Genomic DNA, 144,179 nt, shown 5'->3' with positions numbered 1-144,179 from the left:
TCCCGGGCCATCGCTGCCTGGTCGTCCCCGGACCCCCGAGTGTCCGTCGCTCTCCCGCCCCGAGCTCTCCCCCGCCCGCCGAAACCTCGGCCTGTCCAGTGTCACCTGCACTCGGGGCGGCGCCACCGCCTCCATCAGCCGCAGACGCCGGCGCGGCTGGCAGCCCCGAGCGCGCCAAAGGGCCGCGGATCTCGGGGGGAGAAGCCCCCCGGCTGAGTCCCCGCACGCAGCCCGGGTGGGAGAGGGCGGCTGGCTGCAGGGCCGGCCCTGCGCGACGCGAGCCCAGGCAGCGAGAGTTCCCGGGAGAGGCCGGAATCGGTTTCACCTGCGCCCTGGCGACGCCTCCTGCCTGGCTCTGGGGGAAGGGCCGGCCCGCCTCCTCCAGTCCCTCCGCCCCCTGAGTTCTCCCCACCTGGGCCACCCGTCCCAGATGAGTCAGGCCTGTCCGAGCCCGGGAGAGCGCCCGTGGGTGAGGGCGGGAGCGAGCGGGCGCTGGCCACGAACAACTCCAGGCCCAGGAAATGCAAGTCAGGTAGGTCAGCGACCGGCCTCTCCTCTGGGTCTCAGCCACGGAGGAAACGAAAGCCACGGGAGCTCCGTCCCTGCCCTCCCCTGGAGCTGCCTAAGTAATGGCTGAAGTCGAGGGGTGGGGGAAAGGTGCATATTAACCGACATTCTGCGGTCTTCCTGAAAGGTGCCTTTACCCATGCTGTGGGGTAGTGATTTCAGGTTCCCTGCGTCTGGGGAAACTCACTCTGCATCCCAAACAAGCCCTCTGGGTCTGGAGATGCAGCCTGGGTACCCGCACCCACGTCTGTAACATCACTCTGCAGGTCACAGGGTGACTTCGGCCTTTCCTTTTCCTTTGGGATGGCCTCAGGTTAAGGTGCAGGGAAAATCAGTCTGACAGTCGATTTTCCCACCAGCTAAAATGATCAGGAATTGTGCCTTGTTGAGGTATGTGATGCCAGGTGTTCGTTTTTATTTACCCTCAACTTTGTGAACCAAAGGGACTTTTGTACATGTCTTTTGTGTTGACTTAAGTGAAGTTGTCTTTCTCCTCTGAATGTAAGTCCCCCCCCCCCTCCACACACACACACACAGATTCAACTGTTAAGCATGTTACAGAGTAAGTAGCCTGATTTGACCCCACTACCCGAACATTAGAATGCCCCTAGATTCTAATTCTCTGTCCAGAGGCCGTGAACGCCCTAATTGGAGTCCATTTGTAGCTAGAGGTGCCTTTTTCACCGGCCTCTTCAAGACAGTAGAATTCCACACTTCTCCCAGCAGCTGCTTTTCCCCTTCGTTTTATCTGTGCATATGTTGGTCCTGCTCTCTCTTTTATTGAGGTCCTTGAGCAGAGGTCCTGTTTCTTCATCAGTCCTGCTTACATTCCCAAGATACTGTCATTGTCTTATCTACTCACCTATCTGGCTCCATGTCCCGCCCCCCCCCTCCCCCGCCATTTTTTTCTTAGCTGTCTTTGCATTTCTTTCCATCATAATAGCCCCAAATGTCACGGCAAGACTATTTCTTAAAATCCTCTGTCCAATATATGCTTTTCCAATGATAAAGTGTCTCTTTTCCCCTGCCCTGCCATTTGCCACTCTTCTTTCCTATTCTAACCCTCATCTTTCACTCTCCTTCTTCTCTCTGCCATTTCTGACTGTGTCGTGGGTACATGTCCTTTCTGCCAAGGGAGGGTCTTTGAAGTATGCTGGCCCCACAATTGTCAACCTGCTTTAGCGTAATTCAGTCTTCGTGCCGGCCACGTAGGCCACATTAGCTGAGGTTTATTTTAAGTCCCCAACAGTAACTGGTATTTTTCTGTCAATGAATTGGAACCTTTGGCTTTGTTTTCTATGTCAGAAAGGAGAAATGGGAAACATTTTTGTCTATTTGGGGCATTTTCTAGATTTAAACCCAATACTGGGTTGAGAGGGGGATGATGGTTTCCACTGAGGTGGAACATTAGCTTCAAGCTTTTCGGGAGGGTTATTAAAATAAAGGTTTTGTATTAAACTTCAGCTTCTTTTTGTGTTTATTTCCTGGTGTTGCATCTTAGTGGGACGGGGCGGTGTGCCCAGACCTAGGGCAGGAAGGAGTTCAGACAGGAAATTCAGGTAGGTGATTAAGAGTGGCAAGTGGGGGGAAAAAAACCCTTTGATACTTTTCAAAACTTTTGGTTAAAAATAGGGTTTTGTGCCCTGGCTGGTTTGGCTCAGTGGGTAGAGCATCGGCCCATGGACTGGAGGGTCCCAGATTCGATTCCAGTCAAGAGCACATACCTCAGTTATAGACTTTATTCTGGTCGGGGCGTGTGCTGGAGGCAATTAATCGATGTGTCTCTGTCACATTGATGTTTCTCTCTGTGTCCCTCCCTCTCCCTTCCACTGTCTCTAAAGATCAATGGAAAAATATCCTCGAGTGAGGATTTTTTTAAAAATAGGGTTTTGTGGCAAGAGGACTTGAAGCACTTATAAGGGCTAGGGAGAAAGGAAAGAGTCATCAAGAGCATGGTTGTTGATGGGATATTATCTTTAGTTTGGGGTGAAATTAGTAGATCTGGAGGAGCAGAAGGGAGAAGTGGGGGGGGATGCAGTTGCTTTCAATTTCTGGGTGCCTAGATGGTTTAGCATTCAGACCTTCTCTACTCCTCATTCTCGCTCTTGGTTAAGGGGATGGTTAATTAGAATGCTTTCCACCTTTTCTCAGGGAGCATCTTTATGCTGCCCTTCAAGTACTGTTCACTATTACCAACAATATTTATGGAGTCACAGGGTGAGTCCATGTCGCCCCGGAACTACTGGAAATGGGCAGGAAGAAGAAAACATGCTCAAGGACTCACTATTTGTTGGGAGCAACTAACAAGAGAAATGGCCCAAACCTGTGTGTTAAGCGACTTGGCAAAGATATGCTCCCGAAGCTGGAAAAGCTGAGGGGCGGTGCGTAAAGGAAGAACCTGGCTGGGCCTGGGGAGCCAGAACAATTTTCCAATAAGAAGCAGCTCTGCGTAGAAGAGGTGAGGGAGAGGCAGAGGGCACAGTGGTGCGAAAGCACAGAGCTCTGGCTCAGCAAGGTGTGTTTGGGGACTGACTGCAAATACTCGTAGATCCACTTGGCTTTAAGGAAGAGGAGGTGTGTGGATGTGCTGGGAAGGCGCCTACAAAAGTAGGAGGGAGTCAGAAGACGAAGAGGGGGGCAGGGAGGGGGTCCTGTGAAGAATTCTTGGGAGGGTAGTGACCTGACCAGATATGTATTTTAGAAAGACCATCCTGGAAATAAGTGCCGGTTTGAAATCATGACCCATATTAACAAGTAAAAAAGCACATTGTAGAACAATAGTGTATTTGACCACATCTCAGACACCATTCATTGTATGGTATATACTGTTTTCGGAGATGATAAAATGTAAAAACAAACAAACAAAAACCTTTTAAAGTAGAAGAAATGCAGCATGTTTACTAAGATCTTATTTTTAGGAAGAAATGTGTGTGTGTGTGTGTGTGTGTGTGTGTGTGTGTGTGTGTAGGAGTAAGACTTGAGGAATGGAGGAGGGGTGACTTTAACCTTTTTTTCTTTTTATAGCCTTATAAACTATTTTACAATGAGAGCACATTACTTTTTTAGCTTGAAAAGGACACTAAAGAAAAGAAAAATGAATAACAATGACAAACAGTATCAGATCTGAAGGCTGGGCGAGGCAGATGAAGCTGCCAGCAGGGAGAACAGTCCAGAAGTCACTGAGCAGATTCAGGGCAGGAATGCAGAGGCCCGAGTTCAGCCGTCAGAGGAAGGGAGACGAACAGATGGACTGGAGACAGACTTGGTGAGTGAAGTCAGCAGGACGTGGAGCCAGAGGAGCCTCATGGTGAGCAACAAGCTTGGCCTTTCCCGTGTGTCCCGCCGGAGCTGCTGGACGGGTGATTGCTGACATCTACACGTACAGTAAGTATAAACGGCAGAGCTGGCTTTGGAAATGGGAAAGATGATAAATGCAGTTTGGGGTGTATTAAGTTTGAGGTGCCTAGAGGCCATAAAAACAGGAATGTCTAGAAGGCAATATAGGTATGAGGCTCCAAAAAATGTATGACTTAGCATCTATAAATGGCCATTTAAGCCACAGGCAGTGATAAAATTGCTTAGAAAGAGATGTACAGGCAGTGGGGAGGGAAGGGGTGGAGGGGGAATCCACATTCACCCAAGAGAAAGAGGAAAAGAAACCTGTCAGGGAGACTTAGGAGCAGCCGGCGGGGAAGCGGAGCCCCACTGAGCAGGGTATCATGGCAGGGGAAGTACAGAGGCAGAGGAGGAACAGCTTTCTAGAGCGGACGCCAAGTTAGATAAGAAGTGAAATGTGACCATAGCCTGTTAGGTCGCCGAGGCCCGGCCGGGAACAGTTTCAGAAGAGAGGTGAGGACAGAAGTCAGGTTCAGAGGGGCGAGGAGTGAGTGGGATGAGTGTAGGGTGAGAAGGACTTGACCACAACAGGAAAGAGAAAAGAGGGTGCTAGATAAGGAGAATATCAGATCATGTATTTATTTTTTTGGTAGTTGTTAGAAGAGATATCATCGTGTCTATGTGCTGAGGGAAGGAAGCCAGGAAAAGATAAGTTGAAGACCTAGAGGAGAGAGTAAATATTTAATGAAATAGGGCTTGGGGTGGGGCCGAAGTCCAGAGTTCAGGTTGAGCGGTTCTCTGGGACAGGACAGGGCAGAGGCGTTTTGGCCATTGAAAAGAGAATTGGCTTTTGCATTAATTAGGAGGCTAAGGTATTGGGAGACAACTTTTGAGGAAGTCCCTCTGAGGTCGGAAAGCAGGTAGATGGAAGTAAGGGGATATAAAATTATAAGGTTAGGATATTATGAGCAGATCATAAAATATTCTTAAGTCTTGGGGCTTAAGGTTTGCACAGTGGAATAGTTTGGAGATGATGACAAGATTCAGGGTATGACCATGTGGATGAAGCATATTGGAAGTGACAGGCATTGGAGGAGACGGCATCAGCGCGAGGGGTGCTGAAGGAGTCTTCCACAAGGATACTGAAGTCATCTAGGATGGAGAGGACACCAAGAATAACCTGTGTAAATCCTTTAAAAAATGTGCCTCTTTAAGTAGTGGAAAACAGCATTTTGGCATGAGTAACATAGATGGCATTTTGCCAGCAGTACTTGCTCTGCTCTCAGCAACAGATACACTCGGCAAACAGTGTGATACAATGACTTATACACGTGTGTCAGGTTCCAGAGCACCTTCTTTTATCGGACCCTCAGATCAGGTATAGGAAGTGTGGAGAACAGAGATCACTGCCTTGTAGAAAGTAGCTCTCCTTGCTATTAATATGTATGTGTTTCTTGTAAGATATATTCTGATGTGTTTATTATTTGCCTTCAGTACAAACTTCTACTGTGAATGCAGAGTGACATCTCCACCCAAGAAAGTAGATCTGCCCAATGTCAGTCATCCAGGTAGGTGGGCAGAGCCCCAGGTGGAACTAGAGCTAAGGTGGACAGCAGGAAGGCAGGAGGGAAAACCTGAGCACCTGCCCACACTCCATCTTTCCCTCTCTCTCTTATCTCCTCCTTCTCCTATTCCTCCCTTCTCTCTCTCTCTCTCTCTCTCTCCCCCCCCCTCCCCCCCTCCTTTCTCTGTCATCTCTCCACTTCTGGGCACTCCCCAGGGCACTCTAAAGTAACAAGGGGAAGAAGGGGAGGCATTCTCTGGTGAAGTGAAGGCTCCAATTTATAAACCAGATAATGTAATGATGGAGGGCTCTTTGCACATACTTCCCTTCTCCTGCTGTTCTAAGCTCCCTTCCCTTCCCTTCCCTTCCCTTCCCTTCCCTTCCCTTCCCTTCCCTTCCCTTCCTCCCTTTGTTTTCTTTCTTTCTCTGTCAGTATTTATTGAATGCCTACCATGTGTATGCACTTTTCTGGGGCTGAATACAAAGTGGTTAAACCAAACAGAAAGTTTGCTTTCAGAAAACTTACATTCCAGTGGGGAAGAAACAGACAATAAACATAAAAGAAAATATTACTAGATAAGTGATCAGATATAAAGGTAACGGATATGGTAGAGACTGACTAGAGAGCTACTCTACAAGCATGAACTGGGAAGGCTGCTGTTAGAAAACATCAATAAGCAGAGACCTCTGTGGTGAGGAGGAGACAGCCAAGTGAAGACGGAGTAGAGGGGAGCAGAATGGGGCAAGCCATTCCAGATAGAGAGATGAGGTAATATTACCAGGTGTATAAGATTTGGTAATCAAAGGAAACACGATAATTTCAAGAGAAACATCAAAAGTGCTTTATTCAAAGTAATGTCCATCGCTACCTACACATTTCCCCCATCTTTCAGGTAATTTGTGGATACCGTCCCAATAGAACTTTTCTTGTTTTGAGGCAAACCATTCAGACTCAATTTTCCACTTCTTTGTACATTTTGAAGTGCTGCTCAGGAAGTACGTGTGCCATCGATCAGAACAAGTGGTAATCTGAAGGAGAAGGTCTGGTGAATGCGGCAGGTGGGTTAATACTTCCCAGGCAAGATCTTTTAACGTGTCTTTAACTGGTTTTGAAGTGTGTGGTGGTGCGTTATTATGAAGCAAAATTACTTTGCTGTGTCTTCTGGCCCATTCTGGTGATTTTACGATCAAAGCATGGTTCAAATTGACCTGGACGTTCTTTGTCTTTCACATCAAAATCATCACTTTTAAAGCGTTTAAACCAGCGTTCACAAGTATCTTGAGATGGAGCATATTCACCATAAGCTTCCTGAAGTATACAATAACTTCCAGCATCACTTTTCTTCAAAATAAAGTAATGAATTAAAACTTCCCGCAGCCAAAACCGGCTTGGCTCAGTGGATAGAGCGTCGGCCTGCAGACTGAAAGGTCCCAGGTTCGATTCCGGTCAGGGGCATGTGCCTGGGTTGTGGGCACATCCCCGGTGGGAGGTGTGCAGGAGGCGGCTGATCGATGTTTCTCTCTCATCGATGTTTCTAACTCTCTATCTCCCTCCCTTCCTCTCTGTAAAAAATCAATAAAAATATATTAAAAAAAAAAAAAACTTCCCGCAAATGCTCTTTTTTTGGCACGAAATTTGACATTTTTAAGTGTAAAAATATCTATGATGTTAACACCTTCAGAAAATTTGACATGAAGTTTTGAAGCTTGCTGTCAATACAACAAAATAGCATACATATCAAACCACATATATATCAACATATGTGTAACTCCATCTATTGAAAAAAAAATTGCATTATTAACTGGTACATCAGCAATCAGCATGGCTTGTTTGAGGAACAGAAAACTAGGACTAAGCTGGCGCCTAGTGAGAGAGGGAAGCTGGTGTGAGAAGTCAAAACAAATGAGAAAGGTCTGGATCTTATAAGGTCTCATGGATCTTGGGTTTTAGTCCTAATGTGATGGGAAGCCATTGGAGGTTTACAATCAAGAGAGTAACATGTGATTTATGTATTAAAGAGACTTGTGGCTGTCGTGTGAACAGATGACAGGAGATAGTATAAACTAGAAGCAGAAAATCCAGTTGGGACACTACTACAGAGGGCCAGGTGAGAGAGGCGGCAGCTTGGAATAACAAGGTATCAGGTATGGAGAAGGACTGCGATTTGGAAAATATTCTGGAGGAGACCCTAGAGAATGTGCTGTGGGTGGGACATAAATTTACCAAGACGGGGGATATGGAGGTAAGACCTAGTTTGTGGCCAGGAAGTCAAGTGTTTGCTTTTGGACAGGTTAAGTGGAGGATGACCACCAGACATCTAAGTAATGGTCTAGAGTAGGTAATTGCTCAGGGATGAAGTCAGGCTGGAGATATACATTTGAGAGTTTGGGACATTGAGATGGTGTTTTAAAGCTATGGGATTAAATGAATTTACTTATGAAGGGAATCTAAAAGAGAAGAAAAGAGTTTCATGACCAGCCATAACATTAGGGGTCCAACCTTTAGTAGTATCTTGCTTAAATAATATAACTTGTCTCAGCTGTACTATGGCAATGAGAGGAATTGTAAAATCCATGTTTTGTCCCCCTAAGGCCAGTCTGCTGATTGTGTCTGCAGCAGACATTAGTGTGAGAGACACCCAAAGTTAATGTCAGGGTCTGGAGCAAGGTCCCTTCCAAGTAGAAAGTCTCCCTCCATTGCCAACTTTACAGGGTATGGATTTATTTATTTTTAAAAATATATATTTTATTGATTTTTTTACAGAGAGGAAGGGAGAGGGATAGAGAGTTAGAAATATCGATGAGAGAGAAACATCAATCAGCTCCCTCCTGCACACCTCCTACTGGGGATGTGCCCGCAACCCAGGTACATGCCCTTGACCGGAATTGAACCTGGGACCTTTCAGTCCGCAGGCCGACGCTCTATCCACTGAGCCAAACCGGTTAGGCACAAAGTATGGATTTAAATTTGTTAAACTAGTCAGCAGATTTTCCATGCATATCCTGATTTTGCAAATAGAACAAGAACAGTTTTCGAGCTCAGTGTCTTATGGAACTCATGCTTGAATTAAGTTGACCCGAATCTAGCATTTTGCACTGGAGTCAGAATCTCTCTTCAACTCTCTGGAGTATTTGATCCAATTGACCATTTTCTCCCCTTGAGGTCTCTGTCTTGGCTTCTACAACCAATAGCTTTTTCTAGTTCTTCTACCTCCCTGACCCAACTCAGAGTTGGCCTTGCTGTCTCTTCTTTCCACATTGTTTGCTCATTCTCTGGTTTCTACCTGAGTAACATCGTCTATTTCCCCAGATCCCAATTACCACCTGTATCATTATGATGTCTGAATCTCTACGTGAAGCCCACCAGAAAACACACAGTTTCAAGAAGTCTAGTTTTGACTCTGCCCCTAACTAGCTCTTTAAACTTGGCCAATTTACAAACTCTCTGGGCCCCAGTTTCTCCATTTGTACAATAAGAGAATTAGACACTAGAGCAGCGTTTCTCAACCTGTGGGTCGAGACCCCTTTGGCGGTCGAACGACCCTTTCACGGGGGTCACCTAAGACCATCCTGCATATCAGATATTTACATTACGATTCATAACAGTAGCGATGTTATAGTTATGAAGTAGCAACGAAAATAATTTTATGGTTGGGTCACAACAGGAGGAACTGTATTTAAAGGGCCAGAAGGTTGAGAACCACTGCTCTAGAGGGTTCTGAAGTTCCTTCCAGTGTTCACATTCTCATTCTAGGCCTGGTGCTACTTCTAATAATCTTCACAGTGATAATGACACGTATTGCATACTCAGTGCCAGCCATCCAGCCAAGTACTATGCATACATTAACATATTTAAGTCTCCTAACAAATCCCATGAGGTAGGAGCTATTATTATCCTTATTTATTTTATAGATGAGGAAATCAAGATCCAGATTATGTAATTTCCTGCTGTTTTATAACCAAAAGTGGCAGGGCCAGGATTCAAACCCAGACAGTTTTCCTCTGAGTCAGCATCTCTTTGTCCCTGCTCTGTTCTTGCTATTCCCCTTTGGAGACCTTGGTCCCTGTGCTGCTTTCTCACCTTAGCGCCATGTCACTCTGCCTCCTCTGGATTTACTCCTGTTACCTCCTCCCTTGAATCTTCAACCTCTTTCTCGCTTCACCTCCAAGCACTGTGCTCTCCCCTACCTCCCCCCAAAAAACAAACAATAAGGACCTTGCTTTGAACCTCCCCTTTCATTCACCACCGTAGCTCAGCCTCATCATTCCTGTACTGTCACCTCCACCCGGACGTCTAGCCTGACTCTCTTGAAAAAAATCAGCTTCCTACCTCCAGGCATTTCTATTTGGGGAAAGTTAACTTTGGGATGCCCATTAGACATTTAAGTAGAAATGGCAAGTGGACAATTTGATATGAAATTCTGGAGTTTAGCTTTCACAGTACCTAACACTCCACTATGCAGCTATAAGAAGGAAGGATCTCTTACCCTCTGAGACAGCGTAGAGGGACCTGGAGAGTATTATGCTAAACTAAGTAAGCCAGTGAGAGAAAGACAAGTATCACGTGATCTCGCTCATATGTGGAATCTAATGAACAAAATAAACTGGTGAACAAAATAGATCCAGAGACATAGAAGCATGGAACAGACTGATAAATCTCAGAGGGAAGGTAGGGTGGGTGGGGAGAGATTAATCAAAGAATTTAAATGCATATATGCATAGCCCATAGACACAGACAATAGTGTGGTGAAGGCCTGGAGGAGTGGGGGCGGGGGCGTGGGGGGTACAGGTGTGAGGTGGAGGGGGTCAATGGGGGAAAAAGGGGGACATCTGTAATACTTTCAACAATGAAGATAAGTGTTAAAAATAATAAAAATAAATTTAACTCTGTATTTGTTTATTTTTGTGTGACCCCTCAACCAGAATACAGACTCCATGAGGGCCTGGGGTGTGTTCTGTTCACCACCAGCAAAGAATTAGCTGTGGAGAGGGTTGCTGTAATGCATTGTTTCAACCTGGGTGGCTTAAAGTGACGGGCATTTCTTCTCTCACAGTTCAGGAGGCCACACATTAGACATCAAGGTGCTGGTAGGACTAGACTACCTCGGGAGACTCTAGGAGAGAATCCTTCTTTTCTTCTTCCAGCCCCTGATAACTATCCGCATTCTTTGGCTGCCTTGGCTTGTGGCCACACTACTCCCATCTGGCTCTGTCTTCACATGGTCCTCTCTTCTTTTCTGTGGTTCTCCTCTTCTGTCTCTTACAAGGCCACTGGTCACTGAGTGTAGGGCCCACTCAGATCATCCAGGGTGATCTGATCATAAGATCCTTAATTTAATGACATCTGCAAATGGTTACCTTTTTACAGTTATTTACTTTATAGTAACATACACAGGTTCCAGGAATTTAGACATGGGCATATCATTGGGGTGGTGGGGGGGTGGGGAGAAAGGGGAACACCCTTCAACCCACTACACAAGGGAACAGTAGGAAGTTCAGGAATGTCTTTCTCCAACCTTTATTCTGGCTAATTCAAATTTCCTTCATGATTCAGCTCAGTAGTTGCCCAATCAAGGGAATTACACCCCAGTCCCATTATATACCCCTCCTATAATAATAATAATAATAATAATAATAATTGCATATTCAACAGTTTTAGGACTTTATGTGTATGAACTCACTTAATTCTTGCTACAACCATGTGAGATGGTCTCTATTACTATCCTTATTTTACTGAATGCTAATTGTCTATTTTGTTGTCTCTTTTCCCCAATAGACCTCTTCCGGGGCAGCAACAAAGACTTAGTCATCTCTCTGCCCCCAAGACATACCACGGCGCATCCAGGCTTTCTATAAAGGCTGGTGTGTTGAATAAATGACTGAACAAGATGAGTTGCTATTAGACTGGGGAGACTTTGGGGTATAAAATTAAGACATTTGGACTTTATCTTTTAAATCTTGTGACCAAAAGCATTTTAAAGCCAAGAAGTAACAGGATGGACCCCTCTTTCAAACATATCTCCTCCTTGGGAGACATTTTATCAAATATTTATCAAATAATTATCACCTCCAAGTATGTAGCTCCATGCAGGCCTTCTCCTGAGCTCTAGGGTCACATTGCCAGCTTCTTGCTGAGCCTCTGTAGGCTCAAATCAGCATGTCCAGGCTAGCCCTCATTATCCTTCCCTCCCCACAAAGTCACTCTTTCTGTATTATCTAGCTCACAGGCATCCAAACTAGACAAGTTGAATTAATTCTGGATATTTCCCTCACCCCCAGGCCAATTAGTCATAAAGTCCTGTCAACTTGAACTTTGTCTAATGTCCATTTCATTGGCCACTGAAATTTCAGGCTCTTGTACCTTTCACTTGGACTATTGCATCAGCCTGCTAATCAATCTCCCTGCCTCTAGTCTGCCCTCTCCAACTCCAGTCCATCTGCCACTCTGATGCTCATCTTATAGGCCTAAAAACTGGATCTGATCATGTCACCATCTTATTAAAACAGTGATGGCGAACCTTTTGAGCTCGGCGTGTCAGCATTTTGAAAAACCCTAACTTAACTCTGGTGTCGTGTCACATATAGAAATTTTTTGATATTTGCAACCATAGTAAAACAAAGACTTATATTTTGATATTTATTTTATATATTTAAATGCCATTTAACAAAGAAAAATCAACCAAAAAAATGAGTTCGCGTGTCACCTCTGACACGCGTGTCATAGGTTTGCCATCACTGTATTAAAACAACCACCAAAACTCCAAAACAACTCTGAATGGATTCTTTGTTGCTTACAAGATCAAGATCTTTAAAATCTACCCTTCCTCCCTATTCATTCACTCAACACATATGTATTGAATGCCTCCTATGTATTGGGTGCTATGCTCATTGCATTCGTACATGGGTAAGGAAGCTGCCCCACACATACACAGATGGACTAGCTCATGTCACAGGCAGGAAGGGAAGTACCCTAAGGGAAGATACTGTAATAGGAAGGGGTCCATAGTATCTTTCTCATCTGTTTTTTTTTCAATACATACTGTAACTTTATTGTCCTTTTACCCCTTTGAAATGGGTAATACAGATTATATTATCTAGTTTTAAATTAATCTTTACCAAGAAGGCAAATGATTTAAAGTATTTCTCACAAAGAATCTATGAATTAAAGATAACACTAAACTTTAAGCCTACGGGACTAAGTCTCCACCAAATATGAGCCTTCAGCAATTAGACTTGTAGCAGTACCATTTAACCACACCTCACAAAAACTGGCTCCCAAATTTAAAATTATGGGGAAAATGCTTGAAATAGAAATGTACACTCTTCATCTTTAATGAAGAGCTCCTCCTTAAGTGGATAGTGAGGCTTAAGGTATTAGCTGATAATAATGTAAAAAGGCATCATGATTGGCAATATCTTTGTGTTTGTATGTGTGCAACATACAAGTAAGTCTGTGTAATTTTTGTGTTTAGAGAGATGGCTCATTCCTAAGTAGAGTATCATGCTTTTCCCCTCCTCTCACAACCTTTCCTAATTTTGCTGTTCTGGAAAAAAATAAAAATAAAGCACCCCGACAGGAATCAATAAATTGCCCAGTTTCATATTATTAGACATTATAAAGTTAGAAAACAAAATTAATAAGCTTTCTGTTTTCACTTTTTTAAACTCAATTTTACCATGTTCATGATTAGCAGTGCCTTTAGAATTGCTTATTTTTTTCCTTATAATTTCGACTTATGTTTGTTTTCACAATATACACTAGTATAGTAATCCATGCATATAATTTTAAATAAATGTCACTCCCTAAGCCTCTTCCATTTTTTTCTACAGCTTTGTGTTTTTGTTACTCTTTTTCTCAGCCTGATTTCTCTTTTCTCCATTTGGCAGAATCCCAGTGATTGTTCAAGCCTTCGCCAACAAATAACCACTCCTGTTCTCTTCCTGTAGAACATGCCTTATTACAGTACATCTCACCTTGGGTTGCACTTGCCTTGGCCATGTCTCCCCAAGTGGACTGGCTGTGAGTTTCCAGAAGGTGAGGATCATTTTTAGTCATCATTGTGTCCCTAATGCCATGCAGTTGCAAGATGAATTTAATCATCTCACAACACTTTATGTCCTAAATTTCAAACCAATCTGAGACATACAGAAACATATGAGACAATGCGAGATACAAAGGAACAAGAAACAGAGGGCTACAGCAGGAAGGCCGGGGAGGATTGGGGGAGGGGGGGAGGGGATAAGAGATCAACCAAAGGACTTGTATGCATGCATATAAGCATAACCAATGGACACAAGACACTGGGGGGTAGGGGAGGCCGGGGGAAGGTCAAGGGGGAAAAAAAGAGAGACATATGTACTACTCTTTGTAATATTTTAAGCAATAAAACAAAATTTAAAAAAAAGAAAGAAAAGAAACAGAGGGCTATGGATGTAAAACAAGAGGCTTCATTCCACATACAGCATTATATACAAATGCTTCTCAAGGTATGGCATGAATTTGACAAAAGCATATCTTCCTTACATGGGAAGGAAGTGTAATTCCACAGACTTTCAGTTTTGCATGCAGCCAGGGGATACTTAGTCATCTCCCACGTGCGTTATTACCATTTAATATTTATAAACGGCAGTTGGCACACATCTAGAGTGCTAAGGATTCTAATTTAGCACGCGACTGAGAAGCCTGGCAGCCACAAAAACGCTTGGCAAGTGCACATATGCAGAGAGTTGGGTTTCTCCCCAATTTCAAAGGGCCAGTTTCTTATCATGTGTCATCACTAGTATATTGAGGTATCTGAGGTTCTGATGACAAGTCTTTTCACTTATTAATAGTGCATTACTGTTAGTTTGGTTTTTATCATTATCGGCTTATTCTGGGTTCACTCATTTGTTGGTGTCTCACAGGATAGCTTTAGGCATGGGCTCTGGAGACACAGTGTCTTCCGTGTGAAGTCGGTATGAACTTGGGCAAGGTATTTAATTATTCTGAGCCTCGGTTTTTCCATTTAAAATGGGAGTGTGTGGCAGAAGTGCTTATCTCATTGGTGTGATGTGGGCAATCATTGAGTTAATGTGTGCAGTATTTTCACAGATGGTACTTAGAGAAGGTGCTGGCACATCGTACATGGTGATAGTAGGACTTGGTTCAGCTAAGAGTGACAGAAAACCAAAACTGCAGTCTAATTAAGACAGAAGTTTATTTCTTCACACATAATCACGGGCAGCCCAGAGTAGGTATGGCACTCTACAGCAAGCATGTCAGACTCAAAGGCTAACACGGGCCAAATAAACAAGGTTTAAGTTTATGTGGGCCGCAAAAAAACAAAAGCTTCCATTTTCATAGAAATGTAGGTTTATTTCTAAGAGTATAGTATATAAAAAAAAGAACAAGAGCCATGATAAAATTAAGGTTTTCTTCCTGACACTTGGCATCTCTTCTCTGCTACTATCTTTCCTACTTCGGGGGAAATCTTGCTCGCTGTGATTACTTTCAAAACTGACCCAAGGTGAATGCCAGTAATTCTGGATCTGACAGGAGACTTATTTCCTTTCATCATTGTAAGTATCTGCTCACCCGTTATATTGGCTGGGCCGCAAAAACATTTGTTGTGGGCCGCAAGCTTGACATGCTTGCTCTACATATGCCTCCCATCTTGTTGTTCCATGATTTCTCAAAATGGGATTGACCTTTTATAGGTCTAGAGGGCTGTTCCAGCACCAGCCGTCAATATCTGCATTCCAGCTAGCAGGAAGGAAGAATGACAAAGAGGAGAGCACAAACCCGCTCCAAGGACACTTCTCAGAAGTTATACACAGCACTTCTGCGTACAGTCCATTGACCAGAACTCGATCACATGGCCACATCTAGCTGCAAAGGCAGGCTGGGGAAAAATATTTATATTGAATAGGTATGCCCCCAACTATGAGAAGGGGGGTTCATTATCACAGGACTGGGTTTATCAGCTGGAACAGTATTGGCCCTTTGGGCAGGACACATCTTTATTGAATGAGACTGTCTGTACATTTCAGGACATTTACACCCCCAGGCCACAGACACACCTACATGCCAGTAGTATACAATGCCAGTCATTGTACCAACCCAATGCTCCCACACACTTAGGAGGTAGCACTAGCCTTGAATTTTAGGCTCCTGTGGCAGGCATTTTGTCTGCCTAGGGCAGTAGTATATAACTGTCCAGGGAAATACTCCTCATAGCCTTGTGTTGGATAGCCATCTTCTCATGTAATCCTTTCTCTAATAACAGAGATAAGAAAATAGGTCAGTCTCTAACTCAGGCCAGGCCAAATAAAGTCTTTTCCCAGGTTTTTAAAAAATTGGACCTAGAGGAAGAATTTTAATTTCTTCACCAGGGAAGACATAAGACCTAGTACTCTTCATATGCTGCTGATGAGAATGTGAAATGGCTCTGCATTTGGAAAACAGTTTAGCAACTCCTCAGGTTAAATATAGATAGACCAAATGACAAAGCAACTCTACTCCCACTCATATAACCAAGAGAAATAAAACACGTGTACATAAAAACTCATACATGAATATTCATACCAGGATTATTCATACTAGCCAAAAAGTGGAAACAGTCCAAATGTCCACAAACTGATAAATGGATGAGTAAAATGTGGTAAATCTCTATAATGGAATACTATTTGTCAATAAAAGGGAATGGCTCAGTGGTTGAGTTCAACCTTTGAACCAGGTCATCACAGTTCAATTCCTGGTCAGGGCACATGCCCAGGTTGGGGGCTCCATCCCCAGTAGGGGGCATGCAGGAGGCAACCAATCAATGATTCTCATCATTGATGTTTCTATACCTCTCTCCATCTCTGGAAAAAAAAATTAAAAACATTTTTTTTAATTTAAAAGTATAGTGCTTTCTTAATTTTATGAGCCATTCTAGCGAATTAATCTAAAAAGAGTCATAGGAACCGCCAAATTTATAGTCAAGCTGGTCCATGAGAAGTGCATATGGCCCCCTGGACTTGTGGCTGGGTTCTGAAATGGGAGCAGTCTTTTGGGACTGAGCTGTTAACCTGCGTGGTCTGCATAGTGTCAGATTTGAATGGAATTGTTAAACACCCATTTGGTGTTGGAGAGTTGTTAGAGTGCACGGGCGGGGGGGGGGGGGGGGGGTAGCACTTGCTAAGTGGGCCGTTATCTACAAGTCTGAGAACACTACAGCACAGGAAAGTACTTAGTACAAAAGCACCCGATCTTGAATATAGAAAGAAGGTAGCAACAGTGCTACTTGGAGGCACTTCTTAAAGTGAGAGATAAAGTATTGGCATTTTAAGAGTTGAACTGTACTTTATACTCTGAATGCTTACTAAGGGTGCTTTTCAAAAGACACTTTTCTCTTCTTTTTGACCTTTTCAAAGATGGTGAGTCCTGTTTACCCAAAATTATCAGGGGTGGATATGCCTGGAGATGAAAGTAAAGTGAGAGGCTCTCTTTTAGCCATGTGATTACACATGTTTCCATTAGGAGAGTATCTCCTGGGATGTTGAAACAAAATAGCGGCTGCTATCTAAATATATATGAATGGTGGTGTGAATGTAACACATGATACTTCTTTCAGTACATGGTTTTATTACATCGCTTCTTCTGGCGAAGTTGATTGTTTCCATACTTGCTCTTCACCCTCCTCTCCTCCTTTTGTACCCTCCACTCCCAGGTAGGAAGAAGGACCTTCTTGGAAATTTATGTTTATGATGGCAGAAATACTCGGGACTTTACAGGGACAAGACACAGTGCATTAGAAAAAAATGACATCACTCCAAAAAGATGGGAATAAAGGATGGTATGTGCTGATCTGTATGGTGGTGAGTACGGAAAATAAGGACCATAGTTTGCCTATTATTAGACAAGGACAAAGCTTCAGAGCAATCCATGTGGCAGAATATAAAATAAATATTCATAAAATGAACATAAGTAAGGAGAGAATTTTTTTAATCAACTGCAAAAATAATAAAATAACTGGTCAATGTGTATGGATATAGAATCTTCCTTATGAAGAAAGGATGATATTATCATATCATTATCACCTCTTTGACTCCTCTTATTAAATTAGAATCCCCACATTAACTCACAAATTAAATTTTTAATAAAAGATTTGTTTCTCCCACTAAACACAAGCAATGGTTTTACTGTTATTTCAAATGAGAATATTTACTGTACTTCATTGAATTAGTTCATCAAATAGTGACAAAATGGTATAATGACTTTTTTCTCATTTTAAAAGATTGCAGTTATAGTCTTCTAATGTGTCTTTACAGATTGTCTTTTGTGATAGGAAAAAAGCACCTTGTGTTAGTTTCCTAATATTTTAAATAGAGACTACAGGAGTTTCTATTAATAGCACCCCGAGGAAATGGTGAACATGAATAAGGTTATGCAGACAATCTTTAGTTTGCTAATTGAATAACACTTTAGTTCATCCCAAGTGGTTCCTAGAGACTATAACAAGTAGCTCATTTATTTTTAATTGCTAATTTAATTTCACTTTTATTTAGGAAATGACTTCATAGGGAAAAGTGTTAGGCAGCAAGAAGAGAAATAATCAAATATGTAATAATCTTTAAGATTCCATCAGGTACAGGGCACATGATACTATTTAGAAGAAATGAAGCCATTCCTTAATTTTGGCTTTCAAATCTAATGTATATTACATTTGTAATAAAAATAAATATGCATCTTTTTATTTCTAAATGAGTTAAATATATTTACCTACAGGGCTGTGCATTGTTGTGGAGGGAGCACTGTGTGAGGCGGTCGCGATGTTGTTCTAGAATGGATCTAGATCCTGTCTAAAACCATCCAGCACTGTGATCTCAGGCTTCCAAGTTAATGCCACTTTCCTGATTCCTGATCCTTATTCTAGGAAACAGCCTCAAGAATCTCTGATGTCCCTGGCCAGTGTGGCTCAGTGACTGAGCATCGACCTATGAACCAGGAGGTCACAGTTAGATCCTGCTCAGGGAACATGCCCGGGTTGCAGGCTCAATCCCTAGTATGGGGAGTGCAGGAGGCAGCCAGCCAAGGATTCTCTCTCATCATTGATGTTTCTGTCTCTTTCTTCCTGTCCCTTGCTCTCTGAAATGAATACAAATTTATTTTTTTTAAAAAGAATCTCGGATGTACTTCCTAGCTCCACATTTCTGTGATTAATTCCATACTCTTTAGGTTGTGCCTACAACATTAACATGTTTTAGGAGCAGTAATGAATATAGGGCTGCAGTCACACTAAATGGATCCCCAGTCTGCCACTTACTTGCAATGTTACTGTGGACAGGTAACCTCTCTGAATTCCAGTTTACTCAACTTTAAAACTGGCTTAATAATACTATAGCGGACACTGCTGATGCTCTGCCCCTCCGCCCAGCCCCTCAGCCACTGCGGCTGCAGGACACAGCTCCCCGTACTGTGTCAGCTGCTCAACTCTGGGCCTGCCTCTGTCTCCTTCGCTGCCCCTGTTCTTTCTGAAAAATAACTCATGTATCAGGAGTTTAAAATTATTCATACTTTTAGTTCTAGTCATTTCACTTCCAGGACCATTTCTTAAGGAAATAATTAGAAATTTAGCCACATGCATGCAAAGGTGTTTATGATGCTTTTTATAATAGGAGGAAGGAAGAATGAAAGCAAAGGAGGAAGAAAAGAAGAAAGGAAAAAAGGGAGGAAAGAAAAAGAATTGGAAACAACCTAATATTCAATAATCAGGAAACAGCTACATAAATTTTGATGTGCTCATATGATAGACTATTTTTCAGTCAGACAGATAATTTTATTTATCTATAACATGGTTGATATCTCATGCATAAAAATTTCTATAGCTCAAGAAAAAAAGTTAAACACTTTTTATGGAAATAATAGGCAAATGAGTAGCAAATTCAACAAAGAAAAAAAAGCTAGTAAAAATATTTTTTAAGACTCAATCACTAATGGTCATATAAATTTAAATGTAAAAATCTATAAGTTATCATTCTTTACTATGAAAATGGCAAGGATTTTAAAATATGTACCCAGTGCTTCCCAAAGGGCAGAGGGCTTTTCTGTAAAATAGCAATATGTATCAGAAACTTCAAAATGGGCAAAAAATATTTATAGCCTAATTGAGATTTCCTGAAATCTTTCTGTAGGAACTTGTTTCTATTCCAAGTTAGCTAGATTTTGAATGAAAGGTAACAAGGAAATATGGTGCATATTGCTCACTGAAAGAAGCCAGTCTGAATAGGCTACATAATGTATGATTCCATTTCTGATACTGTCTATAAAATCTATAAACAGATCAGTGGTTGTGAGGGGCTCAGGAAGGGTTGGATAGATACAATACAGGGGAGGTTTTAGGGTGGTGAAACCGTTCTATATGATACTGTATGGATCATATATGTAATGGATACACGACACTATGCATTTGTCAAAACCGTAACTTTACAGCATAAACAGTGAACCTTAATACATGCAAAGTTAAAAAATAACGTAGGAGATTGGGGAATCCCAGGATGGAATACAGAGTGTGATGAAAGGCTCGAACTGTATTACGAATGTATGAAACAACCTCACTAAAAGGAGTGGGAGGGGAAAGCTGCTGACCTGAGTAATTTTGGAAATGAGTGGAGTCTGTAGATTAAAGGCAAAAGAAACTGTATATAATGTAGAACATATAAACATTATGCTGTAATGATACAGTTGTTGCTAATGGGTATTTGTTAACATTCTGAAACTACCACAAATGTACACTAACATTGAACAATTAGGTAAATGGATGGTGGATGGTGAGAGCCAGGCTTCTCACTGTTGGAGTGAGAGGTTACAGATAAACAAGGAAGAAGGCTAGAATGATTTATGTAGTAACGGATTTCAGTTGGATTCATCAGAATGAACTCATGTTTATCTTACAACAGATACAAATGGCTACACATAGTAATATTTATAGATATGTGCATATAAACAGGGTAGTATACACATATCATTTCCATACTTGGACTCCTGAGATTGCCTGGAAGCAATCACACTCCAGTGAGCAATGAGCAAACCTGGAGCCCAGGTTTTGGTTTCTAATACTATCTATATATAATCTCTCTATATATAAAAGGCTAATATGCTAGTGTCCATCTGACCGGTAGCTATGACGCGCACTGACCACCAGGGGCCAGTCAGTGCAGGAGCTGCCAAGCTGTACTGACTTGCCAGTGGCGGTTCTCGGGTGGCGCACCCCGAAACCAGAGAGGAGGGAGCCTGATTCCTTGCAGGGGTGCGCGATTCCACTTTCGGTCGTGGGTTATGTTGTTGCTGGGGCAATGTCAGTGCCTAATCTGGGTTACTGCACACTTGCATTTGTGTTCCACACCCTCTAAGACAGCAACTTTGCAGAGTGCCCTCTCTCGCACTCCGGGACCTCTTGGGGGATGTCGGAAAGTCAGTTTCAGCCCGATCCCCACAGGCTAGGCTGAGGGACCCCACCTGCCAGAGGGACCCCACTCACTCTGCAGGTGAACCACAGCACCACCACCCCAGGTGTGGCCGGTTGGGGAGAGACCACGGGAAGTTGGCTCCAGGGAATGTCCTGCCCATCTTGCCCAGTCCCGCCCCCGCAGGCCACCTTCTAATTAATTTCCTTTCAATGTGCACGAATCCGTGCACCGGGTCAATAGTTCACCAATAAAAGGAACCAGAGCCCTTTAGAAAAAAATGGCAGATTCAAGGGTTGGGGCAGGGAATATACAAGACAGGCCTGGAGCATTTTGTAGTGCCCGAAAGTAAGGAAGTGCTCAAACAAACAAAACCAATGATAATGGTGTGTTAAAGGGACACAGTAACCAACTGAAAGAGCTCCCAATGCTATTCATATTACATCATATCAAGGGTACTACACTATCAGCATGACTCATTATTGATGTTGACCTCAGTCATCTGGTTGAGGTAACTGTTTATTAACTTTCTCCCACTGTATGATGTAATGAGAATTGCATTTTACCTCTTTGATCTTCCTACCACAGACTCATAACCTGAGTCTGATCATGAGAAAAATATCAGGCAAATCCAAACTGAAAGACATTCTACCAAATGCCTGACAAGTACTCCTCAAAAAAGTCAAGGTCCTCAAAAGCAAGGAAAGTCTGAGAAACTGTCATAGCCAAGAGGAGCCCAAGGAGACATGACAAATAAATGGAATGGAATAACCTGTAAGGGATCTTAGAACAGGAAAAGAACATTAGGAAAACAAAAGAAATTTGAATAAATTATGGATGTAAGCCAATAATAATGTATCAAGGTTGGCTCATTAGTAACAAATGTAACACACCACTATAAAATGTTAATAATAGGGGAAACTGGGAATGGATTACTCGAGAACTATATATACCATCTTCACAACTTTTCTGCAAATGTATAAACATTTCAAAATAGAAACTTTTATTAAAAAATGATAATCAACAAAAAATAACTTTGAAACTGTAAAAAAATAAAAAGGACCTATGGCCTGTGATAAACAAATACAAACACAAATCTCTTTCAAGGACTTTGCTTCCCAGCCACCCGGAGTGCATTTAGCAAACAATCTCAACCATCAGCTCCTTCAGGCTCTGCCTCAACTGCAGAGAGATGTTCCCGAAGGTAGCGCTTCCAGAAGCTGCCCATCTAGTGACTGAGGATGGGTGTGAGGGCCCAGGCATCTCTGCCTGAAGACACACAACTCTGATGGGCACTCTGCTCCAGAACTCCCCACCGGTGGGCTGAGGTTTTATGGGGTCTACATTATGGTTCAGATTCTCCCTGTGCCCAATCCTGCTTCTTCCCACTTTTCCCCCAGGTTTTATCTCCAATAAACATCTTGCACACCAGACTCCATGTTATCATCTGCTCCCAGGTTACTGGTCATGGGCTTCCTCTTTTAACAGAAGAGTTTTACCGTGTTAAAGATAATTTCCCTCTGAGCCTTGCCCGAATCCCCAATTGATGTTTAAATATTGAAACATATTTACTTAATGCCTTCTCTGTTATCATTTAAAGAAGTTTACAGCCTGTCTGGCGTGGCTCAGTGGTTGAGCATTGACCCAGGGACCAGGGGGTCACGGTTCAAGTTTCAATTCCTGGTCAGAGAACATGCCCGAGTTGTGGGCTCAACCCCAGGTGGGGGGCATGCAAGAGGGAGACAATTGATGATTCTCTCTCATCATTGATGTTTCTCTCTCTCTCTCTCCCTCTCCTTTTCTCTCTGAAATCCATATATATGTATTTTAAGGAAAGAAAACTCTGGGTACACAAGACACTAATATTTATTTCTTGAGGAGGGGTGGGAACTATACAGGTGGTGAATTGGTGGGAGACTTTATTCCATACTACTTTATATTATTTTATTTTTAATCATATAAATATATTACTTCTGAGACTGATTTCCCCCCAGTATCCATTTTTCATTTCTTCTTTTCACAAATAGCATCCGTGCCCCTCCCCCAGATTCAGTGGTGCATATTAGTGCCATATAAGAGATTCCATATCCTAGCCTCCCCTGCAGCTATTTTCATGTGACTGAAGTTTTGCAAAGAATTGTGAGCAGAGGTGATATGTGCTATGCTCATGGCACTTCCTTTAAAGGAAATTGCTTTTCTACTTCCTCTTCTTCACCCTTCCCATGGACTATGGCTATGGTGTCAGTGAACCAGTTCTGATCAGAGTAGATGAGTAACAATCAGAAGTTGATGGAGCAACAAGATAGCAACAAGGAATGTGGACTCCTGGATAACCACAAGCAGCACAGCTGCCAGGCCTTTCTGGACTGCTCACCACCTCCTGGACTATTTCATGAGAGAGAAATAAACATCTACCATTTGGGGGGAGGGCCACTAAGGTTTGGGGTGTTTCTACAGCAACTTATATACCAATTAAAAAAACTGCAAAGCTTATGATATTTGGCGGTGCAGGGAAGTGTACAAATTGTCCTGACTCCCAAGCCCATGTTTTTCACTGTAAATGATGAAGGAGGCAGTCTTGCAATGGCCCATTCTATCTTACTAAAAGATGAAGCATGAAGTACAATCTGCCAAAATTTATCATACCAACCAACCAAATCCACTTCTGTCAATCCATGTGGGGCAAAATGAAAGAGGAGAAACTTGAGACATAGGGCTTTTGAAATCTTAGGTTAGGAAAGGGGGATTAATGGCAAATTGAACTGGGAAAGATTAACAAAAGGAGATGAACACAATCCAATAGATTAATAGATGAGAGAGGAAGGAATTTATGACTGAAATAAATAAAGGATGTTTTACCTCATTCAAAAGGAACAAGTCTACAAGAAAGAAGGTGCGGTGCAGGGTAACCCCATGTAGTTACTCACCAGGTGGAAATTAATGATGGTAAAATGGTGGATAGCAAATAGACTGAGACTAAAGGTGAGACTATACAAGTCATATTGTTGTCATAATATACAGTTATGTATGTATGTATGTATGTATGTATGTATAATTCTAAGTCAATGGCAATGTCTAAGGGGGACTTCAGCTACATAAATGGGAGTCAGGAGACTTCAGCTGTATCAGTGTTCCAGGCTCACAAAAAGGAATAATACTGGCGTCACAATGACTGGCCACAGGGAGAAAGGAATGGCCGGAGAATGACAGAGGCCAGAACTAGGCGAACTGACCCAGCTCCAGGGCTGGCTGCCAAGGAGAGTGACTAGCAGGCCAAGTCATCGTATTCCAGGGAGCATGTCATTTCACAGGACGCTAGTTAATGAGATTAGATTTTAAAAGAGCCTGAATTAAAGAGTAGCACAAGCCTACAAGGATTGATATTTTCTTGTAGGCTTAGAGAATTCTTGCTTTTAAAAGAATGCCAAAACATTTTCAAAATTTGGTTTTTGTTTATCAAATAATACTTGCCACGAGCAGGCAAACAAAAAAGGATGAAAACCACTGGTTTGTGCTGATGATATCATGCTTTAAGATTTTTTTTTTTTTTTTAAAAAGGAAAGCTCAACTTTTACTTTGTCTCCTCTCTGAAAGTTATTTTAATGAAAAAGGTATAATAAACACAACTAAAAGGCCACTGGCATACTAGAAGTAATTATTTACATATTCATTATATTAAAAAATGTGAACAACAACAAAAAAGGCCCCTGAAATCCATTCTAGTAAGTGAGCAACCAATTGTTTTGAGTTAAACTTTCCAGGCCTAAATGAATTATCTATGGACGACTTCGCATAAGTGATTGTGGAATCAATATTATTTGGTTTTGGGAAACCAGAGAAAAATAAGAAATACTAGAAAATTTGAAGAGGGGCAAATATTGTCCTGATTTTCAAAGGGAAGAAAAAGTAGCGGGAACAGCGGGAAGTTTGAGAATTATTGGTAAATTTAACAATTTCGAGAATAAATTTTTAAATAAATGTTTTAACAATAGGGAAAGAAAGAGATTGAACTCATGATGACAATTGCAATCAAATGTTTTTGTTTCTATCTATATCTATCAAGGTCTCAGTGAACCAAAAAGTTTATTGCAGATGTTTCAAATGAAGAAACTTAAATAAAGGAAGTACTTTAGAACTGTAAACCCTTGTTAGTCTAGTTAGTATGATCACCAGACCAGCAGAATCAGCATCACCTGCGAGTTTGATGGAGAATTTCAGGCCCCAGACCTACTAATTTAGAATCTGCATTTTTAACAGGATTCCCAAGTGATTCATATTTATTAAAATTTGAGGAGCACTGAAATAGGCAAAGTTAGAAGAACATATAAAAGATGGCAAGACATCCAAACACTAGTAGCATTAAGAAGTCATTACCAGCCCTAGCTGGTTTGGCTCAGTGGATAGAGCGTCGGCCTGCAGACCAAAGGGTCCCAGGTTTGATTTCAGTCAAGGGCACATGCCCAGGGTTGTGGGCTCGATCCCCAGTAGGGGGCGTGCAGGAGGCAGCCAATCAATGATTCTCTCTCATCATAGATGTTTCTATCTCTCTCTCCCTCTCTCTTCCTCTCTGAAATCAATAAAAAATATATTAAAAAAAAAAAAAGTCATTACCACTCCTAAGGCTGAAGGAGGAAATTATGAGACTGGAGCCAGTTAACATAATAAAAATCATTGACTTGTATACTTTAAGTGGGTGAATTATATGGTATGTGAATTACATATTAAAAAAGAAGAAAAGACAGAAAATACATGCAAAATCTGTATGCTGAAATCCCAAAATATTAAAGAAGGCAGTGAAAATAAATGGACTGATATACCATGTTCATGGATTAGATTCAATATTGTTAAGATGTTAATTCTCCGCAGTGATTGTATAGATTTAATGCAATACCAATTCAATTCCACCATAATTTTTTGTAGACTTTTACAACTTATAAAATTTAAATGGAAAGGCAAAGGAACTAGATTAGACAAAATAATTTTGAAAGAGAGCAAAGTTGGAGAGTTGATTATCCCTCATTTCAAGACTTATTATAAAACCACAGAAAGCAAGGCAATGTGGTATGTGCAGAAGAATAGACATATTAGTTAATAATGAAACAGAGAAGACAGTTCAGAAATTGACAAGCACATATAGTTTATATTTTACTAAAGATGCAAAGGCAATTCAATGGAGGAAGAATAGTCTTTTCAACAGATGATGCTGGAAAAATTGTATATATGAGAAAACTAACATCAATTTTTATCTCAGACCATATACAAAAATTACATACCTAAATGTAAAAGCTAAGAATCCATTGCCAAATCTGAGATGATTAAAATGTACCTGTATATTTTCTTCCAAGAGTTTTATAGTTTGAGCTATTACATTCAGGTCTTTGATACATTTTTGTACATGATATGAGATAAGGGGATGAATGTATTCTATTGCTCTGCCTGTACAGTTGTCCCGGCACTATTTGTTAAAAAGATTATTCTTTCTCCATTGAATGATAGGCTTTTCAAAATAAGTTGGCCATAGACATTTGAGTTTATTTCTGGTCTGTCAGTTCTATTCCATTGATCTTTATGTCTATTATTATGCCAGTACGACACTATCTTGGTTACTGTTGCTTTGTAGTAAAATTATAAATCTGGAAGTGGGAGTCCTCCAAGTGTTAGCTATTCTGGGTCCCTGAATTTCTATACGAATTTTAGAATCAGATTGTCAATCTTTACAAAGTAGCCAGCTAAGATTCTAATAGGGATTGTGATGAATCTTTAAATCATCTTAACACTATTAAATGTTCCAATCTATGAACATGAGATGTTTTTTCATTTACTTAGATTTTTAAAGATTTCTTTCAATAGTTTTGGGTGAACATTTTACAGTTCCTTTGTTACATTTATTCCTTAGTATTTAATTTTTTTTGATGCTGTTGTAAATGAAGTTGTTTTCTTTTTTTTTAAAATATATTTTATTGATTTTTTTACAGAGAGGAAGGGAGAGAGATAGAGAGTTAGAAACATCGATCAGCCGCCTCCTGCACATCTCCTACTAGGGATGTGCCCACAACCCAGGTACATGCCCTTGACCGGAATCGAACCCGGGACCCTTCAGTCCGCAGGCCGACGCTCTATCCACTGAGCCAAACCGGTTTCGGCTGAAGTTGTTTTCTTAATTTCATTTTTGGATTCTTCATTACTAGAGATGTTTTCTAAAGTGCAAATATGTCACTTCTATGCTTAACCTTCTTGACTCTTCATTTGCCACAGGATCAAGTTCTAAATCCTTAGCATGACAATAAAGGTTTTTTTAGCCCAGCCCCTAGCCTCATTTCTATTCCAATGCAGCTCAACATTTATTGATTATACCAGACTTTGTGCTGTAAGCTGAAATACAAATAAGTTCTCTTGCCTTGAGGCACTCAGAGCCTAGTAAAAGATGTATATAAGTATGATCACTTCTCAATTGCCCAACTTGTCTTGTAATAATAGCTATGGTGACCATAAGTCCTGTTTTTTGCCTATCGTCTTAATACATTAACCGTCTTTTTTCAATCTCCAAAGTTTCCAAGTTTGCGCAATAAATTATAGGTCACTCTAATTATGGCATACCTATGTTTTCTCAGTTAACTCTGAGCAAAACAATTCTGTGAAGGACTGAATCTGTTAAGGTCTTAGCAGAAATGAGATGGCACATTCTCAATGGGTAATTTGAGTAGAGTTTCATAAAATGACTATTTGCAAGGGTGTGGGATAAACGTAGCAAAACCACGAGGAGTTTACCCTGGATTATCCTAGGGAAGTAACTGACCTTTGGTTGAGGAATGCAGCCAGCCTGCAATGGTGCCATAGCAAGGGAGCCTGCGGAACTCATCCTATTCTCTTGTTTGGGATGTCCTCCTTGCTCTCCTCCCTGTTCTGCTTTCCTTGGTGAAGCCTTTTGTGTTTTGACAGGAGAGTGAATAGCTCCTTGTACTGTGCTTTAAACTCCCTTAATTCATGGATCTTTTCTAGGATTGGGATTACTTATCAACGTTGTTTAAAAATCTCTCAGCAGACTGTGCACTGATTAATAGTTGAAGAGGCATCCTCATTTTAAAATGTTTAGTTCTTAGCACAGTGCTGGGCGCAGAGTTAAAAAGGTAATTTAACCCCTACTAGGGAGGAACTGTTATTAAATAGATTTTAAAGATGAGGAAATTGAAGCACTGAAAGGTTAAATAATTTGCTCAAGGTCACATAGCTATGAAGTGGTTTTAAACTTGGGTAGAATGGTTGTAGAACAGCGGTTCTCAACCTGTGGGTCGCGACCCCTTTGGCGGTTGAACGACCCTTTCACAGGGGTCACCTAAGACCATCCTGCATATCAGATATTTACATGATGATTCATAACAGTAGCAACATTACAGTTATAAAGTAGCAACGAAAATAATTTTATGGTTGGGTCACAACATGAGGAACTGTATTTAAAGGGCCAGAAGGTTCAGAACCACTGTGTAGAATGATGTTTAAATAACTTCAGAATGAAAACTGACATTCTGAAATAGCCTTTATTGCCCAACAGTAATTAAATATTTTTATTAAATATATTTATGCCTATCTGGCCCCAAAAGTCAAGGAGGTGGAAATTTAAGGCATTGCTCCTAGTGAAAAAATCAGGCAGAACCTGGGTAAACTGTAATGATTTTGTCCTAAAAGTGTTTCTTCAAACAGTTGAGATCATGGAATAGGTGACTTTAAGCTTTTATGATGAGAATAAACTAACCTACCCACCAAGGTAGAGAATTCATACTCTTACCTAAACATCTAACCAGCTGTTTTCAACATAAGCATTTACAAAGTAAATAAAAATAAAACAATTAACTGATTAAGTCCTGCAGTCTGGTCTGGTCAACAGAACACAGAATGGAGAGTTGGTTCGCGATCACCATTCCATCCGGTTGGGAGTCTGCAGAGCAGTCTTTTCATAGCGTTTACCCGAGACCTCATGTCCACAAGGGCACTGAGGCTGTCTGATCCTCCCTGTGCGAGAAGGAACAAAATGCCGACATACAGAGAGCAGCAAAGGGAAGTATTTCCCTTCCTCCTCCCTTTGCATTGCAGCCATCCACGTGGTCATCTTAACTCAACACTTACTGAGCACCTACTCGCAGTGGTTCTCAACCTTCTGGCCCTTTAATACAGTACCCATGTTGTGACCCAACCATAAAATTATTTTCGTAGCTACTTCATAACTGTAATGTTGCTACTGTTATGAATCGGAATGTAAATATCTGATATGCAGGATGGTCCTAGGCGACCCCTGTGAAAGGATCGTTCGACCGTCAAAGGGGTCGCGACCCACAGGTTGAGAACCGCTGATACTGTATGCTTCACACAAAATGGTGGACCATGTCTCAAAAGGTTTGAAGGCTAGGGGGCAGAAATTGGTCAAAACGGAAGAGGTTAGTGTCTGCAAGTCTGAGTCCGCCCACAGACCTAAGAGGTCCCCTTTCAGAGCCTCTCTCGTCTTTCACTCACGGAGAGTCCGTGAGTCATGCTCTCATTCCCGAGGGTGGCCTGCAGCCCTTCGATCCCTCCTGGGCAACCCAGCGTTGGCCTCCCAGCAGCGAGACCCCCGCCCGGAGTCCACTCACCGAATCCTGCCTCCCCGCCCATCCCCGAAATGGCAGGAGGGGCAGCGCAAGGCCCCCAAGAAATCTAGTTCCTGGAGGTCTCAGGTCAGACTCTGGGGCGCCCCGTCTAAAGAGGTGGTTTGTCTTTGACCTAATTCCATAGGCCGTGGACTTCCCCGCGGGCGCACTCCCGTGGGCTGATCATGGTCCTTCCCCGCCTCCCCACACCCCTGCTCTTCTATCCAACTGGTTCCCTTCCCCGACCGGTCGCTATCCTCAGTCACCTTGTCGTGGCCCTCTCTCTGCGGGGGAATCCACAGCACCTCGGTCATACCCCGCTGCCGGGCCTTGGCCCCGGCGCCGCACCACCGGACAAGCAATGGAACTGAGTTTTGCCGGGCACACGGTCACGTACCCCAACATCTGTTGGAAAAAATCCTTCCCTACGACCGGGGCGCTTCCCAGTCCCACGCGCCCGGAGTCGCGCAGACACCAGTCACCCGCCGGGCGCCGCTGCCGCAACCCCAGCCGCCACCCCCGCGCGCGCCTCCGAGTCGCCGGGTCTGTCTCCAGCGATCACATAAGGCCCGCTAAGCCCCCGCGGGTGGCCAGCGGGCCCCGTTACACCCGGGGAGGCCTCGGCCCTACGCTCTGGGCCGTCCACAGCGGCACGAATTCTCCAGCGGGGAAGTCCTCTGGTTCCTCTCCAGCCGGCGGTGGTGCGCCGTCCACATCAGCAACTGCTGCGGCCTCTTCCTCTCCCTGAGGTCCCCTACCCGGCCGCATGTCTCAGCTACAGCTCCCGGCTTCCAGCTCCCCGCTTTCTAGCCTCTCCCTGCAGAACAGATCTCTGTAGGAGCAACTCTTGGGGGGCTGCCCAGGCCCACCTCGGTCGCCCATGTGTCTCCCCGGTGGCCCGCACCCCTTCCGAGCCGGTTCCTCCGGGTGGCGCGTGCTTGCCCCGGGCTAGCTTTCCGCGAGACGCCGTCCCCGAGGACTTTTCTGCCCCGCGTCCCTTCCCCCTCTCGCCAGCGGCTCAGCTGGCCGCTCCGCCGAGCGCACGGCGGGACCTAGGCTCGGATCTCCGCGCCCCGGCTTTCCTCGGGCTCCAGCACGTGGTGGAACGGGTGGTGGCGGCCAGACCACCGGCTGGGAGGGTCTTGGTGGCCAGGAGAGGGTCGCTTCGGGGGGGCCCCGGTTACATGCCCGGAGGGCAAGCCTCGCGGTCTGAGCCTGGGGGCCCGCCCACCACACTCCTTCCCGTCGACCTCAGCCCCGGCGCGAAGGCTTCCCCCCCTTTGTGGGGAAGCAAATGGTGCCTTCCAGGCAAGTGGCCATGTTGCTCTAATAAAGCTGGAGGGGCGGCGGCGTGCAGGCAGCAGACGCCACTGGCCGCGCGCGGGAGCCGGGCGCGAGCAGAGCGCAGTCGCGAGGGAGGCGCGGGGGAGGCGAGCGGGAGCCGGAGCCGGAGCCGAGCGGCAGCCAGTGTTGGCGGGGAGCAGCCGGGCGCAGCCGGAGCCGGGGCGCAGCCGCGATGGCCGTGGCCGTGGGGAGACCGTCTGTGAGTGCAGGGGCCTCGTTTCCCTGGCCCGCTCCTCCTCCGGCGCGGGGTGGTCCCTGCTGTGGGGCGGGTGCCGGCGTGGATCGGGGGGCCCGGGCGGGGGCTGCGGTGGCTGTGAGTGTGTGCATGGATTTGGGCGCGCGTCTGGGGCTGAGGCGAGGGCGAGGGCGAGGAACCCCCAGGCTTGGCCATGGCGTGATGCAACAGTGTCTCGCCTCGTTGCGTCCCGATTCCCAGGACGTGGGAGGAAAGGGACCTCTCTCCTATTTTCCCTTGAGGAAGATCCTCGTAGCCACGGTGTTCCTCGGCTGCCGCCCTCCCCGCGCGCACACCTTTCCCCTCGTGACAGCGGAGAACGGCGCTGGGTGCGGGGGTTTCCTCCCGTTTCCTCCGCGTGGAGGGGCGGCCGGGGCATGGGGATGCTTAGCCCAAGCCCCGTGTGTCACTCGGTGGCAGAAGCGGGTCCAAAATCAAGGGGTGGGACTTGCGTGGTGGTTTCCCCGGTGCTTTGTGAGATCCCGGACACCCCCAGGCATCCACCCGGGTGACCGGGCCCTGCCCAGGATGTGCACAAAAGCCCTGCATTTACACACAAAGTTTTCAAAAGGCCCCCTTGTCGGGTGGGTGGAGGTATGAGAATGCTCTGCGGATGGAAGGCTGGGGGCGGCGAGCCATGGAGGCGGGGACGCGAGGAAGAGGAAGGGAGGGCGGGTGCGGGTGCCTGGAGCCTGGAGAATCCGCTGCCCCTCGGCGCGGAGCGCGGGAGCGAGGGAGGGAGGAGGATGCTCCAGCCCCGGGTTTGCGGGCGGGGCAGGGGCCGCGACCCCGGCCCGGCTGGGCTTGGAGGGTGCGGTTTCAGCCGGGGCTCCGCGTCCCGGGCGAAAGGCAGAAGGGGCGGCGGCGGCCTTTTTCGTGAAAGGAGCCGAGTGGGGTGGGCAAGGCGGAGTCCTCTTTCTTTCTCTTTGCCCGTTTCTTTGTCGGTATTCAAAGTCCACTTTCGCCCCACCGACTTTGGGGGCACTCCCCGCGAGGGTTTTCCGGCTCTACCCGCTCTCTTTCCATTTCCATTTCCTTTTCTTCGCCTACTCGTTACTGTGTAGCTGCAGGTGGTCGCTTGAGCAATTCCGTAGACATAGACAGAAGTCCTTAGGAGATACTAGAAACTCAGCAACTCAGAAATGCCGGCTGTGCTCTCAGACACCCGGCTCGTTCTCCTGACTCCTGCTCCGATACACACACTCCCCGGCCCTCACCGCCACCCCCACCCCGGGAAATTCGGGCGATTCCTCTGCGTGTTCTAACTCAGTTTGGTGATTTCGCCGCCAAGATGTTTTCAGAGACATTTTTCGTGGTCAGAAAATGTTCAGTGGTCATATTGAAGTGCACCTATGGGTCTTTCAGGCATTTAAAGTTAATAGTTAATGACATTCTCTTAAGAATTCAGATTTCTTGCACACAAACTGTACTCTTGATAATTAGTGGTCAGAGATTACTGTTATTGAGGGAATTTGTAGTCTCTGGGCTAATCTTTTTTTTTTCTCTCTTGTGAGAAAAGGGGTCCAGAGAGGTCAAGTTTGTCTGGTGAAATTACTCCCTCCCTCACGCTACTTATTTTCAAGGCACAGATTCCAATAACTAAAATAACAGTATCTACTCTAGATAATTGGAGAGCATCTGGGAATGCAATGTTATGTGTGTGTATGTGTGTGTGTGTGGGTGTGTCTTTTTTTCGGAATACCTATTGCTGGTGCATTCTTGAGGCATGGGGAGGTTGAAGAAATAATTTGCTGCACATTGTCTATAAATTAGTTCATATATGCCAGTTAAATAGGAACAGTATGTGGATTTAAGATTTAGTTGTGTGGCCACAATCATATCCAACACCAGGTCTGTCAACCAGATGTGAGCTTAATCCCACAGAATCCTTGAGGAAGACCTCGCTCATGCAAATAATAGAGGTTTTTAAAAGTATGTGCACGGAAGATGTGACTGCTTTCTCTGCACATTCCCTTTTGTCACTGGAATTAAGATTAAATTACGTGCAGTGTAAAAACAGAAGACTGCTTTCTTTGACTGGGTTGTGGTATGGGTGATCAGGAATTGACTACAAAGTTGAAGTCTTTTCATGTATTCCCAAGGAATCATTGAACGGCTTCACTATGTTGTTCACTCTGTAAATGCCCTAAGTGTAGTGTCTGCATTTTGTCTTCTACACAACCCCAGTACGTGTAGATTCTCCAAACACAACCCTGAGAGATCTACATTGCATCCTTGTTAGAATTCTCTACCCCTTCTGTTCCCTTATCTATTCTACGATTAGAACAAAAGAAAGAGTGTGGAGAGAAAATAATCACTCAGGAAGTGGATCTGTGTGTGGAGTTTCTCTAGTTATTTCTTTAGAATTTGATCTTTCACAAAAAGTTGTTTAGGAAAACATGAGCATATCTCCGTTCCCTGAAAACTGCCTCCCTCATCCAGATGGAAGGAAAGTTCATTCAGAATAATTGCCCTCAATTTTAGACATTCTTGAATTTGAACATTTTAATGTGATATCCCAGGTATAAATATGACCTTTTAACTGGGCAAAAATCCTTATATGACAAATGTAATCATTTCTCTTATGAAGTGATTACAGTAGTCCCCCCCTTATCCACGGTTTCATTTTTTGAGGTTTCAGTTACCCATAGTCAACCTTGGTCTAAAAATATTAAGTGGAAAATTCCAGAAATAAGCAATTCATACATTTCAAATTGGCCGCCGTTCTGAATAGCATGATGATGGGCCATTTGCTCAGTCCCGCCCAGGGATGTGAATCATCCCTTTGTCCAGTTTACCCATGCTGTATGTGCTCCTCCCCTTAGTCACTTAGTAGCAATCTGAGTGATCAGGCTGACTGTTGTACCACAGTGCTTGTGTTCAAGTCACCCTTATTTTACCTAATAATGGCCCCAAAGCATTCAGATATGCAAAGAGAAGCCTTAAAGTGATTCCTTTAAGTCAGGGAAGTGATTTCAAGTCAGGGATGGAACCTTTTTTTCTGCCAAAGGCCATTTGGATTTTTATAACGTCATTCGCAGGCCATACAAAATTGTCAACTAAAAATTAGCCTGCTGTATTTGGTCAAACAGTTAATTAACTCACCCCTACTGCCTTGGCAGGGCCAGCCCAAATGATTTCTCAGGCCTTATTAGGCTGGTGGGCTGGACCTTCCCCACCCCTGCTTTAAGCGAAAGGATGAAAGTTTTCAATATGGAAAAGAAAAACCATCTTATGCTGAGGTTGCTAAGATCTACTGTAAGAACAAATCTACCCATGAAATTGTGAAGAAGGAAAAAGAAATTCATGCTGAGAGATCACACTTGCATAACTTTTATTACAGTATACTATTATAATTGTTCAACTTTATTATTAGTTATTGTTAATCTCTTACTGTGCCTAATTTATAAATTAAACTTTATCACAGGTATGTATGTAAAGGGTGTCCCAAAATTCACGCAAGAAGTAATTTTGATAGAAAACACAGGTTTATAATTAAAAATTGTAAATTTTTTATTGATTCATAAAGTATACAGTATAGGGTTATGTATGGAATAGCATATCGGATAAATGGCCTCCACAGCACAAAAAAACTGGATTATCATGTCTCGATAGCAAGCACCATTAACTGTTATTGCCTGAGCAGCCGCATTTTGGTCATGGAAAATTTCAACAAAAGAGTGCGTATGTGCCAGCAAAGCCGTGGAGGCCATTTACCTGATATGCTATTCCATACATAACCCTATACTGTATACTTTATGAATCAATAAAAAATTTACAATTTTCAATTATAAACCTGTGTTTTCTATCAAAATTACTTCTTGCGTGAATTTTGGGACACCCTTTTACTATTGGTGGTTTCAGGCATCCCTCCCCACCCCCCTCATAAGGGAGGGATTACTTTATATTTAGTTGTAACCATTTAAACCTCAAGGCTAAATTCAGATATTGCTTTCTTTTTTTTTTATATATATTTTATTGATTTTTTTACAGAGAGAAAGGGAGAGAGATAGAGAGTTAGAAACATCGATGAGAGAGAAACATCGATCAGCTGCCTCCTGCACACCCCCCACCGGGGAAGTGCCCGCAACCCAGGTACATGCCCTTGACCGGATTCGAACCTGGGACCTTTCAGTCCGCAGGCCGATGCTCTATCCACTGAGCCAAACCGGTTTCGGCCAGATATTTCTTAAGTGGCTGTGTTGTTGGCTAGAAAACAAAAGCTCCAGTTTAGTGTGATACTCTTTATTTGCGTCTTAATCTTATCCCTTAGTTTCTCCATTTCCCACAGGTGGTTTTGGGCTTGGCTCTGAGAAGACCCTGAAGCACATCTGTGGTTTCCAGTGTGTAACTGACCGATTAGCAAGAGCATTTCTCCCCCAGGGATGTGTCCACATTTTGGATGAGTTAGTGTTTTTGCATCCAAGCCCCAGGGCGGCTTTTATTTTTATTTTAAACAGAGCATGGTAATTACTCTACCTGGGAATCAGGCTTTATGTAGCTAGTCCACTCTTAAGGTGTGGAACTCACCCAGTTACAGAGTCTAGGAGTTGACAGGAACCTAAGAGCTCGTTTGACTCAGCTTCCTCCCCAGTGCGGAAATACTTATTCCTAGCAGAGGGTATATGTTTAAACTTTTCCAGTGGTGGACATTCCCCTATGATACCCTTCAAGAAACATGTTTAATTCTTTTTCTGTTGAGCAAGAAGAAATTGAAAACTGAGTTCATTCGCTCATTTATCAGTGGACAAGAGAAATTCCCTTCTTTCCTGGAGCTGTTATTTTCTGAGAGATTTAATGTCCCGTGCATTACAGTGGCATATGTAAGCCATTTAGGGAGAAGGGAACTATTTGAGTGAGTGGATGGTGATGTGGGTAAAGGATCTCATAGGTCTGAGGATCATTACATACAGTTCCTGAAGATACGGTCTGTCTTCAGCAGGGGGAATATGGGACTGGCAACGAAATGTTATTTTCCCTTGTTGTAAAAGTGCCATTTCTAGACTTGAGGATGCGGCCCACATGGAGAAAGATTAATGGAGCTGAAAAAAGTCCAGGGAATGGCCATCCAAATGAAAAAGGGGCTGTCATGCAGGGGGAGGTTTTTAAAAATTAAAACTCTTTAATCAGTGATATAAATTATACACATTGAGGCTTTCTAAGCAATTATTAAGGAATCCAAGAAGTTTGAGGTGCAGTGATCTCTCCTTTTAAAATCTTTTGAAAGCTGTAGATTTTTTTTTGTCTTTTAAAATATCTTTTAAAAAATATATATTTTTATTGATTTCAGAGAGGAAGGGAGAGGGAGAGAGAGATAGAAACATCAATGATGAGAGAGAATCATTGATCGGCTGCCTCCTGCACACCCCATAGTGGGATTGAGCCCGCAACCCAGGCATGTGCCCTGACCAGGAATCAAACCTTGACCCTCTGGTTCATAGGTCGACACTGAGCCACACCGGCCGGGCTAAAATATCTGTTTTAAAAAATATATGAACTGTGGGCTTTATCCCCAATGGTTGGCGTGCAGGAGGCAGCCGATCAATGATTCTCTCTCATCATTGATGTTTCTGTCTCTCTCTCCCTCTCCTGTCCTCTCTGAAATCAATAAAAATACATTTTTAAAAAATGACATGTCTACACATGTGAAAGAAAGGGGCCACATGCTGACCTGACAAGCTCAGGAGAGGCCTGCATGGCAGTTTTGCAGACTCAGAGACCTAAAGTAACCACAAAGGATGGTCTGAAATTAAACCGTAACTAAAAGCAGTCATGGTGGGCAGTTATGTCCTAAGCCGATATCTTCATTGATAAGGTCAACCTTTACCGTAACTGAGCCTGTCTGTCTTTTTGCATCTATGATAACATGTCCCTGGGATGTCTGGGTAACTTGTGACTTCTCCTTTTTATGGAGCCCCTGGAGCACAACCAGGTGTGCTGGGTCTCAGGACAGATACACAGATTCCTTCATCATCATGTTAATTGATCCTGCACCCACCTAAGTATGTGTCCATCATTTTACTTTTTATCCTATCACAGAGGTTTCCCCGCTTCGCTTAATCCCACCTCCTTAAATCTGTCACCAATGAATTTCATGTATAAATACGGATGTAACCCTGCCATTCTCCGGAGCACTATCTCAATTCGTTGAGGTTCTGCTTCCTGGCATATGTCGACAGTTTGGCTCAAATAAACTCACAAAAATTCTTTACAGGTTTCAATGGTTTTTTTACGTTAACAATCACAATGAAAAATAGACCCTAGGAATTGATTAAAATAAAATTATACATATCCTACCAGCCTGATATAAAAGGCTCTAACTAGTAGATTGTTAGTGCATTTTTATTAACTTTTGAGGTTTGCACCAGGAAGCACAACCCATTTCAAATAAACTGCTGCTTAGCAACCACACTGTGCGCCTGTGTGGATCGTGTCTGACTGTTGGGACACTCATATAACGAAGGAACCAGATGCTTAGCGCTTCCCCAGAGGCCACCCTGTGTCTGTCCAGACAAAGGAATGAATGATTTGGATGGCCTGCTTTGATTGATTGCCAGAAGACCCCGTGCGCATACCCGCTGGTGATGCCACTGCTGATAATGATCTCAGGGTTTAGACTCCCTGTGGAGCAGGCTACAATTAGTATTCTGTGCCCGTGTTTCTCTCTATAGGACCTTAAACTTGGTTAGAACTGAGATACGAGGTGTGGGCTGCTCTTGGACTTTTATTATTTATTGAGAACTGTTTCTTGTAGCCTTAGACCTGTGTCCATTGGGGCAAGTGAAGCTGAATCATTCTTTAAACAAAGACCCAGATATACAGCTTCTATTCTTTTCCCCAAGAAGACCTACTTTACAATATAATTGATACCCCCGCCCCTTTTTAAAATCCAGATTGACAGAAAACTCCCTTCCAACTAAACAATACCTCTCCTGACCCATTCAGGCCTGCTGGCAGCCCGTCAATGCAGCCGCTGTTGTACATAAAAACAATACTTGGGCTAAGGTGATACAGACGGACTTCTAAAAAGAATTTGCTGGGTGATCTAAAGTCAAATGTGCATCATCAGACCTGGCCTGTGGTGGAGATCAAGAGTCTGTTCCCTGACAGGACCAGAACCAAGGCATTGGAGCCACCTTTATCCAGGATCTGTGCCACTGAGTGTGAAGGCCTGTTCAAGTCAAAGGACGCATTCTCTCCACCTACTGAACTCTGACCCGTGGAACAGAGTGTGCTGTGTTGATGGAGGGGACAGGCTGAGGTGGAGGCGTCCTGCTCCAAAAAGAACGTCTCTCGTACCCGGATGGAAGCTTTGTTTCTGTAGTTTTGTTTGTTTTGCGTTTGAAAAATTGTGGTAAAAAGATGTAACATAAGATGTATCTGCTTGCTTTTGGTGATTAAGGAACATTCCTTAAGGAAGAATTTATGATTTTCTTATTAAATTTTCTTCTTATAGAAGTATAGTCACAATGATATAGGTAGGTTAGAAATTGCTGAACAAAACAACCTTCCATAGCCGAACACATTAATAAGTATTCTTGGCTTCCTAATCCATCTGCTTTATCAGATATTTCTTGTGTACTTTCTCTGTGCAGGGGCTGAGGTTATGATGTTAAGTATTTGAGAGGCTGTCATCAAATTTCTCTGAAGGACGAGTAAGCAATAGCACTTAGCAAGGAAAACAGGTGGAAAAGTGTTCCAGGCCGAGGGAACAGCATGCACACAGCTCTGGAAGGGAGGCAGAGCCTCAAGGAAACCCAGCGTCGCTGTGACATCAGTGTTCAGAGGGGGCACAGGGGTGAGGCTGGGCTGTGGGAAGAGCCCACACCATGCAGCATTCTCCCAGACGTATGCATAGTTCCCACACAGCTCTTTACATATTTTATATTCCATCCACCCCTGTCCTTCAGCCTAGGATATCTCAGATTCTTGGAATTGGTTGAGGGGAGACACTGGAAATCTGCAGGATTTCCAGTAATTCTCCAGGATTCAGTACAGTAGAGGGGAAGTGGCAAAGGATAAGGGAAGTTAGTGCCTTTCATGGCCACATTGGCAAATTGAGCCCTTAAACAATAAAGGAAGTGAGGATTGAGGAACTGCACAAAGAGAAGGAGGTGGGGTCCGGTGACGGGAGAGAGAAAGTGTGTGTATTCGGAGCCTAGAGGAATTGAAGGCAAAGAGTATGATTATCCCTATTGCTCAATAACAGCGAGCGTCCAGTAGTATCATCCCCGAGTCAGTGATGGGTGGTGGGTGACCTTCAGGAAGACCTTCTGTGCTGCTCGCTGTGGCCCCAGCTCTGGGACTGTGCTCTCTGGAAATGGTTTTGAGGCCATTAGGACTTCGAGCTGCGTGACAGAATTATTCCCCTTGGGATGCTTCTGAACCAGTCCTTTCTCAGCCGTCTGTTCCTAAATGCGGACGCATCAGCTGGCACCCTGCTCTTCTTTGTTTTCTCTCTCCTGAGCGGCTGTAGTATATAGCATTTTGGTTAAGAATGTGGGTTTTGGAGCCGGTCTGCTGGGGTTCTGGGGAATCGTCTCTGCCAATGAACCACCTTTGGGGCTTTAGGCAAGTGACTTACCTTGTGTACCTCACATTCTCCATCTGTAAAATAATAACAGTCTAACAGTACCTCCCTCAAAGATTCATGGGATTAAATGTTAGTATACAACATGCTTACAATGATGCAGGAAATATTTGCCCTCAGTGAAAGGCATGCAAATACTGAAATAATAAGGGCTTTAAAAAAAAAAAGTGCTTATATTGACTTCAGAGAGAGGGGAAGGGAGAGGGGGAGAGAGAGAAACATCAATTGGCTGCCTCCTCCACGACTCCTACTTGTGAGCAAAGCTGAAAGGGCATGTGCCCTGACTGGGAAAGGGAATCGAACCAGTGACCTTTCGGTGCATGGGACAAGGCTCAACCAACTAAACCACACCAGCCAGGGCAATAGGGCTTTTAACTGAAGACCGGGCCCAAAGCAGGAGCATTTGCCCCTTCTCTCCCGCACCTGAAATGCGCAGTCTTGCCTTTTTTCGGTCACAGCTGACCTTTGAGGCTCAGCTCAAACATACTCTCTTCTCGAGGCCTCCAGCACTTAAGTGTCACTCATATAGTATTCTGGAGCTCCTCCCACTTTCTTTAAGTTACATTTTTAAGTAAAGAGGAATTACCAAATATAGTTGTGGATGTTAAAATATCTCATTACCATATGCAGCATGCCCTGCTAGCCTTGAGCGCACTCCGGTGTGCTTACCCTGTGTTGCCAGACCGAAGGATGGAAAAGGACTTGCGGGAGGGGACTGTGTTGTGCACCCTCGCTAAGAAACATTTGACCGGGTGGGTGAAGAGTGATCCTGTGGATCGATTGGATGAAACTTGTGCTGGATGAGACTTGGGCAGCCCACATCCTCGCAGTCTACTTTCTTACTCCAGCTGTTGCTGTGGGAATTTCAGGCAGGTATCTGTGGATCAACAGCGTTGGGCCCCAGGCTTCTCCGCTGTAGCCACGAAGGTTCTGCTGAGCTCTTCTGACCTATGTACATATCTGAATGTCTAAGGCAGTGGTCGGCAAACTGCGGCTCGCGAGCCACATGCGGCTCTTTGGCCCCTTGAGTGTGGCTCTTCCACAAAACACCGGCTCTTCCACAAAATACCAACTTCTGCGCATGGGCCACGAAGTTTCAATCGCACTGTACATGTGCGCCCACATGTGGTATTTTGTGGAAGAGCCACACTCAAGGGGCCAAAGAGCCACATGTTTGCCGTCCGTGGTCTAAGGGAGTCACCATCCCATGGGCCAACCGTAGACTGATGGGGATGGAAGCTGGTGAATAAATACTTCTCTCTCTTGTCACCAAGTCTGACAATTCCGAGGCACAATCTGGGCGTCCCACATGGGCCCCAGCCAGCAGGGGTGATTGTACATCCATATGTACACCCCTAGGATGGCTGCCTGTCCTTTCCTGATACGCTGTTCCCAGTCCCTACTCCTGTTTCTCTGGATCACGTCTCAAAATAGCTACATGCATGTATGTCCTTGTCTCAGGCGCCTGCATTTGGGGAAAACCTAGGTGAAAACACCTTGTTTCCTGGTTTGGGGCTCTTCTTTTCCCTTATGCAGATGAGGGAGCATGAATGTTACTTTTGTAACATACCATGCTACTCTGGACATTATAAAAAAATAGGCTCAGAATGAACTAATCTTTTATCACATTTTTACAGTTTATTGGAGGCAGACTTCAAACTGTTGTAAAAACTAGACTCAGAAAAGGAAAAGGCTGGCTATATCACCTTAACTTTTCTATAATTTTCATTTCTAGTTCCTTTGAATGGAACTCTTCACCGTCTTGCCAGGATGGAAGTGATTGTTTCCGAGTGCCTAGTGCCTAGTTTGTTCTGTAACTTACCCATTTCAAATCGATTACTTTTTATATATTTTAGAAACTAGATACAGAGTATATGGGGGGAAATATGTTTTTGATACATGAGCTATGAACTTGTGCCAAAGCGTAACACTGCTTTGAAAAAAAAAAAAAATCAGAGAAAGTTTGGGCTTACACTGTCTGATTAGATTAGGAAAAAATGAGGTAATGATTCTTGAAACAACATTAATTAACTAATATTGAGCAATTTTAAGGGCCCAGATTAATTTAAGTATCTGCTTGAGAGTTTGTAGGCAAATTTTTTAAGTGATCTCTTCACTTTGTATCTGCCTAGCCCAGAGGAGATTTCTAATAGCAATTTCAGAAGTTGTATGAACCAAGCTGATTCATTTTTCAAATCTCCCCAAATTTGTCACCTTTGCTCTACTCTTAGAGATTTGGTTTGAGTTTTTTGGTGTGAGTGGGTAACCTAAGATTATACCTCTGCCTGGTGGAATGACTTAATTATTTATCTATTACATACCTCTTTGTTTGCAAAGCCATTTCAATCCTTAGTCAACCTCTTAATCACTTCTGCCCTGGGGAATGTTGGCTGGTCCACAGTTGAACAAATTTATTTCTGAGCCCTCTAAAGAAATCTGTTAGTTGTTGCTAATCAAATTTGCCCCATTCAGAAACCAGAATTCCAAGGTATTTTATGACCTTAAGGCTGAAAATTAAATTAAGATATGGTTTCAGCCATTGACATGACTAATAATTAATTTGCTGCCACTAGCTGCTATTCCAAAGCTGGCTTTTAAGCTGTGTGGAAGAAAATCTGAGTCTAAATTGGGTTTCATAACCTAGTCAAAGCTGAGGTGATGAGGACTCTTAGTGACTTTATGTAATAGAGATTTATACAGGCATATTGTGGAGTTAGGGATACTGCTTAATATTACTAAGTCTTCTTTCTTGAAGAACTTGTATTTTATTCCTCAGTGGGTTTTCCTATTTCCCATTCATTTAGTCAACAGACATTGAGCCCCAGCCAGCACCATGCATGAGTGAAGATGTCTAAACCATACTCCTTCTCATTCTCCCACCAAATCAAGCCAGAACCAAAATCTATTTTGGGTATATGGATCTCCCTCTTGCTAAGATTCAAAATCTTGGAATATGTTTTGGCTCAGGAGTGAGTTAGCAAGTTGTGTTTGTCCTTCCCACCACCCAGCCCTCTTCCCTTTTTGTAATGCGATTTGAGGAGTGCTATATAGATAACCGCAACTTTCTTTCCTCCTATGCTACCATTAGCAAGCTATTCTTTTGGTTTAAGGCAGGGATAAAAAGGGCACACCAAAGGAAACTGAAAAATTGTATCAGAATCAGAGGGACTGTTTTCAAAATCTCTGCTAGAGTAATACGTGTACTCCATTCCTTCAGAGCATACTAACTGCCCACAGCATTCCAGATGCCTTTGGCTTGCAGACTACTATTTTCTTTTAGGACACACATGCATTCCCGTCCCCACATGCTAACTGGATCAGTAAGCAAGAACCCATGCTTACTGGGCCAGTGGTTTGTTTCCAAACCTGCTCATGTCAGCTATAGTAATCATCACAGTGGCATAATTTACTAATCCATGACCTATTAAGTGGGAAAATAGAGTTGCTTCTAAATAGATACTTTGGGAAGATTTTTGTAAAGTTGAGAGTTTTTGCTACTTAAAACTGCTGTGAAGGTAATATGGTTAAAATAATTATTAAAAGTTGGACAAGAAAATTAAAAATCAAAAGAGTCTGCCTTTAGTTTGCATTGAAGTGATTTTAAATTCTGGGTCCACTCGAAAGAAACTAACTGGAAATCATGGATGATGCCTATGGGTTTGTACTAGAAGGACATCCCTGATTGGAATCCCTCCAGCTCATTAGGATGAAAATAATGTTGGCCTTAAAATTGGTGAATGAATGTGTGTTTATATGTTTTTAAGGTGAAATAAACTGTTTAGGCTATAACTATTATTTTTTAAATCCCAGTCTTTAAATGCTCTTTTAGATAAATTACTTAATCCCTGCTCCTAATAGTTATTTTTCTAACACACAGGCCTCTACCCTGTGCAGGTAGAAGGGGGAAAAGGTTGATTAATATGGTTCTCCTGAATTGAGATACAGATATCTCTGGGAGAGTTAACTCACTTGACTTATTTACTTCTTTTACACTTGATGTAAATGGTTATTAGGTTTCTTTGTGGAGTTTTTGTTTGTCTGTTTGTTTTTCTCTGATTTCAGAGTGGAAAGGACACTAAAAACATTGCCTGTTTAATCAGTTTCTCTTAGTCCCAAATGTGATTTTGGACACAAAATAATCTCATTTTGGAAAGTCAAGGTTATCTTGTGATCTTTTACATTCTCTCTCAGGTGCACATGAAGACACACACTCAAAGATGTGCTCACTCTGTCAGGGAACTGAAACTCGCATTGGATGTAGATGAAAGCTTGGACCACAGCCTTCGTAGTCAGCCTTCCGGGATTTTTGGATTTTTGTGCCTTGACTTTTTTGGCCCAAATAGTTCATTCCAGCTATCCTTGGATAATCTCCCATCAGCAATTTGATTTAATTTTTTAATCCTAACCATGAGAAAATCGTGTTAAAACACACACACACAAGTACATAGGTGCTTTTCTGTTTCAAAATGAAAGAAGTGGGAGGAGAAGACTTAACAAATCGGAAGCTAAAATGTGTGACTTCTCCATTTTTGAAACTAAAACTGGAGTCATTTTTCATGGTTTTTTTTTGCCTTTAAGTATACATTTGGAATGTCACTGCTAATTTGCACATTGACTTCACCACTAAACTCACTGCACACACTGCAGTGATGTCCTAATTGAAGTGCAATTTCACACATTTTCCCTGTGGTTAGATTTCAGTGGGTAAAGGTTGGTCTTCACAATAACCCTGAGGTAGTTTGATTAGATTCTTGACCCAACCCCTTCAGCACCTATTTGATGGATCTGGATTCAGACTTACCCAAGATAGAAAGTGATGATCTGAAGGCCAAGTCTTCTGACTGTTGGCTACATCCTCTGCTTACCAGATGGAGATGCTGCCCTAGCCTGCAGAATAGCACTGTCCAACGGAACTTCCTGTGGTCACAAGAATGTGTTACCACTGCCTTGTCCAGTATGGTAGCCACTGGCCATATGTGGCTGTTGAATACTTGAAATGTGGCTGATGCAATGAAGGGATTAATTTTCTACCTTGTTTAATTTAAATTTAAATGGCTTTAGTGAAGCTTTTGGAGTATAATCTAGAAGTATTGATTATCTGATTTCTCTCTCTCTTATTATTTTAGAAAAACTGTTTTATTAAGGAAAATTCCAAATATATATGAGTAGAGAGAATGGTATAATTATATCATCCAGCCAAATCTTTTTTTATTTATTTGATGTTTCAATGATAGTTGACACACAATATTATATTAGTTTCAGGTAAAACATAGTGATGAGACATTTATATACCTTAGTAGAGGCCCAGTGCGTGAAATTTCTCGAGACCCAGACCCACCATGCGGGCGGGACCCCAGGCCTCCACACGGGCCTGGGGGGAGGGACCGAGAGGTGCGCCAGCACCTCCTGGTGATCGGTTGTTTGGTGGTTCTGCATTATGGCCCACAGGCCTTTTATAATATAGATGAAGTGACCACCCCAATAAGTTTAGTACCCATCTGATACCATACATATTTATTACAATATTATTGACTATAGTCCCTACGCCAGTGGTTCTCAACCTTCCTAATGCCGCAACCCTTTAATACAGTTCCTCATGTCGTGGTGACCCCCAACCACAAAATTGTTTTTGTTGCTACTTCATAACTGTAATTTTGCTACTGTTATGAATCGTAATGTAAATATCTGATATGCAGGATGTATTTTCATTGTTACAAATTGAACATAATTAAAGCATAGTGATTAATCACAAAAACAATATGTAATTATATATGTGTTTTCCGATGGTCTTAGGTGACCCCTGTGAAAGGGTTGTTCGACCCCCAAAGGGGTTGCGACCCACAGGTTGAGAACCGCTGCCCTATGCTATTCTTTATATCTCCACCCAACCCAATGTTATATCATCTATTTCTCCTCTCCAACTTCCTGTCTCCCCTCTGTACTTCTGCCCCTAAGTTATTTTGAAGTAAACCCCAGGCATAGTCCTATTTTTATTTAAGGGCTAAGCTGGTGAGCTGGCAGAAGGAAGAGGTACTCAGGGATCTTCAAATGTATTTGTGAATTAAAAAAAAGACCTGAAGTACAGTATATGGACGGTGAAAGTTATGGTTTCACAACAGGTAGTGGGTATAGAGATGAGGGATATCTGTATGCTTGACATAGTTTATCACCATCATCCTCATAATGAAAAACCAGGCTTGAGCCCAGAGGACGGACCAGTCACTGTCCAGGCCTTGCTTACGTGTGCTTATATTGAACTTTGGGTTCATGGATCATTTAAACATTTAAACATTATCCGTATGCAGTGTTTATCATTGAGCTTTATTGAACGCCAACAGTGTTATAGAGTCTTAGGAATTTTAAGAGTTGGAAAGCAAGCTGAGGATCATTTTGAGCCCAATCTCCTTGGAGCACTTATTTCCAGAGGGTGGTACTGGATTTGAGTGCACGTTGCATGGCCCAAATGCTTTCTGTCATGCCCAGATTGACTGATTGGCTGAGCTAAAACTTGGAGCACTGTCCCTCCTACCTAGTTTTTAAAACGGCAGATTTTTCTGACCACTTTTAGAGCACAGATGTGATTTCTAAGTCTGCTTTCGGTGTTGTAGATTATCCTTGTTGGAGAGAATTGTTTTGTAATTAACTGGTATAAAGAAGTCATTTATGAAATGGTATCTTTTGGGCTAAGGATTTATGCCTATTAGTGGCAGAGATTATTATAGAAAAATACATGTGTGTTTTCACTATTTCTGTTTATAAAAGAAACCCTTGTAGCAAGCATGTTTTGGTCATGTGGATATTTTGAAGGAAATAATGCATCCATGATATTTAAAGAGCATTTTTCCTTCGTAACATAAAGCAAAATTGTTGCTGTGCTTTTGCAGTTGAATTTAGGAGTTAATAATGATTTTTCTTCCTTGTGATAGAGTGCAGAATATGTAGTCTAAATTTGGAGCCCTGTCCTTAGGATCTCAGGTATGAAGGGGAATGAATTTGTGATGGTCAGAGGATCTTGTATCATCAGAAATGCTCCCAGGCCCTGGCTCAGCTGTCCTATTGATGGAAAAGATAGTATGCTTTAGAAGGGAGAGTTATTAAAAAGTTCAGCAACATTCTGAACAGTGGCCTGCCTGGGATGCTGTGTCTTCTCCATGGTCAAGTCTCTGACAGAGTCTGCCCTTGGTGTTCCCTTCATCTTCTGTTAACCACGGTCTTGGGAGAGAGGAAAAAGTGATGGCTAGTCTTATCTCCATTGCAGCTTACTTCAGGTTGCGTTTATTCCATGATTCACGAAGATGGTGGATAGTTAGTGAACAAGTGCACACCCTACCTATTAATGTTACCACGACTCAAGACGTGGGCCATTTTTGCTAATCATATTCCTGTGTAATGAGCCTTCTTATCTTCACTTGACAAGAGATATTTTAATCCATGTAGGGCCAAGAATAAGATTTAGGAAGATGTTTTGTCAAATCAGTTGCTCCGTCCTTTTCATTGCAGGGGAGAGACAAGAAACTATTAAGGCTTTTGAAATGACTGTGACCTGATTAGGAAAATATAACAACTATTTTCAGCAAGGAGGGCAGAAGATTAGTATGCATAGCAGTGTGTGTGTGTGTGTGTGTGTGTGTGTGTGTGTGTAATGTATTAAAAGCTTATAGATTTTGAAAAGCTTTTATAATCGATCAAATTTAAATCTAGCAATACCACATTTTGAAAAATATAATTAAAAATTCATGTCATCTAGATCTCAATGCTGACTTATTCTTCGTTACAATTAGAAAAATTCTTAATTTGCTATAGCCATAACATTAATAAGAAATAGAGGTTTACCTTCTGTAATCCCATTAAGGTAGTTCATGATCAGTGGTTTATCACACAGCTTTGGAAGGCCTCACTGTGGTTCTGGATTGGATATTTATGCCATGGAAAGGAGAGTAAGGGAGGGAAACACAGAAACCATCTTTGGTCAGAGGGAGCATCAGTTGGCTCATTTATTTCAGGGGGGAAAGTATCAAAAGGGACAAGGCTCAGATCTTCAAACTGCTGTAGCCGGGCAAGCACAGACCACCTCTTAACTCTGGGTGGTGAGGTGAGGGCCTTCGTGGTGCCATCGTTTTCAATTTTTCAAGAGAAGATGGACATTTAGAGTTTGAAGTGATGTTTTCCCATCTGAAAATGTTGGCAACTAGATCAAATATTTTTAAATAGTGTGTGGGCCACATAAACATGTTTGTGGGCCGAGACTGCCAATTTGCAATCTGATTTCCACTGGAAATAATTTATTTTTCTTGTATTTGAATAAAGAAACCATTAAAGGGTTTTTTTGGGGGGCGGGGGAGGTTGGGGTATGCCTTTTAGAATGTTCTAACATTTGAACACTTAAAGCACTTTTTTTGTTTTTGAAACAGAAGTGAAACAGTTGCTTGAACTCTGAGATGAGAGTGTATAGATTATTGTTTGAGGGCAGCATCAAACCTTTTCAATTGTCTCCTTAACAGGATATCTCCAAACAGGTTTGAGCTGTAGGAGACCAAGCTGGGAGAAGCAGAACCAGAGTTGAGAATTACACGGCGGTATAGGACCCAAAGCAGAGAGAGTGGAGGGATTGTGAGTGTGTGCTTGCCCCCAGAAATGTCCCTCTGCAAAAATATGTGCTATATCTAGTGAAGGGGGTGGGGTTTTTTTCTTTTTGGTTGAGATCCAATGACAGTTAATGGCTGTTCCTCACAGGCTGTGAAATTATTTATGAGCTGGCAGTAGGGTGATGTAAAATGCAAGTGGATATAGGTAGGATATGGTCTGTTACCCCAAATTCCAATAAATGGTTAGTGCTAGCGCCAGCAGGGGCTTTAGAGGTCACCTGAGATGAGGAAACTGAGGCTTAAATTTCTCATTAACCTCCCCCCGCCCCTTTTCTTTCCTTGCTTCTTCCTGCCTATTGAAGAATGTATTTTCCAGGAAAAACTTGTGACAATTAGAGAGTCTCAGGAAAACGAACAAAAAAAGCAGATATTTAGTAATCAGCATATTTAGAAAACATCTTCCTAGCAGGTTGATTTAGCTTTTTTTGTTAATTGTTACAAGTTTTATCAATAAAAATGTTCTTTTTCTATGAAGTCGTGGTACCCTTACTTCTTAAAGCCTTACTCTTCATGATGTTTTTGAGAAGCAAATAAACCAGTTAGCTCATCAGAGAAATGTGGCGAAATGACCTGTAATTCTGCAGAATTTCCTAGTGGTAGGCTAAATCACACCAAGTCGATGATTTTAGCTGTTTCTGAACTACAAAACTGGAAGTTTCATATGATTCAAGATAGTAACTTAAGCAAAAGGGTAGTGAGGAGTATTGGGTATCTTTCTGGGGTTTTTTAAAAAGACATCCTTGGGAAAAGCAACCAAGTGAGTTGCTCAGTTTAAAAGGAATAAAAAAGGTAATAAATAAAAATAAAATAAAATAAAAGACATCCTTGGCATTTTACATGGTCATTGATCATTCAGTCCTTCTCAGTTTATCCTTCTCAGACTGTTGTGTCCGAGCATTTTTACTGAGAAATGTGGAATCGAAAGCTCCGTGTGCACACGTGGAACAGTCTTCCTTCCACGTGTTATGTTTGGCTCGAAAAGCCTCCCTTGTCTTGAAGAAAAGACTACCCAGCTACAGTCAGATGCTGGATTTGTTTCTCATTTTTCAGGCCAACAGAAGCAAGTTAGCATGGGATTCTTGGTCCAAGCATAGTACTTTGATACACAGTTATATTAATATTACACCTCTTATTGAATATGTGAGACGCATAAGAACATTGCCCTGTTACTGTAATTGAATCCTAATTCTGACTTGGCAGTGGTAGTTGGGGGTGGGGGTGGCATGAGGAGGTAGAAAGGGCGCAGAGAAAGCATTGTTGTCAACTTTAGACCTTTTCTTCTGCGTATTTTCTAAATTGAATCCACTGGTATTGGCTTTGTCAAACCAACTTCTGTAGAAGTGCCATTTTCATATTTTGGAGGTCACAAATATAACTATAAAATAAAGGACATTTGAGCTCAACTCTGATAGTTAGGGGAAAAGTTATTTGAGAGATGTTATGACCTCTGAATCATATCTAAGACCCCTAACCAAATAAAATAAATATTTTGACTTTTGGCATCAAGGGAATTCATAATAAAAGTATGCATGCTCATTTTTCTTAAGAAATTAGGAAAAAATCCACCCCAAATCAAATCCATAGGAGAAAGCCCAACCCTACCTACCAGCTATATGGCTCATCCAGATCAGCACACCACAGCTGAATAAACACAACCTTCCCGAACAGCAACTTGGCAGTGGACTTTCCTGCACTACTTCGAACCAGAGGGTTTAGTTAGAAATTCGCTTCTGACATTTCACACCCCTTTTGAACTATGAGTTTAAAATTCGAGTTCTTACTTTAGTTCTTAAAAAGCATTTCATAATATTTGTTTATGAACTGTAGAACTAAAGGGCCCCTTTATTGGGATACAAGGTTTTCCAAGGGAAAAGGTATTGGAGAGGCTGAGTCTGTTTCCCCTTAATTTGTTTCTGCAAACAGGCCCTTGGATACCCTGCTCTCGTCAGGATAAGAGCTCCCTTCCCCAGGATTTCGTGCCTGCCCTTCCGTGACTAGTGCCTTTCCTCCCATAACCCTTTTTGTCCTGCTTGCAGGGCTGTACACATCCCCTTCTTTCCCACTCCTGTCTTTGCATCACCTAAATGCTGTTCTCCTGGCCGCTCCTCACTGCCCACACCTGCTTACTCATCCTTCCAGACGCCAGGCTTTCCCCTCACCAGGCTTAGGAGGACTAGTTTTCTGAATTCCCATTTATCTTAGGCTCCCGGGATAAGCAGCTATCTTGTTGTACCATAATCATTTTAATGCCTTATTCATTTTTGTATCGTAAATCCAGCAGAAAATAGTTCCTGGCTCAAAGGAGCTCCTCAGTGAATGCTTCAAAAACAACTGTGCACAGGTTTCTACTTTTGCAGAAAGCCTTAACCAGTAAAAATGGCATAACATCCTGGGAGGAATTCTCAGTTCTTGTTAGTTAATGGTTTAACACATGATAGAGGGAACTCAGGAGGGCTAAGAAGTGACCACAAATGCAGTGGGCTGGAGATTTTAATTTTCATTTCGCCCGTTTCTTGTCTCAGACCACATGGTCTGGGTTGTTCAGACCATACCAATGGGCGTTGACAGAGCGTAATATAAGTTACTCCTGCCCACCAGGTGTATGGCAGAGTGCCTGGGGAAGGCAGCCTGGTCAGTGGTAGTTCTCTTTGACGCTGTATTCATGGCCTTCCCCCTGTTTACTCTTCCCAATTATTGAAATTACATGTATAGCAATGACTCTTGAAACTATTCTGTGTGGAAATTAGTGGGCTGCTTTCAGTATTTTCATTTTTATCACTTTTATTACCTTCTAGAGAGCTGGCAACATGCTTGCTGGAAATAGTCTGAAAAGGGGTTATTCAAAGGTGTCTGTGGTTTGTGGGATTCAGGCGAAGACTAAGTATTTACATTTTAGAAGTTTATATATGATAGCGATATGTATGTCTTACATAAACATGCTTAAATGACTAGCAGAATTGACATGGAATTGATAAGGAAAACATTTTAAATATTATCTATTATGAAATTGCTTAATGTGGACAAGACTGTACCGGGTGCTTTCTGTAATCTCAGTTGTGAAACTGTAACAAACCTATGATAATAGATTACTATCCTCACTTTGCAATTAAAGAAAAAGAGGCTTAGAAGAAGCCTGCCCCAAAGTCATTCAGCTCAAAAATGGCAGAGCCGCTGCCGAAACCGGTTTGGCTCAGTGGATAGAGCGTCGGCCTGCGGACTGAAGGGTCCCAGGTTCGATTCCGGTCAAGGGCGTGTACCTGGGTTGCGGGCACTTCCCCAGTGGGGGATGTGCAGGAGGCAGCTGATCGATGTTTCTCTCTCATCGATGTTTCTAACTCTCTATCTCTCTCCCTTCCTCTCTGTAAAAAATCAATAAAATATATTAAAAAAAAAATGCAGAGCCGAAATTTTTACTCCTGACTGACTTGTGGCCAATGTTTACGACACTTTTCCACGCTGCGTTATAGTTTGTTTTAATGACAGAGAGATTTTTCCAAGCCCGTCACTTAAGATATTGACATTTAAATATTAAATCTAAAAATGGCACCACAGGTATTATGCAGACCTGTCTGAGATGCATGTTGGTGATTAGGCAACACTAATTATTTTTAAAATTTAAATCATTTTAGCGATTGTTCTGGAGCAGAATGTTACAGGGGTTGTTTCAGCTAACTGCTTCTTAAGTATGATCTTTGAATCTTGTCTGGGTGTAGCACAACATTTATGAACATGCCGAGACTTTTATGAGCTTCTTAGAAGGGTAGAAGTTGCTTTTGGGACATTAGGGGAAAGAAAACTGCCTTAAAATGGGTCCAGTGTTGGGGTGCTCAGTGATGCACTGCTCATCGTTTTGTTGTTGTCGTCGTTGTTGCTTTAATCCAGAATGTGTTTATTGGGATGGTTCCCCACCCTTCTTGGTTCGGGTGTTTTAGGGCTGCCTCCCTCTGCAGGAGCAGCCTCTGGGAGCCTCGCTTTCCCTCCTGTCGGCTGAGGAGGACCGTGGAGCAGCCAGCACAGAAACCACCGCCTGTGCTGACTGAAGATGGTAGTGGGGTCACAGCATCCGCGCATTTCACCTGTGACCCGGGAACTGGGGCTCTGCGGGCGCTTCCTCTTGTGCTTCCCCTGCTCCTCTGGGGAGGGCTGAAGGAGAGCCTGAGTGCGAGGCACGGGGAGGTCAGCACTGCTGGAACAGGTCAGTGCTGCTCATCTTAACAGATCAGAACGAGCCCCAGCTGGTTTGGCTCAGTGGGTAGAGCGTCGGTTCGATTCCAGTCAAGAGCACATGCCGGGGTTGCGGGCTCGATCCCCAGTTGGGGACATGCAGGAGGCAGCCTATCAATGATTCTCTCTCATCATTGATGTTTCTGTCCCTCTCTCCCTCTCCCTTCCTCTCTGAAATCAATAAAAAATATATATTATATATATAAAAAAAGATCAGAACGAACCAGTGAGGGTCTGGGTGTAAAATGTCAAGTTGTCACAGTGACTTTTCTATCCAGCTTCACCTGGTCCTTTAAAAAATAGGCCTTTTAAAATATGGGGAAGTAAAATCACTTTTCTAAAGTAATTCTGAAGTAAAGGTGGCCAGTGGCTCCACGGGATTCAGCAACCTCGACGTGGCTAAGCTATCCAGCTTACTATGACGACTGCGAGGTCAGACATCTTTTCATGTGGTGATTGCCATTTGCATGTATTTCTCTGTGAATAACCTATCCACATCCCTGCTTTCCCTCCCTCCACTCCCAACTGGACTATTTCTTTCCATCTTGTGTGCAAATAATTTCACCCAGTCTGCCCTGTATCTTTACTTTTGTTTTTGGCGTCTTGTTGTAGAGAAGCCTTAAAGGTACCCTCTTCCTTTTGATTTGTGTTTTGGCGTCTTTTTTTTTTTTTTTTTTTTTTTTAAAAAACTAGTTCACTCTTCACTGAAGCTCATTTAATTGTGTTTTACAACTGTTTTGACTTTTGCTCAGTAATTTAGTGGAGACAAGAATGCAGCAGAGACCATGCCTCCTGGGGGAGGTGTCCTGACTAATAAATTTTGGAACAAGTCAAAGTGGAGACAGAAAGGGAAGAGCTTGGAACATGAAAGGGAACAGAGCTGAAAAATCCAGTCCTTTAGAGAGGCCCTGGCATTTAATGCACTGGGATCTGAAGAAACTTTTGTGAGATAATTAACACCTAACTTGTAATTAGCATTTGAGGACACGCTGTGCTAGATGGAAGATAAACGAGGGAGCCCTTGAATTAGCAATAGGGTCGTTAACTGAGTTAGAAGTTTATTGTTTTGGAGGAGAGATCCCAGTTTAACTCATTTCAGTTGGGTTATGCCCAGGCTCATAGATCAAAGTAATGTTCTGGTATTGATAATAGTAAGTAGTATTGAACACTCCCTCTGCAGCAGGTACTGTGCCTAAGGGCTTTATGTACATTATTTTATCAATACATTTATGAGAAGGTGCTGTTATGATGTCATTTTACAGATTAGAAAACAGGCCCAAGGAGGTTAAATAATTTGCCCAGAGCCACACTGCTTGTACGTAAATGGGACCAGGTTTGAAATCAGTTCTCTCTGACCTCAGAGCCACCCAAATTGGATTGTTCCACATTTTTAAAAATAAAAAAATATATTTGATGATACTGAGTGATAAGCCCTCGAAGTCCATGATTGTGCCTATTCTGCTTTTTTTCTTTTTCTTTTATATTTTATTGATTTTTTACAGAGAGGAAGGGAGAGAGATAGAGAGTTAGAAACATCAATGAGAGAGAAACATCGATCAGCTGCCTCCTGCACATCTCCCACTGGGGATGTGCCCACAACCCAGGTACATGCCCTTGACCGGAATCGAACCTGGGACCTTTCAGTCCGCACGCTGACGCTCTATCTCCACTGAGCCAAATCGGTTTCGGCCTATTCTGCTTTCACATCAAGTTCATATCAAGCAACCGAGGGCATGCCCTGAGCTAGCTGCTCTTAATGGAAGTGAGAAACTTTTGCAAGACTCTACACTTAAAACCCTTAAAAGGAAGAATCAAACCCCTGCCCCCCTGGGTCCTTGCTTTTCTCCTCTGGCTTTGCTTCCTTCTGCCAGGGTGCAGCATGGGTCAGTCTCTCCTGCCCAGGCCTGGCCTTGCTCTCCCGCCGCCCTTCCCGGAGGCAGGTCGCAGGTAAACCGACCCGTTGCTGTGGTGCAAGGGGGTCGGGTGGACCTTGTCAGCGGGTATGTATGAGACACACACGCATGGGAGGCCACCACACAGGACACACGTGAGGGCAGCAGCATGACCGCCTCCCTGGGGCTTCTTCATCAGACCACCCCAGACAGAACCTTCCACTTGAGTGAACACACGGCACATATGAAGCAAACAGGACAGAAACAAAAGGGTGTTTATATGGAAGAAATGCTGCGGCGAGTCACCGACATGATTTCACAGTGGGGGTAAAAATACCGGGTTTGTTCCATACTGGCTCTGAGACCCCGGGCAAGTTTTTTTTTTTTTTTTTAAATATATATTTTATTGGTTTTTTTACAGAGAAGAAGGGAGAGGGATAGAGAGAAACAGAGAGGTCGATCAGCTGCCTCCTGCACGCCCCCTACTGGGGATGTGCCCGCAACCAAGGTACATGCCCTTGACCGGAATCGAACCTGGGACCCTTCAGTCCGCAGGCCGACGCTCTATCCACTGAGCCAAACCTGTTCAGCATCGGGCAAGTTTATAACTCTGTGACTTAATGTCTGCATCTGTAAAATGGCCATCTTACCAGGTTGTGAGGACTTAAACTTTAATGCATGTAACACACTTAGAATAATGCCAGGCATACAAGAACCTTACGTATGTTACCTAGTTTTATACATTTAAAGCAATAACAGTGATGGCGAACCTATGACACGCGTGTCAAAGGTGACACGTGAACTCATTTTTTTGGTTGATTTTTCTTTGTTAAATGGCATTTAAATATATAAAATAAAGATCAAAAATATAAGTCTTTGTTTTACTATGGTTGCAAATATCAAAAAATTTCTATATGTGACACGGCACCAGAGTTAAGTTAGTGTTTTTCAAAATGCTGACACGCCGAGCTCAAAAGGTTCGCCGTCACTGCAATAAGCTGCTATTTCCAGACGGTGGTCCTAGTACCACTACTACATCAGTGAAGTTCACGGACATCTTTATCTTCTCATCTCTGACTGTTTTGGTGAATTGATGTCACTTTTACCTGCCCTTGTGGATGAAGGCATTTCTGTGGTCTGTGGAGAAGTGGGGTTTCTTTGAGCCCCAGGAATGCTGCTTCTGGCCTTTGGACTGTCCTCTTCCCCCACGGCCACCTTCTCGGATCACTCGGCACCTAAAGAACTGGGTTCTCACTCTTTTAGTATCGGTGGTGATTGGAAATCTGGATTAAAACATCCTGGATGTCGGTGCTGACTCTTCCTACTTGCTCTTTCCATTGCCCTCTGCCTCCTTGCACTGACCCCTCAGCTACTTGTTGGCTGTTTGCCTCTGGGGAAACCATGGTGGGTCCTTTTACTCTGTCCTAGATGCTGGGGAGGCACAGGGAACACCACGTGCGGTTTCTGTTGCTTGGGGTTGTCATAGATTGTCAAGAAGGAAGGACTTTAACATAGATTGTTAAGGAGGGATTTTTAATGTAGATTGTCAAGAAGGAAGGACTTTTAAAGAAATCATCTCATCCAGCTCTTTCATTTTGCAGAGAATGCAGCTGAGACCCAGGAGAGTAAGTGGCCTCCTTACAGCCCACAGACTCCAACCTAGAGCCAAATCCCCTGACTTTTGCTGTTACTACAAATCCAAGGGCAGAACAGCTGAGGCAGTCTAGATAGCTTGTTTGTCGGCAGATTCTTTGAGGTTTCCCATTGCCCCGTGGGGAAAACCCAAACTCCCCTCCCGGTCCCTTACCTCATGTTTGGGACCATGGCCACTGACTAATTTGTGGTGATGAAAATCTTAACAGTTTGGGGGCTGCGCTCCAGGTGCAGCGAATCAGGGTTCACCTAGGTCCTCACTGCCACTGGGTATTTGTGGTGAGCCACCCTTCGTAAGAAATGGGAGCCCTTGTAAAAGCCCCCGGAACACAGCCCAGGTTACTGTGGGTGCTGCTTGTGTGGGGCACCTCCAGCCTGTGGACCAAAGACGACAGACCACACAGAACACTGTCCGAAAGCCTCTACCGTCCCCCAGTGCTTACTGCGACCGTGTCCGTTTGGGGCATTTTTGGTTAGTTGGTCTACTTTATACCAAAGCAGAGTACTTAGCCATTCCCATGAGGTTTTGTTGTAACTTCCGTCCATTTCTGTTATTATTAAGCTTAAGAAATATTTCCTTATTAGTCCATTAAGAATAATAATTTCATTACATGGTAGCATAAGTAACCATTTTATGAAATATAAAGTAATTACATAATGCTTCAAAAGAAAACATTAGTGAGCAATGCATTGTTTTACATTTTTCTTTTTAATACCTGATTTAATAGAAGACAGTCTTCAGATCTGCTTCTCTCCTTCACTCTGGTGCAATGTATGGTTTGGTTGAAATATCAAACAGATCCAGCTTCACGGATATGTGGTTGGAAAGCTTCCTGAGGAGGTCCCAGGGCCTCTGACCACATGTTACCCCGTTAAAGGAACTCTCTCCGCCTCTGTATCACCATTCATTTCCCTCTAGGGACGAGCATTGAGTTTCCGGATAGATGGCAGAGAGAAGGAAGTGGGCACTAATATTATTTTGACTTTAGGACTCTGTGCTGAGAGTGGTGTGTAAGGAAACACTCTAAAGAAAGACCGAAAAAAGCCTCAACGCCGGTTTGGTTCAGTGGTTGGAGCGTCGGCCCTCGGACTGAAGGGTCTTGGGTTTCATTCTGGTCAAGGGCACTTACCTCGGTTTCTTTAAATTTATTTAAGTTTAAATGTGACCTTAAATTTATTAAAGTTTGATTTAGGCTCCATCCCCAGCCCCAGTCATCTTTCACTTCCTGTACATGTATTAATGTAGAATCTGAGGCTTGTGATTCTCTCATTGCGGTATGAATAAACAGAATTGGAGACTCAAGCTCAAAGATGGGGCTAGAATCGTGAGTTCTCTTGGTGTGGGCATGGTCTGGTGACTGACCTCCCTCCACGCTAAGCCTTCTGTGTCGCAGTGATCCAGGCCCATGAAGGGCTGGTCGGCTGTTTTGCTTTCTGTTAGGTAATAGGCTGGTTTTGTGGTCTTAAAACTATCCTAAGTAGTGCTTCTTGGACAGAGTAACCCACTGTTTGACTTGCATTGGGATCCATTCCCCTGCCTGTTGTGCCTTCTCATTTGGCTCGAGTATTTTATACCTCTGTTTTGATGACTGGATGCTTCTAGCGCGGTTTCATTTGAAGCCTGATAGCCACTCTGATGTAGGCTCTGGCAAGTTTTCTCCTCTTTCCCCCTCGTGAGTGATAAAATACCATAATTTAAGAAGCAGCAATTGTTCACGGACCCTTTCTCCACAACCCCTCTCCCCGCATCTCATCTGTGTTACAGATGGTGAAACGGAAGCCCCGAGCAGTGGTAGGGCCTGCCACTTAAAGCAGAAACTGGGTTGGAAGCCCCGGAGGATGTTTCGCTATGGAATGTTGTGGCTGAAGGAGCTTTGTGTGTATGTGTGTGCTTACTTGTTTCAAGGTGGATTGATGCAGCTACACAATGTTATGGAATTAAATGGAGAGAAGACTGTAGTATTCTAAAATCAGAAAGCATTGGTGGGAGAGAAACTTAGACCCTAGGAAAAAGCCCAAGAGGAAGCAATTACCATTTTTTTTTTTTTAACTAGAAGAGGAGAAAGTGATATTAAATAACATGTGACTTTAAACTTATTAAAGTTTGATTTAGAATGCTTTGCCATTTATCGGACTTACAGAAATATTACTACCTAAAGAGATAACCCTGTGATATGTTTTCACATGATTGAGTAAACTATTTGTAATTTCCTCATAGATTATTAGGAAATAAGAAAAACAGGTATTTTGTGTTGGTGCCACAGTGGCCGATGGCTTAAACATTTGTCCCAAATTTCAAGCTGTAGGGCACTGCACATAAAGGAATGCGGTTAAAATGCCTTCAGAGATGGGCGTCTACGTAAGTATTATATTAAGTGAAACAACGTAAGTGAAATTGCCAGCTCATGCCTAGCTCAAGATAGGCTTTACAGTTATGAATATGAATATTAGTTTCCCTGCAGATGAAAATATTATTAGCTTTAAAAGACTTACTTTTTTAAAAAAAATATATTTTATTGATTTTTTACAGAGAGGAAGGGAGAGAGATAGAGAGTTAGAAACATCGATGAGAGAGAAACATCGATCAGCTGCCTCCTGCACATTTCCCACTGGGGATGTGCCTGCAACCCAGGTACATGCCCTTGACCAGAATCGAACCTAGGACCTTTCAGTCCGCAGGCCGACGCTCCATCCACTGAGCCAAACCGGCTTCGGCAAAAGACTTACTTTTTAATATTGGCTCAGAAAAAGTGGATAATAGTATTCTGTCAGTAAATCAGTATTTTTTCCCTGGACCCAGTCAATAGTGTGGCGAAGGCTTGGGAGGGGCAGGTGCAGGGAGGAGGAGGGTCATTGGGGAAAAACAACAAAAACCCAGAAATGGACATCTGTAATACTTTCAACAATGAAGATAAATTTTTTTAAAAAAGAAAAAGATAAAGTAAAAAATCTAAACTTAAGTAATCTGCATGATAAGGCTCTTTAGCGTCCTGCTCTAAATAGGATGAGGGAATGAATCTGGAGATGTTCTCTCATCCCACAAGATCTTTTAGAATAATTAAGTTGGTAAAAATGGCTTGCTAGTTCTTTGCACATAGTAGTACGTAGGGGTACAGAAGATATTTCTTCCTCTCTAGCCCTTACTTCTGAGTTTTGGGGTTTTTTATGGGGTGGGGGATACAACTCTTTGTGAATTTGCTCGTAGTGGTCTATGAAAAGCAGAGGAGGCAGTGATAGGAGTTTCTGATGTGAGTCCTGTGGTTTGAAGTAGTCAGGACTGCTAGCTGCATCCTCTCTTCATCTCTGATGCATTTTCTTTACATCTTCTGTGTGAGCTTTGATTTTTCTCTGCAACTGCTTTTTTATGGCTTTGCCAGAGTAAATAAGAAAGGAGGCTTGGTAATCTTTGCTTTTTACACAAGTGAGAGTGATTGCTGCAGGCTGCTCAACTTTAATCTATAATGTTTAGGTTAGATTGTGCCTTCTGTGTGAGAAATATAAGAAACCCACTCCAGTAGTTGATGGTGGAAATGCATTGCTTCTCAGGTTCTTTATCCTCTTGCTTTCTGCTCTCCCCACTCCCCTTAGCCTTCCCTTGGCTTTCCTTATGTATTCCTGCATGGTGGCTTCGGGCCGTGTGCATGGTGGCTTCGGGCCGTGTGCATGGTGGCTTCGGGCCGTGTGCATGGTGGCTTCGGGCCGTGTGCATGGTGGCTTCGGGCCGTGTGCATGGCAGAGCTACCTCTCCTGCTGTTTCCAACATTGGGAGATGGTCACCCCTGTAGTGTAATACACCGTGTGTGGCTGTGAATGTCCCCTGATGACCAACACACACATATATCACTCTGTGGTTCATAAAAGGTTGACTAGAAGTAGCTTTTCTGGGCTCTCGGGCCTTGCTAATGTCATGGCAAGGGCTTTGAAGGCAGCCTGCCTCACTTTGAACCGCCACTTACTTGCGGCATGACCCTGAGCAGCTCAATTTCTGAGCTTCCGTTGCCTTGAATTATAAAATGGGAATAATAGTACATACCTGAGGTGATGGTGAGAGAAAAGTGAGTTCAATGTAATGTACCCAGGGTCGGGTCTGGAATGAATTAGTACACACACAAAGTCATGTACAGCTTAACGACAGGGATGTGTTCTGAGAAATACATTGCTAGGTGATTTCATCGTTGTGCGAACATCATAGAGTTCACTTACACAAATTTAGATGGGATGGCCTACTACATACCTAGACCTGTGGTCGGCAAACTGCGACTCTCCGAGCCACATGCGGCTCTTTGGCCCCTTGAGTGTGGCTCTTCCTAAGCCTTAGGAATACCCTAATTAAGTTAATAACAATGTACCTACCTATATAGTTTAAGTTTAAAAAATTTGGCTCTCAAAAGAAATTTCAATCGTTGTACTGTGTATATTTGGCTCTGTTGACTAATGAGTTTGCCGACCACTGACTAGGTGATATGGTATAGACTATTGGTCTGTAGGGGAGGAAAAACAATTTTCCCTTTATCCTTCTGGGTTCTTGCTGAGATATTCCGGTAATAAAAGATTAACAGGAGAAAAACAAAATTTAATAACATGCATACAAGGAACAGACCCAGGAAAACTGAGGATTTACTTTTTTTTTTTTTTTTTTTTTTAATGGCTGAAGCCACCATCTATAATACCATCTTCAGCTGAAGACAAAAGATGGGGGTGGAAGGAGTCAGTTATGGGAGGTTACCCCAAAAAGCACAGTGAACCAGGTACGATTGCTACCCACACATTGGTGGTTGTCTTCTGCATTGATAAGAGTTTCTAGAGATAAGGTCGTCCCCCTCTACCAATACAGGGAGGGAGACACCTCACAAATGGAGATTTCTCATATAAATAGTAAAGTTACATTACAAAGGGTAACTTCTACTTGATTTTCAGAGCTTTTCCCAGGTCTACTGGTTTTTTGTATTTGTGTTTGTTTTTAATTAACCAGCCAAAGAAACGTTTTGGGGTGACAAATTCTGTTCCCCTCCAGTTCCTAGGCTAGAAACCTGTACAGTATGTTACTGTCCTGAATACTGTAGGCAGTTGTACACAGTGGCAAGTGTTTGTGTGTTCATTGCTCTAAGACAGTAGTACAGGGGCTGTGATGTCACTAGGTGATAGGAATCTTTCAGTTCCATTATAATCTTATGGGACCACCATCGTATATGCCATTCATCGTTGACTGAAATGTCATTATGTGGTGCATGACTATATATTCATTAATACATACATACATACATACATACATACTAACTTCAGCAGAATAATTTTCCTAAGAGCAAGTGCCACTATGATGTTAGACCTGTAACTAGGCCACGTTAGTTGCCGCTAAGGGCTGGGAAGGGATCACACCGAAGCATGCCGCTGGAACACTAGTGGCTCTGTCTCCTCCGTTCTGCAAGGCCTCTTGGACTTCACCTCCTCCACCAAACACACCTTAGCATTCTAGCTCATCATGAATTCTCCCTTCTGGATGGCCGTTGTTTTTCACTGGGGGAAGGAGAGGCAGACGGTTCGCTCTGTGAGAACCGAGTCTCTGTATTCATTCATCCTAAACATACAGTAGTGGCTACATGTGACATTGTGGTAAATCAAGTTCAAAGTAAATGAGTAAGATGGGGTTTGAGGAATAGAGTGAAGAAATAAACTAGAGTTACTATAGTCCAGCTGCTAGATTACTAAAATGACGTAGGTTGAGGTATGGGGAAATGATTCTATTCTTGTTTCAACCAGCCTGGAAATGTAGACTTTTGAACTTTCCAGTCCTGCGTCAGTGCCTGGATATACATCAGACCACCTGGCACCCATCACCCAGACTGCCTGACATCTGACTAATAACCATCCTGGACCAATCTGAGAGCTAAGAACGCAGGACTGATTCTTCTCAAGAATGCCCTTTTCACTTTAAGAACTCCTAACTTTTCTTTTTCTTCGGACACCTCTGGGCTTTTGCCCAGTTGTGTTTCCCATTTGCAAACCCTAAGACCCTTGAAAAAATCTTTATCATTCATTTCTAGCCACAGCCTCCAGATTCTTTTGAGTTTATTTGATAGTTTCCTGCCCTCAAGAAATTTACATTCATCGGGGGGGCCTGGCTAAGTGTACTACTAGGTGCAGGATGTGACAAGTCACCCAGATACAATGAACATTTGTAAAATACAGAGCAATGGTGTTTAATTTTTAGGGAACGGGGAGGCCAATGAAGAAGATGGCATTATGTCTGGAATTTGAAGAATGGGTAGGATTTGACAGGAAGAGTTGAGGATGGAGGCATTCTCTGTGCAGAGGTGAGTGTGCTTTGAAGAGAATCAATTGTTCAGCTTAAGGTATGGGTGGTGATAGACTTGGAATCTGGCAAAACTGGTTTGAATGCTGGCTCTGCCATTTCCTTACGCTTTGGCTTCTTCATCTGTGAAATGGAGCCAATAGTAATCTGCTTCATGGGGTTATGAGGGTTGAATGGGAAGATTTTTTTTTTTTTAAAGGTCCAGGTATGGTGATTGGCAAAGGAGTGCCCAGTAAACTATTGTTTATATGATGGTTGTGGTGGAAGGAGGAAAGCGTTGAAACGATTGAAGGGCAGACCAAGCATGGCTGTCTTGGAGTATCTTGTTCGTTTTTTGCTAAACTGCACTTAACATTGTGTTTTTTACGTAAGTGTTCAAAGATTGCTTTTTGGTTGATTGATCCAAGAGAAGTGTTCAACCCCTGTCTTTTTACTTCTCTGGTCAAAGAAGTGGTAGAGCCTGTTCCTTCTTTTCCCTGCTCTGAATATTTTTTAAGCTTTTAAAAAAATAGGTTTTGTGGTTTTTTTTAATTTTAGAGAGGGGGAAGGAAGAGGGATAGAGAGATAGAAACATCAATGAGAGAGAAACATCGCTTGGCTGCCTCCTGCACTCCCCCTACTGGGAATCAAAACCACACCCTGGGCATGTGCCCTGATGGGGAATCGAACCAGGGACCTCTTGGTCCATGGGGCGACACCCAACCACTGAGCAACACTGGCCAGGCCTTGCTCTGAATATTTTAACCTTCATTATTTGGGTATTTTTTAAAAATACCAATCTACTTTCCATCTCGATCCCAGAATCTAGGTGAGATATGAGGAACATTTGTTAGTGTTCTGCTCTCCATGAGGAGTGAAGCGTCACTGACTTCTCTGTCCATAGACACCTGGTTTTATAGTGGTTGTTCCCTGAGTGTGTAAGCGAGCAGCCAGATGACTTGTGGCTGTCACACTGTCTTACTGAATTATTAATATCTGGGCTACAGATATTAGGAAGTTGGACTGCGCATCCTGGAGAATAGCGGCCAAGCCTATTTCCTTTCATTGGTGGTTGCAGTTGCCACATTGCACAAAACACACTCCTGGTAATAACCAACCTAAGTCTGTGCCGTTGGTGCAGTTGTGGCCAGCGGGGTCTAACTCTGTGCAGCCATGATTACAGTCAGATAGATGGCCTGACCCTCACTCTGTGGGAAGGATTTGAGGCTTGGATTTTTCTCAAATCCAGTGGCCCAAGTTGTTCTTCCTGTTTTTTGCCCATATAATTATCATTTATTTCCTCCCGCCCGCCCTTCACTTTTACTACCTGCATGATAATTATTCAAATGAACCACTGGGCTTTGGAAGAGTTTAATGGCAGCTACTTGGATCAGTGCCTACGACTTTTGCTAATTCTGTTTTCTTTCACCCTGGGTCTCATTTAGCTTTCTCAGTGTCTCCTTCCTACGGAATGTATGAATTGCAGCAAGGACCTCTTGCCAAGCTATAATCTTTCAAGTTTCGATTTCAGCTTAATGCCTCCCTGTAATCATGCTGTCAAAGGCTGTCAGAGACGTAGTCCCATTCACATATCCCATAACTCTTAATCTATTAATCTAGGAGCATTGAGGTGGAACTGGACCCCCTCTCAGTGTGAAGTCTGCGCTTTGTGGGAACAGCATGCATGAAAATGTAACCTCCGGTGTTTGTTGCACATATTTTATCATCTATTTTTAAGAGCTGCTGGGATTTTATAAACAGATGGTTGTCCATAGTAGAGGTTTCCCAGTGTCCTCCTACTTGGGCCCTACTTGATTATTCAGAAATACCAGGATAATGATGGTAATGAAATGCCTCTTTAAGAGACACTGGACAGGGGGAAGGGACTGTGGGAACATTCTCTTGTGGCAGCATGTGAAAAGAAGGTTTGTTTTGCCTTAGCTGGTGTAGACAAGAAAGCCTGCATCTGAAATCATCCATCAATAGGAAACATTTGAGAATGGAGGAAAATTGTAATACGGCCTCTTGGGCCTGCTTTCCTAAGCACACCCATATGTATGAGAAAACCCCCACACCCCGTTTCTCCTACAGCTGGGTGGATGCTTCTATGATGTGTAGTCAATCTTCTGTACGACAGCAAGTTGTCCTGCTAATGGCAGCATTTATTTCTTAGAGGTTAATTGGTTCTATTTTTTTTTTTTTAGAAGATTAGAGTAAGGAAGAAATAAGAAAGCTTTAGCTTGATTAGAATGGCAGAAATTGTAGCCATAACTAATGGAGTCAATCTGTTAAGTTCTCTGCAAGATATGCATTCCGTGTTTTAATGCTGGGAAGGACGTTTGTATCAAATAGCTTACCATTTGGATCCTTGCCCAGGCTCTTAATCTGGGTTAAAACCTTGGCTAAAAGGCAATTCTATACTCGAGATTCTTTGGGCTGCTGCTCCGGTGGGAAGATATGTTCCTAAGTAAGTGCACTGGGTGGTGGGAAACAGAAAACTCGTTCATGGTGTGGCTGCTCAGGGATTGTTCCTACATCTCTTCTGTCCCTCAGCACTGGGACACCCCGTGACAGGTGCGGGCACACGTGTTTACTTATGTATTGCTGATGTGTGTCTTTAGCATGCTTCACTTTAAGGAATATTTCCAATAGACCAGCGGTTCTCAACCTGTGGGTCGTGACCTCTTTGGCGGTCGAACGACCCTTTCACAGGGGCCGACTAAGACCATCCTGCATATCAGATATTTACATGACGATTCATAACAGTAGCAACATTACAGTTATGAAGTAGCAACGAAAATAATTTTATGGTTGGGTCACAACATGAGGAACTATATTTAAAGGGCCAGAAGGTTGAGAACCACTGCAATAGATTGAAATGTGAATCAGTTTTGAAATCTTAGGTCCTCCATTCTTAATTCTTCTTCTTCAGTTTTTCCAGTCCATTGCTGTCCATGCGCTTTAGACCTGATTCTCCTCCTGCTGCCTCCCTGACAGGCTCTCCTCCCTCCTGTCCTGCCATCTCCGTTCCTCCTCTGCAGCCACCCAGATCGTCTCTACCTTCTCATGACCGGAGTCAGGTCTGACTCCCTCTAAGAAAGCCTTCCTTTTTGGCTCTGGTCCCTGTTGCTCTCTATTGTCACACCCTGATAACCTCTGTACTATATTTCATCATCAAACATCTTGCGTTTGTCTTCTCTTTTGTCGCAATGACATTTCTCCCTAACAAGGCTTAAGTTCCTTAAGAAGCTTTTGCATTTCCTAGAATTCTTGTTCCTCAGGACCCACCTAACTATTTGCAGTTTACTTTCATGACTTCCTCCAAAGGCAGGGTGACTCTCCAGCTAGTTAGCTGTTAGCGGCCTTATCAAAAGTGGTGTAAAACAGTGTGGAAATGCCTAACTCCCAGAATAGTGAGTATGATGGGGCGGCATTCCCCGTTTAGGGTTGTTCCGGCACAGTTGACTTGAAGATGTGACTATCTCGGCTGGATCTGACCTAATCAGTACCTTAAAAGGGAATAAGGCTCTTCCTGAAGAAGGGGATTTGAAATGTGAGAGGGATTCTCTGTTGCTGCCATTGATGCTGAGGTGGCCGTATGACTAATGACTGTGGGTGACCTTTCCGGGCTGAGTGCAGCCTCTGGTTGACAGCCAACAGGGAGAGAACAGACTCAGTCCTACAGCGGCAAGGAATTGAATTCTGCCAACAACCTGAATGCGCTTGGAAGGGGAATTTCCCCCAGAGCTTTCAGATGAGAACTCAGCCTGGCCAGCACCTTGCTTTCAGCCTGTGATATCTGGAGTGGAGGATCCAGCCATACCATACCCAGGCTTCTGACTTGTAGAACCAAGAGCTAACGAATAGGCTTTGTTCCAGCCACCAGGTTTGTGGTACTTTGTTACATGGCGATAGGAAACTAAGACATGCCCCAAATTTATGTCAACAACCTCTATTCCAGCCCGGTGGTGTTTCATCCAGGGCTGCGATTAGGATGCTGTGAACTCTTCGAAAGGCCGGAGTATTTTCAGCAGGATTGTTTAGCAGTGCTGGCCGAGTGATAGCAAATGCTAACGTGTATGTGTATTTTCTAAGAATGTATTTACCGTGGCTTTGGCCATTTTTTGGTGTGGGCCCTTAATTTCCAGGGGCTAGAAATGTACCCCTGCGCTCAGCGATGCTGTAGATCAGCCCGGCTGAGGAACTGAAGATGCCTTAGGAGGAGGAAGTGGCCAGGTTGTGACATCACCGGTGCTTTTGTTTATGGTTGCCAGAGAGCTGGTTTGGATTTGTTTCTTCTTTCTCAGAGACTATCATTACAAGGTCATTGCAGCAACTAAAAGCCCCTTCCATTTTCAGAAAGGGACAGAAATAAACAATATCTTTCCAAAAGGAAGTGGCTCATTTATATCTGTTGATAGAAATGGTGGCATCGGGAAGGAAATGTCCCATCCATATTTCATCCCTTGATGATGAATGCATGTGGTGCCTAGGAATATGTGAACTGAGCCACAATATTTCTCAGATAGGAAGCACTGAGGAATTGATGTGTGAATATGAGGAGTCAAACTGTACTTAAAAGTTGAGAAAAAAACTTCCAACTGATAGGGGTCCCATAATTATCTTTGACCTCCTATTCATCACTGTTTTGAAAAAGCTTGTCTGAAAAAATAGACCACACCGTAAAGGCAGGAATGACGCAAAGAAGCAACTGTGAGAATTAGGTTGATTTTTCTCCTCTGCAAGATGATAGGTGCTGTGTTTGAAATGGGTTTGGGTTATTGGGGATCGTGCTGGAAAGCCAGAGGGCTTTAAACTGACGGGTGAGCCTTCTTGGCTGTCTCCTTAGCTCTCCTCGGTGGCTAGCCCAGCGAAGGGTTTCTCACCATCTCTGGGATGTAGGGGTGTGAGAGAGCAGCTGGAGCATCTGTTTCTAATCGGATCGTGCCTTTATAAATACTTCTTGCCTGTTTGTCACATTGCTTCCCTCCCACCCCCGTCTTCTGTGAGTACTGCCGAGTGTGTGAGTCCCTGGAATGCACATGTGGGCCTTGTCTTCCCAAGCACGAACCTTTCTGCTGATCAGCACTTTGTAACGTTAGGCTGTTCCAGGCATTCGTCACTTGGATTCAACAGCAAGACTGGTCTCTGGAAACGTAGGAAAATGTCTTTTGTGTTGTGGTGGTGCTCATTCTCAGCTCCCAGTTAGGTTGAACCTCTCAGTGTTTACACTGACTTTTAGAGAAGCATCCTGCCTGTAAGAAAACAGTGCTCCCACTTTTTACAGTTCTGGGATTGTCGCCCTTGGGGTGACAACCTGGGGCTCACTGTTATGTGAGAAACCTGATATCTGATGGGGCAGAGGTGAACGCCGATGAGAGACACCAGCAAGTTTTCGGAGGAGGTGTGGACAGTTACTGTTTTACGTGAAGGTGGGATGTGGAGAAGACAGACACGAGACAGAACTGGAGGCAGGCGTGGAAGAAGGAGAACAGAAGCAACACTGTATTTTCAGGCCTTTGGTATTTTCAGGCTTCTCTCCACAGCCACTATGAAGTCTTATCTTTGAAGCTGGCCCAAGTGTAATGGAGAGAAGGGTGGACCGGGCACCGGGGTGCTGGGTGTTGCCTGTGGTTCTCTCTCCACCTGGCCCTGTCAATGTACCTGCCTCCTTATCCTATATAATAAAAGGGTAATATGCAAATTGACCGAACAGCACAATGACTGGTTGCTATGATATGCACTGACCATCAGGGGGCAGACGCTCAACGCAGGAGCTGCCCCCTGGTGGTCAGTGCGCTTCCACAGGGGGAGCGCCGCTCAGCCAGAAGCCGGCTCACGGCTGGAGAAGGCAGCGGTGGTGGTGGGAGCCTCTTCCGCCTGTGTGGCAGCGCTAAGGATGTTCGACTGAGGGGTCCCGGACTGCAAGAGGGCCGGGCTGAGGGACCACCCCCCCCACCCCCCCGAGTTCACAAATTTCGTGTACTGGGCCTCTAGTCTGAGAATAAGGAGGTTGGAAAATAGAATTTCTGAGAAACATCACACAGGATACAAATTTTGGTGCCGTCTTATTGGGGGCAGTGTTAGCAAATGGGCTCAGAAATAGAAGTCAGCTGGTAGACTGAATGCACTTGTCAGTTAAGAGGGTTGGTGGGAAAGGTTGACCACAAAGAAGGTGTGATAGGCGGTTACTGCATCTGGCTGTAGAGGAGAAAAGCTAGCCTGGGGCAGGTATCTTCAAGAATTCTTCACTCTCCAACTCAGAAGATAGTGCAGGGTGTGAGATGATTGGTTCAAGCAGTGGGCTTTTCCTTCTGCAAGAAGAGGGGGGACTGTAAATTTATTCAGACTTTTAACAGTATTCATACCAATTGATATTATTCTAGGGCCTCTCCAACGTGTCGAAGTAGATGTTGCCATTTGACATAAATTGGAAGTAGGACAGATTTGAATTGAGAATGGGTGTGGGTAGGCTGAGTCCCACTAGGAGATGCTGGCCTAGAGATGGCCTGGGCCGAGGATACACAGGAGGGAGACGGGGCTGTGACTGGGCGTTGCTAGCCCGTGGTTGGTCACTAAAGTCACCGGCAAGGAGGAGGTCATCTAAGAAAAGTGTGTCAAGTGTTAATTCTCGCAGCAGCCCCGCGAGACAGTGCTGGGAGGCTGACTTGGCCTAGGGCAGAGCTGAACAAGGGCAGAGTGGCCCTGAGTCACTGACTTCGTGTGTTAACCACTTTCCACGGTGCTGTCCCTCCTTTCTGCCTACTTTTATCACTTCATCGTGACTGGGTTCTGTTATTAGAAAAACTCATATTTTCCTCGTATATTTTATACCCACCTATTCGCTGCAATAAAAATTTCAGGTTTATCTCCTTTAAAAAGAGTTTTTACTATTTACTATTTATTGTTGTTATTAGCATTCCCTGACTTTTAAAATCTCACTCTCGCCCTAACCAGTTCGGCTCAGTGGATAGAGCCTGCAGACTCAAGGGTCCCGGGTTCGATTCCGGTCAAGGGCATGTATCTTGGTTGCGGGCACATCCCCAGTAGGGAGTGTGCAGGAGGCAGCTGATCGATGTTTCTCTCTCATCGATGTTTCTAACTCTCTATCCTTCTCCCTTCCTCTCTGTAAAAAACCAATAAAATATATTAAAAAAATAAATAAAAATAAAATCTCACTATTTAAAAGAAAGTGTGAGGTAGGTGGTTTGGTTTTTTTGTGTGGGTGGGGGAGGTAATAATTCAAATATTACAGAAACATTACAATTAGAAAGTAAAATTTTTCTATAATCCTACCACCCCTAAAGAAAAACCACAATACCACATTATTTTTGCAAGGATCTGGAAAAGCAAATTTTCCCCCTCCGTTGGCAGTCTTTCAGAGAGAGTTACTTAGAGACGGCACTTGAAATTGGGGCAGCGACTCAATATTAATCGAGATCTTTTCTGGTTATTTGGTGGTGTTTTCTCGGGTGGCTTCCTCGGTCTGGCAGTCAGAGCGGATGTCCCTGGCCCTCTGACTTGGGAGCTGTCCCCTTGGTGCCCCTTCTTCTCAGTTGTAGCTTCTAGCTGGGCTGCACTCAAGTTCTTTCCTCATATGGTTTTCCTCCTGACTATTCCCCTCTTCTTCCTGGCTCTCTCTATTCTGCTGCGTGTGTGAGACAATTTCCTTGGGGGTTTTCTTGGCTCCAGTTTTGGGATTTCGTGGTATAGATGACAAGCAGAATAGCAAATGTTGTCCCAGTCATCCTTAAAGAACATGATCCTCATTGGTAATGAGATGCCTCAGACGTTGATGTTATGAAAGTTCCCCCAGCCATGCCTAGCCTCGAAAATATCCCGATGCAGGCTTCATAGTTGTGGTTTGCGTTGATACTTTGCATTCCAGTGTTTTTGCTTTTGCATGGGAACTAAGGGCGTTTCCCTTCTTCCCTCCAACTTTCCCTTCTTTAAAAGAGACTGTGAAACCAGTTCACTACTCTCTAAGACGTGCTTATGTAAGAGTATGTATTTACAGAAGTGAGCCATCAGGCACTTGGGTAAAACTTAGCTTCCTGGGCTGTTTGTGAGGCTAGAATTTCTCCAAATCCTGGCAAGTGGCCAGTGGTCAGTCAGGGATTTAATGTGAGAAGCAGCATGTTCTCTTGCTTCTCTTCAAAAAAAGGACAACCTGCAGTGAAGGGATATGACCTTTTCTCCGAGTGGGCATCGTCTTTATGGAGAAAAGACAGAGAGCAAAGGGAGGGTGCCCCAAGGTTCCATCTCAGCTCCAGTTAAAATGGGACATTCATTTTCTTAAGACTTGAGTCTTCGTCCTTTCTATCTCCTCCCATTAGGCAATGCTTGTCAGAAGGACTCTCTATTTTCATCTGAATATATAAAACCTGCATATTACCTGTGCATAGGCGTTATCTACTAAATTAATAATATTTAACAACGCTGCAGACACATATGTGTTTTTACATACTACATAGACCGGTGGGTTCACTGGAAGAATGACCAGTTAATCCCCTAAGTTCTAAGGTTGCATAGTACCCGGTACCTTGGATGGCTTATGGGAGCGTCTTTGTGACTGCTTGATTAGCACCTGTGTGTCTCACTAGACTGTGAGCTCCGTGAGTTAGGAGTGCTTTGTTTCCTCACCATCACCTCCTTAGCATTTAGCACAGTTATCCAGCACATGTTAGTACTCAGTAAATATTTGTTGAATGAATGAAAGCATGAGTAAAGGTTTACTTTTCTTCTTGAAGACAGATGATTAACTTACTCAGAAAGAGTTATTTCCTGTTTTGTTTTGAGGCTATAAACCCACTCTTCAAAAATCTTGTGGAAGGCTGCAGGTACAGCTGAAGGAAAGCAAATGTTTTGAAGCAGGGCATTTATAGAGGGTGGGTTTATAACTTTTTGAAACCAGGTCATAATTATTATAGTTAAACACGCAAAAATTAAAAAGTTGGGTGGGGAACACGGAGCTACGCACACAGATTTCTGTTAGGTTTGGAGCTTCGCAGGACAGCTGATAGGAACTCCCTTTCAAGGGTCATTGAGAAAGTGAGCCGTCTTGATCTGGCAAAAGAAAATAGACAACCAGGAATTTTTCATCCCGTGTTGGCTTTCCTCAAGCAAAATGCCAGGTTTAGATGTATGCATCTCTGACTGCCAGCCTCAAGAAACCTTAGAATTCACCTTAGAGCCAAAGACTTTGCTTAGAGGTCGTTTCTTTAGGTCTCCTCATTTAACAGATGAGAAAACGTAAGACCGGGGCGTAAGTGACTCGGATCAATGTGATGATCATAAAATGAGGCGTTGAGAAGAATGGAAGCAGCACCGCTTGTCAACAAAAACCTCCAGCTCTCTAAATGAATGTGAAAAAGAAGTAATCTCTTAAAATTAAAAAACAATTTAAATTTTTTAAGGGGCAAAGATCTTTCTAAATTGTAATATCCATCTTTGAAGGTAAAGATTAGGTCTGTTGTTTTCAGCATACGTTAAAACATACATCACCTTGGTAACATGCCCTGGCTTCCGCCGGCTGATAAGGATCAGCTGCTCTCGGTGAGAACCACATCTCCGGAGGCCTTCAGTTGTAAAAGTAAAGAAGGATAGCACTTCACTTTTGAGTTATGGTGACTAGAACCCATCTGGGCACATTTAGTGGGTTAATTTCAAGAGGCTCCAGGCTGGATTAAAAGAGAAGATGGGGGTCCAGGATGGTTTCCAGCTTGAACGGCACCCTGAGCAGGGGCGGGGGCGGGGGGTCTCTGGCTCTCCCCCAGCTTTGTAAATGACTTTCCTGTTTAGGGTGGACTTTCTCCTTGCTACAATCCCCATGCTCTCTTCCATTTCCTTGTTGTTCACTCTGTTCTTTGCTTTGGTTTCTCCTCCTTGGGGAGTCTGAGGGCTTTGCGGATCAGCCCTGCTCCTGGCATGCCCAGCAGCCGCAGGAGAGCCCGGGTTCACTTCAGACTTTGAAATCACGGCCTTCTCCTCCTCCCACCCAATTTAGGGGAAGGAAACCCAGGTTTCCTGAGGACGGTGAAAGGCTAGGCACTCTCATACATGCCGTTTCCTTGGCCCCTCCCAACAACCCTGCCAAGTGCTTTGTTTTTACTGATGGAGAAACAGGGACTAAAGCAAGTAGGAAGCAAGGCTGGGGTTCAAGCCCATGGCTGTCTGAGTCCCAGCCTTTTGCCACCCTGCTTCTGGTTACGCAGGGTTCGGGATCTTGGTACGTATTTTAAAGCAGCACTCAGGATGTAAGCGTGCGCGCACATTCTCATATGATTTGTTCTATCGCGATTTCAGTAATGAAGTCAGCCTGGCATCTTCTGAAACACTTGTCAGTGATACACTTCAAGGTGTTCATTCATAACACAGTGGCCCTTTAGGCATAGAGGGCGTTTATCTGGAAGTCTCCCGCCAGCTGGACTTCTGTTACCTTGGTAGATTTGGGAGCGCTAGCCTTCTTAAATGGTGCCTTCTGCTTTTCCCTAGCTTCCCACCCCCACAAGTATCATCCCATAGTTAAAGTCATGGCATTTATTACTGTTACTCTGGTAGCTTTCTCTTTACTTATGTCCTTCCTCTGTCACTACATTGTACCCCTTGTAGAGGCAGGAAAAGTGTTCCTCAGTGAATAACGAAAATAGCATATTTTGCTCCCTTGTGCTTTGAGCAGTGAGTATTTTTAAATGAACAAATAATTGTATCCATGTGGAGATGCTCTGAAGAGAGAAAAATGAGATTGTCAAGTTAAAGACTGGTGATTTTATGTTATCCCACAGAATTTAGTCACAACCCATTTCAAGGTAGAAGGGGCAAACAAATCATCTAAGTACAAAACTAGGTAGATAGCAAGTGGAGGGAGGACTAGATCAATTAAGGTCTTCCTACTTAGTGGCTTCATTTTGGTCAAAACCAAGCCTTATATTATTGGCTTCATGTGCCGTAGTTGTGAAAATCAACATCTAGTCTCAGCCTTGCCAGAACCAGTGAAAATATCCTTGGAGCTTCTTTGCCAACACTAACTCTTGACTTCCACCTCTTATAGTTACCAACTTTAGAGAATGACAAGGTTAGAATATTTTCTCCTTTCTGTTTTAACATGTTGGATTTTTATAACACTCAAACCATTGTATTGTCTGGGGCTACCGGAAACTTAGATCAGTGGTTTTCAACTGCTGTGCTGCAAGAATTTTTTTTAAAACATGCAATACTGCCCTAGTTGGTTTGGCTCAGTGGCTAGAGCGTCGGCTGCAGACTGAAGGGTCTTAGGTTTGATTCTGGTCAAGGGCATGTACCTCGGTTGCAGGCTCGATCCCTGGCCTCTGTTGGAGTACATGCGGGAGTCAACCAATCGATGTGTCTCTCTTACATCACTGTTTCTTTCTCTCTATCCACCCCCCCTTTCACTCTCTCAAAAAAATCAATGGAAAATATCATCAGGTAAGGATTAACAACAACAACAAATATGCAATACCTGACTATTTAGTCAGGCGCACAGACCTCTTTCCCCCTTCTTTTTTTTTTTAAATTTTTAAAAAAATACATTTTATTGATTTTTCACAGGAAGGGAGAGGGATAGAGAGCTGGAAACGTCGATGAGAGAGAAACATCGATTCAGCTGCTTCCTGCACACTCCCCACTGGGGATGTGCCCGCAACCAATTTACATGCCCTTGACCGGAATCGAACTTGGGACCCTTCAGTCCGCAGGCCGACGCTCTATCCATTGAGCCAAACCGGTTAGGGCCCCCTTTTTTTAATTAAAAAAAAAAATAAAATAAAAAAAGGACAACAGCCAAGGTAACAATAGCTGTCCAGTGTGGATGATTCAGAATTATACCGTGTTTTGTTTTTTTTGTCAGATCGGCAAAAAATATATTTTTTGCTGTGCCCCAGAATTTTAGTAATTAGTTTGTGTGCCGTGAGGTGAAAAAGGTTGGAAATCACTGACTCAGATTGTGAGATAGCGGTGACTAACGGCACATTTCAGCTCCTTGGTATACCAGCTGTCTGACTTTGGGTAAGTCACTGAACTTCTGTGCTCTGGTTTCTCATCTGTGAGTTGGGATTGGGTAATAAGAGTAACTGCCTCATAGAATTGTTACGGTACATGAACTAGTTCATTCATGGTTAGCGCTTTTCTGGAACATTGGAAATGGTTGATAAATGTTAGCTGTTGTGATGATCATGGAATACACAAATAGCGTGAGCCACCTTTATGCCATCATTATTTTGTTTTTCTTGATAAGGAGCATGTTTACTGAAATTTCATAATGATGACAGTGATGGGGATAAATTTCAGTGGGATCTAGAAGGTTTGGTTATGTAAACGTTGGACCTCCCAGATGGAGGAAATGGTGTGCGTGAACTCTGACCCGAGAAACCTGGGATTGTCCCAGGAAAGGGGAGGAATTCAGGTGGACTGCAGTGTAATGTGCTCCATGGGGAGCAGTGGGTGATCCAGTAGGAATAGAGATTTGGGGTCAGCCCCTGGAGGTCCTGAGATGGCAGGCCAGGGTTTGGGACTGTGGGCCTTTGAGTACTGAGATCCCTTTGCCGGCGAGGCACAGAGGGGATTAGAGGGAACAGGACCTGGACCAGGAGACAGCTGGGAGGCTGTTGAATTAGTAGGACTGGAGAAGAGGATGCGGCATTGCTAGCACTTCGGAATGGATACAGGGGATAGGTGGGTCTCAAGCATAGGAAAGTGCCGCTAACAGGCATAGGGAACTCTGGCGTAGGGGTGGTTTAGGAGAGAGGAGTATGATTTCAGTTTGGTGAATGTCAACTTGAGGTACATACAGATAGGACAACCCCCCAAAAAACACCGCTTTGATAGAAATTCAGAAGTGAATGCAGGCAAAGAGATCAGCTTCAGAGATAAAGCGCCTCCGTTCTGAGAGTGCTAAAGACAGAACAGAGGAGATTGCCGGAGACCACGCCCACAGGCTCAGAAGGAACCCCACATTCTTTGGACAGAAGCAGCTGGGGCACGAAGCAGGAAGCATAGAGTGGCAAGCGCTGGAGTGCGGGGTTTGATTCCGCTGCTCTGTGCGAGTTAAACCTCTCCTCACATTTCCTACGTGCCTTCCAGTTTTTCAGTCTGTTCATGGACCAAAGGAGAAATGCCAGTTTCCCTTTTCCCCATCACATACTGAGGGGCAGTAACTCCCAGGATTCCTTTAATACTGGGCCGAGAATTAAATTAAAATGGCATTATAACATTTACATATTTTTTTGTTACAAAGTTAGAAGACGGAGACTCTGAAGACATACCTTCAAATTTAAAAAAAATTTCAGGACCAAACTGTTTTATAACCCTTCATTTTGTGTGTGGCTTTTCCGTGGGTATAAAAATACTCAGTGGATGTGGGGGTGGTTTCTCGTGTTTTGGAAATGGTGAGAATATGAGATGCTGAGCGCTGGGTCCTGGGATGAGAGCTATAATTACTAACGGATCCTTTACCAGGATTGGCTCCTGGGTGGATATCTGAGTTTAAAAACCCAACCCTCCAGAATCCCGAGCAATGAGCCACTTCCCCTCCCGATCCCTGGAAATTAAAACTGTGGCGGAGAGGAGAGGGAAGGTAGGATGATGGTTCTTCTGGGCCTTGCCTCCTCTTGTGCCATTTGCCGAGTGTGCGAATCAGGGATGTGACTGAAATGAAGGCTGGTGTGGCTTCTCCTAGCCTGACACACAGCAGCCACTGCACAGCTGTGATGGAGAGGTCTAAATATAACCCAGACTCATTTCAAATCCTCCTCCCCCAAGTCTTGGCGGATGTGGTACACGCCCTAAAAATACCTGCTGTCTGAACCTTGAGGTATCTGAAGAGGAAGGGACGGGTGAGGGTGTGGTATTTGGGGGCGGACGGGCCAGCTACCAGGCCTGCTGCTGCCTGGGGCCTGCTCCGGAAGCTGTTGGTGAGCTGCCCACCGTGCCATCCTGTTCAAGGATAAGTGCCCACTCTTGAGGCTCGTATTCACTGTTGGCAGGTTTCAAGGAAACTATTCATAGACTGAGCATCTGTTCTCTGTCCCATTGACCTCAAGCCTGCAGCTGCCACCATGGTATTCAGGCAGCGTGATGGCTTTCAGTCTTGTTCAGAGAATCAGGATTTTAGAGCTGGCAAGGACCTTAGACATTATATTGTTCATAAAACAGTCCCTTAAAATCACTACGTTCAGGGAATCACATTTCTCTGCCTCTGTAGTGACCCTGGCGATTTGGACGTGGAGTCTCAGTCCCAGATTACTAAAAGAAATCCCTCCCATCGTTAGCTAACACAAATAGGCATAAAGAAAACCTGCATTTTATTTTTTTTTAATGTTGACGAAGTGACCCTGGCCAATGCTTTTTATTTATTTATTTATTAAACTGTAAATTTGAGGCTCTTTTTTTAATCTAAATTTTAGCATTTTGAATATAAAGTTCATTGGCAACATAGCCAGAACACCAGGAGTCGTGTTTTCAAGAAGGCTTTCAGTATCCAGTTTCTGGAATGCCAAGCCATAACTGTGGTATTGTAACTGAAGGACCATTGCTGACCTCTGCTTTCCTGGGAAGGAAAGATTTCGCAGGTCATCTCCAACACCCTTGGGATGCCTTCAAAGTCATGGAGACAGTAGGCATCTATATATATAAAAGCCTAAGCGACTGTTTGACCGGTAGCTGTGACATGCACTGACCACCAGGGGGCAGACGCTCAACGCACAGGCATGGAAACATGGAACAGACTGATGAATCTCAGAGGGAAGGGAGTCGGGGGAGGGCGGGAAGAGATTAACCAAAGATCTTATATGCATACTAGAGTCCTGTTGCATGGATTCGTGCACTGGTGGGGTCCCTTGGCCTGGCCTGCGAGGATTGGGCTGAAACCCGCAATCCAACATCCCCCTAGGGGTCCCGGATTGCGAGAGGGTACAGGCCAGGCCAAGGGACCCCACCAGTGCACGAATTCATGCACCCGGCCTCTAGTCATTTTATAAAACAGCATAACTCACCCAACTTTTGAAATGTATAACTGCCTAATCCCGCCTCCTTCAGTAAACTCTGAGACGGTTGGATGAGGAGCCTGGCTAGGAGCCAGGTAGGGGAAAGCAAAGAAGCCCTAAGAAGCCTCCCCAGCTAATGGGGGCGATGGGATCAGTTCATGTGCTGAGTAGTTTTAAATATGTGACATTATGGCAGCTGCAGAATTTCCATAGTTGTAACAAGAATGTACCCTCCTCTGTGAGCGTCTCGGAGCTTCTTCCATGTATCTGGAAGAGTGTTATTTAGTTTTTACTGTGGGTTGAAAGTCATTTGAAAGTTTTTCTTGAGTGTTCAAAGCTACCAGAATGGTTGGAGTTTTTTATGTTTCGTACTACGTATCTGAAATAGTCACCTCTAGAAGCTCAATTTTCCCTGGATCAGTGCACGTGTAACCGGGAGTAAGTTGTGCTGGAGACCATTCACTTGAGAGTGGATGTGATTTTGTGGAAAGAGCGTGCTTTGGATTGTTAATCTCTTCAGTTGTGTAGAAGCCAAGGAGGGTGTGGGTAGAGAGGCCAGCTCTTTCTCCCAGGCACGCCAGGAAGAAAGGAAGGGATAGGGTGTTGTCCGTACGTGTGGTACCCAGGTGGTGCAGTTCATGGATTCTCAGACATTTCCCCTCTGCAATTCCAGAATGAAGAGCTCCGAAACTTGTCCCTCTCTGGCCATGTTGGATTTGACAGTCTTCCTGACCAGCTGGTCAACAAGTCGACTTCTCAAGGGTTCTGTTTCAACATCCTGTGTGTTGGTAAGTGACTCATCACCTGCTGCCGGGCATGGAGTCTGACCTTCAGCTGGCAGGTGCCTGTGCGAGAGACTCATTTCAAGGAAATAAGCAGAATGACATTTTCACTTTTTTTTTTCTTCATTAGTAAAGCAGGACAATAATACCCACTGTCTATATGTCCCACCGTTACAAAGATTCTTGTATTTGGGTACATGCTTTGTAAGTTTTGTGGTGTTACTCAAACTGTTTTTACTTAGTGGTCAGTTTAATGTTGTTATTAAATCATTTATTTTCATTTTTGATAGGGGGAGGGACTTAGGCCCTAACTAGACACTAGTTAAAAGCAGGAACTGAGATGTACATACATAGCAAGACCACTCAGAAGCCTGTTAAGCATGTGTTGCCGGGGTCCCTAACTGCAGTGCACTAGTTACCTCCATTAGGGGTCTTTTAACAGATATTCTACCTACAGTAAGTAAAATCTGAAACTACTCTAACTACTTTAATAAACGTACAGTGTTTAAAATGTTTGCTTTGAGAGCAAAGACAACTTAAAATTCTGTTTCATGTTTGAAATAAACTTTCTGCCCAGTTGTCAGGTTAACCTTTCATCCTTAAAGTTGGAATCTAAAATTGACCTAAATTTATTCCTGGTAGACAAATGGCAAAGGTCAAAGAGATCTGGCTCACTTGTATCCTCAGTACATTTTATTCATACCCTTTAAAACATCACACATTAGCCGAGGCCACTGGCTGTGGTATTTTTCTTCTTCTCTCTGGTCGTATCCCTTTTAAGCCGAGAGGAGGAAGGTAGAAAAGAAGGTGGACAGGGGGAAGGCAGAAGTACAGATCTCCTGATGATCTGAAGCAGAAATGCTCCTGGGACAGGTGATGGCCTTTCCTGCGACAGGTCCTCCAGATGGATGAGTGGCCCGGCTGAGCTGCAGGGCAGTGGTTTGGACGGCACTGGTTTGTTGCCATTGTCCTCTGGGCATGGACCCCCAAGACTTCACTCTGAGGTAGAGCAACAGGAATTCTGTGTTTCTGTAGAGCCCAGTGGACACGGGCTTGGCAGAATGTACCAGACTCACTTCTCTTGTCCAAGGAGAGTGAGATGAATTCAGAAAAGGCGTGCACTCCATGTAAGAACCACCATTTTTTAATATGATCCCCATGGGGGGGAGGGGCAGGTGTTTCCCTGTTTGGAAGTATTTGAACATGTTGCATGCAGCTGCTGCACTGGGTGCTCATCAGCAGAAAGCCACCATTGATTGGCACACGGACCGGCTCGCTCTCTGGCGTGAGGTCCAGGACCAGGCAGCCAGCTCTCCTGCTTGCTTTCTCCTTTTCCCTACGTCAAATGAAGCCGCTTAAAATTCAGCAGGGCGCCTCCTGAGTGGCAGCTAGTTCTACAGCGTGGCATAAATGAATTGCCTTTTCTCTTACAGTAAATGCTGCTTGCAGAGCCTGCAGTTCCTCATTAGCATAGCAATTTGTTGGCAATTTGTTGATTTTTTTTTTTCTATTGAAAAGTGGGCTGAATTGTAGGCTGATTACTATTCTGGCTTCTCTTCCCTGCCTCCCCCAGCCTCGTCTTCAAAATCAGCTTCACAAATACATGTGAGAGTTATGTCCCAGCCCCTGCAGGTTGGGGAACTTTCCGGGGGCACTGGACTTGCTGGGCGGACCTGGTTTGACAGGGTGTATGGTGTGAAGTGGGTGTGTGGGTTCCTGGGCTGACCCCTTGTGTTAAATAAGTAGCACAGGTATGATGCTGGTCGGAATTCCTCCCAAGCCACGTCCGTGCTGCCCTGTTGGATTTGCAGAGCAGCTGCTATTTTGACTCACTTGGGTGGGTAACAATACCTATGATTCTTAGATTTTTTTTAGATTCTGGTTCTATTCTTAGCCATGTTTAAAATTAGTTTTTCAAACTAACAAAAATAGTACATACTTTCTGTTTAAAAAAAAAAACCCCTCCTTTCTGTTTTTCACGCGCATTTCCGTTCCACAGAAATAACACTGAAATCCTTCTAGAAACTTTCTACATCGTTCTGTACTTGGAAATTATTTTTGGAGGCTTAAGAAACAACACCAATTTATTACTATTAGTATTATCTTGTGGTTCTCTACAAGGTCAAGGCATCGGCCTACATTCAAGGCATTGGCAGGACCACAGTCCTTTCCAGAACCTCTAGGACGGCGGTCGCCAACCGGTTGTCCGCGGTTCACTGGTGGTCCATGAGGTCCGAAAGGTTGGCAACCACTGCTCTAGGGGAAACTACATGTCCTTGCTTTTTTAGCTTCTAGTGGCTCTTGGAGCCTCCATTTTCAAAGCCAGCAACATTGCACTTCTCTCTCTCTCTCTTACTGCTCTTGTAGTAGGAAAATTTCCATAGAGAATTGCTAAAATCCAGTTTAAACTCCGTTAAGACTCTTCCTCAACCCCCAACACTGAAAAGGCCATATAGTGAATGGTGGCCGGAGTCCTCAGGGAGGGAGATGGGGTAAGCCCAGCTCCAAACACAAGAGGTTCCCATGGGGGAGAAGACTTGACCAGAAGGCAGACGGGCATAAGGGAGGCACACACTGGACAGGTACAGCAGCTCTTTCACAGTTATATACGAACTTACTAATGTTGGTTTTAGAGCTCATGCGGCTCATATTCTTCTGTGTGTGTGTTTTTAAAAAATATATTTTTATTGATTTCAGAGAGGAAGGCAGATGATGGAGAGAGAGAGAGAGAGACATCAAAGATGAGAATCATTGATCGGCTGCCTCCTGCACGCCCCACACTGGGGATGGAGCCCACAACCTGGGCATGTGCCCTGACCAGGAATTGAACCGTGACCTCCTGGTTCATGGGCCAAAGCTCAACCACTGCGCCACACTGGCCAGGCTGTGTTTTCTTTTTCTCACTCCACAGTAAGTCCTGGCTGCCCTTCCCTGCCAGTGTATCAAGCCAACAGATTCTTTTCCATAACTCTTTGGAGCCCTTTGGTTAGAGCCAGCATTAGCTCTTTGGGACACAGGGGTGTCAGCATTAATATTAAGCATACTTATCCTCAGAGAGTGGAATGCATCAAATCTTTTTACCATAAATATTTTACAGCAAAATATCTGTATAGGAAAACAACTCTCTGCCAATCAATGGTCCATCTATTTTTAAAGTAAGAGTCTGTGAAAAAGCGTTCTAGCTTCTGACAGTCCTCAGAGGAATTGGTGTCATATTTAGCTGAAGAGCAACCATGGTACTTTCTTTCCTCCTTGTCATCCGACTGTCTATTTGTAATTTTTTACACAGTATGTGTGTGTTTGCTGTTTATAGCACCATTAAATTATTTTCATGTGGTAAATATGGAAGGGACTTGAGGATTTTAAAAAAAGTTATGAGCCTAGTAAGGAAACTGATGATGTTTCTCAAAATTTGTTTATTGGCAAGGTGTACTGTGGGTCGCAAACAGAGGAAATGAACCGGGGCAGAAACTAATCCTGGCAGGAGCTTAGTCTAGTTTTAGAGGCACTGAATTAAATGTCTGTTATCAGCATCCATCTCTGTTGAGCTCTGGAAAGAAATGTAACAAGAGTGAGAGAGTAGTGTTCACTTAACCGGGAAGAGAATTCTTGAAGCTAAACTGGGTACCAGGACACCCGAGAGTTCATAGTTCCCTCCCTCTCCATCTTGCTTGCAACACACTGAATCACCCCAAAGCTGCCCTTCGGTTTAAATGAAGCCTTTTCTGTCTTCCCTAGGCTGTATTACTCCAGAGAATCTAAATTAGTGTTCAGCCTTTCTTCACAATTTAAAATGTAAATATCTTCCTCATTCATTTTCCAAAATGACACTAGCTCTGCGAGAAACTTCAGCATTGCTGCAGCCGTATGTGGGGTCTCTGTGCACATGCGAAGAGGGAGAAAACACGGTAACACCCCTCTTTGGAAGGGGAATCAGCCCAACAACAGGGCCAAAGTAATCAACGATGCATTTTGAAATAGGTATTTTTAAAGTAACTCAGCAATAGTTGTTTTGAGGGGATGACAGAAGAGGAATAGAAAACTCACCAGTTTAAGATCATTTTAGTCAAGGCTGTAGTGTCAACATAAACTGCAGGATTTTACAATCAAATCGTGAACTTTCTTTTATCCCATCTTGCTTTTCTAGGAAAGCATAGAAAGTGGTCTACAGGGTGAAATGAATGAGTAAATGAATAAAGATACAATTACCCCCCCAAAGTAAAGTGAAGTCAGAGAGAGTCAGAACTCAAAGCCATCAGACCTGCCTATCAGGAATGCGTTTGCCTTTCAGCCAGTGGTCAGAGCATGGTGGAAAGCCGTTCAGCAGATACGTATTGAGCACATGCCATGTGCCAAGTATGTTAAAAGTTTAACAATGGCAGATTTATAGTATCTGTGAAACACAATTTCAGCTGGACAAAGGTTCCCCCGTGGGCTTTCAGAAAAGATAAATGTCCCCACGTCTAGGCCCAGGTTCCTGAGGGTCCCCAGGTCAGTGGAATGGACCCAAGTGTCACATGCTTTTCTTTCAAATCCCTCCTGCAGGCTGGTGGGATTAGCCAAAGCATGTTTCATCAAAGGCGATTCTCTGAGGAGATGAAATGACACAGCTTAGGTACATAGCTCTCTGCTTACCTGGCTCCAACCAAGAATAAAATGGAGACTCCTTAGAGCAGGTGGCAGACCTTCCTGCACAGTGACTTGGCTAGTCATTCCAGTACTCAGCCTTGGCCATCAGAGTAAAAATGCTGCATCGTAGAGCAACTATTCGGTCAATCTATAGTTCCCTTCTAATTAATTAATAATATATAGTCCTTCTGCTTGTTTGTTGTTGTTGGGTTTTTTTTGCTTGTTTGTTCTTTCAATGTCCAACTAAGAGCTTGTAGATTTAAGTAAGCCTGAGATGAGAACGGAAGAGGCGGGGCTGCTTTCCACTGTGATGTGGGTGTCATGCTCACCAGCATCGGCGGGAGCAGAAAAACAGAAGCCAAGGGGGCGGGGGGGGGGGGGGCGGGGAGTGCTTCAGAAGTAAATCTCTAATTATTTTAACAACTAAGCATTTAGGTAGATGAATTTACAACAGAAACACACACACACACACACACACACACACACACAAAACAGCACACTCGGAAAAATCTACCAAGTGGCAAATCTCAGCATAAAAGATCATCGGGATCATTTTTCTTTCCAATTAACTTTTAATAAAGGCCAGGTATTCTGCTGAGGAGTTTGGAAATGCTTCAACGTTGATGTTAGTCATTCATTTTCTCAAAATATTGTTACCGCTGTTTAATGTGAATTGGAATCTATGCCTGGGAGGCTTTCAGTTACTCAATTAGAATGAACAAAAATATTCTTCTCAAAGGCAGAGACATTGTCCTCCTTTTGGAGGCTGGAGAGAGGCCTCAAAAACTAACGCATTGAAAACTCTCCTAGTTCTAGGATTGCTTTTATTCCAAAAGCTGTCATTTCTTACTGAACTGCTTTTGGTGAATCACACTGCTTCTGGAGTAGATGTATCTAATTACAGCTCTGAAAAGCACAGAACATAGAAATGGAAAGTAAAGCACTCTGAAATTTAAAGGAACAGTGGTTTTTCCAAACCATTGATTAACCCTGTGCTGTAAGTAGGGCCTGGAATGCTAATTGTTCTTAATTTCCTCCCTAATGTAAATGATAAATTACCTTAAAAAAAAAAAAAAAAAAAAAAAAAGCTTGGTGTTCCTGATTGACGCGTGTTTAACTAATTCTCAGCCAAGTCAATGAGATGGTAATTTCAGTCCTGTTATGGTAACCGAGAGTCCCTACCAGGGAAATTGAAGGCTTTATTGCTGTCCTGAGGGAAAGAAAGTTGAATGGATTACTGTCTACAGACAGAACCTTTACCTTATAAGGCAGTACTGCTGTCATCCCTTTGTCTCTGGCCTGAAAATAGGTAAACTGTGAAAAGAAGTTTGCTGCACTTGAGAAAGGTACACATGTACAGGTATGTAAAATGCCTGGAGTGCCTACCGTATCAGATTGCCTACCTGATTCTAAGTATCTTAAGAGTGGGAGCCCTGTTTTGTTACTGTACTCAGTAACTTTGTTTTGCTCAAAGTTATTTTGTTAAGCCATGAACCATGGATATGAGCAGCGTTGAGCTCTGTCATGTTATGTTAGGGAGCACAGACTAGTATAGGTTACTCTTACGACGGGCCTTTTTGGTAAGAACACTCAGGAAGATAAGGAAGACAGGAAAATGTCTCAACTGCTACACAGGCAGACTTCATGGAGATCTGGAATGACATTCAGGATGTTACCGAAGTTCACTCAGTGTCTGCTGTCTCTTTTTAGTCACCATTTTATGCCCAGCACCTATCCTTGTCACATAGTAAATGCTCAAGTATTATTAATGACTAAAGGCCCAGTGCACGAAAATTCCTGCACTGGGGAGGGGGGTTCCCGTCAGCCCGGCTTGCCCTCTCTCACAGTCCAGGAGCCCTCAGGGGATGTCCTACTGATGGCTTAGGCCCGCTCCCCATGGAGAGCGGGCCTAAGCCGCAGTCTGGCCTCCCTCTGTGGAAGGCAACCGGGCTGATTAGGGGAAGGCGCTGCCCCCATCACCCCGCTGCTGCTGCCACTGCCGGCCATGGCAGCTGCCTGAGCCCCGGGCCTTGCAGCCACTGTGGCTTTGTCTGGATGGATGTCCAGAAGACATCTACCCTAGTTAGCATATTACTAGCATATTACCCTTTTATTAGTATAGATTGAATTTCAGACACTAAGCTCTATTGTGTCTATCTGCTCTCTTTCTTCTATATTCCCAGCTAATGGTCTGTCAACATCTTCAGTTTACCTGAAGCCTTTGCTGCCTCATGGCTTCTGCTTATTCACTTCTCTCTGTATAGCTTTTCTTGTGCCATTGTCATGTGTGCAGATTGTGTATCTCTCACTCCAACTGCCAAGCAGAGGAGTTCTGATTGGATAGACAGGTCACTGCCTAGGATGGGGCACTGTCTCAGAGCATCATGATTAGGCTTCCATGGGTGCCTCTGTTCAGGGGGCTAGCCCTGGTTTAGTTACCTGTGGTCACTAGGTATAAAGCAGCCGTGGGCAAACTATGGCCCGCGGGCTGGATCCGGCCCGTTTGAAATGAATAAAACAAACAAACAAAAAGACCATACCCTTTTATGTAATGATGTTTACTTTGAATTTATATTAGTTCACACAAACACTCCATCCATGCTTTTGTTCCGGCCCTCCGGTCCAGTTTAAAAACCCATTGTGGCCCTCGAGTCAAAAAGTTTGCCCACCCCTGGTATAAAGTATTGTCCTGCTCATAAGAGGAATGTGGTTATGGCGGACACTTAGAATATTATTCCCATCATAATAAATTAGAGTCTGATTGGTATTCATTCAGTCATGTTCCAGGTCAGATTCTATGGCATGGGAGAATACCACAGCAGGCTAGTTTGTCGTATTCCCAGAACGGGGCACAGAGCTTGGTGTACAGAGTAAGCAGTGGAAAAATACTGGCTGAGTGAAGGCTGAAAGGAGAGGAAATGCTTTGATCTTGTATGTATCCGGGGCCCGATGGGCAAGGTCAAAAAGTAAGGCAAACATACTTTACCAGCTCATTCTCTAATGAATCATTGTAGTCCGTGGCACACCACACAGGCTGCTCCCTAGAGAAAGCTCACATCCAGAAAAACGCCATCCTCCTTCACTTTTGCTTTATGTTGGAAAACAGTGAGTAGTATGGAACTTATAATTAAGTGGATTTTGCCATTACAGTGGGAGACTTGCCTCAGGGCTGTAAATCCCAGAGTTCCTTTTTCTCCATGCAGTTGTCACCATCCTAACCGGCATCATCGAAACCCGTTAGAAGAGGACCTGTTCCTGGGATTTGCTGGAAGGGCTGCGGCATATTAGCATGTTCAAATTGAGTTGGAAACCTAATTGGGAGATTTTCCAAATTCAAAATAAAAAGACTTTCCTATGGATAACGTTCTTTGATTTCTACTTCCCCTTTTCCGCCATCACGTATTGAATCACTAACACCAGCACCATGACAAGGGTGGGGTGGATTCTTTCTCCTTGCCAACTATTTTTGACTCAGAATTAATTTGGAATTAGAATGAAGGAGAATTTTCTTGGTTTTATGATGAAGGTCGGGCTAAAGTTCTTTGCAGCTCCACATTTGTGTCTCACCATTTGATTAGTATAGTGGTACCAGGTACATGCCACTCTGCTCTGCACATATTAGGGTCTCGGCAAACACTTAATGACTTAAATTATCAAGGTGAATTAATAAGGCCACTGTCGCAGGTCATCTAACATGATTCAGTTTCATTGTTTCAGACATCACTCTGAAACTGGCAGAACTCTCTAGTAAATGTTTACCATCGGGACTCCAGCTGAATAGGAAAAGACAATGAGGATAATATAGAGGATGCACACAAATTCATAACTATAAGCGGAAAATATTGGGCAGTCCGATTTTTCTGTAATAGGAAAGTCAGGATGCTTTGTTGGCTCAGTGTAGGTGTTCGTCACACAGACTTGGGTTAGAACCCTGCTCTGCCACTGAATAATGTGACTGCAGGCAAGTTACCTACACCCTACCTGAGCCTTCGTGCCCGGCTGTGAAACGGAGGGGACAGGAGCACCTGTTTGCTTCATGGAGGATTGTGATAGGGTTTAAGTAGGTCACGCGTTGGAAGCTTTGGCCACAGCGCCTGGCACAAAGTCAGCACTCAGTCACTTCGTGGGCGTGTGATTGTGACTGTTACTCTCCAAAGTGTTGTTTTGAAAATGTAATTCTTTATGACAGCAGTACTTGGTATCCGATAATTCAGTATAAATGGAATATGTCTCTTCCTAGTAACAGAAATTCAACAGTATGATTTCCTTTAGGCAACAGTTTTACACACCAGCAATCAGGAGAAGAAGAGATACCCTTTACATCTTTGTAATGTACACACAGGTTGTTTCTCTAGAGCCAAAGAAGAGTATCTTGATCTGTAAGTTCAAGATCTTTTCTGCTCAGTAGTTTCTAAAACTAATTATTATGACATTCCTAGGGAGGTATTCAATAAAGCTCACCTGGGAAGAACTGTCTTTTCGTGGAGGGATTCCTGTTGGTAGTGGCTTTTTTAGAAGTTGTACAAACATGGTTATGAGGCACTGACGTTCTCCGATTCCTCCCCTGTGGTCATGTAGGTGAGACAGGCATCGGCAAGTCCACGCTAATGGACACTTTATTCAACACCAAATTTGAAAGCGACCCCGCTACTCACAATGAACCAGGCGTCCGGTTAAAAGCCAGAAGTTATGAGCTTCAGGAAAGCAACGTCCGGCTGAAATTAACCATCGTGGACACTGTGGGATTTGGAGACCAGATAAATAAAGATGACAGGTATATCTTGGGATTTTGTGGGGATATAAATGGATGAAGCAATAACATGATCCATCCCTGGTAAATTCAAAGGCTGAATGTTCACTGATGATGGTAGTTGGTCCCACCGTATCGATGAAAAGATGACACGTTCTTGTCCTGAGACATTTTCTTAAAGTCAGAATCAGCCTGTGTAATTGATTCCAGCTAGTGTAAGCAGAAAGGGGATGTGTTAGAAGGGATAAGGTAACTTATGGCATTTTTCCAGGAGGGCTATGGAACCAGGTTTGGGGGATTTCCCGTCGGGAAAATCAATTTAAAGGAACAGAAACATACAACTGCCCCACCGGACAGTTAGCGGAAACCCCTACTGCCAACCACCTTGTGGCCCTGGGCTAGGTCCCTGGAACCTCCACCAAGTGTGTCCCGATAACCAGGGGCCTCCACCATCGCTGCAAGAAGAACCCTTCCCCTGTGTGACTTCTGCCTCGGGTTGCTCCTGAACACCCTAAGCGAAGGAAACATTTTTATGAAAGATCTGTTGGGAAAATCTTAGTTTCTGGCTGACTACTTTAAGTGTTTCATTTTATCTCAAAAGAAGTTTGAGAAAGTTAAAATAAAACTGTCCCAGGCCCAAAGATGTTTCCAGGAGGGGGCTTCCAGAGACATTTTTGAGCGGTGACAGCATTGTGGGAATAGAATACCAAGTCAACAAATGATGGTGTGTTTACTTAGAGCTCAGAAACTTCATTAGCACCAGGGCTTTTCCTGTTTGGTTTTTTATTCAAAACTATGTATATTATGTACATGTGTTTTGTATAAAGGAACTTGAACTATTTTTTTTTATCTAGAAATGCGCATTGCCTAGATAGATGGGGGAGGGGCAAAAAGTAGGTTATAGTTGTTTGTATGGAAAATAATACAATAATTAATAAATAGTAATACAAGAATAAAGTCTGTTTCATGCACTCACAACTGAAAACCTACTTTTGCCCACCCTGTATTTTAACTGTCGCGTATCTATACGAGCACCACGGTAATGAAAAAGAAATACTTAATTCCTTATATAGCTGAGCACTGAGCTCTGTTTTATCTATAGAGCAATTTAAATGCTCTTCAATAAACATTGTCCGGTACTAACAGAAGAACGTGTTAGATATAGTGAGAGATGTTATTTTGCTGGACAAAATGGACTATCTGTACATTGTGTAGGGGTCGGGGACAGCTGAGCTCAGACCCTGCAGCTGAGCAGTTGCTCTTAACTTACGACCTCAGTGCCAAGCAATGATGGCGAGGTTACTGCCTGAAGGCTGTTGGTAATGCCAAGTGGAGTGGATGAAGAGAAAACCCTGGCGACCAGCTAAAGAGCACAGGTGCCTTGTGGGAGCCCGGGAGAGAGCTGGGGCCCCTGGTCGCTGTGCAATCACGGTGCACACTCAGAGCAAGGCGTGTCTCCATCTCGGACCCGCACGGTTTCTCCCTGGGGTTAAAGTGTGTGCACACCGTTGGGAAGGCAGCAACTGGACCTTTTCAGGACCCCTTTCTGCAGGAATGAGACTATCCTCCAGCATCCTGCGGCTAAGATTCCACCTGCTGTTCTGGCTCAGAGTCATGCCTCAGTCCTGCCCCTACGCTTTTGCCCGCCTCTAACCAGGGACTTTGCCTTAGGCGGGTGGGTTTGCACTCACCTGCACCGACCAGCAAGTGGCTAGTCCTGTGCCGATCCTCATCGCTGCAGCTGGAGGCCTCTTTAAGAAATTATCTGACTCATTTGGGTCAAATAGTAGTTTCCAAGGAGACTTAGAAGAGAGGAAGTGTGATATTAACCTAACCTAGATACCAAATAATTTTTTTCTTCTGAAATTTCTTGACAGCTGTTGCATAACCTCTTTCAATGGCATTTAGAACTCTGTGCCCCAGAAGGCAGTGTGGACACTATGGACTGTAAACCCAAATGACTACTGTTTAAAATAGTTGTTCAGATAGGCCCTGCATCCATCCAAAAATTGGAAGTGGGATATGCATTTTTGCCTTGATATGTAACTGTATGGTAAAGGATGTGCTGTTTCTCTGAACCCATGATTATTTTACTAGTGTGGGGATTAGGCAAGCTTTTCTGCCATTGATGCAAGACCTCAAGAATGTCCCAGTTTGTTTATATAGGCTTCGGACATGTCAGCATTCCAGCAGCATTATCTGCCTGGGACCAGGCTAGCTAGAAGGAGGCAGGAAGAGAGATCTGGTAAGGTTTCCTGTTATGTTTAGCACGATTAACTCTTTTTGGATTAAGGGCTTCCTTGTTTTGTTGTCTGTGCTCTTCAGTGAAGAAGGAAAGGGGTCTGGAGAAGAAGGAAACCAAATTTTGCTGTAGAGCTGGAAATCGAATAATTAGCCCTACATGTGGGAGGTGGAGACAGACTGTCAATGGCTTAATAACTAGAATGGTAAACAGCCCTGCAAAGCATGGGTGGTTGAAATTCACTTAGAATCCTCAAACTCATCAAGTCTTCATCAAAGTTATAAAAATGGAATTGAAGTAGACTGTTTGGTCTTTGAGTTCTAATTTTTTTTTTTTTGACACTTTCTGGTGAAGGTAGTTGTGGGGTAACGAAAATTGACTTTGGTTAACAGATAGCAAAGATAGAGAAAAATACATGGTAGGTGTCTGGTCATCTATAAAATGGAGAGTCAGCCCTGAATGATGGCATTGGCTATTTTGCAAGAATGATCAGTGGGTGGATAAAAAACATTGTGTGAACATTTATTCCATCAGTTTCATAGTCAAACATTTGCCCTTTTATTTTGTTTTTAATGGCTGGAGGTATGTGAAAAAAATGAGTGGTGGGTAAAAGGGAATAGCCCCATGCCATAAAAGGAAATCATGTGAAAATGGAAGGGCTAGATAAGGTGTGCTCTCCCTTCCTGCCGGGGTCCAACCCCAGCGGGTCCAGGGGTCCCCAAAGATGTGGACGGAGTCGGCGAAGAAGGAATGACACGGAGGCAGCGTTCAGTTGATCATCATAGCCGGGTTCTCTTGTCAGGGTCTCCTGCCAAGTTCTGGTCTGGATCTCCAGCGAAGTTCTGGCTAGGATCTCCAGCCAGGTTCTGTGTCCATGTTCTCTTGCTAGGTTCTCCAGCCAGGTTCTCCAGATTCTCCAGCCAGGTTCTGTAGCCATGTTCCCTCGCTAGGTTCTCCAGCCAGGTTCTGTCCAGGTTCTCCAGCCAAGTTCAGTCACCAGGTTCTAGTCAGGTTCTCTTACCAATTTCTGTAGTCAGGTTCAGTCCAGGATCTTTTGCCATGTTCTCTCCAGCGAAGTTCTTCTGTCTGTAGGTTCTGTGTAGGTGCTGTCTTCTTTCTGTCTCCTAAGTTCTGTGTCTTGCTGTCTTATTACATCTGTATTTATACCAGTTGATTTTAATCCTGTCAATCTCTATTACAAAGGTTAGGGCGTTTCTTATCTCCATTCCAGGGAGTAAAGATTATGTAGCTTAAGCATGATTGTTCATAGTTAAAGTGATTAATTACCCGCCTGGCACTTAGTTGAGGGGTTTTATTCCCTCCCTAACTTCAGGGAAAAATTCCTACCTGGGGAAACAACCTTTCTAGGAGAGGCATCCCCTCCCTGACTTCAGGGAAAAATTCCTACCTGGGGAAACAACCTTTCTCGGAGAGGTGACCTTGGTTAAAACACACAGCGCTAAGGGGAGCAAACATATTAAGAACAGTATGCTATATATGCCAGGTCCCTTGAAACAGCAAGGATGGACCGGCTCCCGGCACCCTCCCCCCATTTCCTCTGATTTATATAGCTACAATCCAGAGATGTTAGAATTGGCCAAACAGAATATAAATAGGTGTCCTTTCTATAAGAATGGAAACGAGCAAAAGGCAAAATAGGGATTCAGCGTCCTAGTCTTTGCAACTGAAATGCTGGTAAGGGGAAGTGGAAAGGAGGGGAAGACGGGGCAGAGGATCTGTGTGAAGGGTTGTGAACCAGAGGATAAAGCCTCTGGAGCTATTTCATCACCGTAATTAAATCTTCCACAAAGGACTAGTGATTTTGGTACATAGTTCTCCTGGAGTACATTTTTTATTAGGTTAGAATGATGCACAAAATGGATGGGCTTTTGTGGGGGGGAGGTAGGCGGGGGGACCCGAGGTTTTTGACTTGACCAGCGGTGTGGATGGAGGTGCCGTTAGCTGTGCTGAGGAATGTGGGAAAGTGTGGGTTTGGGGGCAAGATGAAGTGTTTGATTTTAGACGCATTTAGTTAGAAGAGCACCTGGAGACATCTAGTAGGCAGTCGGATGGATCCGTCTGATGCTCAGGTGAAGGACCGGGTTGGAAGTAGACATTTGTGAGTCATCATCATCAGGTGGATGGCAAGGGAAACAGAGGAAAAGCTGCGATTTTCCAGGGAGACCATTGAGAGAAAAAGGAGAAGATGGAAAGATTGGCCAGCACTCCGCAACAGGAAGTCAGAGACGGCCCGAGTGTAAGAGAACAATAGAGTTCTTTGGCTATATTGAATCCAGGGCAGAAAGCATTCCTCACTTGAAATGGAGAGATGATGGGCCTGACTGGCATGGCTCTGTGGTAGATCATCAACTGATGAACCAGGAGGTCACGGTTAGATTCCAATCAGGGCACATGCCCAGGTTGCAGGCTCAATCTCCAGTAGGGGGCGTGCAGGAGGCAGCCAATCAGTGATTCTCTCTCATCATTGATGATTCTCTCTCTCTATCCCTCTCCCTTCCTCTCTCAAATCAATAAAAATATATACATTTTTTAAAAAGGAGAGACAGTCTGTCTTCCATAATCTTGGAGCATCAGAATCAAACCAGAGACTAAAAGGGAAATTAATAGAAAGCAGAACATGCTTGGACAATGGCTGGGGAGGAGGTGCTGAGAAGCAAATTAGGAACTGGGGAGCCAGAAAGGAGCAATTGCTGTGAGCTGCTTTTCCTCCCCTTGGGGCTGAGAGGGTGCTGGGGGAGTATCTTGATTCCCCCAACACATGCCTCAGTGTCAGGAGACTGAAAGACCAGGCCCCGGACTGACAGGCATCATGGCCCTCATTGGAGGGGCCGGGTCCCTCCCTGACTGGGTATGAGCTCAGTGGCAGAGCGGTTGCCATGGAACCAGGTGAGGGTAAAGTTCTCTTGTTTTTTTCGCCCTTGTCTTTTAAAAATGTCAGGCATGCTATTTTTTTTTTTTAATATATTTTATTTTTTACAGAGAGGAAGGAGAGGGATAGAGAGTTAGAAACATCAATGAGAGAGAAACATCAATCAGCTGCCTCCTGCACACCTCCTACTGGGGATGTGCTCGCAACCAAGGTACATGCCCTTGACCGGAATTGAACCTGGGACCCTCTATCCACTGAGCCAAACTGGTTAGGGCAGGCACGGTATTTCTTATTTGTTGTTTCTTTTTTTTTTTTTTTACACTTAAATTTTTTTATTTATTTTTATTTTTATTTTTTTTAATTAAATCCTTATTGTTCAGATTATTACATTTGTTCCTCTTTTTTCCCCCCATAACTCCCCTCCTCCCAGTTCCCGCCCCACCCTCCGCCCTCACTCCCCACCCACTGTCCTCATCCATAGGTGCACGATTTTTGTCCAGTCTCTTCCCGTATCTCCCACACCCCTTTCCCCCCACAAGAATAGTCAGTCCATTCCCTTTCTATGTCCCTGATTCTATTATGATCACCAGATTATTTATTCACTTGATTCTTAGATTCACTTGTTGATAGATGCATGTTTGTTGTTCATAATTTGTATCTTTACCTTTTTCTTCTTCTTCCTCTTCTTAAAGGATACCTTTCAGCATTTCATCTAATACTGGTTTGGTGGTGATGAACTCCTTTAGCTTTTCCTTATCCATGAAGCTCTTTATCTGACCTTCAGTTCTGAATGATAGCTTTGCTGGATAAAGTAATCTTGGTTGTAGGTTCTTGGTATTCATCACTTTGAATATTTCTTGCCATTCCCTTCTGGCCTGCAAAGTTTCTGTTGAGAAATCAGCTGACAGTCATATGGGTATTCCCTTGTAGGTAACTGAGTTTCTTTCTCTTGCTGCTTTTAAGATTCTCTCTTTGTCTTTTGCTCTTGGCATTTTAATTATGATGTGTCTTGGTGTGGTCCTGTTTGGATTCCTTTTGTTTGGGGTTCTCTAAGCTTCCTGGACCTGTAAGTCTATTTCTCTCACCAGGTGGGGGAAGTTTTCTGTCATTATTTCTTCAAATAGGTTTTCAATATCTTGCTCTCTCTCATCTTCTGGCACCCCTATAATTCTGATGTTGGTACGCTTGAAGCTGTCCCAGAGGCTCCTTACACTATCTTCGTATTTTTGGATTCTTTTTTCATTTTGCTTTTCCAGTTGGGTGTTTTTTGCTTCTTCGCATTTCGAATCTTTGACTTGATTCTTGTGCTCCTCTGGTCTGCTGTTGGGTGTCTGTATAATATTCTTTATTTCAGTCAGTGTATGCTTACTTTCTAGTTGGTTCTTTATCACAACATCGAGGGTCTCATTAGATTTCTTGAGGATCTCACTACATTTATCAGCAGCTTCTAGACAGTTCTTCAGAGACCTTAAAAGTGTGGTTCTGCCGAAACCGGTTTGGCTCAGTGGATAGAGCGTCGGCCTGCGGACTAAAGGGTCCCAGGTTCGATTCCGGTCAGGGGCATGTACCTGGGTTGCGGGCACATCCCCAGTAGGAGATGTGCAGGAGGCAGCTGATCGATGTTTCTCTCTCATCGATGTTTCTAACTCTCTATCTCTCTCCCTTCCTCTCTGTAAAAAATCAATAAAATATATTTAAAAAAAAAAAAAAAAAAAAGTGTGGTTCTGAACTCTATATCCTCCATGGACAATTTTGTCCTGTTTCTTTGTCTTCGCATTTTTTATGCTTTCTTGGTGCACCCCCTAGTGGTCTTTGTGCGCAGTCTTGTTGTAGTTAAGCCTTGATTGTTGTCGGCAGTAGTGGGGGTGATTTGACCTCCAGGCTAACTGGCTACGAGAGTCCGCTGTGTCTGCAGTGGGAGAGCTTCTGTGCTGGATCTCTAGGGCGGTGCTAATCTAGCATTTGCCTGAGGCTATTCGGCAAATGGCTCTGCGCAGGGCTTGGGCGGGGCGGGTCCCTGGGATCTACAGGGCGGGCGGAGCAAGCAGTTATGGCTGCTCTCAGTTCCGTCCCTAGGGGCTCTGCCTCACAGAGTCCCAGCAACCACTGCAAACCTCGGAGAGAAAGCTGCCTTTGATTTCCTACCGAAGCCAGACAGTCGCGCTTCTCCCGTTTGAGTCTGGAGCTCAGAGTCTGAAACTCCCTCCTGATTGAAAACAACAACTGCGCCCTCCGCCGCCAGCCCGCTCCGTGCGCACTCCGCACCTCAGTATTTCACTTCAGCACTGCGCCTCCTCTGAGTCTGGGTATGATATTCTCTTTCCTCCTAGTTGTAGAATTTCCACTCAGCCAGTCTTCCTGTGGTTCTGGATGATGTCTGTTCCATCTTTAGTTGTTTTTTGAAGTGGTTGTTCGAGGCAGCAATCTCTGGCGTTGACCTATGCCGCCATCTTGGTTTTCCTGTTGTTTCTTATATGACAGTGAAACAGTTATATCTTACTTTTATGTGCTGGTCCTTCACAGATATTAGCTCACTCGTTTACCACAATAGCTCTCTGATTTAGATACCATTTTTGTCCTTGATTTATCTATGAGGAAACTAAGACACGGGGAGCTTTAGTAACTTGCCCAAAGTCACACAGCTAGTAAGTTGTAGAGTAGACTGTGGTCTGAGGTGGTCTAGCTTGAATCTATGCTTCTAACCGCCATCCTATATAACGATCCTGGAATAAAGATGAGGATTACTATTGTTATATAATGCCTGCCTATATGTTAAAATTGAAAAACAGAAGACTTATCACTTGCTCATCCTTTTCATTGGAATTTTGCTTGCCATGATTGAGAACTTTATTCTTACTACTGAGGCGCATTCCACTTTTTTTTCTTTTTAACCTCTAGAGACTTGTCTGCTTAAAATGAACCAAGGGTTTGTGATAAGTTTCCAAGGAAAAGTGTCATCAAAAGGCTTTTCTGACAGTTTTGGTTTGAGTCATAAATTTGTTTGGTGTCTTTGTTTTATTTTTACTTTGGTTTTTTGTTTGTTTGTTTTTCACTTAAGGTGTCTGCTGTCATCTTCATTTTCAAAGATTTGTAGTTCCCTTCCAGGGATTTCAGTTAATTTATAGCCCTGGGTCTTAGTGTTGGAAGGTTTTTATGTTTCTGAAAGCTTAAATCACTCCTTACCACGGTAGTAAGTTGGGGAGAACCAGCCTGTTGTATTCCCAGGAGGCCGGTCTCACTGCTGCTGACCGGCCTCTCCTGGGCAACGGGTCCCCTGAGGCCCAGAGAAGCTCACGGCTTATTCACAGTGACCTGTGTGCCACCTGGTATGCTTTGAATGGTTGTGTTTACGGTCAGTTCATCGAATCACACAGAATCCCCCCAAAAAAGATTTGAATTACAACTTGGGGAGCAGAGGGTTATAAAATGTGTCTTCAAATCGTAACATTTAGAGTTGGAAAGAACCTAGAAGATCACAGTGGTCCAGGCATTTCAGTTTATAGCTGGAAACCTGGAATGTGCCCAGGGCTTTCTGAGCGCACAGAGAACCCCTAACCTCTGGAGGCACAGCCAGCGGCCCAGGCCGGGGCTCCCAGTAGGAGGCGTGCCATGTCCAGAAATTACAGACCGGTTTTATTTTGTGCACCAGTGTCAGTCAGTTGGTGCGCGCTGTCAGAATCACTTTGTTGGGACAGATTTGGAGGCTCAGTTTTGCCCCAAGAGGAAAGAATGCCGCCGCCGCCTCTTAGCAGTATCTTCAGGGGTCCCACGGGGGAATTGACCGCATGCTACACTTGTTTATCGTCTGTTTTAGAGGATGCCTGTTAGGCGGGACGAGGATAGCAAGGAGACCGTCCCAGGTAGAAGAGCTAGTGTGAGCAAAGGCGTGGAGGCAGAGCTTGGTGTGCGATGCTGGGCCAGAAACAGTGAGCCGGGTGGTGTGGGACCGAAGACAGGAGGCCCCGGATGCAGGGAATCGGGCTTTATCTCTCGGGGAAGGGGGGGGCGTAGACATTCCTGAAGCCTTCCTACCACGCTGAACTGCCGGAGAGCCTCGCCTAGAAGCGCGCTGATTGAAAATGAGCTTTAGAAAACGTTCTTCTGCATTCCAGCTACAAGCCCATCGTGGAATATATCGATGCCCAGTTTGAGGCCTACTTACAAGAGGAATTGAAGATCAAGCGTTCTCTCTTCAACTACCACGACACCAGGATCCACGCGTGCCTCTACTTCATCGCCCCGACTGGGCACTCCCTGAAGTCCCTGGACCTGGTCACCATGAAGAAACTGGACAGTAAGGTACTCGCCGCCCGTCTGCTGCCCCCCCTCTCCTGTCAGCTCACCTTTGTTCCAGAGCCCCCATGCATTCTCTACTTTCAGTGTACATTTTGTTTTGTTTTGTTGTAAAAACATTTTTTAAAAACAGTTATGGGTTCACAGCAAAACTAAGAGGGAGCTACAGAGATTTCCCACATCCCTCCCCCCGCCCCCCCATGCATAATCTCCCCCATTACCAGCATCCCCCTTCAGAGTGGTACATTTGTTAGAATTGATTAAGTGCGTCGATACATCATAATCCCCCAAAGTCCATAGTTGACATTAAACTTCCCTCTTGGTGTACACTCTGTGGGTTTGAACAAATGTGTAATGACATGTATCCATCATTATAGTATCAGGCACAGTAGTTTTATTGCCCCAAAAACCCCATGCTCTGCCTGTTCGTCCCCCAACCCCATAATTTGTGTTTTCTGGTTTATCGAACCATAGGGTTGAGCAATGTGAGAAAAATGCTTCAAAACTTCTCTGGATGTTAGGAGAAAACAAAAAACAAAGCCATGTAGCTTTGTTACAAAGCATTTTTAGTTCTTTTTAAATAGTTTATTGATTTTTTTTTAGAGAGAGAGGGTGAGAAAGAGAAACATCAATGAGAGAGAAACATCCATCAGTTGGCTGCCTCCTGCAAGCCCCCTCCTGGGCATTGAGCCTGCAACCTGGGCATGTGTCCTGACCAGGAGTCGAACCGGCAACCTCCCGGTACACAGGACAACACCCAACCAACTGAGCACACTGGCCAGGGCTATTTTTAGTTCTTAAATTCGCATAGTGTATGGTCTGGTGAGTTGGGAAATTACTTAGTGGAGACAGAGAAATGGTCATATGAGGGGTTAAATTTAGGGAGATTGAAACATAAACCTATGATTTCTTTATTTCCTTAAAAGCTTTCACTAAATCTCTTAAAAGGTTTGGCTTTAATTTGAAGTTTAGAATGAAAAAAGAAGTTGATTTTTTTATCTGTGTGATAACAGTCCATCTTAGATGTTGAAGCTGACTGCGCCCATGAGTTGAAAAGAAGTGAAGTCCTAGTTGCAGTTTGACCCCTGAGCTTTCCACATTGATAACCTCTCTCTCTCACAACATTTGAAGGAAGGAGCTGATCTGCATTTCAGTTCATTTAATTTTCCATTTTGGGATAAATGGAAGGTAATAGATTTCTGAAATAAATCAGCAGCAGACGAGAACAACCACAGAACGAAGCTATGGTATTTTCTCCTTTTGAGTTCAATACCAAGTCTTATCAAACTGAAATTAAGACTGTGATAATTTCAGAAAAGATTTGCAAGTCCCTGGGAATGAGGAAAAAGAGACTTTAAGTCTAAATCGCCTGGTTTGTCTATCTGATCAAACTGGCCTAAAAACAGTGGCCCCCTGCCATTTTGTCTGTGTGGATATTAACTGAACAGTCAATGTGTACAGAAGATAGCCCGTGTGAGCAGCCGGAGTTTCTGTTCCTTAGGTCCCGATCCCAGTGTCCCACCGTTTCTCTCTCCGGTGTCCCCCGCCCCCCCGTCAGTGATGTGTTTTTGTGTTTAGTCTGCCACTTGCTGGAGAGGAAGCCCGAGCGGGATGAGATTGGGAGCTGGTTGAGGAGTAGGTTTTTCTACCAACATGTCATCTCATTCTGGTTTATCAAGGATTTCTGATTTGACTCTTGGGATAAAAGGAGAATCAAAGGAATGCAGACGGGACCTGGAAGCCTCCCTAGAGACTCTCCTCTGGCCAGGACGGCTTTCTCACGGAGTTCGTCCCTTTCCACCTGAGCTGGGTGGAGAGCAGGGTCCCAGGTATCGGATGGCAGCAGCATCTTATTGAAGCCGCGGTACCGGCCAGGGAGTGGAGGAAAGTTAATCTTAAAAGTGAATTTTTAAGAATGTGTGCTGTGGACAGCGCTGACAGAAGCTGAAAGATGAGTGTCCCACCTCAGGGTCGGGGCTTGCCCTGCAGGACACCTTGGCTCTTCGGGGCTTTCTGCTGCTGTTGTCCAACTCCCCTGGTCCAGGTAACCGATACTCTGAAAGCGAGCCCGGCCTCGGGCATAGGTCTCCTTCTGGCCTGAAGGAGTTGTGCGATCGATGGAAGCTAACTTTCAAAAGAACTGGCTGGTGTGATTTTGAAAAGTTTAAAAGTAGGTGAAACCATGTTTGTTTTGGTTAATAGTTAGGTGCTCCCCTCAGGTTATCAGAAGGACAAAAGGATGTTTCCTGCATAGAGGTGAATATTCCACTGTTCTAACTAATGAAAACTCTGTTTTATACTGCAAACTACTGCCAGGAACGTGCAAAAATCCAGGTCCTAAGGAGCAGGGAGGGGCCTGAAAGGAGTGGCTGGTTATTCAAGGATAGACGTCCTTGTTATCGCCTGTTCTCATAGAGCAGCGTCCTGCGGAAGCGTGAGGTAGCCCAGGAGAGGAAATGGCAACTGTGCTTCCAGCTCCGAGGTGAAGAGAAAGTGTTCGCAGGTGGAACTAAAAGATTATCCCATGTCATCTTAATTTTGCACCTCCGTCAAAGGTCCTATTGTCAATATCACCTCTATTCTCCAAGTGAAGTTTATACATTTTCACTTATCTGTTTGCTATTTTTATTCGTCTATTTTTCTCACGTTGGAATTGTGTCTGTTTTATAGGTGAACATCATCCCAATAATTGCAAAAGCTGATACCATCGCCAAGAACGAATTGCACAAATTCAAGAGTAAGATCATGAGTGAACTGGTCAGCAACGGAGTCCAGATATATCAGTTTCCCACAGATGAAGAAACGGTGGCAGAGATCAATGCGACCATGAGTGTAAGTCCTCAAGTGAGAAAGGACCAGGCAGTGAGTCTCCAGCAGGCTTTTCTTCGCATCAGCAGTGCAGAGCGACTAGGGCACTAGACTGGGAACTTGATGTCTTCCGTGTGGCCTAGCTCTGCCCCTAGTTCCAGTCATTTAGCCACTGTGCTACTCGGTTCTCCCATCTATCAAATGGGAGAGTTACGCAAGGTGGTCTCACATTTCCTCCCCACTCTAACAGTTACGATTTCTACAGCGGAACTTGAAGGGAGGGCCAGCCCAGCGCCGTTTCACACAGAGCAGCTTGAGGGAGGCAGATCTCTGCTCGCTGTGCCGGGTAGGCAGACACATGGCCACCTGCCTCGCTTCGCTTCTGAGATTGGTTCCTGCCTCTCCCCCATTTTTTATTTTCCCCACCCTTTCCTGAATCACTAGGTAAACTGGCAGTTGAGGGTGTAATTTCCACATCACAGGGAGAAATTGGTCAGGAGATTAGTGATTAAAGCTGCAGCAATCTAGGTGTGCCTGGGAAATCATCTCTCCTGGCGAGCCCCCATCTGGCCGGGATAGCCGCAGCATCCCCCTGCTCTCTGTGTATCTGAGCCATGGCTCAGCTCTGAGCCACAGTGGCTGTGTGTATCTTTTTTCATCGGGAAATGGGTAACTCCTGTAAAAGCAGCATTCTTTGCATACACACTGTGGATGCCCAGTAATGGTCTTTAGAATTCTTAACATTGTAGATGACCTTCAATGAAGTGTAATTAGCAGCTACCGAAGAGCCTGGCCTTACCTGAACGCATGCTAACATTTGATTTTGACGTGTGCCTAGTGGCAGAGGAAGCCAGTCTAAATTTTCAAATTTGTGGGAGGTGAAAGTATGCCATGAAAAACTGTCTAATCCCATCATTTTTAAATGTACTAGTGGTACTTTTAAAAATTCACAGGCATATTGAGATATGATTGATATACTGTACAATTGTTTTTCTAGTATATTCACAGACTTGTGCAGCCAATGCCACAAACAATTTTAGAACATTTTCTTCACCTCAAAAAGAAACCATATACCTTTACGCTGTCCATTCTCTAACCATCCCAGCCACAGGCAACCACTGATCCACTTTCTTGTCTCTACATTTGCCAATGCTGGACATTTTCTAGAATGGGAGTCGTGCTGAGGTCCATCTAGAGCAGTGGTTCTCAACCTTCCTAATGCCGCGACCCTTTAATACCGTTCCTCATGTTGTGGTGACCCCCAACCATAAAATTATTTTCGTTGCTACTCTATAACACTAATTTTGCTACTGTTATGAATCGTAATGTAAATATCTGATATGCAGGATGTATTTTCATTGTTACAAATTGAACATAATTAAAGCATAGTGATTAATCACAAAAACAATATGTAATTATATATGTGTTTTCCCATGGTCTTAGGCGACCCCTGTGAAAGGGTCGTTCGACCCACAGGTTGAGAACCGCTGCTCTAGAGGATTCAATGACTTGGTCAAAGCCAGGCCGTTAGGAGCAGCCCTGAGATTCCAGCCCAGACCCCGAGCCCGAGTCCTGTGTTACGTCTGGCCTCATTCTATGGGAGATCAGGTTACTCCACAAACTGCCTCTTGTTTCTTCGGCTCGGCATGCGGACTTTTCTGTAGAGGGCTGTTTCATGTAGGCAAGATTTCTTCCTTACAGTAATCCCACTATGACTAGGACTTTGGAAGCAAATGTACCTTTCTTCGTCTCTGGGGCTCTTACTGGATGAATTTAAAATTTAGGGATCTCATCAACGCAGAGCTCCACGCTGCCCTGTTCTGGCCACACGCGGAGTTGTCGCCCTGGCTGTCGTCCTCCTGTGGCCAGGACAGTAAGGTGCTGGAAGAGCCTGGAGTGCAGATCCTTCCTGGGAAGCAGGCCCAGGGGGTGTGAAAGGAAGGTCGCCATTGGGAGAATGACTGGACTCATTCAAAAGACAGAACCAAAACTGATGGGCCAAAGAGCAGAGAGGGGTTTGGGCCCATATGGAGTTTGACTGTTGGCACCACCGCCACACAACCAACACCTGATCCAAGTGGTGAGTTCCCCTCACGAGTGGTGGGTGAACAGCAAATTCCGCTTCAACTCACGGAGAAGAGATAACTTGGAGGGATTCCTGTACCGGGTCAAACTGAACAATACGTAAGGTCTCTTCTGCGTGTCACGTTGTATTGAGAACTTCATGGTATTAGTAGCACCTGGCATTTTTGACATTTAGGGAGCATTTACTATGTACCAGGTATTGTTTGAGCCTTTCCGTTTCATCTTTACAACAGTCCCCCGGGAGGTACTATTATTTCTACCTCACATCCTGAAGACGGCAGCCATGCACCACCTAAGGTTGCACAGCCGTCTGTGGCGGAGGCAGGAGCTTCGTTCTGGAGCCGAAATCCTCGCCCTTTACGATACCCACCACCAAGCAGAGCAGTGTGCTGTTCATGCCACTGTCTAGGACTCGGGTTGTGATGCCACGTGTGTACTCCCCGTGGAACTGCGATTCGGGTGTCCGTGTGGGATTCAGGAAGGAACATCTCATTCTCTCTGTCTATCCCTCCCCATTCTTTCCAGTCGTCTTGCACGGTCAGGAAACTAAATTTGTGTTAACTTCCTTTGAAAGGAAACACCCATGAACCTTCCGCTCTCTTTCTCCCTTTATCAGGTGAATAGCCATTCCCAAATTCATCTTGCTCTTTAGCAGGCATTTTCCTTTCGGCCTTCATTGCCAACCACCCCCGGTGAGGAAATGCCGTGTGAAATGTGGGAGGGGCTCCCTTGGCAGGTGCCCGGTCACTCTGCTTGCGTGGGAGAAGCATTTTCCATGGCCGTTAACACCAAACTGTGGCCAGAAGGGTCCTGGCGCTCCTGAGCTTCTGGGAAAGAGACGTGCTTTCCTCCTTCCTGTGCAGGCTGAGACAGACGGGAGAGTGTAACTATCTTGAGAAAACAAACACCACTTGGGCAGCCTGGGTGGAGGGTTACGCCAGGTTCTCTGTGGGAGAGGACTTGGCTTTAAAACATTCCTCCTTGCTCGACTTACCTGCAGTGGAAGGACCCTGGGTCAGGGAACCCTCCATCATAATTCTCAGGGCAGCCATTTCATATGTTCTTATTCTTATATGCTAATAGAAAAGAGAGAGAATTTCTGTCCATCCCCACTACCACCCCCAACTCCCCCACCACCACCGATGCAGCCGTAGCTTCCAAATGAACCACGTGGAGCAGTCGGTTGTCTTGACCACCAACCGCTTGAGGTAAGTCCAGGTGCAAGGCCTGAGCCAGTAGTTTGGGAGGGCTACGCTGTGTTTCTGGCTTGAATTTTGTGCAGCGGTCAGCCACCTGAAGCAGTGCTGTGGAACAGAAATATGAGCCACACGAGCAATTTAACCCTTTCTAGTAGCCACATAAGAAAAAACGGAAAAGAAACATGAAATTAATTTTATAACTTATTTAACCCAATATACACAACATATTATCATTACAACATGTAATAAATATAAAGATTATTAATGAGGTTTTTTTCAAAGTCTGAAGTCCAAAGTGTATGTTACATTCATAAGACATTCCAACTTGGATGCGTACTTACTGACTCCTAACATACTTAAAAGTTTTTAAAATATAAAATAGATACCCAAAGGATCATTTTTCTTTAACACTTGCATCCACATTGACAAAACTGGTTCTTCTCTTTGTAGAAGATTTGAGTTTGCAGCAAAGTGAAATTCCGTTTCTTGATTCCATGAGCCCCATTTCAAATGTCCGAGGGCCACATAGGTGAGCAGCTACTGTATTGGACAGCTTGTGTCTAAAGCTTACTGTATAGTTGCAAAGACCCATACAGCGTCCCCATGGATCTAGCTCAGATCAAATATTCAGAATGGGTGTGGACAGGTAGGATGCCCACACACTCACATGCACGCGTGCGTGCGACTGCAGCGTCTCCCTCTTCTACCTCCCGGCTTCTCCCGCCACTGAGCAGGGGCCTGAAGCAGCAGGGAGAGTATAGAGGCAGGTGGAAAACCAGCCTTCACCAGAGCTGGGGAGGATGACTGCAGCAGGTCCTTAAATAACAGCACTTTGTTCACCGTCCTTTCGTATAAATTTGATGAGTGAAGGAAAAACTGTCTCCTGACCAGGCCCACTGTCTGTGTGGAGTTGTCGTGTTCTCCCCACATCTGCGTGGGTTTTCTCTGGATACTCTGGTTTCCCCCACTTTCCAGGGGTGTGGGTGTTGGGTGAACCGTGTGTATCTAATTGTCCCGGTCCGAGTGTGGGTGCGGGTGCGGGTGCGCCCTTTGGTGGAAGGCGGGCGTTCTGTCCAGGGAGGGTCTCCCCTGGTGCTCTGAGCTTCCGGGAGAGGCCCTGGCCACCCTGGACCATGAACTGGAATCAGCAGGTTGGGAAATAATGATCTTGTTTTTATTAATCTTTCTTCACTGTATGTGTAGCTCACATGCATTTCCATGTGTAGAAGTATTTGGGTCTTTGTAATTTCAGTGATGTTTTTGCGACCAGAAATATGCCATAGGAACTTAACTCTTATTGATGTCAATGAAACTCGAGTAAAACGATCTCATTTTATGGTCGTTTCACTTAAAGTTGCGGTTTCTAAGAACTTGTTGACGACGTTCAGTGCGGACTCATTGTACGCTCCATCCTTGTGTTGTTGGCAGGTCCACCTGCCATTTGCCGTGGTCGGCAGCACTGAAGAGGTGAAGATCGGCAACAAGATGGCCAAGGCCAGGCAGTACCCGTGGGGCGTGGTGCAGGGTATGTGTGCGGCAGGGAAGGGATTCTTCACGTTCAACCCCTGTGGTGACTGACCACGTTTCTCCCTCCCCACCGTGTTTGAGGAGCTCCTTAATCGTGGGCAGGTGGAAGGGAGTGGCAGGGTTGTACACCCGGTAGTCGTGGAGGTGAGAAAGAAATAGCGATCAGGTAGGACGATGGTTACAGTGGAGAGAAGAGGCTGCAAAGCCCTAGTGCCCATGAGGCAGCCCCTGAAAAATGGCTTGTGGGAAATTCAGTATAAATTCCTGTGAGGAGAGCTCTTCCCTAGGGGTCTGAACCATTTTCCTCACTAAAGCATAAGAAAGCTGCAAAGAGTTTCTTGCAAACAAGAGAATGCTTATCTTTCCATACCTGTTCATCTCTGGGAACATTGTCCTCCAATTAAATGTTATTTCAGGCCCAGCCGCCATGGCTCAGTGGTTGAGTGTCAACTATGAACCTAGAGGTCATGATTCGAGTACCCGGTCAGAGCTCGATCCCCCGTGTGGGGCGTGGAGGAGGCAGCTGATCAGTGATTCTGTCTCATCATTGATGTTTCTATCTCTCTCTCCCTCCCCTTCCTCTCTGAAATCAATAACATTTATTTTGAAAAATAACAAATGTGATCTCAGTAAATATCTGAGAATTAAGAGAATGTCTGACCTATTTTTGGTGCTGGGAGACATGACCACAGTCTCTAACCTGAAGAAGCTTCCCAGACGCCAGTTTTATGGGCAAGGTAGTATATTAAAAATCCATGTGCAGCTCCAGACAGCATGGAGAAATAGGCCTGCCTTTTTCTTTTATTATATACTAGAGGCCTGGTGCACGAATTCATGCATAGGTGGGGTTCCTCGACCTGGCAGGTGATTGGGGCTAGCGGGTGGGCAGCAGGGTGGGGGAGAGGGGTTGCAGAAGGTTGGCTGGCTGTGGGAGCTTGGCTGTGGGAGCACACTGACCACCAGGGGCCAGCTCCTGCATTGAGCATCTGCCCCCTAGTGGTCAGTGCTTGTCATAGCAACTGGTCATTCGGTCACTGAGGCATATATGTATATATATACACATACATTTTTTTAATTGATTTCAGAGAGGAAGGGAAAGAGAAATATCAATGATGATAGAGAATCATTGATCTGTTGCCTCCTGCACACCCTCTGCTGAGGATGGAGCCCGCAAACCAGGATGTGCCCTGACCAGGAATTGAACCATGATCTCCATGGTTTGTATGTGGACCACTGAGCCACACCTGCCGGGCTAGGCCTGTCTTTGACGCCAGACGTCATGGTGTTTGAACATAGACTCTGCTTCCTCTGTGTGAGCTAATCCATGCTTCTGTGTCTACAAAGCAGGAGTCATTATGAAGAGTAAAGACAGTATTTGTCTGTCTCCTCCCACAGTGCCCTGCACTGGGCAGGCACTCGGCAGTCACTCCTGTCGTCAATATTCTGGTCAAAGTCAGAAACGTTGTCTTCATTGGGAAAGTGAGGTGGATCCAGTAGAGGATCATCCGGTGGCTTTGGGAGATTTCAGGAGCCGTGGTGACAATATCTTGGAAACATTCCCCCTGATTATCAGTGACTGACAGCAGCCCCGCCCTCCGCTTCCCCTCCCCCATCTCTTGCAGTGGAGAATGAAAACCATTGTGATTTTGTGAAACTGCGGGAGATGCTGATCCGCGTGAACATGGAAGACTTGCGAGAGCAGACTCACACCCGCCACTACGAGTTGTATCGACGTTGTAAGCTCGAGGAGATGGGGTTCAAGGACACTGACCCTGACAGCAAGCCCTTCAGGTATGCGGCCACCTGGCAGTCAGGTGTTCCTGACAGTGGGAAGGTGGAGTGTTGTGAGTCGCAGAAGTGCTTGTTGGGTGGAACTGTCAGAGGGAAGCACCTGGGAGGGCAGGAGATCTCATGTTGCCAGGCACTGTGGCAACCACTCTATCTGGATTGTCTGCCATCGGTGTCGTTGCTGTCACTGTCATCACCCTCATTTTACAAAGCAGGAAACTAAGGCACTGAGGTGTAAACAGCCAGCCGAGGTCCGACAAGTAGGAAGTGACGGGGGCAGCGGGGGAGGTTTTGAACCCGTGCCCTTAATCGTTACACTCACAGAGGCACAGAGCCTGGCCTAGGCATTTACAAAGGCGCAGCTGCGCCCTGCAGTTTGCCTCATTCGTTTCTGCCAGATGGGTTTGACTTCCCAAGCTTGCTCTTTCAGAAGTGCTCTGTTCGCTTCCAGTGGTTTGATGCACTTCTGACAACAAATGAGTAGGAAAGGGGATAACTTACAGAAAACTGCTTACAGTCCACATCTTTGATGGATGGAGATGAAGAGGCAAAATGTGAAGGGGGAAATATGGAAATTAACGCATAATTAGTGGCTTAGCAAAGGTCCCCGCCTTGTCAGAGCCACGTGTGGGAAGGGGCCTCCCGGGGAGGGTGCCGGGCCTGGTGAAGTGTCAGTGGAAGGGGCGGCTGCCACGCCAGGATCGCAGGAAAGGATTGCTCTGTCCAAACCGAGCCCTCGCAATTTCTTCATGTAGCTGTGCAGTGTATCTGAGCTCGGTGTCTCTACCGACGGGGGAGGAGGGGGGTGTGGTACGGGTCCTCAGAAAAGACTATCTTCCTCCTCTTTTGTGGCCACTATAACTCATACTCTGATACCTGGGAGCAGGTGGGCCATAGTGCCTGAGGCAGCCTGTGTGCGGGTGGCAGGCTCCAGGCCCCCAGATCTGAGCTGCCCTGGGGCGGTAGGGGTTTGGGGATTTGCTGTAGAGGTAGTTTGGTAAAGTCTGGGCTGGTCTCCTGGTACAGTGCTACTGTGGTGCTGTGAGGTGTGTAAGAACATTGATAAGAACAAATGGAGACCCCAACCAAAAGCTTCTAACCAAGAGGTTAACCTCTGACCCAGTGTGCATCATTTAGTCCCATCCTGGGGGCTTGTAAAACTGGTCTTCTTCAACCACAGGTCACTTTCCGAGTCAAGATGGGGAATGCCTTTCTGTGAAAAGTTTCACGAAGCCTTGAATTGCATTGACCAAAACGTAGTCCCTACCAAATCAGGCCTACTCTGTGGGTTTTAAACCGGATGAAATGGTTTTTGTGTTGTGGTGTTTGTTGTTTTTATGAATAGAGAGGGAACAAAAAAATTTCACTAAAATCTAACTTGGCCCTCTCCTGCATTCAGATCCAGGCAGTGCTGGTGAGCTAGGGCAGAGGCAGTAGTCTGGGTTCAAGTCCTGGCCCTGCCACCACTCAATTCCTCAGCCTCTCTGGGCCTCAGTTTCCTCATTTGTAAATATCACTATTAATATTAGCCAACATTAGCATCGGTCAAATTTGCTTTAGTCTCATAAGATAATGTGAAAGCTAAGCATACCTCTGGAATCTCAAACACAGGATTGCTGATTAACAGAGAGTGTTGATTCTCTTGAGGGCAGGGGAACTTACTTTAATCTACCAATAAAAGCATGTATTGTAGAAGTAGAAACAATCCGAATTCAGACATTTTCTAATTGTTTAGTCCTTTGTATACCTACATGGGTGTGTACTCGCACCACCTGGATGTCCCTTTGCTCCTTCTACAGGACAAGTGTGCATGCTGGGGTGCTCTGCATGGTGCCTAGGGTCACCCATGGGTGCTAGCCAGTTTGGAGTCAGCACGTTGGATGAATGTGGCCCACAGGTTAAGGTGGATAATCCTGCAGGCCCGTGTTACTGTGACAACTCTTGTTCCCAGGAAACTAGAAGGGAGAAGTAGCAATAGCACCTTATAAAATGCCAGCAAATGCTTCTCTGTATGGGTGTGGGTGTGGGATTTCTTAAGCTGTGCTACTGAAGGTAATATTTCCATAAATATATTTGTTCTGACTTAGAGATCAAGCTGAGGCATGGCATTTGATTTAAAATATTGGGCTCTACGGCCTGCAGGATTATCAGGGGGAGGATGGGGTTTAAAATAAAAATAAGACTCCTCCCTGCTCTATTATGATTGGTAATACAACTTTAAAAGTAGCAATTCTGTGAAATACCTTTAGGTACCCTATTGGCTCTGTAGATGGTTCGCTGAGTCTGTTTTCTAAACTGGGGACGGGAGGGAAATGAGTGGGGGAGGGTAATATTTGTAAAGCACTGAGTGCTTTGCTCACTTTGCCGCCATTCATTCCCAGAATCATTTCCCTGGAAGGTAAGTCCTGCTGTGTCCACCCACCTCTTATACAGTGAGGCTTAGAGGCTGTGCCCTTGTCTAGATTAGTCAGTACCTCGCTATGGCCAGAATCCAAGCCTTGATCTGTCTGGCCCGAGTACCCATGCATTTCTCTCCCTACACACACCACCTCTCTCTCCTAAAAGTCTTAATCATATCTTCGGGGTCTACCTGGTGTGCTGATCTGGAAGATGCCGCCCAGCCCAGCCCAGGCTTTCTGTGTGTGAATATGTGCGATAAGACTTGGCCAGCAGGAGACAGCCCGTTAGTGCTGCCCGGTGCTTATGGACTCATCCTTGTTCTTGATGCACTTGTCTTTCTGGTCACCGCAAAACTAGAGAGGAGATGGTGCTCTTTTCTGTGTCTTTGACATGGTAAATGGCAGCCTTATCTAATTTTTGGAAGATGGTGGGTAGAAATTCTATGAACTGAAGTTTCTTATGCAATTTTATGACACTGTCCTTGTTTGTGACTTTTGAATAGTCTTCAGGAGACATACGAAGCAAAAAGGAATGAATTTCTGGGAGAACTTCAGAAGAAAGAAGAAGAAATGAGACAGATGTTTGTTATGAGAGTGAAGGAGAAAGAAGCTGAACTTAAAGAGGCAGAGAAAGAGGTAAGCCATCTACCTGTCCTTTTTCAAGGGAGAGAAATAAGCAAGGTATTTTATTAATACTTCACATTTTATGAGACTTCATGCTGTTCTAAGTACCTTCTGCAAACATTTTATCACTTGCATGGCATACTGTCCTAGCAAAAAAAGCGTGTCAGATATTCTCATCCCCATTTTACAGATGACAAAACTGAGTTATAAAGGTTAAGCAATTTATGCAGTCATATACCTAGTAAGTAGCAACGCTGAAACTAAAACTCAATCTTAGGTTTCCAGACCTGGTCCCATTTTCTTTGTACCTCTGTATTTCCTCAGTATACACGTCTTGAAATATGAGATTTGAGATTCTGTGCTTATTATTATTTTCATAGTCTATCAGCCAATTCAGTTAGCTGAACAGTGGATGGCCCTTCGGCACTGATAGGTGATGGTCTCTGTATACCAAGTATGTCAAACTCGAGGCATGCAGCCCGCCAGCCATGAGTTTGACATGCTTTCCACTGTACATCTGCTCACACTTCCCTCTTTGTGGTCATGCACGCTCTACTCCAACATCCCTTGACTTGTCTTATTCCCCATGACCAGGCCAAATTAACTGCTTCCTAGAGGTTCCCATGGATTTCTGCTATAACACTCATCCCAAAGAGAGAGGGAGAGAGAGAGTGGTCACTCATCCTATTGAGAGAGAGAAAGAGACAGAAATATGTTTGCCCCCAGTGATAGAGCATGAGTATCTCGAGCGCAATACATTTACAAATAAAACTGCTTAATTAATTTCCTCACCATCCCCTTTTAATTGATCCTGATAAAGACAACTGAAACTTAGAGCCCTGGCTGGTTTGGCTCAGTGGGTAGAGCGTCAGCCTGCAGACGGGAGGATCCCAGGTTTGATCCCAGGCAAGGGCACATGCCCAGGTTGTGGGCTCGATCCCCAGTAGGGGGTGTGCAGGAGGCAGCCAATCAATGATTCTCTCTCATCATTGATGTTTCTTTCTCTCTCTTCCTCTGAAATCAATAAAAATATATTTTAAGAAAAGACCATTGAAACTTAGAGATTAAGAACTACTCTTGCCACTAGGGTGAGTTTCTTTTTAGGAGCATGGATATGCTTTTTACAATGAAAATGTATTTTATTATCAGAAAACTAGAGGCCTGGTGCACGAAATGCATGCACTGGGGGAGGGGTGTCCGTCATCCAGGCCTGCGGCCTCTCACAGGCCAGGGCCCCTCAGGGGATGCCTGACTGCTGCTTAAGCCGGCAGTTGGACAACCCTCTTGCAGTCCGAGATCCCTTGCTCCTTATTGCCCGCCTGCTCGCTGCTCCTTCGCACTGCCATGGAGGCGGGAGAGGAGCCACTGCCGCTGCGCTCGCCAGCCGTGAGCCTGGCTTGTGGCTGAGCAGTGCTCGCCTGTGGGTCTTTGGGAGCACACCGACCACCAGGGGGCAGCTCCTGCATTGAGCATCTACCCCCTGGTGGTCAGTGCACATTATAGCGACCGGTCATTTTGGTCGTTCTGCCGTAACAGTCACTTAGGCTTTTATTATATACAAGTGTGCAAGGGTCCCCTTTAGCTCCACAGGTCCAAGTGTCAAAGGAGAACAGGGCTCCACAAGGTGCTTTCCTGTCTCCGCATGGCTCTTCCCGGAGCACCGGCCACTGCTGCGCTTCTGCAGTTAGAGCACAGGCAGCAACGTGGCGCAGGCCTCGCTCTGAGCGGGTCCGAGTCCCCTCACACCGGCCCCCTTGCTACTCCCTTCACCAAGCCCGTCCTGTCCTCTCCAGCTCCACGAGAAGTTTGACCTCCTGAAGCGGACACACCAGGAAGAGAAGAAGAAAGTGGAAGACAAGAAGAAGGAGCTGGAGGAGGAGGTGAACAACTTCCAGAAGAAGAAGGCGGCTGCCCAGCTGCTGCAGACCCAGGCCCAGCAGTCTGGGGCCCAGCAAACCAAGAAAGACAAGGATAAGAAAAAGTAAGCAGGTGTCCCCCGGTGCTGGGGCCGCTAACAGTTTATTCCTCTTGCATGTCTCTACTTCTCCCATTTCCAGACTGGAAACTGGTCTATTACCAGGAAGATCCACGCAAGTATTTTCTCTACAGTGCAGGGAAGAAGATACAGGTTTTTAAAGTATTTCTAAGGGGTGCACAGCATTACTTTATGAGGCTTGACCACATGACCCCGCAGTCAGGACTGGGCTCACTTTTGTCTCCAGTCTCGTCTTCTGTACCAACACTAGGACTTTGGGGAAGACGGTTTATTTCTCTCACGACCCTTTGGAGACGGTCCTCGTGACTCCCGATAAAGAGCATCCTAAAGTTACGATTGTCACAGTTATTTTTCTAGTCTGCGTTGTTAGGCTTGATAAGCCGGTCATTGATCCCCAGATGAAAGATTTGGAAGAACTGCTAGTGGCCACTAGTTTTCCTCTAAATTCAACAAGATGGTTAGTTTTCTTGGGGAAATGGGTGTCACAATCCCATCCAGTTAAGCCCACCCGCAACAACCCTCAAGACACGCCTGTACCCACGCACAAAACAACGTTTTTAAACATGGCTGCGGTTTAATGAGCCAAAGGTCAGGGCCTGCTCTCGTGTCGGTCACTGCCCGTGATGCTCCAGTGGCAGCTCCCGAATCCACCGGAGCTTGGGCCTTCCTTGTCATTCTCCGGTGATTTGAAGCTCATGTCAAATCCCTTAAAGACTAGACAGTGCAGTTTAAGGCATTGGCTGCCGGTTTGGCAGGAGGCTCAGGGTCAGTGAGATGCCTGGACAAGCTGTGTGTGGCCGGATGGCCACCCAGGGACGCTGCCCTGCTTGGTGAGGGCAGTGCTCTCAGGGCAGCAGTAGGACAACTCGGAATGTGCTTGGGATTCCTGCTCTCCATCCCGAGACGCTAACGTTCTGGGGGAAAGCTGACATGTAAACCATGAAAATGGTGGCACTTGAGCAGGCAGAGACCCTTTTTTTAAATATAGAAGATAGGATTGAGTCTGCACAGGAATTGAGACCTGCCATAGGGACTGGTCACTGTGTCTTGGTGAAGAGACGCCCCTTGAAGAATCGTGTCACGAAGCCCGTGGTAGAAATCAAGCGCGCTGCTCTGTGACCCACGGAGAGAGTTTTACATTGTGCTCTGCAAACTGGACCAGCTCGCAGGCCGCAGAGAGTGCGTCGGGAGAGCAAAGGGCAGGCATGTTTTCTAAGCAATAGAGAGGCGTCAGTGTGGAGGAGGTGTGGTTCTAACGGGGTTGGTACAGACCCAAGTGATGAAAGGACTCCAAGGGCCGAAAACAGTTCTGCTAGGTGAGTTCTGGCTAGCAATAGCCTCGATCATAATCTAGTTCAGGAAAGCGCTTTGTAGCTACACACACCACAGGGCGTCAGCCCCTGGCGGTGACATTCCCGTGCAGAGCCAGTCCAGCAGCCGCTGCAGTGCAGACAAACGGAAAGCCATTTGACATCAGACCTTTGTGGATCCAAACTCACCCCAGACAGAAATAGGTATAGGGGTGTGTGTGTGTGTGTGTGTGTGTGTGTGTGTGTCTACATCTATAGGCTTGAATGAGACAGAAAAAGCTGGTGACTCACAGCTTAGGAAACCCAAAGTTAAGTCTTTCTTACCCTGAAGCACTAATGTATGTAAAGGTATATATTTTAGAACTAAAAATGTTTATAAAAGACCAGCAATGTTCTAAGGATATTTCACATATACTGGATGTGCCTTTAAGCAATAAAAATTCCAAGAGCTGATCGGTATTGTGCCTCCATTAAAAAAAAAAAATCTATCTAGTAACAGACTTCCCAGCGTAGGGAGGTTTTTCCTGTTGAGCATTTCAGGTTATTTTCTTCCCATCCGTGGACCTCAGCGATGCCTAATGCTCTCAAGTCATGTGAAGTATGTGTGAATTCTACTTTAGCCTAATGTATATATTCTCATTTATTATTCGTGGAATTAGGCTTAATTTGGTGCGCGGGTTTTGTGCCTGCCGATGGCATGTATTTTTCGGTAACTTCTAGGTTCCCACCCTTTTTCACACTTTACCATTTGAGCAGTGAAATCCACTGCCAGTTGGAGTCCTGAAGTGTAAAATTAAAACAAAAACAAAAGAAGCACCACTCCTCTGACTGCCAGCGGAGAGTTTTGGGGAGAGAGGACCACAGAGAGACAGTAGCCGGGGTACCCAGGGCAGCACGGAAGTGAAGGGAAGACACTCTTCCACGTGCGGCCGCGGGCGATGCTGGAGTCACTGAGCAGCCACCAGGAGCTGGCCTTGTTCTAGGGAGAGGACAACAAAGAGATGCTTATTTATTCACCTGCTTTGTTCCCGCCTCAGAGCCTGACTCCGTGTTTCTAATAGTTCTAAATTCTGTTTCTTTCTATTTTAATGACATGCTCCCTTTCTAACGTAGGTAAGGCTTTATCCTTCTCCTTGACCTGTAGTGGCATGAGATCATATAACATTTCCTAAGATTACAGACACAGTAGAACTAACCCTGGCACTGCCATTAGCTGGACCCCACCTCCTGCCATCTCTGGCCACCAAGTCACTTTCCTTGCTGGTGGCTACACCGCACGGGTGGGACTGCCCGACGGTAAGTTGTTCAGTGGACAGTGTTCATCTTTTCTGAGAAGCGTGCACAACTGCCAGCAGCCATTTGCTGGTTACGATACATCCATCCCAAAAGAAAGTTTTAAAATTCATCATTTTAAAACTGTACCTGGCTGGCATCTGATAACTATAGTTTATACAATCATCCACTCACTTTTTATTTATTTTGTATTGATTCTTGCTAAGGAATGAAGTTGCATGATTTGGACTTGCCTACAGTTAGACATGTGGGTCTGGGATTTGGCACTGCCTTGAACCTAAAAGAGGGGAAGGCTCCTGGCATTGCTGTCGCCGTAACCACATAATGGTTTTCCTTTTTCATTTCCTTCCCAAGTGGGTTAATAGCATGTCCTCCATCCACTGTATTGCAAGCCCCAAGTTAATTCTTCAAAGTCATTTGTAGCAGATTTATTCTCTTACTCCAGGAGCTCAGAAATGGAAGCTGCAACTCCTATTTAGTACAGATGTGATACCCAAATCGAACACAATAGATAATGGTTTTGTGTTATTGGATAAAATGAAAATCAAACAGTAAACCCTTCCATGAGGACATGTAGTGGTTTCACAGAGCCACCTGTGAATTCTAAATTACATGCAAATGGAAACTAACCACGTGTTCTTTAATTCAGTATTAAAACGTTGCTTTTGCTTGTCATGTAGAATAGCTTACTCAGATTTTTGGTTTCAATTTCTGTCAATTCCATAATCATTGCATGAGCAGTCACCATCACCGAATGCTGGTGCTGGCGCTCCTAATTTCCCTTTATTTTTTTGTTATTATTTCTAACTTTTTTGTTTTGTTTTTTAACTTGCAGTGCAAGCTTCACATAAAGCCTGGCAAGCCAAGGATGGTCCCGCATTCACCTGCTTTTGCAGTAATATTGTATCGCTGCCATCTGTGTCCTTTTTTTTTTTTTTTTTACCTTTCCCCAGATACCAATAACTCTTAACTCATTTTGCTGAATGTTGTTGGGTGCTGGAAAGCGATAGAACAAGGGAATGACAGCAAAAGCTCTGTGCAGCTGGACGTGGCCTCTGGAAGTAAATGAGTTGCCTTTCATGCCTGTTGTGAGTGGCGGCAGGAAGCATGCCTGCTACTTGTATGTTGCTTTGGACGGAGGGAAGGAGGGTAAATTTCTACACGTTCGTCTGACAGGAAAACTCACCGCCTCAGCAGCTGAACCATAAACCTGAATATCCATGACAACTTACTGTTCTTAATTATTCATGATGGCAAAAGCCCTGAATTCACTCTCTGTCTCTTCTCCACACCCACCCCAAACCCAAGATAGCTTTGCACGTAGGCAGGCCGGTGGGTAAGCTGTATATGACTTTTAAACTTGCATGGATTGCTCATGGTTATAATAACATTATTTGGTATGGGTTGTGGGTCTGTTCAGACAGACTGTCTCTGCTTATGGCTTTAAAAATGTGTCTGAACCCCTAACTCTCAAATTCTGGCCAAGTTGAACTGTAAGCGGATCAAGGCTACACTGATAAAAGTGAACGTAATCATAGTTTCATAATCAGCAATCTCAAAAGTCGGATAAAGCAACATTGCTTAGCAGAAGCTACTAATGGTGATAGAATTAGCAATCTTTCATAAACACCGAAATCTGCTCTCAGTGGGCTGAGAAGAGGACCTAACACCTGATGTCAGGGATTCGGAACCTCCAATAACATTTTTCAATAATCATGAGAAGAAAATTTTCAGAAATCCTTCAAATAAAAAATGTGTTGTAAATTGTGTATCATCTGGAGCACAAATTTGAGGGTGAATTGTCAATTTCAGGTAGAAATGGGAAGGAATATCACACAAACCCACAAGTCAAAGAAAGTAGAAACTCAACTTCACCACCAACCTCCTTGCATAAGGTCCTTTTGCTATTTGGCAATAAAGGGAAGAAAAAATATTACAGGTGGTCTTTCAAATCCAGTTGTCTTGAAGGAATTTCCTCACCTTTCCTTTCCCAATTAGCTCACCTCCCTCTTTATGCCAATCAATGAAGGTTAGGACTAACCCATATGCCATGACATAGGCTACCCCCCACTGTTGTATGGAAATGGGCATATGTAATCTTTTTTCCATACTGTTCCTTTATAAGGCTTATCCTTTCATCTTGATTTTTCCCCCTCCTAATAACAAGATCCTACCAGCTTTCCCTCTAACTCTGTAGTCTCCTGTTCTTACATGAAAGACTGCATTTCTCATGAACTCGATGCTTTAGTATTTCCTTCTGGACTTACTCGTCCTACACAAATAGCATAGAGTGCACTGCACCTCCCCTGACACAAACACACACACCACACACACACACACACACACACACACACACACACACACATTTTTAAGTCTGTAGATGATTCCAGTAAAGATTATTTTTCCCTTCTCTTGGTCCTCAACCATACTCTTAGGGGAAAGGAATGGTCTTCCATGAACTGATTTTGGCTTATTTAGGCCACGTTAAGAAATCGGTTTCATTGAAGCACTAACGAAGCTGGGACAGAAACTGCAAACTAGGAACAGCATTAGTAATATAGGGACAGGTTTCAGGGTAACTGGGCCAAGGTTTCTGTTTTTTTCTTTTTTTTCTTTTTACGATTCTAGTGTGATGCTGGCTGTGGAGCAGCGGCTATCGGATGGCTTGCTGATTCTAACCACGGGCTGAATTTGCTCATTTGCTTGCACCAGACAAAAGCTTGAATCCTTGTGTTGTATGCTTGTTCCAACCGCTGCTTGTGTGAGCATTTTTGTGCTTTGTAACAGAAAATACACTTCCAAATTCTCAAAATGCATCACTTTAAAATCATTTTTAGAGCATCACTAAACCCTCTTTAAAGCGAGCCTAGCCGTGGAAGGCATCCAGTTGACTTTGATTCCAAGATTATTGATTGATTTTTTCCATTAAATTTTCACAGTAAGATAAATCATATGGAGAGTCAGAGAATAAAAAGCCAAAAGAAATATATAGTCTAGAGAAGCTTTTTAAAAATGCGTTGCTTCTGAACTTTCTCCTACCCCTGCTCCCTGGCCCTGTTTGGTTTGTTATTGCTGTCCTTCTTTCTGTATCTGTGCCTTTTTTCACAGTAGTCCTTGGCTCTGCACGGAGTAAATGATACCCTCCAATCTAATTGGATGTGCTTTCGCCTTTGCATGTAAGTACGGTAGTAAGAAACCTTTGAGATTTTTCTGACTTTAAAATTAGAGAAGCATATGGGATAGGTGGATTTTTTTTTTTTTTTCCTTTTTGGAGGGGGAAAGGGAGGTAATGGTTTGAGAAGCTTTTGGTTTAAAAATAAAAGCTAACTATATTTAAAATGGCCAATTTTATATCTTTTTTCATGAGAAACACATAAATTCAATTTTTCTTTGATATCAGTATGGAAGCCAGAAATTACTAGTCCCCCACCACACAGCACTGTGGGTGTCAGCAGATATATTACAGAGGGCCCTCGGTTCTATGTAAATACAGTTAGAATGAGAAACTACCACCTTCCACTGGAGAAAACCAAGAGGAAATATTGCTTACGCTAGGCTGCCTCGATGGCTGTTTAATTTTTTGTGATCTTGCTTGAATGGCCTGGCCCTCATGCTAACTGCGGCAGTGATCCCCTCTTTTGTTTAAGCCAGGCGGCCCCAGCTGGCCCCTCCCCACACCTCCTGTTCAATCATAATGGCCAACCTTGTGCCTCTCCTGGACTTTAGATACCATAGTAGCTGTGCATGCAGTAGGATGTGGTGGGAAAACATGTATGAGAATTTATTGGGAGGTCAGACTGTGTTTTCCAGCTTAGGCTCTTTATTAATTGGTCAGGATTCTGTCCAGAAAGGGCACCTCCAACGGGGACAGTTAACGGAAAGCTGGGCACAGGCTACTTATCTTCCTCCTCTGCTTTGTAATCTCACCAGCAATAAAAATATTCTTCACGTCTGTGCACCTCCAACAAACAGACTTGGTTCCCTCGCTTCCCTGACATATCCATGTGTTTCACATATAGTCTGATCGGGCTTTTCAGCTGTTATCACCCTTGTCCTACTGTCTCTGTGTGGTCCGACCAAAGCTGTCCATTCAGACCATCTCCTGTTTCATTTGCAAGTGTTTGACACTGTCAAGTCTCAGCTTTCAAAAGTCTTGGTTCCATTAACAGAATATGTATGTATGACTCCTGAGTGGAAATTATGACCTACAAAGTCTAGATTGTATGTAGGTATGAAGGGAATTTTTTTAATAAATTGGAAATTAAGCTGTGAACAGCATTAGAACTTTGTCTATTTCTTAATTTTAAAATATGCTGATATGCCTTAAACTGTAGTTGTAGATCATTGTCATTTTGCTATTTGAAAATAACCAATGTGTTTCTAAAACTGTTGTGTAATCTACTTTCAGTGTTAATGCAAAATTGTCATATATGTAAGCTGCATGTTTGCCTTGTCTTTTTTAAAAAAAACTAAAATAATTGTATCGATGTGAAGCATATCATTTTTTCAAGTATGAAGGTAATCACTTAGCAAACATGCCCAGTAATGTGGTGTCTGTTACGGCAGGAGAGTGGCCAGGTAACCTATGCATATGTCACTAGTGCCAACACACAGCGTGGGGGGAAATATATTTCTACCCAAACATCGCGTGCCCTTTTGTGAGTTCTTTTAGTCCCTGTTTGATATGCATGTGCACCCATGCTGACTACACGGGAAAAAAAGAACAGGGAAGAGGCCCCGGCTTCCCTGCCTCGCCTGGTGGGCAGCACCCATTTCGCCAAGATACCATCTGGTGTCCTGTGCTTCACAGGCCGCCTCTACCACTTTCTCCCCCATTCCCAGGCCCTTCCGTCCTGGCCAGTGTCCCCTGGTGCCCACTGCCCAGGCCCAGCGGAGGCACCTCTTCGTGCCTGGCCTTTGCTGCCGGCGCTGCTGCGCTCACACCTGTGCTCGGGGACGCGGTCCCTGTAACTGACACTGCTGTCCTCTCCCAGTTCGTTAGAGAGACACTCTTATTTTTAAGCCTTTATGAACCACATTTGAATCTGAACTTTCTTTTTTCTCTTCTGTAGCTTCTTCTTTATGTAACCATCCTGTTGACAAGCCCTACTCTCTCCTAATGGACATAGAGCATTAGAAGAGCAGGAGCTGTCTGTTCACACGTGTTGGGGAAGAGTTACCTCATCTCCACCATCGCCTCCTTTTAAAGTCCGGGTTGAATATTTCACTGTTGTTTGTATTTGTCAATTTCTGTTTACAAGCCACTACCCATAGTGGTTACTGAAGTGACTTATCACTACCAAAAAGTTATACTACTTACAAGGAAATCGAGTGAAACAGAACTTGGGCCGAGACCCAGGGTGGCCCTGTGTTGGGACTCTCTTGCTTAACAGTCAGGTTCTTGACGTTGCTGTCCAGGAATTCACAGACTGAAGACAGCATGTGCCCTGACCTGAGGCGGCCCCCCCTGCAGGGTTCACAAACTTGACCTCATGTTAACGCCATACCTCTGCCCCATGAATGACATTCTGAACAACCCCATTAGGACCTGCTCAATCATAAATCAGGCCATGAGATCTGGGCAACGTTTTTCTTCCCTTTGTTAATTTTATGGGTTGTTTTGGAGTTTGGGTGGGTTTTTTCCTTAAATATTTGGTATTGCATGGACAGAGATGGCTGCATCTTTTTTTAGTTGGTGTGTTCTACTGATACAATGTTTTTATTTTTCAGCTGACCATCTGCCTCTTGAGAGAGAGAAGTGGGCATCCTTCCTTTAAATTCACGAACTTCTGTTGTTTTATTTGACTCTTTTTCTGTTACCTGCATCCCTTATTGTTTTGGGTTTGGGATTCTGTTTTGGAAAAAAAAAAAAAAAAAAGCCAGTTCTGCTTTATGTATTGGTTATTCAAACTTAGGTCTGGTATCAAAATTAAGCTAGTTTTAAGCTCAAGGAGAAATTTAAATGAAGTCACAGAATTCTCTTAAAATGGTCTCATCTCAGACACACATACACAAAAAACCTTTTGCTGTCAGAGGTTTTGACCTACATGTTTCAAATGTGCCAGTCCTGGGTAGATGCTTTCCTGCCTCTGGGACTCAGTTTATATTTAAAGGGACCTGACAATAGCGTCCTGGTCCATCCCTGCCTTTGTATTTATGTGAAGCTCTGCTTTACCTTCTGTCCAGAGTTATGTCTTGGGCCCTGGGGAGTGAACCCTGAAAAAGCACCCAGCCCGTCCCGGACAACAGCCTCGTTCGCAGTGGTTCTGATCCGGTCTTCTCAAAGTTACCCAGTAACCTCACTACTCGTCTGTAGTTTTTGCTTGTTTCCATCATTTTTCAGCCCCACAGTAGGCAGATCACAAAAACGTTGTTGGTGGCACGAGTTGCGTGCGAAGATCCTTTGGAATGTCCCCTCTACTTAAGGATGGTGACACAGGCTTCTGTTGGAGGGTGAGATGAAGGAACAGCCCCTGCCTCTCGAATCATTGAATTCTTGGAAAGAAGTTTAGAGCAATTAGATGGGCATGTTTTTTTTTACTTAGACACTTATTAAATGCAATAGTCAGATTCATCTGAGTCACTAAATGATCAAATTTTGAGTAAAGAACCATCCCTTCAAGTATAACCTGTAAGGATAGGAATCTGCTAGTGACCAGGAGCTGGAGGGGGAGGATGGGTGGTACTCATTTAATGCTAGAACATGACAAATTAACATACCAATTATATGGTAAACTATTGCCTGTGAAACCACTGTAGTCACTAAGTACAAAACTTTAAATTTTTAAACTTATTTTTAATATTTTAATATCTTTACCCTAGCACTCATTTTTTTTTTAATATATTTTATTGATTTTTTACAGAGAGGAAGGGAGAGGGATAGAGAGTTAGAAACATCGATGAGAGAGAAACATCGATCAGCTGCCTCCTGCACATCTCCCACTGGGGATGTGCCTGCAACCCAGGTACATGCCCCTGACCGGAATCGAACCCGGGACCTTTCAGTCCGCAGGCCAACGCTCTATCCACTGAGCCAAACCGGTTTCGGCCCTAGCACTCATTTTAAAAACAAATTCTGCATTCGGTTGTAGACATTTATTTTTTTATTTTATTTTTTTTAATATATATTTTATTGATTTTTTTTACAGAGAGGAAGGGAGAGGGATAGAGAGTTAGAAACATCGATGAGAGAGAAACATTGATCAGCTGCCTCCTGCACATCTCCTACTGGGGATGTGCCCGCAAACCAGGTACATACCCCTTGACCGGAATCGAACCTGGGACCTTTCAGTCCACAGGCCGACGCTCTATCCACTGAGCCAAACCGGTTTCGGCTGTATTCATTTATTGACTAATATTTAAAAATCAAATTAGGCAGGATATTTTAAGTAGAGAGATATGTAGTCTATTGCTGCTATTCCTTTTTTTCCTTTTTAGACCTCCGATTAAAGGGAGTGTAATAGTAATCATCTTAATGAGAGGGATTAGGGAACAAGCTATTATAAGTAGACTAGAGACCCGGTGCATGAATTTGTGCACGGGTGGGGTCCCTAGGGATGGCCTGCAGAGATGGGCCCCAGCTCACACCCACAGCCTCGCAGCCCCGCCTGGCACCCCACCTTGGCCTGATGCCACCCCCTCACCTGCCCCATCATCCCACCTGCGGCGCGATCCCCTGCCTGGCTCCCTCAGCGCCCCTTGCCACTGCTGCTAGTCACTGTCTGTGGAGCAATCGGTGGGGTGATCAGGCCCTCACTCACACCCGCCTTGACCTGGTGCCACCCGCTTATCTGCTCCACCATCCTACGGTGGTCCCGCTCTCATCGGGGCCCATCGGGGCTGGCAGTGCCTCCACTGCTGTCTGCTGCTAACGCTGTGTCACCTGCCATGCTCTGCGCAGCCCCTTGGTCATCAGCACACATCATAGCCAGTGGTCGAATGACTGCCCGAGGGGGTAATTTGCATATTAGGCTTTTATTCTATAGGCTTGGCCTCTGCTCAGTTATGGAGGAAAAGCTGATCACGGACACACACCACTGGTTTAATGCACTGCCATCTCTCCATTTAGCTGGCATTTTACTTCAATGGAGTTCCTTTTCTCAAGTGTTGATAACACTGGTAGGTTCTCAAGTTCTGGCTATGAAACCATCGCAGAGCTAATTATCAGTAATAAAAATTCACTTATTCCATGGTAGACTGAAAAAGCAAGAATTGATCCCCAAAACCTATTTGCATTGGTAACAAGCTATTTCCCATTCAATCTTTAAAAATATTACTTGGTTTCAGATACAGGCTGTGCTTTATTGCTCCAGGTGTGGCCTGGATGGTCTGCCAGATACTGCCACAGCATTAGTCGAGGTTGATTTCCTGAATCAGTATGTGCTGAAGTGGGGCAGATAAAATTAGGTCATCTTTCTAATATGGTTGGCCAAACTTTTTCCCATCAACTATACCTTCAAATGAAACTTCCTTCTTAGTTTAGTTTTTTGGTTTTATTTTTGCCTATCGTTGGCCCAGCTTATGGGTAAAAAGTTCCAATATCTGAAAAACTAAGGACATAATTTTCACTATTCAAATGACGTTTCTACACAAAACCTTTTGCTTAGCAGATGACTTACCTTTCCACCCTGGAGATAGGCATTGATGGCATGCAGCTCACTTTGAATACCCTTGTACTTGAATTCTGAAGGCTATGGTGTTTAGTCCTTGTGATTGACCCATTGGGCTTTCAGAACAATCTCTAGCAGGCAACTGGCACCCACAAGGCTGGTGAGGGGCGAGGATATGTTTATTGTGAGTCTAGGTATCCACTCACCTCTCTCTCCAACATTACTATTCTGACAAGTAGCTATATACAAGTGAGATCTTTTGGTTGTCAGTGGGACATTTAGGTGAGATACACATGACTCACATCTGGCTCATACTCAGCGCTGTGAGTTGAATGACATTTTCAGTTCGCTGTGGAAACTTTTCAAAATTATGGCATCTTGATAGATCAGAGGAGGCAGAGGCTATTACATAACAAGGTTGGTCCCTGTCCCACAAGACAAGTGTGTATGGCGGGGAGGGTACAGAAAAACATTCTATACAGAGCTTGGCTCAAACACATTCTCTGTCCAATACTTTTAGACCTCTCCTTGCCCTATTCCCATCCATCCACCCACCTTCCCCACACCCTCACTCTTTGCAAATACTTTTTTATTCTATATTCAGCATTAGGCCTACATCAGGTGCTGGAGCTATAGTCAGGAACCATGAATTGCACTCTTCCCGTACACCTTATAAGCAAACTTCTCGAGTAAAAAGGTAAGCCTTCTATGCTAAATTGCTGGATAGATCATATTCTGAAAAGCAAAAGCATACCACCACCAATTGCTTTTCAGTAGTTGCTTGTTTAAGGTTGCCTTTTATTTTGCAGTGTCCTCTTGCCCAAATGAGCTGTTTCTGAGGAGAAGCCAGTTCACTAGGCCTATGCTATTCTTTGTCCCTCTGTTATGTAACAGAGGTCAACAATTCTGGCATACTGTAACGTGAATTTGTAACTGCAATTGATGTTGAATATTGCCTTGCAACAAGAGATGAGTATTCAACTACTCATTCCCATACAGTAAACCAAACAACTCAATTTCTCCCAGAAATTTAAGATGTTTCATTTTCCTAGAAGCACCATCTAGTGGCCAAAGCTCAAGACAATAACAGGTGTAGGAGACACTGTATTAACAGTTTAAAGCAGGGGTGGGCAAACTTTTTGACTCGAGGGCCACAATGGGTTCTTAAACGGGACGGGAGGGCCGGAACAAAAGCATGGATGGAGTGTTTGTGTGAACTAATATAAATTCAAAGTAAACATCATTACATAAAAGGGTACGGTCTTTTTTTTTTTTTTTTTTAGTTTTATTTCATTTCAAGCGGGCCATAGTTTGCCCACGACTGGTTTAAAGGCTAATTTCAAGAATTCTGGAGGCTTCAGAAGTAATTATATTAGAAAAAAATTAATGGTATCAAATATAAAGGCTAAACATTTGAGATGAGTTGGACTTTGAAACCTGTTAAAAAGTCTTAGCTATACGGCATTGGACAATCATCCAACCCTCAACTTGATAATGTGCACAAGGCATACTATCTCCCAGGATGGTGGTGGGAACATTTGGCACAGTATCTACCCTTTCCAGTTGAAAATGTACAAACTGCTTTAAGGATGAAGATAACGAGCTCCCACCATGTTGGCCAAGCATTGGTGACTGAATCACATTTTTAGTGAAAGGCCACTGTGCTGCTTTCTGGTTTCAGGAGCTCTAGACTGAGTAAATGAGGCAGCTTGAAAATCCAGGTATGCAGAGTGCAGAGGACACGCACACATGTTGGTTTAACAGCACAGGAGAAAAGAAAAAATACTTCTTGGGGTGGGGGGCAGAAAGCAATGTCTAAGTTCCCTCAATGGTGGGAATGCAGGCTTAGATGCTCATAGCAGCTTGACTGAAGAGCTATGCTCTAGTTCCTTCAGAGCCAGAGGCATAGTTTCAAGAACATTTCTGACAAATCAGTTGTATCTGACATTTGGGGCACCGCCCCTTCCCAAACCTCCCCTCCCCTTCCACACTAATATTAGACATCACCTGTAGATAAAACATTTAGTTCTCCACGGATAACCAACTTCATACCAATCTTGCAAAAAGAATGAAGTACATATTTAGCTTCTCCTAGTTTGATCTTCGAGGTACAGCATGCACTTTTCACTTTTTCAATTGAATGATTTATGCCCATCCAGTTTATTCCCTTACCTTTGCGCAGGCTTCAAGGAAATGACAGGTTTTCTAACCACCAGGAGGCACCTGATAACTATGAACCATAAAGGTAGTTTTCAAATCTTGGAAGAGAATAGTTTATGATGTGATGCCAAGATTTAAGTCAAGTAACCTGGGATAGGCTAATGAGAATAGTTTCAGGTAAAAAGGATCTAATTTAATAGAAATGTTAATGGAAGTTCCACATTGTTCAAGAATACTGTGCTTTTTTGTCCCAATCCATGAGTTCAAACCCAAAGTTCTCCAAGAGTCCAGGTTTATGGGAGAGTGCTCAGAAAGGTCTGGTCTCCAAAGTACTATCATTTAATTGACTATGGATTAAATAAGCTTTGAGGCGTAACAGCTAACCATCCCTATTTAGTTACCCATGAAAGCAATACTATATTCCAAATGAATTTATCAGCAATTTTTTAGTAAGATTAGAAAACTTCAAAATCAAGTAATTAAAATCTTCTTGTCACTAACTTCTGTTCAAAGTAGCTATTGAACTACAAATGAAATATTCTGACCCTAGACACTATGTTAGCACTAGCTTTTTACATAAGAAGAAGGTTACTCATCTGTTAAGTAGAGGTGGGGGGAATTTAAGTGCCACTTACTTTACAGGAATGGTGAACATGTACTTGTACACTTCTTCAAGCTCCCACAATTAAGAAACACAACAAGAGATTAGGAAAAATGGGATATTTTAATGTGTATCTGCCAGTCTCTTGCTATTTTCACCCAAACAGTTCATTCTTTTATCTTCCTTCCTCCCTTTACTTACACATAAGTAAGTTTTCACTTTGACTGAATTGTAAAGTCATAAGCAGGTAGGGAGCCAACCCTATCCTAAGAATTTGAAGAAAGTCAAATGCTGACCCGAGAATAATCGTCCTCTGCTAAACTGGAACAAAATCAATAGGTTAAAATGCCATATTATCTAGATGTGGATCTGTGCCTGCTCTCGAAAACAGTTCCATTAAGATGAGAATTTAATGTTTGGAAGGTCCACAGTCCACCAGTGAGAAAATAACATAAAAGAAAAATTATGTGTCAAAACCCTACATCCTGCCCAGTGGTATGGTTCGGTGGCTGAGCATCAACCTATGAACCAGGAGGTCACAGTTCGATTCTGGTCAGGGCACATGCCTGGGTTGCAGGCTCGGTCCCCAGTGGGTGGTGTGCAGGAGGCAGCCAATCAATGATTCTCATCATTGATGTTTCTCTCTCTTCCTCTCTGAAATATATATATCCTGCATCCTTCATATTTAAATCCCTTCCTTCATGTATTATTTTCTGTAAAGCACATTCTTAGGACTTTTATCATTTTCCAGTTTAAACAGCAGTGCCTAAGCAATCAAGAACTTGCACTTCTTCACAAGAAGAAAAAAAAAGATTACAACAAGGTTAAGGACAACGTTTTATTGCTACCAGAGGCTTTTATCATCATCAGTACATGGCTGGTTCTGGCTGCAATACCTTCTTCAGACTGCACAGGGAGCTCAGATTACAGGAGTCACTAAGAGAAATATAGGTAGGCTTGGGAGGCAGGGAATAACTTTTATCCAGAAAATCCTAATAGCTTAACATAAAACTAGGGAACTAAATTCAGTTATTACATGTCACAGACCCAATCATAGAGCTGCCCCAACATCACGACAGTCTCCCTACTGATTATAGAGTGAAAAGGAGCTGATAAATTCCAAAAAAATAAAATCTAAATTTTAGTTGTTACATGTTTCTTTGATAAGTACCTCAACATATTTATCACAAATTTCTTATCCAAATGTCAAAAATGCTTTTGCAAATCTAAAAGTATCCTAATTATATGACACTTTTAAGTTTCAGTTTAAGATCATCAAAAATAAAAATAATTTTTTTTTCCAAATCCTAGAAACTGAAATGAGACAAACACAAAAATCAATGTGGCAATGTGAGTCCTTTTTCTATTATCATCTCTGATTCATTTGGGGCAATTTTGAAGTACCTTTTCAGATTAATTTGAATTTGAATCATGGATTAAATATGGCTGTCAATCTGAAATAATCTGTTTACTGAATTGCTAAAAAAATAATTTTGAGGGTTTCCTAATCAGTGGAAGTCAGGCTATAGATCAACATGCATAAAATTCATTAAGTATTCAATAAGAAAGCAAGCAAAAGCAAGAGGAAAATTAAGTCAGGACATGGGACAGGGTTTGCTAGCTATGAATTTTGGGACTTAAAAAAACACAACACTGAATGTGAATTTTTAACATGGGGAGCCTACATTACATTTTAGCAGAGTAAATGGCAGAACTGACAAATACTACAAAGAAATATTTTACTTAAAATTGTTGGATCTTTTGAATTTTATACTTTTATTTGGTCTTTAAGTGCTTAAATAATGTTGAATTATAATTAGCCACACTAATAAATGGTTTTGTTTCTTTTCTGGCTCACTGCAAATCAGCCTCAGTATATACCTTCCCTGGTCTTCCACGTTCCTGCTCCCAGAGTAGTAGACCTCAGCTTGCACTTAAAGATAACACCTGAAGCTACATGACAGACACAGGCTGCAGAGGAGGACAAGGGGAAGCATGTCCCTCCTGCCTTGACAAATCAGTGCCACACACAGACCCCACATTTTCTGAAGCATTATCTTCATTATAGAGCCGTTTGATTCCATCATAGAAGTCATCCACTTCCATTTCCTCTACTTTGCGTTTGGCAGAGGCATGCTTGCACCCACTGGCAGCTGGGAGATGATGATAGAAGGCTGCTGTACCTCTGACTGGCACTTCTGGTTTGCTGTTGTCCTTGGAGAAATCTGGGCCTGGGACAGAGGAGGGATGTAATCTGTACGCTCCTTTGTCACAGTTCACCAGGGTGTGCTTGAGGGGACGGTAGACATAAACGGAATTTAGAGGCAAGGAAGACTGCAGAGTAGAAAGGTGATGTGCCACAAGCTCCCGACAGTGGATCAACTGGGAGCTATCCATCTGGGATGGGGGGGGGAGGGAAAAAAGTTGATAATTTAATTAATAACATCGGCTGCTCCGTCATCTTTGCTGGCTGCGTTTCTATCCTGTGCCCTCTGCACCCCAGCTTCCTTTACTCACCCTGTATTTTCTACCTCAAACCCATCTATTCCTCCAGCTTACCTATCATCTTAGGAATCCTGCCCAAATTCTGTATTTTTAATATAAATATCTTTGAAACTTGAATTCTATATTTGCAATTGTATTCTGAACATCTTCATGAAAGTAAAATCGATTCTCTCGTGTTCACTGCTACATATCCACAACTGCTTTTGTCCAGTCCATTCCCCTGCCTCTTCTAATCTCTTCAGTGATTAAAATTAAGAATTTAAAGAAGAAGCCAGAGGCAAGAAAAAATTTAAATAAGAAATAGGAAAGGCTTCCTGGCCTTGAGAATAATTTAAGTATTTTGCTTTTTAGACAGTAAATGAGAACTTTTGATAAGTCATATTTTTGTAGAAAAATAGCAGGCTTAACAACACTGGGAAGAAATGATTTTGTTTAATTTGGAGTTACACTAATTGTTTTTGTTTAATTTGTGAGTTACACTAATTCCTTCTTACCCTTCAGGACAGTTCAAATATCAATCCTTCCTGAAGCCACCCTCGACTCTCCCCAGCCTTTTACACACCCAAATTCCAGAAACATCTGTTTCTATACCAACCTGTCATCAAACTCAACCACATTGTATCAGCATGATCTATTTAAACATTTAACTTTTCTATTATAGACTATAAGATTCCAAGATCTTTTGGAAGGCCTTCAAAATCTTACCTCTGGTAAAGAGTCATTAGTCTCAGCCCTCTGTTCTCTGTAATTATAGCTGTACTCAAAATAATCTTCCTCTAGCAACATATATTTCTTCCCTATTCAAAGTTCTTTGGTGGCACCCCAATGCCTACCAGCAATAAGCTCACTTCTTTAGCTTGCTATTAATAAGGTCTCCACAATCTGACCCCAGCCTTCTTATCCAGCCTTATTTCCTAACATATCCCAATTTGTGCTCTCCATTCCTGCCAAATGGGCCTGCTCTCTATTCTGTACAAATCTTGCCCTTTCTTACTTTACTCTTACTCAGCCTGTTTCTACTTGTTGAAATTGTATTACCTACCTATTACCTTCCAGGTCTGGCTAATTACCACCACCCTCCTGGAAGCCTATTTAACTACCAAAGGATCACTTTCTAGTCATATATTTCGTAAGCATTTTTGGATATTTCTTAACCAAGTTTTATTCACATCTATATAACCTGTAGCACACAAGCATGACTGTTTGCAATACCACCGAAAAATAACGAAAAATAACATACTCTGCAAGAACACATTTGGTCACAGATTGTTTTTATCTCTAAATATATTCATTACTTGTTACCCAGGAAAACAGTGGAACAAAGCACACAGAAAAGGGATGGGATTTCAAAGTTCCTTAAGGTGATTGGTACCCTAGCCAGTACTTCAAGAAGCCAACAAAAAAGAGGTGATAGAAATAAAAGAAATTGGAAAGTGAAAAAAGACTATATGTAAAAATGATTTCCAAAAAATAAGCACAAAAAATTGTGCTTTAGCAAATGAGTGATACTTAGTGGCCTAGAAAAGTAAAAGTACTATAACTATTCTACTGCTTTGATCATTAGGCATAATACCACAGCAGAATTAGGAAAAGAGATGACTTTCAAGTAAAAGGAAGACTATGTCATTATAATCTTTCACTGTGAAAAAAAAAGTAAATGGGTTGTTATAGAGATGAGAACTAGCAGAAAATTATACTATTAGCTCTAGCTGTGTGGCGCAGTGGATAGAGTGTCGACCTATAGACTGAAGGGTCCCAATTTGATCCCAGTCAAGGGCACATGCCATGGTTAAGGGTTTGATCCCCAGTAAGGGACATGCAGAAGGCAGCTGATCAATGATTCTCTCTCAACATTGATGTTTCTCTCTCTTTCTCTTTCTCTCTGAAATCAATAAAAATATGCTGTTTACTAGTAAAAGTGATACAACTAGAAAGATATGAGAGATTAAACACTGAAAGTTTACAGGATAGACATCCAAATAGTTTACTGCTGGAAAGGGGGAACAGAACAGAAAGACATAAGTAATAGGTTCAGACGGATCCAGGTTCACTGCACAGCATGAAGCTCTGAGAAATCCTACCAGAACAGTCTGATCTTAGACACCTTCAAGAAGAACTGGGAGACCCTAGTAAGGAGGGTCTGCTTCTTTAACTCACTACTCTAATTTTTATATTATACCACAGCAGGGAACATCTACTTTGAATTTGGGTAAGTTTTAACATCCTAAGATTATCAAGGAGGGCCAAATCAGTCAGGAAAAGGAGGACACTGAGGATGGCCACAGAATTAGAGTAATGAGAGAAAGGGTATGAAGAGAAAAGGGTTTAGGCATCTCAGAATGTTGACCAACAGGTAGCATATGAGCTAACAGGGGTGGGGAAACTAGGGGGGACAAGAGGGAGCTTGTCTTTCAAACCAGGGAACACTCACTGTACTTTTAAGTCTGGAAGGAACACAGGCAGAGCTAATGACAGTGGCCTCTGCATAGCATGAGGTATCTGTGATGGGCACTGGCAGTCCTCTCAACCCAGAGCAAAGGGAAACATGTCAGACGTAATTCTGGCATGATCTCACCAACGTGAATTTCCTATACCAGAATCAGAAATCCAGAAGGAATATCTGATATTACTATGGCTTTGTCCCAGGTCTAATCACAAAGATTACCTAAACACAGGCGAATGTAGCAAAGACAGAACTGAATCTTGAAGAATCAGGAGCCATCAGGTTTGGGCCACAAGGGTTGGCCACCAATCCAAGATGGTTTTAGAGAACTGCTAAGATCAAGTCCCAAAGTCTCTAAAAGTTTTCTGACCTTGTGTTTAACTATCTCCCCCACTGTAACTTGAATACTACATGGGGCAGACGTTCTTTTTAGAATCACTGTATTCCCAGTGCCTAGATCATAGAGTTCCCAATAAATGTTTGTGGACTATAACTATTTATATTATATAAAAGAATGAAACAGTGGTTTTCAAACTATGTTCAAACAGCTTACAGAAGGGAAGAGGCCATACTGAGTAGGACTCTGGACCCAACAGGCCTCTGCCCTAAACACATATAATCAAGTGATACTTTTCTATTTTGTATTCTGGGATTGTGTGTTGGGGGTGCTGATTTTGTTGGGGGTGAGGGAAGGGGTTCCAGTTCTGAAAGAAACTCTAAAAACCACTGGACTCAAATCTTTAAAGTTTGTGTGGTATTGAAACAGCACCGTGTTTTTGTCTACTTTACTACTAAGGAGTCCTGTGTGTCTCTGAAAAAGTCCCATGTTCCCTGGACTACAGGATAAAATAAAGGAGTTGAATGAAATTATTTCTAAGAAGATTCCTTTAATTCCAAGCTTATGATACTCCTTCAGTAAAGGGGGAAGCTAGACTCAGTGAACACTTCCTTCTTCCAGCACCAGACTTATGAGAGAGAAGCAGCAGCTTCTCCAGTGTTCTTCAGTAGAGAACAGCCCTCAAAGCTACAGAAATACACATGCTGTTTACATTCTTTTTATCTATGCTTCAAAGTCTGTCCTTTCTCTGTGACAGTAACACTTCATATAGCAAATTTTCTGTGTGCTAGCTTGGGAATAGGCACAGAGACCAAATCAAGTGGCACTGAGAAGGATGTCACTTGTTCCAATAAAAAAAATCCTATATAATAGAAGCTCAATATGCTTAGTGTCCGGTCGTCCATTCAATCTAAGCATCATATGCTAATGATATGCTAAGGCCACTCAACCACTCGCTATGCCGTGCACTGACCACCAGGGGGCAGGCAGTTGACCAGTCGCTATGAGGTGCACCAGGGGCAGACGCTCAGATGGGTAAGTCAGCTTGCTGCTGGGGTCTGGCCAATCGGGACTGAGCGAGAAGGGCCGGACATGCCCTGGAGTCCTTCCGCGGACCCTCCCCCACTGGCCAATCTCCTGCATCCCTCCCCAGACCCAGTCATGCACTGGAGGGGTCCCTCGGCCTGGCCTGCACCCTCTCACAATCCGGTACCCCTCAGGGGATGTTGGAGAGCCGGTTTGGTCCCGATCACGCAGGCCAGGCCAAGGGACCCCACTGGCGCATGAATTCATGCACCAGGCCTCTAGTAAAATATAATATAGGTGGCTTTCTATTAATGCCGCTTCCCTACTGCCACAGCCTAATGTAATGTAATATAATGTAATGATTAATATTCAATTTCATTTTTCCAACACTCTAGGTAGGCAAAATAAATTTTCTGTGCTACACTATCCATATATATGGTACGATTGATGGTTTATGATAGTTTCTAAAACTTCTCACAAAATAGCAACTTTCTCCTAGGATTTACTTTCATTATAGCATTTATTTCAATAGAAATGAACACTTCTCAATTATTTCAACCTAACATATGCTATTAAAAGAATATATCTCACTTGTAAAGAAGAAACACCCTTGTTACACTAACACCACATGTCCCAGAAATGAAGAACAAGCTGAGCCATGCTAAAAACAGTGGAACAAAACACATACAAGAATGGTGGTGCTCTGGCTAATGTGTTGCTCTGATCACTACCCTTTTCATAATGTCTTTCTCTGCTCACAAACTAGGGCCTGAAATTCTCAAAGCTAAGAGGTAGAGCCCTAAGGCACTTCTTGTATGTCTGCTGACTTCTACAGCTCACATCTATAACATCATTAGTTATAACTAATTTACACAAAACACCAAACTCAAGTATTACTCTCATTTTTCTTTTCTTTTTTTTTCTTTTTTTTCTTTTTTTTTAATATATATTTTATTGATTTTCCACAGAGAGGAAGGGAGAGAGACAGAGAGTTAGAAACATCGATGAGAGAGAAACATCGACCAGCTGCCTCCTGCACATCCCCCACTGGGGACGCGCCCGCAACCCAGGTACATGCCCTTGACCGGAATCGAACCTGGGACCCTTCAGTCCGCAGGCCGACACTCTATCCACTGAGCCAAACCGGTTTCGGCTCTCATTTTTCTTTTATAATATTCTTATAAATTTTATTAACACATTGTATGTGGGAAACGTGTTTACACGTTTTACGTATTTATACGTTCTACCAGTGTAGTAAAGCGCGGGACACGTATTAATACGTTTTTTATAGACTAGCGGTAGAATGCGGGTAACATATAAATACGTAAACTAAAGTTATCGTAATTTTACTGAACGTTGCCATTTGCGCAAAAAATTAGCAAAAATGGCCCGCGCCACCTGTTAGCGCGCGATAAAAACTACTCGCAAACAATGTGTTAATATAACTGTAGCCTCTTTACTAAAATTAGTTTCTATATTAAAAATGTTTTTAAGCTCGGAATTTAAGCCTTTTCTCTAAATAAAATCCAATAAAACAAATCAGAGTAACTACTGCCAAATGAGAACAGGGACATATAAAGGGAAAGTAAGTTCATAAGTCTTTTATGGATTCAGTTGACAGGAGTAGGTTTACAGATCTAAATTTGTAAGTTCTACTTGGTCACATGAGTAGAACTAATAAGAATTCTCTTGAAGTAATTAGTAACATATAGCACCATTACTAACTTCCCACTGGAATGAGAATTTTCCCACTAAACTGTTACATTTTATATAGATGCCGATAAAAATTTAAATGACCCATAACATTTTATACCAATTTGCAAATAGAAGTGATGGACTAATCTCAGGCAACAACAGGAACTACCAGGACGAAACCTCTTTCAGAAAGAGAGCTTCACCCTTCCAAAAACTCTGGTACAAATACTTCCCTCTCTAACCAACACTAAATTATGTGCTTGTCTAAAAAAACAACTTCTTACAATTTATGTTTTTGATGCATCTTTTATAAAATGAGTAAAGTACTATAATGAAACCTACAAATGCAGCTAGACAGATTTTTCATACAAAACTAAAGGAAAATATATAACTGAAAATCATATTAACTTTTCCAAGATTCTTAAAGTTTTAAGTAATCTAGAAGAAGGGTTTAAAGTTTAAAAGAATCAAGAAAATACTATATATAAGTTTTACAGGAATAAAAAAGGCTAGCCCATAAATTGAAAGTGTAAATTACTTCACCTTTATCTACTCTTAAAAATGGTTTGCCATTTTAAGATTAGAAATGCCTCTTAGTGTTATAACCATCTGGTAACCCTATTTATCCAAGTAAGAGATATACTTGAAATGAACACTATTTAATTAGACTGACACCTACCTGTGCTTTTTGAAGCAGTTCAATTGTAAGAGGAAGCCAATCAGGAATGAGTTTCTCCATTTCCAGACTAACCATGGCCAGAGCAAGCATGGATCCTTTGAACTGTAGAAACTGGTTGCAGGCCATACAGTGAAGTAGCTGCTTGGTGAGGATTGCCAAATGTTGAGATGGGCTCAGTTTAGGCAAACTGAGAAGTAACTGAGGCCTAGTTGATACTGCAATGGCATGGAACTGGTGGGGAAAAAAAAAAATCAGAAGATCATCATTCTAGTTTTACTTAAATGTCTAGGTAAATTATGTATAGAAATTGATGAAACTTTTAGTGTTACTCAATTTTCAATTTTGATGTTAGCTTCAGTGATTTGACATACACCTAATTTCTAATTTTTCCTTAGCTATTTGCAGTAAGTTCGCTTTTCCTAAAATTCAGAACAAAACAACTGATCACGCAATCTACTTTTCTAGTTACTAAAATAGGATTATATCCTATATAATAAAAAGGTAATATGCAAATGGACTGAACAGTGGAATGACTGGTTGCTATGACATGCACTGACAACCAAGAGGCAGATGCTCAACGCAGGAGTTGCCCCTGGTGGTCAGTGCACTCCCAAAGGAGGAGCACCGCTCAGCTACAAGCCAGGCTCACGGCAGGCGAGCATAGCGGCCCACCTCCGTGGCAGCGCTAAGGATGTCCAACTGCCGTCAATCAGACATCCCCTGAGGGCTCTAGGACTGCAAAAGGATGCAGACCAGGCTGAGGGACTGCCCCCCACTCCGCCGCCCCACCCTGAATGCATGAATGTTGTGCACTGGGCCTCTAGTATTCAAATAAGAAACTAAAAAACTTAGGTATATTTACAATGTGAAGAAAATCCAATGGTGTGGCTGTGTGAAGGTCCCAATTCAACTTATCCAAAATAATTCTCTCCATCCTCAGAATTTCAGATGAGGAACATCCGCAGAAACTGTCTCTTGCTAACACCTTCAGTACTGGAATTCTCTATCCAAACCAAAGAGGGACAGGGAGGAGAGGACAGAAAAGTTTCATTTTCAACTTTCATTTTAATAAACAAAAAGCAGGTGAACAAATGGAGAGAAATATTCAAAAAAGAGACATAACTAATTTTTAAAGAAAAACATTTACCTCATCTTCCTCAACAGTCTTGGCAGCTAGGAAAAAACAGCTGATTGCAATACAATTCAAATATTTCGGATGGGCCTAAAATTATAAAGAGCAAAAAAGCAACTTCAGTGATTTTTTCAAAAGATAAGAGTTTATTTTAAAAAACCAGATATGCAGGTAAGACAAGTATGCATATATTCGATGGAAAGCAATTCATTTGATTCCACCCACTGCTTTCTAAGATCAGTTAATTTTTAACTTCACAAGCCTAGCCATTTGATATTCTATGGAAATACCAGCATCATTCCATTGCTGAAAGTTCAACCAATGTTAGTTAGCCTAAGTTCAATTCTGTCCAGCAGAGAAGAGCTTGATTTTAGAAGACAATTTTTATTTTTTATTTATTTATTTATTTAAATATATTTTATTGATTTTTCACAGAGAAGAAGGGAGAGAGATAGAAAGTTAGAAACATCGATGAGCGAGAAACATCGATCAGCTGCTTCCTGCACATCTCCCACTGGGGATGTGCCCACAACCCAGGTACATGCCCTTGACCAGAATCGAACCTGGGACCTTTCAGTTCGCAGGCCGACGCTCTATCCACTGAGTCAAACCGGTTTCGGCTAGAAGACAATTTTTAATTTAATAAATAAAATTCTCCAAAATAAAAATATTTGTGTATGGTGTTTTTTGTTTTGTTTTGTTTTTAATATATTTTATTGATTTTTTACAGAAAGGAAGGGAGAGATAGAGAGTTAGAAACATCGATGAGAGAGAAACATCGATGAGAGAGAAACATCGATCAGCTGCCTCCTGCACATCTCCCACTGGGGATATGCCCGCAACCCAGGTATATGCCCTTGACCGGAATCGAACCTGGGACCTTTCAGTCCGCAGGCCGACGCTCTATCACTGAGCCAAAACGGTTTCGGCTGTATGTGTGTTTTTAAGCTGGTTTTATTCTCTTTACCTATCCTATCAGTAAAATTAACATACAAGGTGTTAGGAGAATTAAACAGAAGAAAATATAAAAAGAAGGCTACTAATAAATTTCAAGTGCTTTTAAAAAATTATAGGATAATAGCAGACAAGTAGAAATGTTCTAATTATTAATGTGCACACACACAAAATTATATATTCAAGTTCCATAAGAATGAAAGGATCCTATATATATATAGAATCAATCAGTGGGTTAAAAAAAGTTCTTAGGTTTGACACCCATAGTAGGGCTGGAATTTGCCTGTTTTCCATATCTACAATAAAGTTGGTCCACTTTCTACCTTACTGATAGAATAAGGGTTTGCCAATCCAGCATCAGAATCTAGTTTTAAATAACCAAAACAATTTAGTACTAATTATATTGTATGACAGAGGTAAGTTATACAACACAAAGAAAGCCTGTGTCACCGTGTATTTTATACTTAAACATTACATTCATTTCTGTGAAACTGGGGAAGCCTTCTGATGACCATAGTACAACCCTGATTAACTAACTTTTTAACAAACATGCCAATAACCATTGCGCCTCAGTACAAGTGGCATACTGTCTAGGAATCTTAGAATCCTCTGCCTGTATGAGATAATAAAAGATGGTTCAATACTATCAATATTTTAAAATAATCACTAATACTAATCAGTTAATACAGTTCAGAAAATACTTCCATAAATATTGTCATGTCTATTACATCTTTTTATAGATGAGAAAACAATGTCAGAGGTTAGAGACACCAACAAGTGGTCTAGGAAGTGAGCCAGATCTTGTTGCTAAGATAGTTTTCCAGGTTCCCTCATTACCCCATGTGTATCAAACCCACATCTATGAGGTAATCGGAGTTCATTACAAAGATCCCAACAGTTACTAACTTCAAGTAGGCAATGCAACCCCTAAATCAAGGGCACCAAAAATAAATTTAGTAATAAAAAGAATCCCAGCAGCAAATGTGCGATTTTATTTTTCAACTAAGAGTTCTCAGTCCTGGATGTACATCGGGATGTATTCTTCACATACAAACATGCAGATCTCACTTACTAGAGATTCTTTTAAACATACTTTTAAAGAGCTTCATAGCACTTTATTCTGCACAGCTAGGAGTAAGGCTCCATTCTTTGCTGTAGCCCTTTTATCTAAATTTTATTTAAAGTTTAAGTGCCTTTATTTAAACTATGAATACATTTTAGATTGTTTCAATATAGACTAACCATCTAAATAACAGTACTATATCTGATGCTAACAACATGACAGGACCCATTAAATAAGAAATATGAAAAAATCAGATTATACTTGGCAAAATTCTGTTTTAGAAACTTGCCCAAATCAGTTTAAAACATTTAATAAGGTCAGTAATAATCTTTTCTATAATAAAAGCTACAATAAGTTCATTAATTTTTGAAGAATATATGACCCAAGAAAGGACACTGACCTTAAAAGCATCTTTCTCTGTGAAAGGGAGGTTAGTTGTTATAGGGAACCAGGATGGAGGGGTGGGGGACTTGATACTGAGATAAAAGTAGGCATCTCAGATAACCCAGATTTTAGGCAATTAGTATCATTGTAATTAAGGTTTTTTAAAGTCTCTTAGGAGTATTAGTTTGAAACATAAAAAGGTAACTGAATAGCCATCCAAATGGCTTCTATGTTGCATACCTAATAAAAAAGTGTATAGACCCCTCAGTACTGAATTCATAGTTCCTCCAGCTTATATAATCCTAGGCATACAAATAACAACTGAATGCTTTTTAAATTTTTTTATGCCTTGCCATTAAATAAATGCTAACTTTCTGCTTTGAATCTGTTCAGGGCCCACTATGACTGATTCTGCATAATATAACCAAAGATATGCCAACAGGATCAATATAAAACATATTCATATATTTGCCATTCAACAAAAATACAAGTTACTTTATGACAGTTCAGTTCATCTTGTTATGCTCCAAATGTATGCCTCTAGAAAGTATATATTGTTCAGAAAACCAGACAATATTCAATAAACAAGAAGTGACAGAGAAAAATGTGTAATAGGCTTATACTTTTCTAGTTTGATTCACTGTCCACATTAGTACACCAATATGTTAAAAGATGACTAAACATTCTGCCAATGCTATATGGTTTGCATTAAAATCAGGAGATCAAAAATTTCATAGGTTAAGCATAAGTTAGGAATACTTGTAGCAAAAAAATTACACAATTAGAAACATTCCTGAAAATTTAAAGCAATAAAAGACATCATGTCTTCGTACAGGTACACATATCACATCCACGAAGATTTTCCTATTCCTTTCCATCTTACAGAATGTTTACTAATACCCCCAGTTTAGCATATAAAGCCTCAAACAAGAGGCTGCGTTTAAGTGTATTCTAAAGTATTTAATTACCTTTACAGTAGCTAAAAACCTGTCCAAAAGACTGCTAGCCAGAGCAAATGTTTCTGGGTAAAGGTTGAATTGGTACTTGAGTTTGGCCAGCCACTGAATCACTTCATCTCTCTGGGATGGAGAAACATTCTATAAGAGAACAATTAAAACATGAAATTAAAATAAAACAGGTAAAGTTTCAAGTTATCATCAAGAATATGTTTAGAATTCTCTCTTATAAAAGGTTAGCAAGTGCTATGGAATAGTGTTTATATATTAAAAATGTTTTTAAGTTTTTTCAAAATCTAGCACATAAGATAAATGAAGATAAAAGTTTATATATTAGTTATAGCATTTAACATCAATATCTAATATTCTCATTCTTTATTAAATAAAATATTCACTATGTCATCTCACCATCTATTGATAATTAAATTGAGGTTTTCAGGTAATATAACATTTTTAGTTTAGGTAACACTTATTCATTTTGAAATTAAGTTTTTCCAATTCTTGAGAATAATATAGTGAATTTCTAAGACAACAAATAGTCATTAAATTATCTTAGGAAATATAAATAGGTTACAATAACAGAATGATAGCCCATTAAAAACAAAGCTAGCCCTGGTAGGTGGCTCCGCTGGTTGGAACATCGTTCAGTAGATCAATTGTGAGGCAACCCACTGATGTTCCCCCCCCCACACCCCCCCCCCGCATCCCCTCTGTAACATATCCTCGGGTGAGGATTAAAAAAACAAAAAACAAAGCTAAAGTCAACAGGAATAAATAAAAGACATGAGGGACAACAGACAAATTACATTTTAAAATGATAAAAAAATATGAAAGAAGAAAAGTCACCTGAACTAACTTACCACTGGAGAGATTACACAAACACAAAACATATTGTTTCAAACCTCCTATATCTTATTTTTTAACTGCTGAGTATAGGCGTAATTTTTAGAAGGTACACACTTTAAAGCAGTAATGGTCTAGATGCCTTTACTCTTAGGTTTTGAAAGAGCAATAAAAATAAAACAAAACAAGCCTGGCAACACTTAATCTACTAATAATAAATAAAACAACCATGAGTACTACTTCTGCCAGGTAAACACAAACAAGTACAGAAATGACTCTGAGATTAGTAGAAGAGTATTTTCAGTGAGTATTCCAAACAAGTAAAGGTTTAATCCAACCTTTTGCTTTTCTCCAATTCCCTCCTTCTACCTTTCTCTTCCCCCACCTAAATCCTACTTCAAGAATCTCTCACAATTCTCTTAATTTGCATCCCCTAACCCTCAGTTTAGGATAGTGGTTACACAGAATGTTATAGACTTTTTTTTTTTTTTTTTTTTTTTTTTTGGTTATAGACTTGTTACTCCCTTTCTATGTGCTCCCATAGCACTCTACTTTCCTTATGAGATAGTTTCTTGGTGATTTGGCTGAGTTCTCTTGGGGTAGGTTTGTATCATTTTTGTTCACTGGCATATAATAGGCTCACAGTACACATTCATTAGATGAACATTGATGATCATTTCTTTATAATTCATCCAGGTTAGAGACATTCTTTTATATAATAATAGCACTTTTAGATATATGATAATTTTGTCACATGACTTTTGAGGGGATTAAAGATTGGTCAAAGTGACATACACTTTTTTTATTTTTTAAATATATTTTATTGATTTTTCACAGAGAGGGAGGGAGAGGGATAGAGAGTTAGAAACATTGATGAGAGAGAAACATAGACCAGCTGCCTCCTGCACACCCCCTAGTGGGGATGTGCCCGCAACCAAGGTACATGCCCTTGACCGGAATCCTACCTGGGACTCCTCAGTCCGCAGGCCAATGCTCTATCCACTGAGCCAAACCGGTTAGGGCGACATGCACTTTTAGATATTACCAACTTATTTTTTCAAGTGCTTTTCATATACAAACATAAAACAGCTTCAAGTTGTTTATATAAAGACGGTTACCATTATTTTGGAACTCTTAAGGAATCTTAAAGGCCATCTAATTATTGGTTTTCAAATACAGGATCTCAAACCACTGGGCTACCAGGCAAATCAGAATCATTGAGGAGGCTCCTTACAGTGCTTCCAGGCCCCACCCACACCCACTGGGCTTGCAGTGGCATCTGTGGAAATTTGTATTTTTAAAAGCTTCATAGTTTTATTAATATGCATTCAGTTTATTAATATAATTCAGTCTAACCACAAAACTTAAAAGTTCTAACATCTCCGATAAGTGATCCTCTGCTCTGGATATTTGTTCATTCCACTGTGGAAAAGCTACATAAATTATTGGAAAGTTTTTCTTCACTATATTCACAATATTGTCTTAAATTGAATCTTAAACTGCTTCTTTCTAGTGGTCACTTGGATTGGTTCTAGTTCTAGCCACTGGACTAATATAGAATAGAGCCATATCTTAAACAATAGCCCTTTAGTTAATGACGGGTGTTACACCCATAGAGTCATCTCTTTTCCTGATTAAACATCCCTTGCTCTTTAACCGTTTTATGTTTGACATGATTTCCCTTTTACCATTCCAGTTTTTCTTTTTCTAGATATATTCTTTTTAGTGTGTTTCTTAAATTGAGACATTTCAGTTGTTGTCATTAATGAGCAATAAAGTAAAACTATTGCCTCACTTTGTCTTACTAGTAGATTGGTTATTTCATTAATCTAACCCTAAATTTTGTTTTGGCAGCAATGTCATGTTGACTTATACTGAACTTTTTTTTTTTAAAGGGTATATAACCAACAGTAATTGAGAGCTCAACTGGCTATCTCCCTAGAAGCTTCCAACATTGTATTACCTTAGTAGTTTACTCAAACTCTTTATAAATATTCAAGAAATATAGTGCAATTTTTTTGTTCCCTAAAGACAATGATATATACTCAGCTTCCATGGCTAGCTATATATGTAGAAATAAAGGCAGCTTACTACTGTAGGTATTGACTATGAGGAAAGAAAACAGACATACCTATCTTCCTAAAGCTGTAATTCGAATAAAAATAAAACAAGCAAACAAAAACAGTTCGTTCTTGTTTCAGAATAAAACAAGGAGATATTTCTAAAATAAAGAATAGAGCATTTCCTTTAATGGTACATATTTCTCCAATGCATGTCAAGACACTATATAGGACAGCAATACACTTATTTCTAATAAAAGTAATCTATCTAGAGTAAAGAGAAATATCATTACCTGGTTTGTAGGCATTTTCGGCACATTTACCTTCCACATCTGAGCTTCCCTAGAGATTGCCTTTTCCAAAAGGAAAGACAATCTCTGGTTTTCCAAAGGCCCTGGAAACTTCATGATATCCTTTGGTTCTGCCTGGTTCCCAGCTTGATGTAGCTACCTATAAAATAAAAGACAATACTCTTTATGTAATTATAGAATAGGTATAACAACGTATAAATATGCTGGTTCTTATTAAGCAATTCATAAAACAAAATAAGAATATTATGAGGCAGTACAGGATTTTATAGCTCTTTAAAATATATATTGAAAATTTATAATAGTTATCTAATGCATTCTCACCTTAAATTGGAAACTCAGTTATAAAGAGAAAACATAACATGGCTTTATGATTGACAGAACCCCTAGAGTCTGATCAAACTATAGTATTAATGTGTCAAACTGTGACAAAGAATTTTAAGTCATGAGTTTTTTATACTAGGAATTCTTAGAAGTAGTAGTCCCAAATATTCCTCTTAAAAAAAAAAAGTTACATCAATTACATTAAATCCAACCCACTGCCACTTAATCAGTATGAAACCATCACTTAAGTAGGAAACTATCTTTTTTTTAATTTTAAAATTTTTGTTTTTCATTAATTCTCATGGTTCAAAAATACATACAAATAGCATAGAGTAAAAAAGGCATTATGAAACCATCTTGAATTGAGCTTCCAATGCAGTGTCCTAGCCTCATATGTGAATATTTAAATTAGAACTGAAGTTAAAATATAACTCCTCAGTCACACTAGACCAGGGGTGGGCAACCTTTTTGTGAGTGCGTGCCAAAACCAGAAAAATCTGACTCAAAATTCTTCTTCGTGCCAACCCTAATTTTCTGAGAACATGTTACGCCTACTTGATATCTCTTAAGGTGTACATATGTGAAAAACCTTGAAGAAATAATAAAATTCATTCGAGCGACAAAAACACAGTATATGATAAAAATACATTTATTTTTTAATGTATACATGTACACTGATAGTCCGACAGAAAACTTTGACTCCGTTTGATATTATCAGTGGGACTTTTGCTGCGGCATCACTGATGACAGAGATTTTACATCAGGTTTATATTTTGTGACCTTCAGAGATATGCATGAGCTACTACTTTCATCCGTCAGGCTACTCCTATTACAAGACTTATAAAATTCATCACTGAGAACAAAGATTCACAAGCGTATGTGGATGAAACCAAAACACTGGTCGGATCTAGGAAGGCAGGGAGAGTTAAGGCAGAGGCATAGAAATTGCTCTTGCCCTCTCTCGTCAATCCATGTCTATGGTCTTTAAGATAACTTGTTATGTAAAATTACTTATTTATCTAAGATGCACCTACACTGAATTTATCCAAAAAATAAAAAAGTCAATATTAAGAAAAAAATTGTAAATGGAAGACTAAGAGAGGGTTTCGCATGCCAGCAAAAGTTACTGGCGTGCCATGTTTGGCACGCATGCCAGGGGTTGCCCACCCTTGCACTAGACCCATTTCAAGTGCTCAAAAACTCCAAGTGACTAGCAGATATTACATTGGACAATACAGAAACGGAACATTTGTATCAATGCAGTAAGTTTTACTGGGGCGTGTTGATCAGAAAACTCAATAGTAAGGTGACTGGCACTCTAAATCAAGCAGCAAGTTTAAAAAGCCACAGTCTAAATCAGTGTAGGGCAACTGACAGTCCAAGAGAAATGTCTAAAAAAAAATTTTTTTAAGAGAAACTATAGATTTGAGAGTTATGACTGTGTGTAGATAACTGAATTGAGTATTGCTTAAGAATGAGAAAACTTAAATAGATTTGATGAAAGCTAACAACTGGAAAGATAACTTCAGAAAACTAAAAAGATTATGCAAGAAGGTAAATGTAACTATATACCACAGTATTAACATAGCAATAATAATGAAAACACTAAACAGAATTTTAACAAACATTAAAACTATGTTGGGAGGATAAGGGATGCTGAAAGACAGAATGAGAGCTATATCTTTATACTAATCTAAAATGCAAAAAATAGCAGTAAGGCAAGTTATTTGAAAATAGGATCTTAAATAACCAGAGAAACAGGTAAGAACTAATAGCAATTAACCTTTAGAGAAAAGTGGGAGAAGCCCTGCAGCAGGGAAATGCTGGTTTTCATTATAAACCTCATATAACTACTTCAGCACCTCAACTATGTACCTGTATTCTGTATATGCTTCAGGGTTTGTTTGTTTTCTAATTTCAATGTCTAGAATTAACACATGGAAAGTTACAAACTTTTTATATAACTAGAGGCCGGGTGCACAAAATTCATGCATGGGGAAGGGGGGTCCCTCATCCTGGCCTGCACCATCTCCAATCCTAGACCCCTAGGAAGATGTCTGACTGCCTCTCGCAATCAGGGACTGCTGGCTCCTAACCACTTGC

General features: G+C 43.1%; 3 protein-coding genes across 7 annotated transcripts in view; 1 reads left to right on the top strand and 2 right to left on the bottom strand.

Annotated features, from left to right (window-relative positions):
• Window positions 1–11, bottom strand: part of SOWAHB (sosondowah ankyrin repeat domain family member B) — a gene marked incomplete at its 5' end in the record, with an annotated part of 4,356 nt that extends 4,345 nt beyond the window's left edge. The window contains one exon of the mRNA XM_081100905.1: window positions 1–11. This exon is cut by the window's left edge and continues 4,345 nt beyond it. Within this exon, the coding sequence (XP_080957031.1) occupies window positions 1–11 (11 nt within the window).
• Window positions 12–30,786: 30,775 nt separating this feature from the next.
• On the top strand, window positions 30,787–123,528 carry SEPTIN11 (septin 11). 4 transcript variants are annotated; one of them, XM_081100916.1, is made up of 11 exons: window positions 30,787–31,054; window positions 78,056–78,170; window positions 87,372–87,567; window positions 96,788–96,974; window positions 99,639–99,800; window positions 104,489–104,585; window positions 106,210–106,378; window positions 109,278–109,410; window positions 111,192–111,379; window positions 117,106–117,173; window positions 119,070–120,551. In XM_081100916.1, the coding sequence occupies exons 1-10, from the start codon at window positions 31,028–31,030 to the stop codon at window positions 117,128–117,130; spliced, it is 1,299 nt and encodes a 432-aa protein (XP_080957042.1). In that variant the 5' UTR covers window positions 30,787–31,027; the 3' UTR covers window positions 117,131–117,173; window positions 119,070–120,551. The 4 variants fall into 4 exon arrangements, with proteins under 4 accessions (XP_080957042.1, XP_080957043.1, XP_080957044.1 ...); XM_081100917.1 differs by having other exon boundaries at window positions 119,728–120,208; XM_081100918.1 differs by lacking the exon at window positions 117,106–117,173 and having other exon boundaries at window positions 119,070–123,528.
• A 2,663-nt stretch (window positions 123,529–126,191) lies between these two features.
• The window catches only part of CCNI (cyclin I), a 22,711-nt gene continuing 4,723 nt past the window's right edge, over window positions 126,192–144,179 (bottom strand). Inside the window, exons 2-7 of one of the 2 annotated variants that reach the window (XM_081100959.1) lie at window positions 141,738–141,894; window positions 138,554–138,682; window positions 135,200–135,274; window positions 134,915–135,055; window positions 134,053–134,283; window positions 126,192–127,764 (exon numbers count right to left, since the gene is read on the bottom strand). In XM_081100959.1, coding sequence (XP_080957085.1) covers window positions 127,321–127,764; window positions 134,053–134,283; window positions 134,915–135,055; window positions 135,200–135,274; window positions 138,554–138,682; window positions 141,738–141,851 — 1,134 coding nt within the window. In that variant the 5' untranslated portion in view covers window positions 141,852–141,894 and the 3' untranslated portion in view covers window positions 126,192–127,320. The remainder of the gene's footprint in view (window positions 127,765–134,052; window positions 134,284–134,914; window positions 135,056–135,199; window positions 135,275–138,553; window positions 138,683–141,737; window positions 141,895–144,179) is intronic. The other variant, XM_081100960.1, reaches the window with a different exon arrangement.

Source organism: Myotis nattereri (assembly GCF_964212035.1).
Source record: "Myotis nattereri genome assembly, chromosome: 1".
Taxonomy (NCBI): Eukaryota; Metazoa; Chordata; class Mammalia; order Chiroptera; family Vespertilionidae; genus Myotis; species Myotis nattereri.
Note: the sequence above shows the minus strand (reverse complement) of the source record. Positions and strands in the feature narration are given on the sequence as shown.

Bases quoted from the DNA above. Each gene is read 5' to 3' on its own strand.
- SEPTIN11 (XM_081100916.1), top strand. From the start codon at position 31,028: ATGGCCGTGGCCGTGGGGAGACCGTCT. The intron at 96,975-99,638 runs GTACTCGCCGCC...TCTGTTTTATAG, and splicing joins TGAAGAAACTGGACAGTAAG to GTGAACATCATCCCAATAAT. The intron at 109,411-111,191 runs GTAAGCCATCTA...TGTCCTCTCCAG, and splicing joins TTAAAGAGGCAGAGAAAGAG to CTCCACGAGAAGTTTGACCT.